This window comes from Aquila chrysaetos, chromosome 9 (genome assembly GCF_900496995.4).
Source record: "Aquila chrysaetos chrysaetos chromosome 9, bAquChr1.4, whole genome shotgun sequence".
NCBI lineage: Eukaryota > Metazoa > Chordata > Aves > Accipitriformes > Accipitridae > Aquila > Aquila chrysaetos.
Window position 1 is genome coordinate 13,971,406 of NC_044012.1, and position 141,718 is coordinate 14,113,123.

The 141,718-nt window shown below is 44.1% G+C and overlaps 5 protein-coding genes and 1 long non-coding RNA gene across 14 annotated transcripts; 4 read left to right on the forward strand and 2 right to left on the reverse strand.

The window, feature by feature from the left end:
- The first annotated feature begins 583 nt into the window (after positions 1 to 583).
- LOC115345512 lies at positions 584 to 4,530 on the forward strand. Its single transcript, XM_030024397.1, has 3 exons — positions 584 to 1,004; positions 1,983 to 2,136; positions 3,005 to 4,530. Exons 1-3 carry the CDS (start codon positions 914 to 916, stop codon positions 3,435 to 3,437), a joined length of 678 nt encoding a protein of 225 aa, XP_029880257.1. The 5' UTR covers positions 584 to 913; the 3' UTR covers positions 3,438 to 4,530.
- A 21,901-nt stretch (positions 4,531 to 26,431) lies between these two features.
- Positions 26,432 to 38,318, reverse strand: CCNE1 (cyclin E1). Its single transcript, XM_030026425.2, has 11 exons — positions 38,195 to 38,318; positions 37,991 to 38,081; positions 37,672 to 37,740; positions 30,964 to 31,106; positions 30,748 to 30,883; positions 29,784 to 29,930; positions 28,856 to 28,951; positions 28,354 to 28,488; positions 28,151 to 28,262; positions 27,908 to 28,065; positions 26,432 to 27,084 (listed from the first exon to the last, which is right to left on the reverse strand). The coding sequence occupies exons 1-11, from the start codon at positions 38,206 to 38,208 to the stop codon at positions 26,962 to 26,964; spliced, it is 1,224 nt and encodes a 407-aa protein (XP_029882285.1). The 5' UTR covers positions 38,209 to 38,318; the 3' UTR covers positions 26,432 to 26,961.
- Positions 38,319 to 39,068: 750 nt separating this feature from the next.
- On the forward strand, positions 39,069 to 64,622 carry LOC115345639 (uncharacterized protein F13E9.13, mitochondrial-like). Its single transcript, XM_030024766.2, has 6 exons — positions 39,069 to 39,243; positions 40,445 to 40,527; positions 47,562 to 47,742; positions 55,340 to 55,490; positions 57,652 to 57,779; positions 63,885 to 64,622. The coding sequence occupies exons 1-6, from the start codon at positions 39,099 to 39,101 to the stop codon at positions 64,073 to 64,075; spliced, it is 879 nt and encodes a 292-aa protein (XP_029880626.1). The 5' UTR covers positions 39,069 to 39,098; the 3' UTR covers positions 64,076 to 64,622.
- On the forward strand, positions 57,683 to 97,966 carry C9H19orf12 (chromosome 9 C19orf12 homolog). 7 transcript variants are annotated; one of them, XM_030024771.2, is made up of 4 exons: positions 85,981 to 86,180; positions 89,165 to 89,328; positions 94,042 to 94,218; positions 96,900 to 97,966. In XM_030024771.2, exons 3-4 carry the CDS (start codon positions 94,059 to 94,061, stop codon positions 97,163 to 97,165), a joined length of 426 nt encoding a protein of 141 aa, XP_029880631.1. In that variant the 5' UTR covers positions 85,981 to 86,180; positions 89,165 to 89,328; positions 94,042 to 94,058; the 3' UTR covers positions 97,166 to 97,966. The 7 variants fall into 7 exon arrangements, with proteins under 7 accessions (XP_040981728.1, XP_029880634.1, XP_029880635.1 ...); XM_030024770.2 differs by lacking the exon at positions 85,981 to 86,180 and adding an exon at positions 86,237 to 86,368; XM_041125794.1 differs by lacking the exons at positions 85,981 to 86,180; positions 89,165 to 89,328 and adding an exon at positions 57,683 to 57,779.
- A 16,538-nt stretch (positions 97,967 to 114,504) lies between these two features.
- PLEKHF1 (pleckstrin homology and FYVE domain containing 1) lies at positions 114,505 to 122,466 on the reverse strand. Of its 2 annotated transcripts, XM_030026504.2 has the most exons (3): positions 122,400 to 122,463; positions 117,412 to 117,486; positions 114,505 to 116,872 (listed from the first exon to the last, which is right to left on the reverse strand). In XM_030026504.2, exon 3 carries the CDS (start codon positions 116,858 to 116,860, stop codon positions 116,039 to 116,041), a length of 822 nt encoding a protein of 273 aa, XP_029882364.1. In that variant the 5' UTR covers positions 116,861 to 116,872; positions 117,412 to 117,486; positions 122,400 to 122,463; the 3' UTR covers positions 114,505 to 116,038. The 2 variants fall into 2 exon arrangements, with proteins under 2 accessions (XP_029882364.1, XP_029882363.1); XM_030026503.1 differs by lacking the exon at positions 117,412 to 117,486 and having other exon boundaries at positions 122,400 to 122,466.
- A 258-nt stretch (positions 122,467 to 122,724) lies between these two features.
- LOC115346044 lies at positions 122,725 to 129,590 on the forward strand. Of its 2 annotated transcripts, none has more exons than XR_003925005.2 (3): positions 122,725 to 123,115; positions 127,006 to 127,150; positions 128,098 to 129,590. It is a non-coding gene; the product is annotated as an uncharacterized LOC115346044 (long non-coding RNA). The 2 variants fall into 2 exon arrangements; XR_005933257.1 differs by lacking the exon at positions 122,725 to 123,115 and adding an exon at positions 124,280 to 124,383.
- The last annotated feature ends 12,128 nt before the right edge of the window (positions 129,591 to 141,718 follow it).

Consider the following 141,718-nt stretch of genomic DNA (forward strand, 5'->3'; position numbering starts at 1 on the left):
TGCTGTTGGCTGGAGGAGCTGCTGCAGCTCCCTGGACCAACCATCCAAGTCAGGGACAGTTTGGGGCACTTTAAGCAGGAGTGTGGTTGGAGCCGTCCTTCACCTTGTTTCAGCTTACCCCAATGCCAACGAAATGGTGCAAAAAAGGAAATATTTTACATTCCTGTCGTACCTTTTCAGGAACATGCTGGTTTTCACCCCAGAAGAGCGTTGCTGTCAAACCCATCCCTGCTGCGTACTGAGCCATGGGCTGCTTGGTAGTAACAGGGGGAACCACCCTTTCATCTGCAATGAAATCCATCCTCCCCATTTTTAACATCCAAGTAATAAAATTCACACAGCTAAATGAAAGATGTTGTTAATTATTTTACGGACTCGTTGCCAATTAATTCTCTCCCGTGTTATACTGAGGTCAGTTAAGTGCCGCAGCTAGTCCCCTGCTTCCCCAGCAGCACCGCGCATGCAATGCAGAGAAAAACGGGCAAGAAGGTGTATTGCTTTAAGTCAAACAAGATAAGGCGTGTTTGCCAGTTGATTACTAAACCTAGGAAAGATCAAACAGCTCCAGTGGAGGAGAACTGGGTACAGCAGCTCGTAGCAAGTGCTGTGGCTAATTCCAGACCAAAGGGGAAGCAGGATAAGAGGAAATTTATGAGTAAGCTCTTGAAGTAATGAAACGAAAGTAATGCTGATTGGCCTCATTTACAGCAGTTCAAAAGCTGATCGGCATCGCTGAAGTAGTGAAGGATCAACTGACAATCATTTCCGTGGCGAGGAGCAGAGCTGACCTGCAGGACACAGCACGGGGGGTCTGGGCACAGGGGACCACAGATGCCGGCCCCCATGTCCCCTCCCAGCATCGTCCGGACATCCCGCTGGCCCTGCTGGGGCACCAGCCCAGCTTCCTTGGGAAATGGGGTACACGGTGCCAAGCGATGACCAGAGCAGCTCGCCAGCTTGGGTTTTTTGCTTCTGTAAAATGGGGAGACAAAGCTGGAGAGCGGGTGAGTGCCTGGAGATACCCGGCAGAGGACGAGAACTGTGCATGGAAAGCACTGTCCCAGTGCAAAGAGGAGCCTGTGACCAGCTGGGCGTCGCGGGAACGGGACGTTGGCCGAGGTCCCACCAAGCGCTCGCCCTGTCCGTGGGGCTGGCGGGGCCGCCCGGGGCTGCGGCAGCCTGGGGTGAGCGTGGGCCTGCGGCACACGGTCCTCCCTGCTCACCCGGCGCGGTCGGGGCTGTGCTCAATCACAGGAGCCGGTAACCAACAAGTCAAAATAACAGACAGTGGATCTTCAATTACTCTAGAGCCTATTTTTAGGATTAAGGATGTTTCTGTCCAACGGTTCCTAGTGTGCTCACTCAGAAATGGGGCAGGGAGAAAAAGCGGCACATTTGTTACTAATATACCTTCGCTTTGAGACTGAGTCTGACCCCTGTCCGGGTCAGAGTTGTATGGGAATACATTATCTGTGAACATGGAGCCATCTGGAAAAGATGTGATTCCACTGAATTTGGACAAAACCATCTGCCCATAGGTTGCACCGATGTGCTGATGGAACATGCAGTTTATAGAAATGTTTGTCTCTTCCTGGCTGATGTACTGTGTTATGACTAATTTTTGTAGGCCACATTGCATTAAGTCAGGATGTGCAGTGAAAACAACATGCCTGATAAAATCTTATGTGAGACAATGAAATGTAATACATACATTTTGAAATTGTGGAGAGAAAAATGGCCTTTTCCACCTACACATTGATTCAAGTCCTTGTGTAAGCACAAAATCACCGTCCATAAACCTATATGGCCAAAAACATGGTGTTTCCAGTAGCGTTTCACACACCGGGGCGGGGGGGATGATGAACCCCAAATGAGTGAAGTGTTTTTAAGCTTTGTATTTTGATATTAAACATAGTGAGCTAGTTGTTTAGTCTCGGTAATGCGGAGAATCCTAACCCACAGCTGCACCATCTGTTTTACAGGACACATTGGTTGTGCTTCCCTGAGCCGCTCCCACTCCGTGGGGATGGAAACCCAAACTTTATTTGCGTGGAAGACAACATCCCATAAGAGACCAAGCGTTTCCCGGTGTCCGTGCGGGGGCACGGCGGGACGGGGTGGCTTGGTCAGAGGCAGGTGAGGCTCTGCCGGGCTGAGGCCGCTCAGCCAGGAATTTCCCGCAAGGGAAACTTGTGGTTTTGGGGCTGGTGGGGATGCAGCGGCGCGGGTGCAGGCCTGGGTCTGCGGGTGCGGCGGGGAGGATAGGGATGCCGCGGGAGGATGCGGGGCGGGCGCGGCGGGAGGATGCTGGGGCGGGCGCGGCGCCGGCGGGCGGTCGTCCCGCGGCGGGGCTCGGCCGGGCTCGGCGGCGGCTCGGGCGGGGCTCGGCGGCGGCTCGGCGGGGCTCGGCGGGGCTCGGCGGCGGCTCGGCGGGGCTCGGCCGGGGCTCGGGCGGGGCTCGGCGGGGCTCGGCCGGGGCTCGGCCGGGGCTCGGGCGGGGCTCGGCGGGGCTCGGCCGGGGCTCGGCCGGGCTCGGCGCGGCCCACGAGGTGGCAGCAGACCCTTTGCAATGCGGCGTCGGGGCCGTGCGGCGGGCGGGGGCTCTGCCGGGACAGCCCGGCCCCGCCCCGCGCCTTTCCCGCCCGCAGCCGCGCTGGGCGGGAGGGCGAAGAGGCTACCGCGGGACGAACCGCCTTCAAGTGGGTTTTACGCTGGAGCGGGACGGGCCTGCCACGGAAACGTCCCCCGGCGGTGCTGGGGCGGCAGGGGAGTGTTTCCAGGCGGTCGGTAACCCGGGGTCCCTCGCCGGCGTGGGGTGCTCCGGCCTCAGAAGCGCCGCCCCGTCACAGGCCCGCCCCTGCCGTCCGCCCGGTGATGCTCGCTCTCTTCTGCCACGTTCAGCGCAGCTTGCTGGCTGGCGCGATAAGAAACTTCACGTCGTTGAGGCCTTGTACCAACAGGAGACAATATCCTTACTTCTTCTTTACGTATCTTTGCTGCCTAGGAGCTGGTCCGCCGAGGGAGGCAGGCTGGGGTGGGAGCGCCGGCGAAGCTCTCGGCCCGAACGCGAGGCTGGGCGGCGAAGGAGCACGGGCCGTCCCTCGCCCGTTTCGCGTGCCACGGGCAGAACGAGGTTCTTCGCCTGCTGGGGGGAAACGGCGGCGTTTCCCACGAGGTGCGTACAGGGACTAACGGGTCCGGCATTAGCCGCCCTCGTCTGGGAGCCGTGTCCTCGGGCACCGCAGGCGTGGGCGCGCTGGGGGCCGCGTGGCGTGGCGTCACGGCCCGAGCGAGCGGGCAGGAGGCCCCCGCAGCACGGTGGGACAAGTGGGGCCGGTTTTAGCTACAGCTACAAGTCACGACCAGCGATGCAAACTCGGGCAGGGCACCATCAAAATTCAGCGGCTGGTAACCGTATCTGGGGACCTGTGGGGTGATGGCAGATGGCTGAAGGAGTTTTTCTTTATGAACTGAAAATGCAAACGTGGAATCGCTGCCCGCACCGATTTTCCCCCCAAAGAGCTCACGCGCTAATAGAGACTGCTACACATCTCCTCAATTAAGCAGTCAAGACGTGCTGAATAATAAATGAGCACAGAAAGGCCTCGGCTGCAGCTGGGACCGAGTCCCCAGGTAACTGCGGCGAGCGCAGCGGGTGCACGCTGCCCTGGCAGAGCGCTCCCAGCCCCCGGCTTTGCCAGGGAGGCTCCTCACCGAAGAGCCCGGCTTTCTGGCCGTAGCCAGCGCCTTGTCCCTCGCCTGTCCTACCCAGCCTCTGGGAGCCTACAGCGCTGGCGGGGAGGACCGAGCCCAAAGAGCCAAGCAACCCGCCATCCCCATCCTTCACCCTTCTGCTCACAGCCTGCCAGTTCCCTGCCACCTTTGTACCTCCGCTACTTAGACCACTGCCCACTTTAAATGATTTATGGGGGGTTATGTGTATACATATGAGAATAAAGTAAAAGTTAATTAAAAGATATGATCTACATCAAGCAAGACCATCAAGTGTCTGTTACACTAGATGAGGTAGATGAGTCCTCCATCCTGCTCAGTTTTAACATTTATTTTTGGGCAAAGCGTGGGCACAATGGCGTTTTACTCCCACCTTGGGTGGCAATATACCTTTGTTTAAAAGACTGTAAGGAGCAGAGAAGTGAAAGGAATTAATGTAGTTTGAGGTTATTGCTTGGGTGGGCAGGGGAACATGAAAATTCAAAACATCCCAGCAGCCTGTAGATGTAGGCAAACTCCTGGCTGTTCAGGCAACTGATTGTTCAATAAATGCAAACGGACAAAGCGAAGCATCGCTGAACTTGAGAGATAAAGGTCCTAACAATAGAGGCTTTTGACAGTGTGAGTCCATTTTTTTTTGCCTGTTTATATAAGTAAAACCCAATTTGAGCAACTGGAGCATCAGCTCTTTACAGTGAAAGATGATTTGGCTGGAGCAGCCAATAAGATCATGTAAGATCCTCTAAAGAAGGCCCAAAATATGTATCCTCATTTCATTAATAAATGGCTTGAATCCAAGCATAAAAATGATGTGACTTTAATGGTTTCTCCAACTGGTAGCCACATTCCTTGTTAGCGAGAGATCCCATGTGGGAACATTAAAATAAGACATCCCCACACAGGCTGGGAGTGATGAAACACGACCTAGCAGCTTCAGCACGCATCAGAGGAGGGAGCTGGGTAATAAAATATTCAAATAAGCAATTCAGCCCTAAATGTTTCTGTACCTGCTGGGTGTCCAGATTTTGAAACTGGGATTTAAAGATCTTTGTATTTCTAAGCGCCAAGTTTCTGTAAGTAAATATGAAACGAATGTCAAAAGCTGATAATTATGACCCAGTTTGTAGCTGGAAGTCTAACTGGATAATTTAAACCCGTATTTTGGCTTAGTCCAGAAAACCCATCAAAATCTAGCATCTCTTTGTGAATAAATCTTTGTGAAGTTGGCATGCCACAGGTAGGAGAGGGACCACGTGATACAGTAGGTTCTCATTTTTTGCTTCAGTAGACTCATTTTTTATTGAATAGCAGAGTAAATATTTAAGCAAAACTAGTGTAAACTGCTGGCAGGTATGCCATGCTAAGTAGCAGTCATTTACTTTTAAATAATTAAAAGTCAATATACAAGCATAGCATTCTTGTTGCAGTGCAGCATACGGTACCACCGCTCTGCCTACGTGTCACTTCAGAGCCTGATTTACTAACAAAACGTTTAGCTCAGCTCATTTTGGAAAAAAAAAAAAAAAAAAAAGGTTTTTAAAAACCAGCCCTCCCTATTGTGTATGATTGCAGGTATTTTGGCTACACAGACCCCAGCTATTTCTGGGTAAGGCTGAATCTGCATTACTTGTGGGGCTCATAAGGAAAGCCCTGATTTCCTTTGCATTATGCATAGTGGAAGTGTCAGGATGGCTCTGATGGCGTTTAATTAAATATTTGGCAGTGTTTAATTAATTAAATATTTAAACATTAAATACTAAATAGGATGTGAGATCTGCTTAGTGGACATTATGTCTCAATAGCCATTAGTCATTAAATAGGACTCAAATTGGCCCTAGAAGACTCCCCTTAGCTAAGCAAGGTCTTAAGTACATGCACTTTTGGATCTTCATTAATAAGTAATAGAGGCCAATTCAGACTATGTAGCAACACAGAGATCCCTATTAACGGAAATGTTAATGTCTCTGTTTGAGACCAAGCTCTCCAGTCCAGACAGCAGATGAGATGCTCGGAGCGGAGGGGTGGGATGCGGCCCCTCGGGTGATGTACAGGGCAGCGGTCGGGGCAGGAAGGCAGCGACCGGGGAGAGCCCCACCGCGGCCGTGGGACGCCTGCCGGCACCTTCGCGGGGAAGGACAAGGGCACAGCACTTGGATGCCTGCGGTCTACCAGCCCCATGATGTCTATATGGGACTATTTTGGGTTAACTTCAGGGGATTTTAAATTAATTACATGGTTTAGCATTCGCACACACTTATGCTCGCTGCAAGAGCCCCGCTCGCCCGGGGAGCCGTGTACAGCCGCCTCGGCGTAAATGAGAATCAGGCTCCACACACCCACCCTCTGCCAGATTCCCACAAGCGTTTGCCACGGGCTGATCCAGCCAAACGTTACCACATGCCAGCACTCTAAACCCGTGCTCTTCCCATAGCATCCCCAGAACGGCTCACACGCTGAAAACTAAGCACGTGCATAAGCGCTTGGATGAAGCGAGGTCTATAAAAAAGAGGGGGACTGATGCTTTAAAGTTTTTTCCGTAAGATATTTTTAGCAGGGAAACAACATTTTACAGGCCCTTGCGGTTTTGGATTTGCTATTTCATTATTCTCTATTCCCTAGATGACTACTAGTGGCAAACACTGCATACTTTTCGTCTCAGTGATATTTTTGGTAAGATTTATCATTTTACCATTAAATCCGAACACCGCACTCAAGTACGCATTCGCAGTTCCTTTCAGCAGCGGTTTCGCAGCCCGCACAGGCAGTGCCCAAGGGACTCCGGCTCCCTGGGGAGAGCGGGCGATCCCGGCACCCGCCCTGCCAGCGACCCAGGGCTTTTCAGGGGGTGATAAACTGGTTGCAATTTAAAGCAACTCTGAGATCATTTTAAATGATGCTAAAGTCTAATGAAAACCCAGCAAGAAGATCCCTAATCAGCTCAAGATTTCTTTTCTTTGGGGATCTGCTGTAACATGCCACGTGCCATCAGTGGGACTTCGGGGCGGGGGGGTGGCAGCGGTGGCCAGCCAGCAGGACCGCTGCATGGGGCTCAGCCTGGTCCTGCCCCGCGCTTCTCCCCAGCTCCAGCGTTCATAGATCTTCCATGCCTCCCAGGCTGCATACATGCCGATAATCAGATTGCGCTTCTGCCTAGTAGTTTTTACTTGAAATATCATTGAGTTAGCTCTTGAGGGATTTGTGTCTGGTGACATATATATTGGTATTGAAGTCAGAGGTCGCCTATCGCAAAGATCATCTTGATAGGATGATTATGAAAAAAGCCATGCTGGTTAGAAGACCCTCTAACTAGATTTGGTCGTCTTCCTTCAGCCTCACATTAGCGACTCCTGGTTTCTCTCTCGGTTTTAGTGATCCAATCTTTCTTCTTCTCAATTTCTCCCTTGGGAGCTTTCTACACAGACATTTTAATATATCATGCTATTCCCCGCAGAAATCATTTGCTCAATAAAAGACTGGATTTTTTTTAATTGTAACATTAGCAGTGTTCAATAGCAGCCACGATGCCCGCACCTACGCCTGGCACAGGCTGGGAAGGGCTGGTCCTGGATCTAAGCCCTCTCAAGAGCGCATCAGTTACCTTTCACATTCATGTTTCCACCATGCGCAGCTTCAGGGGCAGGTGGGACCGGCTTTGGAGCGGACGACACGGCTGCCGGGAGCAGTGCTCTGCAGAAGACATTCCTCCACCATTTTGCTCCATGCAAACTCCAGCTGCACCTTCTATATGTTTTAAGAAATTGTCAGTGATGGGGTAGGCACTATAAAGCAAGCACCCTATCAAATATTAAGTAGCACCGTCAGTCGCTGAATTACCAGCTAACTGCCAAATGTGGGGGTTTTTCAGTTTTAATGCTTGTTGCACAATGTCAAATTGTCAGAAGACACCATCTGCAGAACACAAAACAAATATCAGTGCCACACATCCTAATAATGCAGACAACCTGCTCAGCATCCTCTGCCCACACCACCTTCCCAGGCGAAGCAAGGTGAGCCTGCCCGAGCTGCAAGCGGGCTGCTCTGCTCCCCGCGCTCGCTGCTCTCCCAGTTATTTCTCCTGGTAGCTTTGCATGCTTGTTGCGTGCTGTTAAAAGGCTTTTCATTTCCTGACAATTTATAAATATGTATTGGGCCTGAAGGATGAGGGTAAAGCAACTGCTGTTTCTTTTTTTAAAGAAAATTAAACATGACAAACTTAGTTATTCATGCAAACCATCCGCCTGTTATCTCTGATTATGCAGGATCCAAATGGTGAAGCTGAGTGAATGAGAGCATTCATCAAAGTAAACTGTCAGAGGCAGGAACACCAGTTTTAACCTACCCCTACCTATTCTCTTTTGTACTTACTTTCATCATCTTCAACAGGCAGTGCAGTTGCTTGGTACCAAGAGCACCTATTTCACTACTATCTCTCTATTTTAAGGGGATTAATTAGCCTCCAGAGAGCGGAGAAGAAACCCTGCGTGTAGTGCTCTCATGCTTTAAAACATCACTTCATCGGGATATTTTAAGCTCGCAGGCCAGAACATATGGTATTTCTGGAACAGAAGCTGGAAGCACAGTGCACGTGTATTCCTTCACACACCCAGCGCGGAAGGAGGTGAAGCGTTTTGTTGAGCCTCGGCTTGCGTGCATATGTACGTATGCGTGGGAGAAATAAGCAGAAATAAACTTCACACACGGAAAAGTGGAAGATTTATTTTCACCCATCCACCAACCTGCCCCACAGCAGCAGTGAAAACCTGGGATACGTAAACTTGAGAAAACAAGAAAGGTCGTATCATACTGCCTGAAATTTGTGACGAGCGCCACAGTTCACTTGTCTGGTTTAATCCAGAGAAGCTGCCTCAGACATCACTTCTTATATTCAGGAACAGCTTTGATGTATCTTCCGAGGAAGCTCCCTTTTACCTGGCCCAGGGAGGAGGCTGCCGTGCTTGGGGCCGAGTCCCCTCCCGAGGCGGTGGTGGCCACCACACCAGGGCTGCCCACAGCACGGCCCCAGCCGCCGGCAGCAGAAAGCACCGTTCTCCCTGGAGCCACCGCGGGAGTCAAGGGGAACCAAGGAGAAGCACCCCGCTGTCCCTCCGGGCATGGCCTTGCCTCTCCTCTCCTCTCCTTCAAATGGTGTGTTAGACCAAAACACTCGCCTCTTTTTCTTACCCATGTTAACCTGCCTGTTCAGCAGCTTGCTGGCTGCTTTCACAGAAGGAGACTCGGGTGAAGAGAAAATCATTTGGAGCACACTTACTTGAAGTAGCTGAGAGGGTAAAGACAGCATTTAGGCAGTGCATTATGATGCTGCCTACCACAACTATGTGCCCTGTCATCTCTGCCTGAACTGTAACAGCTCACAACAGAGACCAGACTCCAGCACGTCCTCATGTTGAGAGGCCCACACTACCCCGAGTGTGCACATGCAACTCTCAGTAATGGTTTTTAATACCTTCTTATTTATCTCAGAGTGCACATACACACTGGGAAGGGCCAATTACTGTTTAATGTGGCACACTTGGATCATCTGTGCAAAATTTGCAAGTTAATTAATCGGTTACAAGTCGTCTTTTCTTCTTCCCCCAAAGCCATTAACGTTGTGTTGAACGGTACCTCCTGCCCGGATGATGCCCGGGAGACCGTGGCGGTCCCCGCCTCTGTCCCGCACCACCCTTCACCACCAGTCCCACTCATGGAGGTGCAAGCCAAGGACCAGAATTTTAAGCTTTTGGTGGCTCTGACAGCAGCCACCAGCCCTGTGGTGCTGTGCCATGCCAGGGGGGCCAAACTGGCCAGGGATTTTCAGGGTGCGCTGGAGGGCAAGGAGGACTTCTTGCAACTTGCAGTCCCTTCTGTGGTACAGTATGATGCTTTAGCACCAGGAAAAAGCCACAGCACTCTCTCCGCTGTGATTTACACTCTGGTTGAGTCAGTGTGACAGCAGGCCTACTTAACGCTACCCTCCGCCCCCACTGTTACAGAGTTACGACTTTAAACGCCGAATATGAATCAAGAATTTCCTTCCATTCAAATCCTCCTTCTGCCCTTCTTATCTGACTCACTTCCAAGCTGCCCACTGACCTTCATGCTAATTGATCATTACTAATAGATAAGGGTAATGCAGCTTTTGAACTGTACTTACTGCGTGCTCTATACTTCTTGATTGGCACAGACTGCATTTTTTTGCCTGGACTAAGATAATCTGAAATTAAATCAGAAGCCAGTGGACAATACTTTGAGAATACCACTGCATGCTGCAGTGAGCTGCCATGCTGCTACATGCGTTACCTGAAACAACTGGAAAAGCCCAGCTGGGGATTTGCAGGAGGGTGGGTGAGGGGGGCTCTTCTCTAACACCCCCACGTAGCATGCTTAGTGTCACCGAGCCCTCTTACACCAACGCCACCGCATCTCCCGGGAAGGTGCCTGGATTCACTGCTTGGAATGTAAGCGCTTACCAGTTGCACTTCCCCGAAGGCTGGAGTGCTTTGCAGGTATTAGCTCAGGAAGCCACACAACACCCTGCGCATCTGGCAAGCTGAGTGATATCTGCCTTTGGATACAGTGAACTGCAAAGAATTTAAGTGACTTGTCAGGAGTTACCAGGAGAGCCCGAGGCGCAGCTCAGAACACAGTTGCTGCCCATAGCCTCCTCTGCAGCTATCAATGCCAACCCTCCACGACGCACTAATACTGAAGAGCACATTTCATACACAAATGGATTATTACTGGAATCTTATAGATAAAGCCATTCATCTTCTGAGGCCCTTGGGAGTCTGAGTAGTTAATACATATCACAGCAGAAAGATATATAAAGCACACAATACAAAGACACAGCGAGAAGCACATATAGAAATGTTGAAAGGGAGAGAAGAACTGGAGCAGAAAAGCCAATCTGCACAAGATACACAGTCCAGCCGATGTGCACGCAAGCTGACCAAACAAACCAGATCTTCAAGCACTTTCAGGTGAGGTCTTCAAAAGCATCAACATGAGCTAGAAACTTCAAACTCCAATTGTTCGGCCACCAATTGTCTTAGAAGCACTGTCGATGATACGGCAACGATCAGCCCTTATTATCAGATTTGCACATGCACAGGAGCAGTCACAGGTGGAAGTAGGTGCTGGTGACTCAGGACACCCAGCCTGCCTAGCCCAGGTCTTTGTACATCTGCCCCTTTATCCAACCACAGTGACAAAAATAATAGCAGAAATCCTGACGCCCCATTTTCACCAGCGCTCATACCCTGGTGATGAGCACTCTAAGAACCCATTTCAGGCAGAATAGAAAATTAATGAGGGAATAAAAGAGGTTGAGTTACACATCTTACATCTCAAATATGCCTTGCACAAATCGGCCGTGATGAATTGTTGTATGAAGTCTGGGTAAGGCTCTTCGCTGGTCAGAATACAGATAAAGCATGTGTGGGCTTCTCACATGTTAAACAGAGCTCGTTAAAGGAAAGATGCTGTTTATCCTTTTAATTCCGACCACATCATTCACTCGTCATCTTATTTAGACCCTATTTTTCCCCAGACTGGCAGGTGATATGATTGCATTGGCCTTGATACAATCACAGCTCGTACTCTGCTTGACAATCCAGCAGCAGTGACCAGAGCTTTTGTGCCGGTGCAGCTGGGAGAGCGGACTGCCTGCACACAGAGATCCCACCCCATCAAAACCACGCGGACGGGATAAAAACAAAACCAGGCAACTTTCAGTCAATGAATATACATCTCATTCAAAGCAAAAAGAAGGCTCTCCAGCAGCAATGCCAAACACGCAGATTAATGACAATGCTTTGCCTGTGAAAATGGCCTTGCTGAGTCCAAACACGTTCTCCCGAGATGCCAGATTTTGTAAGTTAGCAAAAATGTTGAGCTGTCTGCTTTAAACAATTATGTCAGCTCCGCAAGTAAAATATGTTCCCTCGCCTGACCTCCCCATGCTGCTAGGTAGGGCAGGATTTGGCTGTCTCTTGTTCTAACACAGACATCAGGGGACAGCTGGAGAGTTTCCTTGGGAAAAGCAGGGCACAGCCAGTGAGGGGAGAGGCGAAGGGACCAGAAGCACCGACGGGCTCTTGCAGCAATGTGCTTTATCACCTGCTGCATCACAGCGAAGCCCCAATACCCCAACTTAGGTGCAAGCCCTGGTCAGGTGTGGCTTTAGGTCTTAAGTGCCAAGTAAAAACAGACCTGCTTTGAGAAGGCAGCCCTTTAAATAGAAGATGTCTGGTGCCACAGTTTTTTTAAAATATGGCCCTAAAGCAGACAAGACAAAGGAGGCTATTGTTGCTGCTCCCACCTCTCTCCCCAAAAGGGGAGTTGCTGCAGAAAGAGATTAAATGATTTATCCCAGGTCACAGTGGAAGTTTGTGGCAGAACTGGGAATTGCAGAGCTCCCCTGGGTGCCCGCCCAGTACATTAAGCACAAACTCAACCTTCTTCTGCGCAGCACCAGGTCAAAGGGTGGGTCAGGCAGCCTCCATACTGGAACAGCCTGTCAGCACCTGGCACTGGGCTGCCGAGCAGAAAAACGCTTCCTGTCAACAGCGAGGGCAGAGCAGCAATATTTATATCGGAGCTAATGGAGGCAAACACCGATCGCTTTCTTATGATTTACACCGAACATGCCATAGCCAAGCTCAGCTGGAGGAGCCAGTCCCTCCGCCACCTTTCCAAAGGGTGCTCGGCTGTGCCCAGCGGAGCTACACCAGCACCCTGTACTGATGGGACCGGACTACAGCCAGCCTGCCAGGATATTTTCTCATGCGAGCAAGCGCTCACTTGAATATTTTCCCCATTCAGTAAAATGAATCACACGAATGTAGTTTACCCTAGGGCTGATACTTGACGTGAGACCCCAGGAGGCTCCCAGCCTGGAAGACACAGGGGAGCACTGCTAGGACAAACCTGTGCTAGGTGGCAAGAGCCTTCAGTGAACTGCAGTGGAAATAAAACTAGAGGGCAACCTAGTGCCAGTGCTAGCACATCCACATATCCCAAATATTTCGTTGCCATTATCTCCAGAGCCCATCTAGGCAGCATTCTGGCATGCAGAAGATCAGGTTTGGGAAAGCCAGAAACGCACTGGGGGTTACGCTGAAACGGTTGGTTACAGTACGAGCCTATATTGAACAAACAGGGGAAAAAATAAAGAAGAAAAAAAAGGTGGTGGTGGGGGGGTCTTCAGTTTTGCTGCTGCATTGAAGGGACTCTGAGATGGCACATGTGGGAATGCCCAGGCCACGCAGCTCCTGGACACACTGGTACCTCACGTCGCGACCGCTCAGCCTGCTCGGCACGTCTCTGTTCACACCGAGCTGGCTGTCCTGTAGCAGGAGCCTCCTGCACCTTTCAACCACTAACCCACAAAAGTAGCTCCTCAGGATTCAACTGCATAGAGAGCCAATAGCCATCTTGGCTCAAACACAGTGGAAGAGAAGTGTGCATGAGAATACACAGTGGTTATAGAAGGTATTTCCCACGTTACAATCACGTGAAGAGACAACATAACTGTGTAACAAATCCAAAAGCTATGACACTTTTGTCTCTGATGTTTCCACTTCCAAGCTAGCAGCAGGTGAGAGGACAACACAGCTTGCTCTTTCCAATATTCAGATACAGTTTAGCATCAAAAAATCTTTCAGAGTGATCACAGTCCAGGAGAATACATCTAATTCCCTCTAAAATAATTTGGAGCTTCACTGGGTAGAAAATTGCTATTTCTGCTCCAATGCCAGAGAATTCAATTTTTAATTATAGAAATTTCTTTTATGCACAATTATAATATTCTTTCATATTCTCTCTCACTCTTAGTTCAAACATACTATTAGCTTTTTTAACTACTGCTATACATCGAGCAGACACAGGTCACTCCTGCTGCAGCGGAATGTCGATGTTCATGCCTCTCGAATCAACTCAGAACGAGTAACAGAGGATGAAGCATCTTTTTTGTATGTTCCAGGACAAATTATCTTAACAATCAATGACTGTTTGGATGCAACCTTCAGTCAGATGAAATTAGGACAGAAAAATGTTAAATACCTTCTCCAGAGCATGGATATATGGACTGATGGATAATGTCTTGTGGAGACACCGTGAGCTAAGGACTAAACTCAGTGAGCAGGCTGAGAAAAGCCACATGAGAATCCACAGCAGAAGTCGGTGAAAAACAATAACGCTTTGCTACTGTCTGTGTCTGCAGGATCAGGAAATAAAGGGATACATTCCCATGTTCCAAACCAATGAACACAAAATTATCTTTACGCAGTAATTAATCATCCTCTAGAATTGATCAGCTGAACAAAAAACCCAACCTGTTTCTGAGGAGATAGCTATTCAAGGGCAATAGCTGGAGATTCGCAGCTCAAATCTGTCCCGGTCAGATGAAAAAAGAAGACTCCAAACACACAGGAGTTGGTCCAGACCCACATCCTGAGGATTACTGTTTGTGAAGATACAAAGATGATAAATCAGTTGCTTTAATCCGCGGCCGAATTAAACAGATTGCCTCCGCAAGTTTAGTACCTGCTTTTTCAGTTCCGACCGGAATTTAGTACCTTTGCCGATGAGAGTCAATAGCTCTGTTAGTTTAGAGCTAGGTGCAAGGTGCATCGCCGCTAATGAAAATTAGGTGCTTAATTCACCGGCCACGCAGGGGAGCGTGCCGGGGAAGGTGGTGGGAAAGCAGAGGAGGAGGCCGCTGCTCTCTGCGCCCCCCTCCTCGGGCACGGGGGGCTGGGGCACCCAGGCAGCGGCAGCGGCAGCAGCCGGAGGGCCTGCAGGCGGCCGGCCGTGCGCGCCCAGCAGCCCGGGCAGCGGCCGCATCCCTGCGTGAGCGGACAGCAGGGCGCAGAGCCGTTCCCCCCGCAGGAGCGCAGAGGAGAGCCGCGTCCCCGCCCGCTGCCCGGGGCGCTCGGAGCGCGGGACCTGGCAGAGGTGGGCTCCCAGCGCCACGCCACGGCCGGGCTGCCCTGCGAGCGTCGGGCCTTTACGTGCGCCGGGCCGGTCCCTCGCTCCCGGAGGAGGAAACTTTCCCCCGTTACCGGCCAAACACGCACCCCAGCTCCGCGGGCAGGAGAGGAGGCAGGGCTGCACCTGCCTGCACTGGGGGAGTCTGGCAGGGGGCTCCCGGCTGCCCGACACCCACCCCCGTCACGCTGGAGACCACCTCCGGTGTCTGCTCTTACAGCAGCCTCCGCTCACCAAATTGAAGAGGCCGTATGCATCAAAACCCCCGGTATCTTCCAATTAAGCTCGTTTGGTAGGGATCAAAATTAAAACGCAGTCGCCACGCAGGCACATCTGAAGCCCTCGCTAGCCAGCAACTAAAGGGTCCAGGCTGGCCCTGTTTCCTTTGAAGCATGCCTGCTGGCTGTAGGTTTCTATAGTGCTCACTCGCAATTACAGCTCTTTTCAACTTCTCCCTCTCTCTTGTTTTTTAATTTAAAGAGATTGAGAGGAATTAAAAAACCCTCATCAATCAGATTTATCAAATAAAGCTGTAGAGGTAGGGCCAGCTGCAGCTACACATGTCAAACTCAGCTGCAGATATGAAAGGAAAGGCTGTAATTCATAGTTAGGGTGCTCGGCTTTTTGAGAATTTAGCAGCAAAGCTAATCCCATGGCTATATTCCTAAACCTACAGAGATGCCTGACTCTGAGCTAGGCGAGGGCACCCCAGGATCGGTCCCTGCATACACAGGTCGGGACTCTGCACCCTGTGAAAGGGGGTGTCCGTGCTGTGCTTGCTGCCCGGGCACGCTCCTTCACATGCTGCTGCGCCGTTCTCGGGGCTCGTGAAAGACTCGAAAGTCAGTTAGTTTCTTTCCTTGTCCTTGCACAACATGTGTGGCCGAGCAGCCTGGATATGTCGTTTATTTAAGACAGTATGCACAGGTTACTCTGGTCATTAGAGTTCGAGTGAAAGAGAAGATAATAACAGCAAAACTTCTCATCGATTTACCTGGGTTAGTATTTTATGAGCCTTGTCAAATTCTGCCTCACCGATGTCTACTTCTGTTGAATGCCATTAGCTGAGTGACAATGCAGCCAAAGAAATTCAAAAGCAGGTAACATCCCCAGATACCTGCATAAGGATCTTCAGGCATGGATAAGAGATGCCTTGAGGGGGCATGAGTGGAAAACGATGGGGAGGAATAGATGTCTTGGGAATGGAAAAAGTCAGAGGTGGATCAGTCTTCCCTCTTCTGCTTAAAATTACTGTTATTACTGTGTAACCCCCCAAGTGCCACAGTTCTGGGACGCAAGCAATGCCTGTCATTCTCCCGCAGGCCCTGCTGGCCTTTTGGCCTTTTTGCAAAGCCCCTGATCACAACCCTTCTCCTGCTATGGCAAAGCGTCAGGTGAGCATTCAGAAACCACCACATCCTCTCCTCTCCCTCTGCTTTGCCACACTGCTGTCCGAATGGCCAGCCCTGTCCAAAGAACATCCCAGCAATCGCTGACGCCTGCAAATAAAAATCCTCTCCCTGTTAAAAACCCCAGGAAATTCAGGGACAAGGACATGTATCTGTGCACAATGAGACGCGCTCAGGGATGCAGAGGTGTGGAGGTGCTTCGTGACTTTCCTCATAACTACTTTAACAAAACCGTTGTAAAAACTAAGAAGAGAAGGGGTAAGGGATTTTCCCGCCCCACCTGACCGCACGCACGAGCCTCGCGCACGGGCTCTGCCCCGACCTCTCCCGCACCCCAGCGTCCACGGAGACGCTCTCTGGCGCAAAACATCGCAGCCTGCCTTTAGACATACGTTACGGCATTGAACAGCATCTTGTGCAGAAAGATGAGAGCGTGACGTTCGTTTTCCCTTCAGACCACCCCAGCGGCTTTGCCCGGCGGTGGCGGTGCGGCTGTGCCGCGGGGCAGCTCCCGGGGCGCTCCCGCCCCCTCAGACCACCGCCCCGCTCCGCCAGGCCGGCGATGCTCGCCCAGCAAGGCCACAGCTCCCGCGGGGCCCAGGGCAGCTGCCGCCTCCGAGCACACCGCTCCGCACCCCGTCGGACCTCCCTGCTCTGGTACTGCCGTGCAGTTTGATGCAAAGCCGCTAACGCTGAAAAATACTAGTTGGCTGTCCTGAAACCGAAGCCCCCCCCCGTTGGTTTTTCCACCATCTAGCAGCAAGCAGCAGCGGTGGTACAAGCCGTCTTTGACCGCTGCCGGCCAAATCCCTTCTACCAGGGCCGCAGGATCCCGAACTAGCTCACCCAGGTTCCCGGCAAAGCTGCTTTCCGCAAATGCGGATGCTTCAGCGTTGACCGACTTCTTTAGCGGAGGTTTCCAGGCTGCATCTCACACGGTAAAGTTTTCAGTCATCACTCGATTACAAAATCGAGCTGGTTCCTTAGGCTACTGCCTCGTGTCCTCCAACAGACTCCATCTGCTGGTTTTTTAGACAAGCAACTCCTGCAAGACAAAATATATCGAGTTAAATAATATACACTTCATCTTTTGTTTCTCTCAGCAAAACTGTGCAATTTCGGAGGTATTTTGTAAATTCAGATTTATGATGATTATTTTTCATACTAGGGCTACCATAGTGACCATAGAGAATTTATTGAGGTAATAATGTATTTAAATAGTCAATTTTCAAAAAATGGAACCATTGCAATGGATTAACGTTCAAACCATTAATATTCAAACATATTAAGTCACTTAAAGGATTTTTGTGTGTGCACGCACATTTTGGGGTATATTCTCCTCATAATACATGAAGAGAAGATATGCTTTACTGTTGACATTTAGCACATTTTCTTTATTGCTTTTCATTTCATTACGAGTAAAAATGTTATTTGTCCACCCAGCCTTCCCTAGGACGAATGCCATCATTTCTGTTTGCAGAGGCAACCAAAAATTAAAGGAAATATTTTAGATGTCAACATTAAATGTCAAAACCCGATTTTAAGTAATTACTAATACCCTGGCACGTATGCATTTTATTCAAAAAATCCCTGTTAAAAATATTCATCGGGGGATATTCAAATTTATTATGTAGAACAACACAGCGTTAACGTGCTAGCTTCTATTTAATGCTTTGGTTCATAGCAACAAAGATACCAATGGGAAATCATTAAACAAATATGCGATTTTTGCAGCATAATAGGGCTATGTTTGTTATCACTTGAAAAAAACTCACCGAGCTCAAACCAACAGAAAAAATGCAATGATCAGGCAAAGTACAGCAACATTATAAATGTTAACAGATTTCAGAAAGTGATTTTATGTTAATTCAAATGTTAATGCTGTCCGAGGCTGCTGAAAGGAGCGTGGGGCTGCGGGAGGAGATAGACGTTGCCGGCAGGGGAAAGCACAGGGAACACAAAGGGCTGCCTCTTGGTGTGGGTGGGGGAGTTTTATTAATTATATTTCCTTTAGAGCCCTAACAATAACATGTCAGTAATCTACACATTCTGTACTTAATTGACGTTAATGATTTGGCCGGGTCCCGGCCGTCGCCGGCGAGCCTCCCCACGCCGTGAGAATCCCGGCCATCTTGCGTTCCTCCAGCCCCGCGGTGCGGCCCCAATTAAGTCAATGAGCGTGGGGCCGCTGAGCTGCGCCCGCCATCTCCACGGCCCCTCTCCCAGCCAGGTCCCACCCGGACGTCTTCCAACCCGCTCTCCGCATCCCTGAAGGAGCACGCGGCCCCCGGCGCGGCCCTGCACAAAGGGATACATTCATGCTCCCCCCGCACCCCAGAAGGATGACCACCCGGCACGCACGGCTACCCCGGCCGCGGTGGGCAGGGGCGGAGGTGGAAGAGGTCCCTCCGGTTTCCCTCTGACACCAACAGCTGGGGGAGAGTCGAGGATTTCTCTCTCGTGCTCGTGAGCAACAGGTCCCAAAACACGCGCAGCCATCCCAAACGCCGTGTCCCACGTGCCTGCGGCTGCCCTCGAGCTGACGGCCTATCTGTAAGCGCTCCGCAAAGCCGGGTACGCAGTTACAAGAAGTGAAGCGATGCCTGTCAAAACTAGCCCCCGCCTGGGTCTCTCTGGTATCTCTACCCTCAGTGCCACTCAGCTGCCAGCCAGAAACGTGTCCTAGACTCCCGCGATTTACCTTCTCCGGAGCCGAACGCTTCCCTGACGTCAGTCCCAGGAAAGAGGGTTTCTGTTCAGACGGGCTGCTGGGGAGCAAAGTCCACTTGGCGGCAGGAGGATCCAAAACCGCTGCGGCTGCCGGCACACCCCAGCCCTGTTGTCAACGGCAGGCAGCCCTCGGAAACCGCAGGAGAAACCTGTAGTCTTACCATAGTTCAAGAGCACGTGCAAGTTACAGCAATGACAAAACCGGGCTGCTCTGGGCAGACGCGCATTGGCTTCTTGGTACGTTCAACCAATGCATTTCTTGCATCGTCCCAGCGCGATGATACGTAAGGAAGGCGAGCAAATTTCTCCATGAGCGCCAGACTACCAGACCCGCTCTTGTGCATGGCATTTCCTCCCTTCTTGGAGCTAATGTGGGCCTCTACTCATCCCCCTTCAATGCCAGATGTACATCACGGCTGCCAGGGCTACACCTCCGATTCCTCCTTCGCCTCTTTGCTCTTGCTTCCCACCTTTCGTCCTGCCAGCACGGAGCCCTCGCTGTCACTCGTCCAGGGGTCTGGCCAAGCACAGAGCGCGGTGGCCGAGCCCGTGCCTCTTCTTCACACAGAGGATCAGCAGCCCGTCTGACTCCTTTTTCTTCTTACCTATGTTAACAGAAGTCAGATCTTCTTGAAGTTGTCCAATGGAGGAAGCCAACAGACAGGGAAGGGGGGTGGGGGGATGGGGACACAGAACAAAAAACCTCCATGAATCCAGTTCTGGTAGGAAATCAGGCTAAAAAAATAAAAAAATCAGCACACTGTCACTGCAAGCAAATACCATCCTCTATTAGGAGGTTTCAGGACCAGCCATCCCACCCGAGCACCTCTCCCACTCCCAGCAGAACAGGGTGGCCCAGGCAGCAAAACATTCAACAAACTGTTTTGTTGCCACTTCTCAGGGGAAAACATTTGCTTAAAAACAGTCAGATGAATTTGGAGTGATCTATAGGGCACTTTGTTATGTTAATGACCGTTACCAACTGTCTCTTCTTTATAGTAAAGTGTTGACTCATTGTCAGTTGGGGCGAGACAAGACAGCTTGCTTGTGCCTTGCAGTCCTTTTGCACTCACCCAAACTACTCATGTGAAGACACTTTAATATGAAGAGACACTGTCTGTGGCCATTATTAATCTCCTGACTGAAGCCCAGCATACTAATAAAACCACGCAGGATCAGCTAACCTTTCCTCAAAGCATTCTTCATTCTGCAAGATTTTTGGCCAAAATTAAAACATTTTTCTTCACTCTCACAAGCCTGTGGCTGACAACCAGACTTCCCAAACCAAGATGTAAAAACATTTTCACTTGCCCTCTACTGTGCCCAACTATCATCATCATCATTCTGGCATAGGTAAGAGGGGATGCCTCCTGCGAGCCCAGAAACATCAGCTTTACGAACATCAGAAAGCAACGTTTTGCAGATCTAGCTGAGGTGAGAAAGCAACTTATTTCAGATCAACCTTAAACTGAAGTGTAACAACCAAACCTTACTGTGAGCTGTACAGTCCAATTATTACATTAACATCTGGTAAGTACTTGGAAGATGAATATTGGGGTGAAAAATAAAAGGTTATCTTTTAACTCTTGTCGTGGTCAGTAATTCTTAACATAGAAAAACTGGGCTGAGGTACTGAGCTGCAAAGGCTGGCATCATAGTAGAGTACCCCCCTCAAAAAAAAAAAAAAAAAATCCAAACACCTTACACAGAATTAGAAAATAAAGCACCATAGCCCTCTTTTCTGTCTGATGTTGTTACGCTGGGATTCAATCCAAGAACACTCAAACCATTTATCCTAGTTACACGCAGGGCACGCAATAGGTAAGTTCATGTAACTGGAGTCTGAACACAATAACCTGGCAAATCACAGCTGTCCCTGCTTCATCTTTTGCCTTGTGGGGAGGAAAAAAAACCAAACCCTTTCCTACACAGCTCTATTACGTTTTTACTCTCTTTGCAGTGAATGCCTAATTTCCAGCCAAACCACTTATTTTTAGTTCTACATAAGGCTTCTTCCATCCATATTTAAGAAAAAAGCAACAATCCTAGGTCCAGAGCGGTGTGTGCTGCCTGCCCATGCTAACTGGTGGCAGTGTCACCCTCTCAGCTTTAGTGGATTTTGCATCTTTACGCCATCAACGTCCATGGTGGTTTCCTTCTGAAAGCTCACATTGGTACACAAGTTACTTTGGACCCCTGGCCCTACTGAAAATAAAAGAATCTTCCTCCAATGGAAGAAAATATGACATACCAAGATATGCTTTTAGTACCAGAAAAGTCATATCTCTGGTGTGGCCTTTAGCTGCATGATTTTCCAGAAAGTGTCTAGGCTTGCTGCTTTTCTCTGTCAGGAAAATTTTTTAGCTCATGGTTAAACCCAGTATCGTTTCAGTTTCAAGGAATTTTACTGTACACAGTTTGTAAGAAACCAAACGTTTGATCATTTGATTTTGCCTTTATAGCTTAGCAGTGCATTAACATGTGTGGCTGAATACTTTTTTTAAATAAAACAAACCCAAAGACCAACTGCAATATTGCCAGAAAGACATGAAGTGCATTTAGATGTAGAGAACCATTTCCCCAGCACAGCCACTGCCCATAAACATATTAGCTCCTCCTCTTTCTGATGCTCATGGAAATATAAGCAAGCAACTAAACCCTTATTTCTCTAGCCAAGCCCAAGTCAGAAATAACATTTGAGACTCATAATACATCACAGGAAAATATGCTGATAAAGGAAATACTTCCCCTTCAAACAAAGAGAAGGTATTGCTGGGCAACTGCAGGCTCTTCTCCATCCCAGGAACAGAAGCTGGTGCACATGGCTTCGAGTACAGAGTTGGTAGAAGTAAGGCCTTAGTCTTACGCCAAAGAGTAGGGGATTTTCACCCCCTCACATGTCACTAGCCGCCTCTTCAGTTCAAGCAAGCAGGTATTTAACTGAAATGCCTGGGAAGAGGAAGAACAGGTCTACCCGGCCAGTGTTCACGGGTGAGAGGAAGGTTAGGGTGAGGCTCTGCACATCATTTTTCCTTATATCCCAGGCGATCACATATCCTAAGCCAAACAGAAATAGGCCTTTCATATTTTTCTTCCTTGAATATTATTGCAGCCCTGCTGAAACACCAAAAATCAGTACATTATAAAATACATTTGCTTTCTTACTATACTAGTTACATGAGAGCATGTTCAGCTCAGTAAAACAAAATCAGTTTTCACCTAGATATGCAGTTCCAATAGACAGTCTGCTCCTCTGAATTGCCAGCAGCTGTAGGACCAAAGCCCCCTGGGATCAGAAAAGTTTTCCTTCCTTCCTTGATAGCCATTTGATCTAATTTGTCCTCAAACAGGCCAGTCTGCAGAGTCTTGAAAACCCTGGATTTATTCACTCTACAAAGAATATTTTATTTCTTTTTTTAATCTCAAATTCATCATAAACAGAAATAAAAAAGCTGCATATACAAACTTACCCTTTTGTGCTTCGCATGAACCGATTATTTCAAGAGACTGAAAGGAGACAGATTACGTAGTATTGCAATATTCTGCAGTCTTAATTAAATGTTTGATTAAGCATAAGTTGTGTCAGTAGCAGACAATTCAAAACTTGAAAGAAACAGATTTTGTACTTTAAAGGTAAGATGTAAAGAGACTCGTTTGCAGGTAGCATGGCTGAAAGAGCCTATCACCAAAACGCATATTGTTCAACACCTCAAGCCAAGTGACTTCTTTGCTGGAGTGTTAACTTCAAAGCACAGAAGTTTCACAAATGGCCTAGAAAACAAGTGCTAGAAGGGCAAGAAACGGACGTTAAAGTCTTCTCGTATTTGTATGTAATCATCACCTCCTGCCATCTCACAGACACAACCCCCCCCCAGAGAACCCAGACCCCTCAGGTTCCTCCACCCCGAGTGCCCGGCCCACCCCGGCAGGTCTGCACCCCGCAGCACAGGCGATGCTGGCTGGGGCGAGCGCAGGAGGACCAGAAGAGGACAGAAGAGCCACGCTGCTTTCTGCCACAGGCGTCACACGATGGAGCTGCACCCCTATTTACGTGCCGAGTCTGAGCAGATCTCTCCAGAAAGATTACAAGAGCCCAGGTCAAGCTGACCTCAGCCTTGCCAGCAAGGAGGAGCTGTGCTTAATCCCCCCAAAATTCAAGGCTAGACAAATTCTGAGTTAACCTGTATTATTTCAGAGTATGTGCTAGCGTCTCCCTTCTTTTGAGGGGAGAGGGTTGTGGGGGAGGAAGGTTTGGAAGATGAGGGTATGAGCAATCTGATGCTTTCAATGCATGTTGTTAAATACCTAGAAGAAGCGTGTTCCCAAAATAGGGGAAGATTGACACCAACAGACAAGGTAAAGCAGGTCTATCCAATGTCAGCCTGTGCACTTGCCAATTCCGCTGCTGCACTGCACATTGCCCCCCTGACTATTTCCTAACAGACTTTTACCTAACCTTGCAGCGCCCTGACTGGGTGTTACTCCCATTAAAGTCTGGAGGAAAACCAGTTGTAGCCTTTGGCAATTCCCAAGCGAAAGTTCAGGTGCCCCGATGCCTCCCCCGCAAGAGGCGACGCTGCCGTAAGCCTCGTACGCTTGCACCAAGGTCCAACTTCACAGCCTAGTCGAAGTAAGAGCATTTTACCCAGCTGCCTGAGTTCAGGCTGCTACGGCTGTGAGACGAGCCAGCTGCGCTGTACGTGAAGGAAACGGCACCCAGGAATTAGGAGAAAAATGAGGCGGGTCACGAGACCTGGCAGGGCCAGCAGCTCCCGTTGGGATGCCCGGCTGAATATTTGTGCAAGTGCTCCACCGAACTTGTGCCGGTTGCTTACCTCCACCTCGTGCAAGCAGGGACGTAATAAAACCCCTCGTGTTGTAATTCCTGAGTACCAAAGGGAGACGCCGACCTAAGACCTTGTCGCGGTTTAAGCCCAGCCAGCAACTTTCAGTTTTGTAGTAGCAGTAATACAAAATTAGCACTGGATTCATTTCTCTTGTTCAAAGTTTCTCCGATGCCCCCAGCTTTCAGACCAAGGTGAGGTTTTGATACATAGTTATGACAAACCTTTCAGGAGGAGGAAGATAATCATACGCCACCTGGGTTACTGCAGAATTCAATTTACTTTGCAGCGTGCTTTATGCTGGTCTGTAGCTATTAAGGGAGAGACAGTTTCCAGCTGAGGAGTGTGCAGCAACGCACGGCTAAATTGCTTTCGCCAGAGCCCCCCGCACTCCTGCAGCGGGAACTGCAGCCTCACGCATTGCCCCTGGAGCCCTCTCCTCACCTCTCAGGGTAACACGCTTCGAGTTGGAGACAGTTTGCAGGAACATATTATTTGACGTTAGCTCATCTTCGTTGCAGAAACTTCAGCCCGCTTGTAAACACATTAAACCTTTTTCTGTTATCTAGCTAGGCAGAACTGCCCATCTGCTTCTCTCCCTGCCTGCTGTGAATCTGCCTCCAGCCTGGTCCAGGACCAGAGAGAACTTAGAATAGGATCCTCAGGCAAAGAAACACAGAGGGAACTCCCTCTTGGGTTTGTTTTGGGGTTGGGGTTTTGGGGGTTTTTTGGTGTTTTTTGTTGTTGGCTCATTGGTTGTTTTTCCAATAGGAACAACCATCTTCCTTAAAATTAACTACACTGTTCCTCCCTAAAATGGTTTTCAGCGTATGGCAACAAGTACACAATTTTTCAAGCTACCCTAGAAAGACAGCACACTCAGACTTAAGTATCCACACGTGTTGCAAGTCAACCAGAAACAAAGATTCTTAAAGCATGAGATAAAGATGAGAAAGTAAGAAAATAGCTCCTAAGGTAAGTCACCCCTGTTGGAAAGTACCGTATCTCCAGCGCGCGATTGCATTCCTACCTGGGAAGCTGCAAAAGTGGTGATCTCTGCACTCTGAAAAGACTGCTTCCCATCGAAATAAAGCAGGTTGACCTTTTGGGGGGAGGGGGAAATTAAAAAAATTAGCAGGATTACTATTTAAAGCAGAGATCCAATTTAGAAAGAGGCCTGTTATCTGAACAGTTTCATTCATAGATAAATATGCATCTCAGATACAGGTTTCCCACACAGCTGAGAACACATGAACACCTGCATTCACCCTTGAATAGGTATTAACCAGAAGGTTATATTTAGCTTAAACTGAAAGTTAGAGTTCATCGTATCTGTCATGTTATTACAGCATATTTTCTTGAACAGTTAAAAGTCATAAAAAAAATGCAATCCCCATTTTTAAGGGACCAGCTACAGTTTAAATATGATTTTTAAATTTTTTTTTTTAGAAACAGATGAAACACGTACTAAGTACTGAAAAGTATAGCAAAAGGACTAGTACTGAAGCTTGGCTGGTGATTTAGGAATTAAGCCTAGAGACTACATTTCAGGAGGGTTATTTCCCCCCCCCCCCCATCAGTTTTGTGTTCTAAATTTAAGGATAAAGTACCAAAATGTGTCTTGACAATTCCTCCCATGTTAGAAACTTTTTCAATAATAGGTAAATATAATATTCTTTTGTCTAGGAAATGTAGTTCTCTGAGAAATTAAATCCTCTCTGAACTGGCACCAGCAAACTTCTTCAGCTAACAGACTTGTTTTGTTAGCACAGAACTTATAACCATTCATTGCAAGGGAAAAAAAAAAAAAGCCAGCAACATAAAATAATCTGCTTACCATTAGTTACCGTAGGCATTTTTATTACATTAAAGCTTTAACATTTATCAGAATACTGGGTAAGGGAAGAGCAAAAGGAAGAATAACTTAGGGAAAAAAAAAAAAAACCAACAACAATAATAAAAAGCAGCCTTGCTGGGAACTAATGTTTAGAAAAATTAACCAACAGCAGAGTAGGAGCTTCCTGGAATGTAAGTGTTGTAGCATTTAAGTTATCTACAGAAGGACATGATGAATCCTGGCAGTCTCACAAAAGTTTTCAGTGTTGTTGAACAGTCCTTCAAAGTGAGTATCATGAGAAAAACAAGCAACCATTTTTACATTTATTTCTCTATTTCCCTTTTTTCTAGAACCATGACTTTCCAGAAAACTTCTTACTATGACTTCCCAGATTCTCAGACCTTGCAAAGGTCAAGGACAACTCTTCCTGTAAAAAAGGCATACGCCATTCCAGAATTCAATTTTGCACAGAAGACTATTAGTTGTCAAAGACTATGCCAAAATCCCAAAGTTTAAATGATTATGTTTTAAGAAAAGGTAGGATTTTCCCACTGATCCCTTCTTGCTATTAAGCATAACAATCCAGACAATCTGATTCAACAATTTCCCAATACACTGATCATTAGAAAGTGTGTTGTGGAAGGATTCTCCACATACTTGTCATGTTTATTATCCCCTCCCTAGCCACCTGCATCTGGCTAAGGGAAATCCAAGTAGCACAGCATGACAATATTATCTTAGTATCCAAAAAGGAAGTTTTAAATGATAAGCCAGTAGTGGTAAATAAATAAAGCCATAGTTACTACATTATTCATCCCCAACTCCCACACTACAAGTGGTCACAGTCTGAAAAACCTTAGCTGACCATAATTAAAAGAAAAATAGGAATATACATAAAACCAGCTGTCTTAGACAGCATTTTTATTAAAAATGGATACACAGAGACATAGCAGCATTTACAATAAAGAGTTTTTAAAAAGGCATCAAGTTGTAAGCCAACCATTTGAAAAAGAGGCTTTGAAATGTTGTCTTCCACAGCACTTTTTGCCCATTTGTCAACAGGGGACAGTATGACTGCAGATTATCCAAAGGACAAACAGGCACAGTAACTAATCTAAACTTCAAGCCCTTTTTCTGAACAGTTGGTCACATCAAGCATCACCCTCCGTAGCAGCATTTGGAGCACTCTTCGGTGTTCTTTTAAGTGGCTGGTGTACTTGATCCATTTCTTTAAAATATTTTAATGTTCAATAAAAATATTTCAAATAGAAAAGTTCTTCTGTCACAAAAAAATTAAGGTTTCCTTTTCAGATTCCATAAAAGCTTATGAACTTCACTGGCAGCATTTCTGTAATGGAGCAGGAGTTAGAACCAGCAGAACAGGCACTTCAGCAAAATTGTCTGTCAACAGTTTCTGAAGTCATATCGGCTTCAGTCCAGAAGACTGTTTCTTACTACTTTGTGGTGGTGTAAGGACACCAGTGGGGAAAGGTGAAGTCCTATTTTGCTCAGCCAATATGGCTTGTTTTGCTTGAGCTTTGTCCTGAAAGCACAGAAAAAGGAGACAAAAAAAATATTTTTACTTTGGTATATTTATGCAACAGATCAATATAATTCAGTGTTTTATAACTTGATAGACTGCTAATCTGGAAATGCTTATCTGTATCTAACCCTCCTAAAAGCAACTGATAAATCGTGCAGTACACAATAGTTAGTGAATACAAACCCCAAGAGGTCAGTATTAACTTTTGGAATCTGATGATCAGCATTATGGTGCTTGTATCTTCAAGAAAGCAAAATTCAGAAGCTACTGAATATGAAGAGCTTTAACCTCTACTACAACTAAATAACCTAAATAGAAAAAAAACTCCGATAGCTTACATTAACTACAATTTGTTGGACAAGATTTTGATCCTCTGCAAGTTTCTCATGCTAAAAGCCACTCTTGCTCAACTTCTTGTCAACCACCACTGTCAACATAACAGTCCCATAAGATCAGTCTCAAGTGATCAGTCTTTATTTTCTCTTTTTCATCAGACAAGGTTGTATTACCTGTACTTCCTATAGAGAAAGGTCTAACATACAATACTTGAAGCATTTTAAAGGGTAGAAACATGCTTCCGATTTCTAGGGTTATTATTTGCTGTTTGAGATGAGAGGCTTTTTAAACGAAATACAGAACAAGTCAGGCCTCTGTCCCAAGAATTTTGCAACTGGAATACAACCTTACACGTTTTATCATCTGCATACACTCAGTCTCAATCTGATAATGCTTCACTTAAGTTTACTGTACGTTCTAACCAAAGAAGAAACAAGATATAGGAGATTTTACAGACAGCTTTTTAGTTCATTATGCATATACATACCAGCAAATCCAAGCTGTTTATGTGCGTCTGTATATTGTGCAAGTCTTCAGGAGCTATACCTCTAAAGTGTTTGAGTTTAGAGCTTCCTACTTCCCTTATAGCCATTGCAAACGGAACCATCCATTTTACACATTCCTCTATCTCACACCATTCATAACCTGTAAGACAAGACACATGCTTATCTGCCTGAATGAAGACTTAACATTTGTAAACACATTAGACATAGTTTATAAATGCCAATACCTGAAACTTTCTGCATCAACTCAGATGAGGAGAAGTGATACAAAGCAGAAGCTGCAAGTACTCCGTATGTATATTCCAAGCAGCCAATATCCAGCACACAAAGATCCAAGAGCTACAAGACAACAAATTGTTTAATAAGTCTATCACAAGAACACTTTTTTTCTCCAAGTGAAATAGTATTTGAAGGAAGAAATCAGTCTTACCTCTGCTATTTGTACAAATATTTGCTGTGGATATTGTGGCAGCAATACCTCATAAAGCTCATTTAAATACGCAACTTGCATGTAAATGTTTAGCCATGATACAACTGTCAGTGGATTTAAGTTCCAGTTAAGAGCCTGAAAGACCAGACATGCACAAGACTTCAGTATTAATAAAGAGTTCCTAACTTAAACCATGCAACTTTATTTACTCCAGATCAGAAGTTGTAATTCCAGTTCAAGGCATCTTTGAAACACACAAATCTAATCCTCTCCTGTACCTCCTCCTGCTGATAGGGTGGGGGAATGATTCATTTTGTTAATATGCACATACTGGTGGATGCTTTAAATCACTTGTTACCTAAAGAACACTGTTTTCTAATTAGAAAGAGAAATTGTGCCTCTTAGCAGCACATAAGATTAACTGAGGCTCTCTGCTTTTAGTCTGATTATGCTATACGTTTTTAAAAACTAAAGTAGAACTAATTCCACTTTGAAATATTACCTTCATAATGATCAATTCCATACTGAGGATTTCATCTTCTGTACAAGCTCCATCTGTAACATAGGCAAACTGGTGCAACTTTGGTGGATAAATTTCCTGAAAGATAGGAAATCAAGTATTAATTTGTGGAATAGGTTGTAACTAGTCTCATGTGCTTAAAAAAAAAAAAAAAGAAAAAAAGAAAAGAAAAAAGAACAACCCACCACTACTTCAGCATTTCAAAGCAGAGGGGAAAAAAGAAAAAAGAACCAATGCCCCATCCTAACTCATGGTGTTCTACTCTAATATACACAGATTCCTTGTTCAACCTTCCTGCTCATAGCCTTCACCTTTCACTTTTGATGGATCAGTACAACATGTTTGACTACAGCACCACTGAGACTGTATCATAATCAAGACTTTTTTATACATCCTAAAGAAAAGGCCTTTTATTCGTTGCTTGAGAACAGATTGAAGAATAACAGCCCTCTTAAAAGACAAACAGTAAGAACCTAAAAAGCGCTATGTATTTTAATAGTTCAATTTGTTCCAGTAAATAAAGAAAAGCTCAGACTATCATCCAGTAGGTACTCCACTGACAACAGAATTGCAACAAGTCATCTCTGCATACAGCAGCCAGCCAAAAACTCATTTAGCAACCGCAATTTAAAACTTTACATTTATTCTCTCTGAGAAGACTATCTTTTTAAGATTAGAGAGATATACTATGATGTTAGCTAGTCTTAATTTTAGCCACTTCTAAAAAAAACATAGGAGGAATTTTGGAAAAAGGCATAAAAAAAAAAAAAAAAGATTTTTTTTTCTGCCTCCCAGCTCAAAAGTCATAGAAACAAACTCCATAAAGCCTGCCAAAACGTGGCTAGTGTACAACAAGTGTGCTGTCTGTCCATTCACATTTTTATGTTTAAGTAAAGCTGGAGATACTTACCTCAAGCTTTGCTGCTATGAATAAAGAAGAGATACCAATAAGCTGCAATAGTGTTTTTACAACATTCTGTTGTGTTGCCATAAACCGATCAAAGAAATCTTGTGCTAAATAAAAAGTTTCTCTATGAAGCTTGTAGACTTCACAAACCTGGAGACATCAGAGATTACAAAGGTCAAGAACAGTGTTACAGAGTCAAAACCAGATGCTACAGATGTATTAAAAAAAAAAAAAGCAAGAGCTAGACATAAAATTCGTATTGGCTTTCTGCTTCATTGCTATTGTGAAGTAACATGTTAACTAAGAGCATGAGCTAAACAGTTTCCTTTGACACAAGATGACTGCCACTACAGTAACTCCCAAAACAAAGATATGAGAGTGAAAACCCTTTTAGGAAATGCAAGCACATGTTCTAACAATGTCAGAACATCAGTTCCTTGTTTTTACAAAGATGCATCATTCCAACATCTCAAAAGAGAAAATTCTCACAAACACTTCAGAATTAAGAACACAGACTATGCCACCAAGTCATCCAAACAGCAAAAAAGACTTGCATACAGAGTTGTAGTACATTCTACATGCCAATAACAGATAGAGAGGTTGTGAGATGCATCTAGTCTCTAAGCCACCACACCTTCCTTCTTCCAGTCACTTTCACAATCATTTCTGCAGCTTTTATCTGCAGCATGACCTTAAAAAGCTTACATTGTGGAGCTTTAGGGACAAATTGATTATTATCTGCTATCAGTCTAAATGAATATCAGAATATATTGTCCATTTGTACACCAACAACTAAACCCATTATATATTCTTTTCTTAAGTTTGGTGCCATTGACAAACTTTAAGATGAAGACGAGTGTCTAGTGCTAAATGGGTTATGCAAACATCATGAAACGTACTTATGACAGTTATTAGTACACTTTAACAAAACCACGCTTGAAATACTCACAAGCACTGAAAAGCTTACCTCCATTAGCCAGTCTAGAAGGATTGTTCTCATTTTCGGTTGCAGGAGAGGGTGCCTTTGCATATAAAGTTTATCCCTTACATATGTCTCTTCTTTGTTTATCATGTTTTTCCATACGTCCTCTCTGTTTGCCCAACTAAGAAAGATCAATATGTTTACTCTCAAATCATAGGACAAAAGGAAGGCAGACAAGAAGCAGCAAAATGGCACACTTACCCTAGAACTGGTAATGGTGAAGCTCTAGTTGGAACAACACTTAGATGTATAAAGCGAGAGTAATCAACACCAACTGGATCATCATCTTTATCTGGAGTAGGAATCAGCATATGGGCATTTTTGTGAACGTTATCCCAGGATGGCTATTAAATGAAATACAAGATTTTACACTGTGCCTTTTTAAATAATCATTTTAGCTGTAAATAGAAGACAAGACATTGGCAAGAAACTATGACAGAAACTATGATTACCTCTTTAAACTGCACAGAATCACAGAATCATTGAGATGGGGAGGGACCTCTGTAGGTCACTTTGTCCAACTCCCCTGCTCAAGCAGAGCCACCTATAGCCAATGTCCAGATGGCTTTTGAGTATCTCTAAGGATGGAGGCCTCACAGCCTCTCTGGCAACATGTGCCAGTGCTCGGTCACCCTCACGCTAAAAAAAAGTGTTTCCTGACATTCAGAGGGAACCTCCTGTGCTTCAGTTTGTGTCCATCTCTTCTTGTCCCATCACTGGGCATCACTGAAAAGAGCCTGGCTCCATCTTCTTTACATCCTCCCTTCAAGTATTTAGATACATTGATAAGATCTCCCCTAGCCTTCTTTTCTCCAGGCTAAACAGTCCCAGGTCCCTCAGCCTTTCCTTACAGGAGAGATGCTCTGGTCCCTTAATCATCTTAGTGGCCCTTTGCTGGACTCTTTCCACCAGTATATTCAAGTCTCTCTGGTACTGGGGAGCACAGAACTGGATACACTAGGCCAGGTGTGGCCTCACCAGTGCTGAGTAGAGGGGTGTTGCTTATTTTCACAGTAGAGAAAGTTTGCAACTAAAGCTGAAGAACATTTACCCTGTTCTCCTTTTGAAGGACCACAATGGTTTCGTGGAAGAATATCCAAGTCAGAGTCTCCTATTGCCACGTTGCATTTTGTTTTTACCAAAAATATTTTGCGTGAAAGCAAGATGCTTGCCTTCAGGTAAAGAATAAGCAGATGGAACTTTAAAACCCAATTTGTGATTATAATTATACAAATACAAGGTCAGGATTTCTGGTAAGGAATATGTAGACGCAATGCCTGAAGTCATGGTTCCACGCAAAGCAACCTTGACAATGAACACAGCAAAAACCGTAGTTTATAGAATTTTTCTTATTTATCTTGCAGTGCTAAGATGAAAAAAACCAAAGCACTTATGATCCAATTGTTTTCAGAATAAAGCAAGTACATGTTAAGCAATTGCCACTAACATATCAAGTTGACCATTTCATATATAGAATTTTGCCAAGGTCTACAAACATCAGACATCCGTCACTTCACCCGTCACATCCTTTTATTTGGACCAGAACTTAAGTTGAGGTTTACTTTTCTCCTGGCTAACTCTGTTAAATGAGATCTTGGTGTATGCTTCACACAGTTCCCCAGGAAAATACTACTTGCTTTATTTTGCAGTAGAATACAAAGCCAGCCCCATGTCATCATGCCTAAGCAAATTAAAATTTGGCATTTCTGCCTACCAGTGAAGTCAGCCATCTTGCTGCAAACTGATCTGTTCTGCAGCACTAAAAGGAGAGAACTCCCTAACAAGATTCCTAATGTGCTCCAAGGAAAAAAATATAAAAAAAAAAAAATCAGAAGAATCATTAGGTGCTAACTAGTAAAATGCTCTACATTAAATTTTGCCTCTCGCAAAGAAGCTTCCACACCTCATTTTTGCCCTGTACTTGCTACAAATGACATCACTTTCCAGCAAAATGGCTACTCTCTAGCACCAGCTTCAGAAACAGAAACCACTGACTTGATGAAACAAAAACCACATTTTTCAGTTCACTCACAGCTAAGACTTTTTTGTACTTTGAGTTACCGACACACAGATGGGTAGTTTTTCTTCTTGGAGTTCTACACGCAAATCTAGCATAGCTACATACCCAGCCATGCCACAATTTAATTTGGTTGGGGGAAGACAAAAAGACAGAATAGTATCTTTATCTTAAAAATGACAGATTTCTTATGAACTGAAAGTTTGAATAAAAGTGTCGCATCAGCATTGCTTTAAGTTAATTTTTGTCCTGCCTCAAAACTAGACTTTAGTCCCACTTTGTCCTCCAAACTCCATGGCAAGCCCAGCTGCCAACAGCCTTTAGGGAAGTGCTGCCGTATCAGTTAATCAGCAAACCAATAAAAAAAGCAGTACATTATCTAATATCTATTTAAAGGTGCCTACTACACCAGCAGCTTCTGAAGGACAAGGGATCTGCTCCACAGAGTTCTCAACCAAAGTAGATGCCTCACATACTACATTGCAGCAATAACAACAATCGATTTAAGAGATTTCACCACACCCAATCTTCTATAAGGAAACACAAATCAAGGGTCAAAAGCCTCTTAGGTGTTTTGAGAAGAAGTGAAAACAAAGGTTTTGACTAGATAATATCACTCACCAAGACAACTGGGGAGAAGTTGAAAGCAACAGAAAAAGATACAGCTTCAATAGAGACAAGGAGGAAACAAATGCGCAGGGCCCTCAAAAGCAAGAAGCTACCAGGGAGACAGGAGTCTGAATTAGCGTAAGTGAGGGAACCCTACAGCTCTGGCATGGATTTTGGTTGAGGGAATGAGCATGTTAATCAGACTCTTGAGTCTTTAAAGCAGATTTAGCAAGACATTCAACCAAAACTAAGAAACAATATCAAGAAACTGCATTACATCACCCTGTAACTGTTAGGAAATGGGAGCCACCACTGAAAAAAGAAACAGTTTAAGGTGGGGAGGGTGCGAGGAAACCATGAAGAGCTTCCTTTGGGCTTGCACAGAGCCAACCCAAAAGCAGAGAGCTGCCAAAAAGCGACAGATGTTACAGAGAATCTGTGCAGCCTAATGGAGGAAATCCTATGGTCCTGGGCTTACTTGTGAGGCAAATAGGAGCTGGGTAGGATACAAGCCAAAAATCAATGGGGAAAACTGCCTCTTCAAATCTATATAGAGCCCAGCAAGAAAGCTTGGGTGGGTGACACCCACAGTAATATTCCAGATACAGGAATAGAACAATTGATCAGAGATACAGATCTCTATCTCAGACCTGACAGCTAGATACAGATTGGAGAAACTGAACTGAGGACACGAGAAGGCTCCTTAGGAGGAGCACCAAGAAGGGCAAAAGGTAAGTGACCAAAGAAGTCCATCAGAGCAGTCAAGCCCATATAGCTATAAAAAAAGAAAACCTAGGAGTTCAGAGGTGGGTTGTTTTTTTTTAAAGCTCAAACACTCACACACCTCAGTTTCTGCAGCATGTTGTCATTCACTGATATATCAAACGTTCATTTAAACAGAACTTTTGGACATTCTTCAGGCATATAGGCCAGACACAAGATGGAGCCAGTAGCGACCACTGGGGTCATCGTTTACAGGCAGAACCTTCAGTGAAGCAGCCACACCTAAGAATACAAGCTGCTGAGACACTTGTGTATCTCAGCGTGAGCTGGGAGCCACAACAAGCTTCCACAGACCAGGGCAAGGAGGGTAGCAGGAAAGCAGAGGAAGAGGGTGACCCTGAACTGCATTCAAACAGCAAGGTCAGAGGATTTTCAGCATGGAAATCAAAGGCAGAGGAACAGGAGGGGGACAGGCCTGTTTGTCTCACCCTAAAAAGCAGCACCTCCCAACAGAGACATATCAATATCAACTACTAGACTGCAGCCTTAGTTTGCCCGTCAGTAAGACTAAAAGTCTAGACATTTTTCACTCACACACATTAGTTTGAAGTATAGGGTTTTTCTTTGCCATCACAAAGGGATTCCAGAATTAATAAATAAGAGAGAGAAGAGCAACTCCCATTATTAAGCTGTTCCAATTCTTTCTGAACAGCATAGGAGCTTCTACTTTTAATTTTCTAAAGAGTCTGAATATTGTCCTGCCTCAGATTTGGGCCAAGTCAAGCTCTCAACCTGGATATAGTTTACATCCTTTGTTTGTCTGAAGACTTTTAAGTTGTTTTTTGGGGGGTGGTTTTTTTTTTTTTTTTTTTTTTTTTTTTAATTCGATCTTCTAAAGATAACCTAGACTAGTTAAAGAGACTTTTTTGGAGGATATTTTCAAACCAGTTAGGTGGAACATTTTGACAACAGTAAGACCAGATTCTGGAAAAATGTCTAGTGAGAAACTGATGAAAACTATTTCCTGAGAGTTTACTCCATCTTCTTTTCACATGAAAACATTAGTTAGTTTCATCTAAAGAAACTAACTTTTAAATTCAATTCTCCACTGTAGATGGAGGTGGCCATGTAATTTGTATCACAATTGCACGGATGACTCTAATCTAGTTAGATGAATTCTGTTTTACACGGAGCCTTGGAAGTGTATCTGTCCGCAGAAAGCAGCCAAAATTAATATGAGAATTGCTAGCAGAATTACAGCAGTGCCAGTTCTCTAAAATCAAACACAGAATTTATGCAATACTCTGCTGTCACAAACCTGATGATATAGCCACCCTTTCATCACATAAAGGGTAACGGCATCCTAATTAAGAACTCAGGCCTTATGTTCAACAGAAGCAAACTAATGAATTGACTATGAAGATGCCGTAAAGTGGGATGTGACTATGATATTTTGCCTTGTGCATAAAGTAGTGTCAGTAAACAATTTATTTAATGTAGAAGTCATGTGGTATAGGCTGCAGTGGATTTATAGCTACTTGCATTTTAGAATCGTTGTGCCTCAACAGAGTAACTATCTCACTGGCTATCATACAAGCCTGCTATACTGCTGCTGGAACCGTAAACATATTCTCATTAGTGGCCCATGGCAATTTATATCAGAGAATAGCTTGTGTCACACCATAGACTGAAGAGCTGCTGCTGTGCAGCCAAATGTTAGCTTTTTTAAACAGATCTGTAACAATCTGGCTACTTTGTCACAACAAAAAACCTTCTCTGTGTAGAGACAGAAACACAGGTACCCATTTTATTTATGGTTTACAGAATCAAAGGGCCAAATCCCGCCAGTACCTGAGCTTAACTTGAAAAATTCTCAAGTGAGTATTTTGGATGCCTACTGCTTAAATTATCTAAATTTTAATTTACCTATCATTCCTGAAGTGACATTGAATGGCTACCAGGCCAGGAACACAAAAATTGGAAGTCTTTATCCACTTTCAAAGTCGAAGGTCAATGTACACAAAATATAGTTCAACTTTCTCTCCACTGTCTTTCTGGAAGAAGGTAAAATTGGGTCCCTCTTGAGTTTTTTTTAACAATACCTTACTATTATGCAATAAGCATGCACAAGAAGCCCCTGCTCAGCTCAAACACACTGAATCTTTTGGTGAAGGAGAGTGCTGTGGTGAAGGACAGGCAGCTCTTCCTTGTCAGAAGTGAGAAATTAGTTTAATATACCGCACAAAAGAAAGACAGAAGGGAAGGAGAGATCCCCTCATTAAATGCTCACCATTTGAGCCCTGCTTAATATGTTGACTGATAACTAGTATACGCAGTTGCAACAAGCAGAGGCCATTCCAAACAATGATGCCCATCTGTTATGGTAGCACTTTAGTCTTAGAACTTCCAGCTGCCACTTCTGGTTAGATGTGTCACATTATGCATAGCCTTGCGTACCAAATGAGTATGGTCTGTACTCCCTGATCGTGACTTTTGCAGCTTAAGCATCGCCCTGCATGTGCATTAACAGGCTGAAGTCCTAGTGACAGTAACTGAGCAAGCATGTGTGTCCATGCGGGGGGGGGGGGGGGGGGAAGGGGGGAGGGCAATAAACCTATTTCAAAAAAACCAGGCTACTCTCCATTTTATTTAGAGTGGGCACCTCAATGTACAAAAGCATCATGCTTTCAATACCACATACCAACACAGCATCCAATATAGATACCAATAGCATCTCAGGTTCAACGATTACAGGAGGGGCACTAAGGGAGCAAGACAACACTACTAAAGTTAGTTTTGACTTCCTAACTCAGGTCATTCTAAACGTCTTACTGAGAAAACCAGCAATGGTCACTACTAACCTCCACTGCAGGCCTGATTTCCACAGCTAAGTGACTTTACAGAAATTATCCCTCTGTTCTGCAGAGAAACGAAGCCTATTTGACTACTGCGTTAGCATCTAGTATAAGCTTCAAAGTTCTAATTGGGAACCTCATACTCTCTGTCAGTCTGATAATGACACTTGTCAATAGGAATGGAGCTGCTGGTGGAAGCAAAGGGGGATCTTTCCTCTCTCCCAGGCGATACGTAAGCAGAGACACAACTGCAAAGAGAATCATCCCAAAAGATGATTCTGTTTGTATGCTTAAGCGTCTTGTGCTTTGGCCTGCAAGGTACAGCACGTAAGCGCATGACTGTATCCTTGCGACTCTCTAGAGAGGTCAATGCAGATCCCCTCCATGTAGGCCTAAACGCGGACGAAGGCTTTTGTAAGGCGCACCCTTGCAATCGCGGGACAGTTGGATATACCGAAGTATTAACATAATGTTTTAGACCAACGCAGGCCTCATCTCTTGCAAAGACTCCAAAGCAACCTGTGTGACCTGAAGCGTTTTGCACTCTTCATCAGCCGGGGTTGATAGTCCCCCTCGCCCATTGCTATACAGCACGTGGTAGCCGTGTCTCTGTTGCACCACGTTCGCAATAATAACGAGGTACTGCAAAATAACAATAGGGTTAACCGAGATTACAGTAGCATGATCTAAAGCCGAGCTGGTTACCTGGTTTTCATACTGCTTTTTTCTAGTCATCTCCATTTTGGCAACTTCTTCATCAGGATCCTGCAGGAACTACAGAAAGGAACATGTAGTTTCGGGAGTACAAACCCCGGGACAAGCGACGGCCGGCCACCGCGACACGCACCCGGCCGGTCCCTCAGGGTCGCAGCAGCAGACCACCGCCCGCCCAGCACCCCGACCACCGCCACCACATGGCCCCCCGCCACCCAACAAAAGGAGGCGAGGGCCCGGAGGCCAAGCCCGGCGGCGGGCCAGGCGCCGGCCCGCGGGCACCAGGGCGGGCCGCCGGGCCCGCACTCACCGTGGCCACATCGGCTTTCCTCTTGCGGGCTCGCATGGCGCACTCCGCACCCCCGTCCCCCTTGGCGGGAGCCTTCTCCTCCGCGCAGTCGCTGCCGAGAGAGGAGAAGCTGAGGGAGCCCCGGCCGCGGGGAGCCTCCTCAGGGGTGCCCGACGGACACCTCGGCCTACAGGGCCCCGCGCGCGGCGGGGCCGGCGGACTCACCTCTCCCGGCGCATGGTGCCCGCCTGGGCCGGGTCGGGGCGAGCGGAGCGCCGTGCGGGGAGCGGCCGAGCAGGCCCGGGCCCCAGCCCCCACAAAGGGCCGCGGAGGCGCGGGCGCACGGCGCGGAAAGGGCGGCCGCAGCCCCGGGCCGGCCCCGCCGGCTCCCCCCGCCCCGCGGCCGGGCACCCCGGGAGGCGGCAGGGGCGCCCGCCGCCCCCTGCCCGCGCAGTCGCTCGCTCGCTCGCTCACCGCCGCGCCGGCCGCCCCGGACCTTCCCGGCCGAGAGCGGGCGGGCGGTGGGTGGGTGGGTGGGTGGGTGTCCGGCGGCGGCGCTGGCGGGGCGCAGGGGCAGGGCGGGAGCGCGGCGCGGGCGGGCTCCGCTGGGCGCCTCCTGCCTCACGGCGCGGCCGCTCCCGTCCCTGCGCACAGCGCGGCCCGCGCCGAGCGGGACATTTAAACGCGCGGCGCGGGGCCGCCTCCCCGCCCGCCCGCACACGTGGCCCCGCGCGCAGCGCCGGGGGCCGGCGCCCGGCCGGGGCGGGGTCTGCGGGGGGCGCGGCGGGGCGCCGCCAGCCGCCGGCGGGCCCTGTGGGAGCGGCGCGGGGCGCCGCGGGCGCGGGACGCCGCGACGGGGCCGGGGCCGGGGGCCGGGGCCGGGGCCGGCGGGGCGGGGCCGGGGGCGGGGCCGGCGGCGCCGACGCGGAAGCGGCACCGGCACCGGCAGCAGCGCGCGCGGCCGCCGCCGCAGGTGGACACCGCCGGGCCGGCGGGGTGAGCTGAGGTGAGCCGAGCCGAGCCGAGCCGAGCCGAGCCGAGCGAGCTGGGAGGAGGGGCCCAGCCGCTCCGCCCCGCCCGCCAGCGGGAACGGGCCCGGTCTGTCGGCGGCGGGAGGCGGGCCGCCGCCATGGCCGGCCTGGGCCTGCCCGCCCCGCTGTGCCCGGTCCTGATCCCCTCCCTCCTTCCCTCCCCGCAGGGCATGCGGCCGCCCGGGCTCTTCGGGCGGCTGAAGGCGGCGGTCGTCGGGGTGGTGCACGTGGGAGCGCTGCCAGGTAAGCGGCGGCCGGGCGGCCCGCCGGCGCTGCGCCCGCCGAGCACGGCCGGCCGGCGGGACAGGGCCGGGCCGGGCCGGCCTCTCGTCGGCGTCACCCGTTAGCCCGGCCGCGGCCCCCGGCGCAGAAGCCTGTCCCTTCAGCCGCCGCTGCGGGCCCCTCGCGAAGTGCCACAGGTTTGGGCATCCCCCCCTTCTAGGGGTAGAAGAGGCAGGAGACGCTTCCGCGGAGAGAGCCAGAGCGAGGAAACAAGGGTTTGGCTTTGGCGAGCTCTCCACCGCTGCGTTTCAAGAGGCAACGGCTAGGAAACGGCGCAAACGAGCGCTGGCACAGGGTAGATATCGGATAGAGCTCTCGCGGGTCCTGAGAGGCAACAAGAAGCTCAGACAAGAGGCAGGGTTTCCTCCACCCTCACCTCCTCGTCCACCTGTCCCGGGGCTCAGGGTAAGCAGAGCTAATTACAGCAGCTGACCTTCCCCTTGACCAGCTGGTGCCTGGAGCTCGCCGTGCTCCACGTGTTCCCAGAAGCAGCCTCCAGGCATTATGGCCAGCTTTCCCCATGCTTTCCGTGAAATCAGACCATCTAACAAAGTTGTCAGGGAGCTCTTCACAGTCCCCATGTCAGACTCTCAGTGCCTGGCTTTCGGAACCCAAGTATCAGAAGAGACTTTGGAGTTGATCTTAAGGGAAACTCACTGAACTCCGACAAAATCCACGTGTGTTCATTTCTGCCATGAAGCACTTACACCGAAGATCAGATGCAATCAGCCTTGCAGGTTAGGGTTTAAGATAGCTTTGATTTTAAATTGGCTGTTGTTTACCATAGGCATTCTGCACACCTAGGGGCTGGTGTTGCCCTAGGTTGTATTGGGTGGAGCATCACTAATGCAGGATAAGCTATAGTAAGTACAGGAATAACAAGCTAAGAGTAGATCTGGTGCAAGAAGAGATTTTAGCAGATATTTCTGAAGTTGTGAATTAGATTTAAGAGCTGAATGGTTACAGCAGATCTGTCAAGTTCAGCTAAGCAAAGAGATGCCACTAAGGCAAGTTGCAAGGAGATACAGCAGCCTTTTAGCAAGTTTACCCTGTTTCACCCTATTTCAGTATGACAGTTGCTATAGTTGTGCTACATGAAAGCTGTTACTGTATGTGGTTTTGGTTTGTGTACGCCCTAGGGTAAGCAGCATTATTCTTGCAGGGACACCAAGAAGTTCTCTTCCATTGACCCAGATCATTGATCAAGCTTGTCAAGAGGCAGAAGCTTACAAGGATGCTGGAGTTGTAAGTTTTGGTTTCCTTCTTCCTATGGCAGCATTTACACAATGCTGCTTCTGCGTAGCCAATATTTTAAACTGAGTCTATAATTCATCAAAAGCAGCTTAAACCACATGGTTTAGGAAGATGTTTAAATCCACATCTTTTATTTCAATATGGTAAGTAGGCCTTGTAGATTACAAAACCTAAAATAAGTATCACATGCACCCAAAACAATTGAAAAAGCTTAGATTCAAATTGTGCAATTCAAGTCGCTTAAGTTGAATTACCACCAATTTCTAAGAATCAAGTCAATTTAAGGGGGGGGAAGGAAAGTTGACCGCAACAGGTACCTGGCTGTAGAATGCTTCATCATCCAGTCTGACAAGCCACTGTATTTTTAGTTCTGTACAAAACTGGTTTCATGAAGTCATGGAGAAATACCATGTGCACGGCAGAGGCACCGTATGCATACTTCAGTCACTTGTAGGGTGCAGGATCGCCCCACATTTGCGTTTGTGCCAAAACAGCACAGATTATTCAGGGACCAAAAAAAAAAAAGCTTAGGCCCTTTTCTGCCCTCTTTAACCCTTCTATCCTAGCCCCCAGCAGCAAGCATGCCTGCTTTGCGCATCTAGAAGAGAAGGCCCAAAAGGCCAGTCTCAGCCAGAGGCAAGTACTACCAACTGAATTGCTGTTGGACCTAAAGTGGTGTAGTAATCTTCATAGGTCAGTAGATTTTAACAGGGTGTGTGTCCTTTTGAAAGGTCAGATATGTTTTAAACATTTCATTGCACCTCATCTTCAGGTGTTGATGTGCTTTTTCTTTGACCTGCCTACAGTATTATGTACTGTTTCTGGCATAGTAAGGTGGTGTCCTAATGTCCAAAGTTTGAAAATGCCTTAAATGAGCAAGTAGTCACTGCTCTGAGCTGCTGGTTTTTTGCAAAACTTTAATAACAAGCCAGTTGAAACCTTTTTAATGGCATAAATTGGAATGATACTTTACAGACTGAACAGAATTGAATGCAAGAGCTTAGTCTAAATTATAAAAGATCAAGGTCAAAATGGAAGACAAGTCACACTAAGTGGGTTATGGGCAGAGCGCTAGTAAGGCTAAACTAGGAAAGAACCCCAAGAACAGAATTGTTGAAAGGATAAACAGCAGTGCAGAAGAGTGACGTTTCCATAGGTGGGCTTCAGTGCCTATGAACCAGATGAGTTTGTGCAAGATGTCCACCCAGTTAGAATAATCGCTAGCTGCAAGTTGGTCAGAACGAGTAAGTTTTCTTCCTTTTCATGCCTGTTGAAAGAACAGGTGTGCAATAGCTCTGTATTCTGTACTGTGACTTTCTATTTTGTCTTTACAGTTACAGAATCAACATGAGGTATAACATGATTTGATCTACATCAGAAGAGTGGCAAGTACTAGTCTCTGTCTTCTGTGTTAGAGGAAGTGGTTACACAAATGATCTGTAATTCGTAAAGCCATTGCCCCACATTCCAGTGCTTGTTTACCCATTTCCCTTACATACTAATTAAACATTGAAACCTTTAGCAGCAGGGAGAAAACACCAAGTATACCTAAAGGTGAGGGAGGGTACAAAAGCAGTTACTATCACTGCTGACATGCACAAAGCTAGAACAGTTTTAAGACAAGCTTTAAAATCAGTACTAACACAAAATTTTGTGTTTTATACTTTACTGTCTTTTCAACAGTTGTAATAAATTCTGCTATTCCAGGTCTAACTTGTTTACCTTTTCTCCTACTGCATTGCATTCTCTGAACTTGAATATATTTTTAAACTTACCTCTCAGGTAGACAGATGAGGTGAATGCAATTATTTCTCTACACATTTGGACAAATTCAAGGCTTAAAGTTATGCTTAGTCTATTTCCTGTAGAAGTCACAAGAACATCAGTATACATTCCACAGCAATCTTCATTCTAAAGGTCTGTACACAATAGTGTTATAGCAATATGACAAACAAATCCTTTATTAATGCCATAAATGTCAGAGAAAATCAGGAGAGCTTCCATAAATATCAGTATGGTTGCCTAACACTTTCTGCAATTCACTTGTTTAGTTTTTCCTGGTACTTTAAGAGAAATGCAAGTTTTTGTGATAGGAGCTTCCTGGCTTTTGCACTGAGACCACCGCTCTTCCAAACTATCCTGCTTCTGTAACGGGAATATATTTGGGTTTCCCCCTCAGTACTCAGAGTGAAATGTTAAGCTGTTTTTCTTGTGGAAGAAGAGCTAGAAACTTAAAGTGTTTTTTTCCCACAGATGTTTCTACTGACAGAATTTCCAAATGCTGCCTACATTAGCCTTTAAGAAGATACGTAACCATCTTGCTGCTATGAGATGTTTACATGTTGTCTCAAGTTGCTCAAATTGGTGTTAACATTTAAAAATAAAGTATATGGTCTTGTTCACTCAACACACATTGCACTTGGAAGTAAATCCTATATTCAGAAAAAGGTGACTTGTCTGGCACATTAGCAGCTTAACATAATAAATATGAAAGATTTGTGATATTAGAGCACAGTAATGAAAACAAGCGAGTGCTCAGTTAGGAAGCCATCTGTGCTCAAAATGTATATGCTTTGTACTTGTGTGTTGCTAAACAATTAAATTCCCTAAACAAGATTTTATAAGCAGCAAGCTATGAGGTATGATCCCTGCAATTTGTATCTGCTTTTATTTAAGAAAAATGCAAAGTATATATTCAAGTTAACTTTTATTCATTCCATTCAGCCTGGGTGAAGCTTACTTTGTAGCCAGAAAACAGAGCACAAGTTCCCTCTAATTTCATTGATACAGATCGCTTTACTACTAGTTGCTGTTATCTAGCTGTAGTTACTTGAGTAGCTGACTTTAAAGACAGTAAGAGATACCTAAGTAAAACTATATCTTTAAAAAAAAAACCCAACCCAATTATAAAGCTACATTAAGTTGCAAATATTATGGTGCTTCTTACCACACAAAATTTTAGGTTTGCTTCTTTTACTAGTGCTGTCTCTGGAGATGCATTCATTGTATTGTAATCCTCCTGACCCTTCTTTTGTCTCTGTGCCTGGAAGGGGAGTTGCTAGTACATGTTTTAAATTGATGTTTTTAAAAAATGAAAATTTTCAAGCCTGTTACGCTTAAAATGACAGTGATAGTTAGAATTCAAATTACTTGGAGTTTAATAACAGTTAAGATGGAATAAACTAGTGTTTCTGCACAGAAACATGTAGGTACTTACCACTTGCATTACAGAGGTTAACATTTCAAATCTTAACTATATTACAGTAGAATAAAGCAGCAGACAAACCTCCCCACAGCTATCTCCTGTGGTACATGCAGGAGAACGTAAGATATCTACTTACCTACATTAAGGCAGTAACCTCTTGTTCTGGAGATAAAGTTTTTAAAGGAATTGCTAAGAAGCTGTAACCAGACACAGCAAATAAATGCTTTACAAAGGCCCCTGATATCCTTTATAAGGGGCACATGATTGTGGTGGTGGGAAAAGCTGTGATTGTTCTAGTACACACCTGAGCCTATGTACTAATGGGTATGGTGCAAAAAACCCCTTTCTTCCTGTAGGAAAGAGTAGTTGTTTTAAGCTTGCAAAGGTTTGTATTAGTATGCATGTGTTTGTAGGTAAAGCCCTTCTGTTAGGCAAAACACTGGGGTTAAAGTTGCCCTAGGTAAAAGTTATATTAGGTAGGTGCTGAGTTAAAACTTGTATGGTTGTTACACCTGTTGTGGTTTATAGTGTTGTGTATTTTTGAGGCTTTTCTGCTGTGATATGTGTGTGTGCAGCTGAAGTGTTTTAAGAGGTCATTTCTATAAGTCGAATAAAGCTAAGAAAATTATTTTTCTATATAATCAGAGAGCTATTTAAATGACCTATTTTCCAGTAGGTAACTGTGATACAAGAGGCACTTTGCACACATGTAGCACTTCAGAAGTCCTTCAAAGTAAAAAGGAAATATATTGTTTGAGAATTACGTATGATAAGGTAACACTTAAATCATCTTAATATTCAATGGAAAAGGAACACAAAAGGTATTTGCTAGAGTTTTATCTCATACTATCCAAATAAATTCTGCTTTGGAGGGTGTAATACGGTAGCTGTTCCCATGGACTTCTAAACTATAGGCTTAAGTTCCAAGAACTTTAATTTAGCATAACTGTTTTCTTTCCACCATTTTAATTATCTGTCTGATAGTACTGGAGCCTGTTTTATATACATATCAAATCAGTAAACATGGAAATCTGTGGTGTTATATTTTTATATAAAATATGAAAGAAAGCTTTGAGTTAATGCATCTGTAATTCAGCTCTCTGTATTGCAGAACATATGTTGTTCTTTTTTAATTAAACAAAACATAATGTGCAAAAGAACATAGTCTATTGGATGGTACCAAAAGAATAACACATTATTAAAGTAATATCAATAATATTCACTGTAACTGTGGACCTGGAGGCCATAGGAAGAGACAACTGCTGAAAAGTGAATATAGTAAGTTTAAGGCAGAAGAGAGAAATGTGGGAATCCTCCCATATGCCTGCGTTTTGAACTAGAATTCAATGAGATACTTTTTATGCACAATAGTATGGCTAGGGTTTTTAATTAATTTTTAAATGAATTAATTCATTAATGTATCTAATGGAATAATTCGCTTTATGCAAATCCTGAGCTGTCAAAGTAGTAGCAACTCATAGAAAGCTCAGATTCACTGCAGAATTCCTGTGGCATTGTGCCAGCCCGTTCTCCTGCTTTCTTGGCTCCTGGCATGGCTCTTCAGGAGCTGAGCATCTGAAGCCCCATTCCCAGACACCTTTCTTCCTGTGTGTCCTATGGATCTTGATTCTTGACTGCCTCAAAGCCTGGGGCTTCTGATTTGCAGACCCTAGCTCCTTGCCATTATGATAAGCTTGGAGTTTCCCAGATGTCCAGGTTTTGGTGAAGTCTGCCAAGTAGAACGTTCTTGAGCCAAGGACCAAGGGCTACCAGGTTTTGTGGCCTCAAGTCGTTACCTGGTTTTGAGGGTTCTTTGCATTTTTTGAGTTTGGTTTTGTTAAAATATTATAGTTCTACATTAATCCTTTTGCCACATACTACTACTGACCAGCTTTGCATTTGTGCTTAAACTGACCTGATACATTCATGTGTACAGAGGACAAAAGGCTAAGGGATTTCTCTCTGTTGGTGCCACAAAGGATTCAGTAGGTGTGCCTGAGGTACAAGACTATTTGGTCAGTTCAGGTTTGTTGGACCAGTCCCGACCTCATTCCAGAGAAACTGACTAAAAGTTTGCGATTTTTTTTCACTTGTGAAAATGCTGTGGGTTTTCTGAGGACTGGTTGTCATCTTTGTCATATGGCTACCTCCCTCACAGGTAGAAAAGTGTTGATGTTAAATTATACATTGAATTGGATGTAGAAACAAAACCAAGGACAGATGTTTTGTTTAGTTGTCATATCTGGTTTTCCTTTGCCTAACTGAGGTTTTCCTGGACTGGAATTCTGTACTTAAATATGCTAATGAGTGGCACCAAATAGTGCATAGGTCTAATGTTGGATGCTTATAATATTAGATCACTTTTTCCATTAATAGGTTGTGTGTTTTTAAGGTGGCATGTATTTTGTGTATTTAAATACTCATCTGTAAGTCATTTGGTAAAGGCAGCTGTACCCTAGCACACTGAACGTATGTGGGTTGTGTGCTTGGACTGACCATGTTGTTCCACCAGATTATTTCCTTTATCAGTTTTCTCCATCCTCCATGTTAGGTGTTCATTTATGATGTCTGTGTCTTAGCCTGTAATTCAGCCATTAAATGCTGAGTGCATTTTATATACTGTCTTATCTTTTACTGCCAAAAGGGCTTCTACACTACAACAAAGATTAAAGAAGCGTTACATATGAAAGTTTTTAAAAAAGGAAACCTTTTTTTTCCCCTTCCTGATTCTCTACATTATTATTAACCAAACTTCTTCGTTTAATCTCTATTTTTTTTCCCCAAAATGTTCTTCCTTCTATTCTGGTTCAGTTACAGTATCTTTGAAATGTAAAGCTCTAATTTTAAAGGATTAAAATGTGGGATAAAACTCGAGAGCGAGCAGAATTTATTTTCTATATATACATTTAATTGTCTAGTAAACTTTTTGTATTTTTAGATTGAAGCAGGTGAGAAATTTCTAGCTTCTTTAAACATTCTCACTGCAAATGCAAAATATAAGGCTTGAAATATGTTTCAAGGCTGTACTTTTGTTATTAGTCCTTGACAAAATTATATATGATTTGCAGTTGAAAACTTTCTGGTATATACTATACAATGATTGAAAAAGTACAAGGTACCAGATAATGTACAAAGATTTTCAATAAATGGTTATCAATTATATCAGCAGAGTATTTTGTCATCACTCCATTGTTTGCTAAGAGTATGTCCATGTGGAGTGAGAGGTGTAGTAGATAATAAATAGCAATATCTTCCTTCAAGTAATTCTGAATCCGGAATGGGAGAAATATCAATAGTTAATACTATGGTATTAAGAACACTGCAAAAAGGCACAATAATAGTCAACAAAAAATTCCTTTATTTATCCAAAGTAACACTTATTTTCTGACATTAATTGAGTTGAAAATTGCCTTGATTATCTCTAAATCCTCCGTTATCCAAACATATTCAATATCCTATATTCCAGTTGGATAATTGAAGTTTGACTTTACACTATTTTTAATGAGGTATACAATTTAACTCATTCGCCTATAGTTCACATTTTAGGATGGATCAAAGGAAACCAAATTGATGAATGTATAATTAAAATCACATTTATTTCTCTTCATGATTTCCCTGCAAATACCATGCTGTTGATGAAAGCACTTTTATAAGTGGTTCTATGCATCAACACAATTTACTGTAGATAATCCTTCCTTTGAAGGAAAACCTTTAAACTCATGTGTCTTTTAATACAAAACAGTGTAATGGTAAACTAGCTGTGTTTTTTAAGTTCCTTTTTTTCCAGTTTAATCATATTTCTTTATAATAATCTCCACAGGATGGCTTGATAGTAGAAAACATGCATGATCTTCCTTACACGGTATGTCCTGGGCCTGAAGTAACTGCAGCAATGACAGTGATTAGTGCTGCAGTGAGACAAACCTGTCCCCATCTCGCACTGGGTGCCCAGATCCTGTGTGCTGCGAATCAACAGGCGATAGCCGTTGCTCTTGCTGCAGGTAATAGAAATGACGCATCAGTTATTACTGTTGTTTGCTATGGCATTTACTCTCTGCAAATTGTGCATTGTACTAACATAGATACCATGAAAAATGAGACATGAAAAGCTCACTGTACCCTGAAAAAGCAGAAATTACATTTTGAGAAAGATGCCTCCTTGATTATAATAGATGATACTTGCACACTGCTTCAGTTGAAGGCAGCTAAAAATCCCAAGGCTGCTGCTGCAGCTTTCTAGGTGAAACCCGTCTAAATATAATGATTAGTTTAAACCTACTCATGTCTAAAAGCCACCTTTGGTGTAACTCTGTTTACTTCAGTTAAATTATATTTGAGGATCAACTTAACCCACTGTGGTTAAGCAGCCTGTTTCAGCATCTAATTATATGTTGTTGCTATTACTGGTATCCATTAAAACTAAGTTTTCATTGCCTTTTTTTAATGAATGGATGGAATGAAGCTTTTTATATAATAACAAAAAATTGAGTGTACAGCTAGCCAAACTACTTAAAATTAAATTGCATTTGGGAGAATTAAATATAAATTAATCTATCTTTATTGCATGAATCCTAGACTTGCTAACCTTTCTGCTCCTACTGCTTGCTGAAGCAATTTTAGTTTTTCATATGTAACATTCCATGATTTAAAGATGGAGGCTGGTTTAATATGGAAGGCTTGTACTTCCTAAATACTTCATAAATTGAGGGTTAATGCCTGTTTTTGCCCAAATTGCATATGTGATTACAGTAAGATTGCACATTTTTGAATGTACAAATTTTACAAACAGGCAGAATTTCGTAAGAATGGAAAACTAAAAGATGCTGGTGTTAATTGGAAACCATACTTCCGGTAAAATAATGTAGGCTAACTTATCTGCAATGACAGTTTTAATTACGTTGGGTATGTTCTAAAAGTCTTAAATTCCTTTTTTCTTGGGGGAATTCTTGTTAGTAGATGTGTTTTGAACTCAGAACTTTGGAGTGCTTTAAAATCAGAAGTTGCCATTTTCAAGGTGTCTAGCTACTTGAGAAACTGGCGAAACCTGATTTTTATTGCTGCAGTAGAACCTATATGAAAACCTAAAATAAAAATGCTAACAGAATCCAGTTTTAGTTTTTAGGGATTGTATGCATGTAGGATACTTGAGGTACATAGGCATTTGCAAAAATATTTATACATCTTATTTTTAAAAGCAGTAGTCGAACTGTTAGTGACTTATGCATCCTTTTAGGAGCAAAACTGATCACTAAATAAGGGATATAGTGTGGGAACAATGTATTTCTCTTCTCAGCAATTATTAATGAGGGAGAGAATTCCTGGAGGGCTTGGGTTTTGCTCAGCTCTACTGCTGTTCTGCACTATTTGTTCTGTAACTGGAGAGCACCAGCTTGGAGGGGCCTGTGTTTTAATGCATTTCATTGCACTTCTCTAAAAATGATTGTCACAAGTTCACTGGACAGGAAAGCAAAAAGAAGAGAGAATCACTTTAAGCAAAACCGTAGTAAAGTGAGTGCTACTTTGTAGGTAGGAAATCTTTGAGTAGTTTTTCTGTAGCAACTTACTAGTGTCTTTAATGTCAATACAGTTTTCATAGGTGGGAATTAATAAAGCAAGCCCTGTATGCTTCCACTACAGAAAATACTTGCTGAAGGTGTTTTAGCTAAAAAGCATATGTAGGATCTCCTGCTACTATGCAGTCATTTCATTTTCCCTGTGGAAACTCCTATCTTTGGTAGAAATAACTGTTCTGAAGAGAACTGCACAAGGAAATCCTAAGTGGTCTCTAGGTGAAGATAATGATTTTATTTTGTAAAGAGGGAAAAAAGTCAGCAGGTTTACAGTGTGACTAGAAGGAGCTCAACATCACCAACATGTGGTTGTTAATAAACATGTTGTGGGTAGCCAAATAGTAACAGATTAAATTACTGAATTTTGCTAGCATATTGACAAGGTATTGGATAAATCTGAAAATAAAAGTAATAAATCAGGCGATGAGGCATCTGAGAAGGTTGAGAATTTTTTTTGTCATTTGTTTTGGTTCTTTAGGAAACATTTATTTATTTGATTAGACACCTAAAGGAAGGAATGACAGCAAAAACATCTTTGTGCTGGCTGCTTCAGCAAAGGCGTGGAGCAGTGGTAGGAAAATAGTGGGGGATCTTGAGGAAAAAGGGAACTGCTCTTCTGACAGAAACAAGCAGTTCCTCATGTTATCAAAAAACAACTACTGAGCCAAAACAGTTGTTGTCAACATCTCCCCAGCTCCAGAAGGTTATTGCAGACAGTTACACCAGTGCTGAGTGCTCTTGGTTCAGCGCACGGGCAGGTCCACCGCTGTGGGTTGATGGAGGCGGTTGCCCAAGGGCATCCATCCAGCAGGCCATGGCATCCTCCCGCCTGTGTTCCCCCTCCATCTGCCCCACAAACCAGCATCACTGCGTCTGATCTGCTTTCGCTTCTAACTTCAAAAGGTTATGTTGAAAGCTGCCGGATTTCCCTCTGTTTCTAAGGGCAGATATGGCAATGTTAGGCCACTCAAACATTAATGTCATTATATACACAAATAGCGGGGGAGATTCATGTCACACGTTTCTTTAATATTAAAAAAGTCCTTTGCTGCTCAACTTTTATACTCTTCTAATGTAGGCATTTTAGTTTAAAATACTGTAATGTCCCTGAGGACCCATAGACTGCAAAACATAGAGAGAATACAGAATAGTACAGTTTTGTATTTATATTTTTGACTGGAAGCCATCTTAATCTCAAATACTTATTCTCAGAAAAACAACCCTTCTTAATAGTTCATTTTAATTACATCCTCCAAAGACCGTATTATCTTCCTTCTTCCCTAAAATGCTCTTTGTGGAGAAGCAAGTCAGAATTTGTTTGCTAGGGTTACTTTTCAATTGGTTCATTATTAACAGGTGTACCATGTGGTTTTTAGAGGTGTATAATTTCCTGTTTGTAGTTTCTGATTTAATTAACTACATCTGCTTGAGGTTGAAACAGAATGATGTATATAAGCAGGTTCTATGAGCATTTGTAGAGGAGATAAAAAATACAAATGCTCTCTTATTTATTTTTGTTTAGCAAATATTACTGGTTATCATTTCTCAGTGCTCAGGAATGTCCACAATATGTTCGCTAAGTCTGGGTCAGATTTAGGCATAGTGTTTGGTTTTCTTTACTTATTTATCAGTGTGTCTTGTTTCCTGAAGTTAACCATTGTGTTAATTTCATGTTGTTTGTTGTTGATCTACTTCCAAATTACATGCCTTTTCTTTTATTGAAAGTTTGCTAATTATGAAGCACTATTCATACTAGAGGGGACTGTTGTGTCTAAAGGAATTGCTCAAAAGCCCTCAGCTATTTGTGTTTTTTTCTTATGTTAGTGAGATGTTGTGCTTGGCTCTAATCTATCAGTGTAGGTCTTTGCAGAGGAGATGCAGAGCCTTTGTAATACAGGGACTATATGCTGGTGATACTCCCTTCATTATTTTGCACATTCTGCATGCTCTCCATTACCAACGTGTAGCAGTGATTGAAAGGAAATAAATAACTGGCCCATCATTAACCTAATGGAGACAAAGTTAATGGTGAGAAGAAGGATTTCAAGAAAAATTGCCATTGTGGAATATCGGCCTAGCCATCTGCTGATCTTTGAGGCATAGAACAGTGCCCATAGCTGTATCTCTGTAGCGATGCACAGGAACACTTCTGATATTCCAGGTACCCCTCCCTGCTGTATCTTGACTCCGTGGGGTGGAGAACCCCAGGCACATGGGCCAGAGGCAAGTTATGCTCTTGTGTTCTGTCCAGAGCTTCAGTCTGTGCACCTGGGAGCAAGGACTGCAGGGTCTACTGTAGAGTGCAGCTTCGCTACACCTGGCTGAGCCTGTTTTACACTCCTCATGAATCAGGGCTCAGTTTTTAAGTTTATCTTTTCTCATCTCATAAACTTACAATAGAATAGTTCAGTTGGAAGGGACTTAAAATAATTGTCTAGTCCAACTGCGTCTCCACCTGACTGTGAAACTGCCCTTTTTTCCTTTAAGGATCATATTACTGAAATCCCATTTCTGAGTTGGTCTTCATCAATGATAACGACATAGTTGGTAGCTGATTAAGTGAGGCTTCATATCAGAAGATATCCCAGGTACCCAGAGGTCTCCATGTCTTTTATAAAATAGAGCTTTGCTGTCTGAGACCATTCCTTTCCCTCACCCACAAGCAGAGATATCTTCATGGGAATTCACTTGCTACAGCTCATGATACTGTTTAAGGTGGGATAGAATTGGGCAGAATTGTATACTGCTTTTTTGATTTTCTTTTTAACTGCCACCATATTAATGCAGTGGCGGGGGGAGGCAGCTAAGCTGAGCACCGCAGCAGGGGTGTGCATGCCTTGGGAGCATCCACAGGTGCTGTGGAGCAAGGCAGCGAGTGCTGCAGACTCTGCTGTGAGCTCTGCTGAAGATGCTTCTCCCAGGCCTGCAGTTCATGCTGAGCGTGGAAGGAGCTGCTGCAAGACGATGTGCTGAGTAGTAAAGGGTCTTCGCAGCACAGAGACTGTATGCCTCTAGTGTCAATAGCAGGCAAAGTCGATACTCCTCTGAGTTTTCACTTGCAGCACAAAATCAGTCTTTCAGATTCTTTTTTAATTAGGAAGGCAAGAAGAGCTGGGAGATGGGATTTACTGTGCATGTAAAGCAAGATACCACCACTAAAGTAACCTGCAGCATCTTGCCTTTGTGTAAAGGCAGAGATGTTTGCCTGAAGTCCAAAATTCAGGAGCTGCTGCCTTGCAGAGGCCAGGTCCCATTTCTGTGAAAGCAGTAAATCCTAGCTCCCAGTTCCTTTTGACTTTATAACTGAAGGAAGGAACATACCTGAGAAAAAGCTTCTCAATGGTTGCATCCACTTCACTGTTTTGGGGTGTTAAAATGCAGCGATATGCACATGTGCAGCTTTTAAGATGGATAAAGTAAAAGTACTATTTCCTCCATCAATTCAGTCTTGCAGTATTTTCTCACCCAGCAAAAGAAGTGTTTCAGTCTGTCATTTTTTTCTTTTAATCGTAAATTATCATGGGAAGCAAAGAAAAAAATAAAGCTTTTCTCTGCAGTTGATAGACCTTCACAGCTGTTTAGGTAAAGCTGTTCAAGTAAGATTAAAGTAAGTAGAGTAACACTAACTTTTGAAAAAGTGACAAGCTCTAATTGCTTGAGCAGGCCCTGCAGCAGCTGATGACTTGATTCCATGTTCCTAATACAGTCTTGAAGTTCTGTTTATTAGGTTTCATTGGAAATTTCCTGTTCTTGTTTTCCAGTGAGATTACAAATTTTTTTTATTCCCATATAAGTCAGAAATGGGACTGCCTATTAACTATTCAATGGCTATTACTTTTCAACGTGCCAAATGTGAAAGTAAGCAATAGTATCATTCTCACAATTTTATGAGCGTAAAAATGAATTCAGTAGCAGAATCTGATTATGGCTTCATAAAACAGAAGGGTAATGATTTGGTGCCTGCACCTATTACACTTGGTTAAAATTTGTATTTTCATAGCCCCCAAAAATCCAGATAGAGAGTGCAGCCTTGTCAAACTAAATACAACCCTAATGTTTAGCAGAAAGTCTTAAATTACTAAGTTAAGGAAACACAAACCAAGCATCAACAAATAACGTGTAAGCAGTGACTTCAATAAATGAAATTATTCAATGAATAGCCCCTGTCCTGAGTTAGACATTATGATTGCTGTGAAAATGTAATGTGTCTCTAGACTTATTGATAGTCTTATGATTAGAGGAGAAGTAATTTTTCTTATTTAATTCTGAATTGTACTGTAAACTTGGGTGATTTAAATAGAACCTATAACTTTTTTCCCTAGATGCAGAAATCTCGATCTAGCTATTTGCACTGTGTTTATTACCCAATGTCTACTAGCACCTGTAACTATACTTGTGGCACGCTCTTATCTTTGGATCCTGAGAATACTCCATGCTTTTCACCCACTAATCTGAAGGCACAGGACAGCTTGCATTTGGTTTGGCATCCATCTGTGATGTTTCTTGTTAGCTGAAGTCTGTGTTGCTAAGCAATACAGGCTCTTCTCTATCAGGCATAAGCTTTTGTTTCTGCAACTTCAGGGCTTTTGGAATGAAACTGAAATTTTAAAATAAACAGGCACCTTGTAATTTGGTAAATACATTTTAAAGATCATTTATGTTTATGTTTGAAATGTGCTAAGGTGAGGCCTCTGTTGCCTAAGCAGTTCTCTGGTGGGTGGGCTTGCATTCTTGACGGCTGCTTTCACTTGCATTGGTTTCCTTGGTATGATGTCAGCTCTAATTAAACATGCAGCTGACTCCAGAGCTGGGGCAGCAGCAGAGCTTCAGAAGGGCTTGGAAGAGACCTCTAAAGCAAACTGGAACAACAGCAAAAGCTGCGTAAGATGAGTGCAGAGCTTTTACACGTATGTTAAGTGACAGGTGAAATAGACTTCAAGGCTATGAAAGACTGGAGAGAAGAGGGGAATACAATAAGGGAGTCAGAATTCAATCTTGTGCCTCACAGCTGTGGGCTTGTTACACCATGGCCAAAGGTTTCAGTATTTCAACACAGAGGTATTTCAAAGCTGTGTAGGGGTTCCCTGAGAGTAGATGAATGGGCTGTGTGAAGTCATTGCTATTCATAATCTTGCGCTTAAGTATACATGCCACAAAACCTTCCTAGTGCAAAAAATAAATGAATATGGTGGAAACCATGTTGCTAAGACATGGTGGAGTTGATGGTTGGAGTAAGTTCAGAGTAGAGTGGAAAATGTTTCACTCTTCCCAAACCTTATCTTTTTTTACCTTTGGCACAGCTCTTGAAGTAATTTGTTCGTGTGGTGCTGTGTAGAAAACACAAGCTACATTCAGATGGAGAGTCAAACAGGTGGTATATAAAGTGTCGCAGACTGTGTTTTCTTGCCTAATTTCCTAAAGAAAGAAGACTTAATGCTAGCCCTAGTCTATGTCCATGTCCTTGATGCTTTTTGACCTGGTGGCCAACTTCAGGCATATTTAACAGGGGAATAGATGTTGGGAAAGTAATGCAATGGAAGAGTATCTGGAAAGAGGGGAGAGACCCACGTTAATGACCCTTCTTGGAGAGAAGATACATTGTTAGGACAAAGGAGCTGTGTTTTGACCTACTCGCTCCTCTATTGGCACGTGCCCATTGGCATGTCATGGCAAGAGGCAGGGCAGGGTGTGCAGTCGCCCGTCCTGAGCCACACGGGAGCAAACTGGTGGGGGCTGAGAAAGAGAAGGGAACCGTGGGGGTAGGGAGAAAACTAGTGGGCTCTATGGGAGAGACCGGAGTTGAAGGCAGTAAGATGGAAAGAAGAAGTCGGAGAGAACATGGGTGAAAATAAAGAATGTAAAACTTAAATATGTGGAAAAGCAAGGTTGGTTAGTCCTAAAGCGTATGGAACAACTTGTGTTGGGAACAAGTAAGAGGGGCAATAAGGTGGGGTTTTGTTTGTTTTTAGTATTTCTGGTTTTCAGTCTTCAGTTTTAGCTAAGACATGCTAATTATTTCTTTTTTCAGGTCTTGATTTTATCCGGGCTGAAGGGTTTGTGTTTTCTCATGTTGCTGATGAAGGGATTATAAATGCCTGTGCAGGTAACCTGCTACGATACAGAAAACAAGTCGGAGCAGAGAACATTCAGATTTTTGCTGACATTAAAAAGAAACATAGGTAAATACAAGCAATATTTTATGTAAATACGAATGTAATAATGATCTTGTATTTTTCTCCATTTTCTGATTATTTTTTTTAATGCCTATTTAGTGTCAGGAAAGTTAATGGTACATGGAGAACTTTATTGTTCAAGCAAGGTCTTGCAGTACTATTAGGGGATAGGTTTAAAAATAAATTTGCACCTGTAAGCTGCAGGTTGCTGCATCTGTGAAGTTTGCAGTTGTTTAACCTTCAGAATTTATAAATGCAGACTGTAAAAGTTTTGCATCTGGTATTAGGTGAGATTTTGTATACTTGTGTATATGGTTACTATGTTTAAAGAAATTTTGTTTCTGGAGGCTAGGCATCCAAGGTTATTTTTAGTTATGCAAGCAGTTGCCTTATAAAAGCATCCAAATCATAATATTTTGGCACTTTAAAAAGCTATTCTTTCTTTTTCCTCCTTCCTGCCAATAATACTGGTTTCTTCTACTTAAATCAGTGCTGTCTATGTACGGATTATGTTCTATGATTATCAAACAGAAGGAACTTATGACAGATGAATCCAATTCTTTTCTGCTGATACTTTATCATAACTGTCACATGGTACTTTCAGCTATTTAGATGTCACTCTGTTTTTTTTTTCCCAGAAGAACTGCTCAGGTGTTATGTATTATACATGCTAAATAACCTAATTAAAATGTTTGTGTGTAGTATGTGGATAATCATGAGAATAACCAAGTCTGGAAGATCTTAAATACCTAATAAACAGGTAATAAATTTCAAAATAGAAAGGAAACAATGCAGCATGGTCAAATTAAGCTTTTACGGTCCTTTCAGAGTGGTTTCTTTCTAATGATTTCTTTATATTTGCGTATGTGTATATATATAAATAAAAATACATCGCGTTAGACTTTTTTGTAAAAAATTGTTTGCATTGTGATTTTTTTTTTCCTTTGCCTTGACAATTGATGAATTGGTATTTGGATTATACTTCTGTTGTTCAAATTTCCTTTTTAAGAAAGGAAAAATTTTTTTTGTTTGTTTCAGGCAGACTCATAAGCTGAGAAGGAAATGTTAAAGGACTTGTTGGTTGAGTTTTTTAGTGTAGAACAATATGCCTGCCACTGAGAGCTGCTAGCCTCCTGTTCTTTAAATGGGGAGCAACTATTTTTGTAGTCTACTTGGTGTGTTACGGCTACCCTCCACATTCTAGTTTGAGGGTGCCTACTACTCTTAAGCCCTGTTTCAACCTCATTGTATGTATTAGGTGCTTAGGCCTGCCTTTCTCCAGCTGCAGAATGGGAGTTGGTGTACTTCTTTTGCATCCATCACCATGAGTGGAACGCAGTGCACACACGTGCTGCCTCTGAATATGGCCAGAGCATGGCTCCCCCCAAGAGCATTGTCCATCCAGGCTGATCCGGCAAAGGGGTTGGCTCCATCACCGCTCACCAGTGCAACATGTTGGCCATAGCCATTGTTTTCTACTTAAATGGAAATGGAGAGACAAAAAAGTCAGGTGTTGAACCAGCAATGGCTGGAATTCTTTCAAAGTTTAGAACCATTTAAATTAAAAGCTGCTATTGCTATAGGTTTCAGACAAAGTGTGTCACCCATGTGTCAAAGACTGCTGTTGAAAAGCTAGGTTGCAGGTAATTGATGTTTGTAACTGCTGTGTAAGATGATTCCTGTGATTATATCATAGGTAATAACTATTCTTTCTGTTAGTTGGACTTCGTGAAGTGGAGGGTGTTAATTCTGTTCTAGGCAACAGAATCTGATTTATGAATGACTGCACATCCACAACTCCCACTTGAAGTCAGAGATCTGTGTGTGCTCAACATTTCTGAAATACAGGTGCTCGACATGTAAGCAGCTGTCTCAATTGACACCTGGCAGTTCACAGTTAGCAATCACTCTTTAGAGACAGGAGACCCCGAGCGACAGACCGATCAATTTATGGTTCCCTGATGGAAAAGGTTGGGTTTTTCCCTCTTGTTCACATTGCAATCTTACTTCCCAATTTAAAACAGGACACTTGCCCTCTCTCACAAAGCCTGCCTTTGGTTGTTCTGACAGCGGGGAAGATGAGGAAATGCAGTCTAAACATTCAACAAGATGGATAACAAATGTGTGTGCCGAGAGTAACCACAGGGTACGTTCCTGCTGTTTACAGCGCTCACGCTCTGACGGCAGATGTCAGCGTGGCCGAGACCGCTTCGGCTGCCGAGCTCTTCCTGGCTGACGGGGTGGTACTGACTGGCACCGCTACCGGATCGCCCGCAGATCCTCAGGAGCTGAAAGGTGAGAGCTGTCATACGAAGGTCGGACAACAGGCGGTGAATCAGTTTCTGGATTAATGTAGAAAGAAATCTATATATCCGCTGTTCCTTGAGGAAAGAAAAGAAACTCCTGCTGTGGGGTTTGATTTGATGCAGCAGAACTAATGGGATCGAGGTGCTATTCAGATTGGCTGTTGTGTGTTTCTGAGCAACTGTTTGGCGGGACAAAGATGAAAATTATTTCAAGCTTTTATAACACTGAATGATGGTGAGGCTTAAATGAAAAAAAAAAAGTTAAAAATGTATGTTCCATTCTAAAAAGTCTTAATATAAGAAAAAGCCACTTTATAGCCGTATTAGAAAACTAACTATAAATCTTTCCATTGAAGAGTAAAGCGTTTTTATCTTTCACAATGAAAATGGAACTCCTGCGATAAAGGGGCATTTTGACGAGGCAACATTCCAAACAGTAATACCAGGGAAAGTACTGCTTAGAAGATTTTCAGGAAGAATACAAGTTCATTGGTAGATAGAAAGATACTACATCAAAATAATTTTTAAATGGTGTGGACTTTTTATCAAGGGAGAGTCATTTGACCTATAAGTTCTGACCTTTGCAAAAGTGTTATATAATTCTTCATATTTTCATACTGGCATAAGTTTGGGCTGTCTTCATGAAACTGGATTGCTCCCATGCTAGAATTAAAGTTCTATCATGAGGGCATTTAATTTTCATCACTGATTTTAATTTAGATTAATGGCTTGAATTTGAGGGTCTCACTACATGAGATAGAATGTGTATTTTTTTAGGTTTTACTTTTGCTGACATGCTTTAACTTAGCATGTTTTGAAGTTCCAGTGCAGAGTGTATTGTATTCAACTTATGTTAGCTGATCGGGGTGAAAAACATACTTTACTTGCCATAGATACCTGGACCTCAAGGATATTTTGAAATAACATGAAATCATGCAGTGTTTTCAGGGTTTTATCTATATCATACGTGCTTAACAGCATTTAAAATGAATGTTAACCTTGTCAAAATGGGTTCTTGTTTCATACATAGTAAACTTTTTGCCGAATAATAGGTTATAAATGACTATGCTTCAATCAGCAATGTTAAAAAGAAAACGATGGCTTGGTGTGAACACTGAGCTCTTGAATTAGTTGGGTCTTTTGGTATAGTAAACTAGAAATGATACATGGAACAGCTGACCCTGAAAGCTAGGCATATTTTAGAGACTGCAAAATTTCATTAATCTAGAGCTCCATCCCTGCCTGCAATTAATGTCCCCATCGCTCTTAATGCAGATTAAATAATTTTTAAAAAGGATTTGATAAATCTTAGGGCAAAATCCTAGGTTAAATTCTGCTTTCATATATGCGCATGCAACCTCCATTGGTTTCCTGCATCAGAGACCTCTAGGCCCATGGATTTTTTTATCACAGGACTCCAGCCAAACAGCACCATGGCTTCTGCTTTTATTTCATGTGAACAAACATGTCAGTCTCTGTCTTTTTCTCTTTCTGGGTCCAAAGAACAAAATGAGTCAGAGTTAGCAGCTGTAATGAAGTACACACATCGATTTTGTGTTTGGATTTGTGCTATGAAAGCAAGAGTCTGCAGATCACGGGTTTATTTTACTTAGGTCACAGCATTTTGGATGATAGCAGGCCCTCTCATGAGAAGGATGTTGGCTTAAAACAGTTAGGAGAAGAACTTAAAATCAGTACTCCAGGGTATAAGGAAATGACAAATTAGGCATATCTATGTCAGCAGATTCTTAAAAGGAATCAGATCTACAGTCTACAAAGTTGGTGTTGATGTGAGTGAAATTTTGCATTTCACGAATTTATGCAGCCCTGGAAGTGCCGTATTACGATGATACACACAATTGGGCACCTTTCATCACACTGCAAAGCATCTCTTGAAAGCAGAACCAAGAGACAGATGAGATTTTTGTCATGTCTTTTTTTCAGCTTTGTTGTGCAGTAATATAGAAGTGTTTCTTGCCTTTTTGTCTTTGTGTTGAATTGACTGATTTGTGATGGGGTGTGGGAAATGAGTGTTTCCCTGTCAAGCCAGAGAACTGTGTTCAGTAGGGTTTTGTTTGTAGTTTGTGTCGCTGCCGCCTTGTAGGCAACCATCGGCATCGCTCCTTGTAGAGGCTGGCAGGCTTTGCTCCAGGGCTCCCTGGGTGCTCCAGGGCACCAGTGGTTGATGGAGTACAAGGTCTAAAAATCAGACTTCAGGTTATTAAGGAGCAGGAATTATAGCTGAGCATTTTGAATTACAATTAATTAATAAACCATATTTTCATTTAAGAGGTTATAGAAGTTTGTTCCAGCTTGCTACATTGTCAAACATTATTTGGTCGGAGCGTGTGAATCTATCAGGTTTTCTCTTTGGGTATAACTGCTGAAATACCTGCTTCGCATCCAGTCTGTATTTGAAGTGACCAAAGCTTTGTATAATGACTGCTTAGTTAACTGTTTGAGCAAAGCAAATAGCCTCAGCTGAGTAACCAGTGGAAAACAGGGTACATCATGAAACCTAAAAGCTGGCTGTGACTGTCACCTTAGTTATTGTTTATAAAAGGGGCATCAAGACTGATTCACCCTCTTACCTTTTGATGGTACATTTAGGTCAAAATAGAGGCTGCTGCCTTTGCGGTACCCGCAGAGATAAACAGGAGATGTGAATCTGGTCAGTATGTTTTGTAGCCCTAGATTTAATGACAGAGAAAGTCCTTTGAATTAAAAAAACTAAAATGTGTTACAGTGGAGCATTACCATAAACGTAGTGTTGTGTACGGTACAGTGATTACTGCATATGAAAAAGCTGTTGAAGAGTAGTTGAGCAAGTTATTGGCACAGTGGTGGTTATTTTTACGCTGCTCTTCGCCATTGTTTTCAAGCTAGGAGCATTTGGCCTTTATTTCATGTAACTTGTGCATACCATAGTTCAAATGCTTTCATTGTGCTTTGCAGCCAAGCACTATTTCATTTGATTTTATTAAAGACATGTCTGCAGATGTACTGTCACAAGAAAGAGCACAGTGCCCTCTAGTTACAGTTTATTGAAATAGAGAAATGTGCAAGTTGTGTAAACTTTAAGATCTTGTTACTGTACAATCACAAAATTGTCTCCTTTTCTCTTTGTGTCAAAGGAAAAAACAGATAGTCAGAAGAAGAAAGCCAAGAAAGTGAGAGATTTAAAGCAAATCTCTGTGTTTAGAGGAATCTTGACAGTGACTGAACATTGCCATGCAAAAGCATATCTCACTGCTGTTGCTTTATTTTCTTTTAGAAGTTAGAATTTGTATTAACACAGCCAATAGACAAATCACCTTCTACTAATCAACTTTAGGCCTTGATGTGCTTGGAAATGACTTAAAAGTAGCATCTGTAGCATACTTAATTAGGTAACCCAGTCTCACTGCAGACCGAGCACTCCCATTGCCATTCTTCACATTGTCAATCTGAATAAATCTCCAGCACAGGAGATGTGTGTGGACTCCATGTGTCATGTATGGATCACAGCAGGAGTTGGATACCTTGCTACTTTGGAAAGCTTCGGGGTTTTTTATAGTTTCACAGCAGTCTCAGGTTTCACTGGTTTTTACTCTTTGCCTAGTAGGGCTAAGCTATTGTCTTACACCCATATGATCATTTTCTGTTTAATTATTTGGCTCTACATTTTTCCTGCTGATGTGAAATAATTATAAAACAACTACCTGCTAATGTGCCTTATGCACTTGTTGTAAAAACAAATATTGACTTGGAACGCAGTTCCTCAGGGAATACAGTGAAGTACTGTTGCACAAATTTGCGGTCAGTTGTAGCACCTTAATTATGCATTGGTATCTATGTAAAGCAGATATGATATTTCTAAGAGCACGTAGATACTATATAAATAAAATTCTGATTTTTCTAGAACAGGATTTCAGTAATAATGCTATAAATAACTAAAAATGAATTATTTTGTTGCTGTAAGCAGGATGACTATAAGAATGTAAAATATGCATAGAAATAACTATAGTTTTTATTATATATACATGATCCATCTGATTTGTTTAAAATTTTCAATAAGGACTGTGTGGAATGGCTTTATGTTTGTGTTAAAATGTTTGTAAGAAGGAGTTATTGTTCCTAGATGGAAAAATGGTAGGGCGTGTGACCTAAAAAGAGGTTCAAGAGCATTTTAATAGATCCCCTTTCTTTGGTGAAGTAGGAAGGTGATAAATAATTAGTCTTCCCTGAAGCATAATTAATAAGTTAGGCTTCTGATGAAACTTCATTTAAACAGTGTTTTGAAGCAGACTTTTATATGTTGCATATATGCTTTCCCTAGTTACTTCAAGCTCTAACCTTCTTACATAAACTTATCCCCAATTAAAGTAATTTATACATTTTTAAAGGTCAGAAATAATGCCTCACAACATTTCTGTAAGTAAGGAATGAAGCATCCAGTCCTATGAGTGACTCTTAGAATGGTCAGTTTGAAATGAAAGGATGAGAAGAATGCTTAGTAATTCTTGAACTGGGATTTTTAATTTTTTTTTTTCCAGAGCTAGTACTGACCCAAGTCCTGCAGCAAATACTCTAATAAACTTTTATTTATCTATGGGGAACCTTTCCATGGTCAAAACAGCCATCCCCTTTTGTTTTTATTCTAAAAAACATGAGCTATGGTAACTGAGCCATAGATCAGTTTCTGCACCGTCAGGTCTGTCAGAACACATGCATTTCACGGTGAATGTGGTCACCTGAACCATGGACTGAAATCCACCCCTGTGCATGAGGGATGAAGTGGATCTGTAATATTTTGAGCCCTGTTTTGTTACTTTGTCTATTTCTCCTTTTAGAGCCAGGTAAAAGGTCAGATAATTAAGTAACACATACTGTATATAGAAAAAAAATATTGGCTTTTTTGTTCCATTGCCATCCATAGAAAAAGAAGTAGTCTTTATCAGTACTACCTTTTGCTTTCTGGTAAACTAGCTGGAGCTATCAATGTAGTCTGTATGACCACTGCTTGCTTTCCCACTTCTGAGTCCCTGAATTTTATCATGAAGCAGAGAGCATGTTCCTTTTCCATTGCCTGTGAATAAGGCCCTTCTTGTTTCTTCACTGAAGATCTTCTACTAGTTGTCAGCATAGCGTAAATTCAGCAAGGAGACCTGGCAGAAATACACACCAGTCCAGCTACCATTATTGTGATTTAAACTGATGACTGAAGAATTGTAAAGAGCACAGCTCAGCTGAATAGTTCTGCCGCTGTAACGATCTCACCAGACTTGCAAAAAAGAATCTGAGCTGATACAATGAATGGAAACAAGAATGGCATCTTATTTTTGTAGCTGTATTTCAATTACTTCATGGAAAGATTGGGGGAGGTGATTATTCGCATCTTAAGGTGAGGGAAATAGAGAACATAGTTAAGATTCCACATGGTGCATGGCAGCCCACATGGTCACTCCAGCATCAGTAAATCCTTTTTCAAGGCCATGGGCCTGGTTTGCCTGGAATCTATACTGGGTGTTACTGCAACACAGTAGTAAACGATAGCTCCTTTCCACGTATGTGTAGTACCTCAAGCACAAAGGAGCCTCTAAGTGTGATGGTAACAGTCACAGTAAGTAAAAGGGTCTGGTCCTGCTGTGTAAAAATTTCCTACATCTAGCATCTCATCTTACCAGGGATATGCAATAAAAATGAATTTATGAGGGAATATAGTAAAATGCAGTACATTCTCTGCCAGTCAATTCAACTTAATCTTGCTGAAATCTTGTTCCTTGAGAATAAAGAGTGGTACAGGTATGGTACCAAGACCCAACTTTCATACCTTCCATCCTTTGATATGTGGCCAGGAATATTCTTCTGCAGCATTTGATACAACAACAGAATGCAAAATGAAATGAAAGTGAGATTTTTCATAACAGCTGTTCAGAGCTAAAGGTGTTTTTTCTAGAGAAGTTGTTTCATTCTATAGTAGAAGTAAGAAATACCATGATGATGAGTTTCTTGATATTCACCTTTCTTTATTGTTGAAAAACGACGCAAATTAGAGTCTTGATAGAGTTTCAAAGATGGGACTTAACCCTAATTTTGGTTTTCCTTTCTTCAGAGGTTAAATGTGCTGTGAAAATTCCTGTGCTGATTGGGTCTGGAGTGACTCTGGAGAATGTGAGGAATTACTTGGATGCAAACGCTCTAATAATTGGTTCGTATTTCAAGAAAGAAGGTTATTGGGCAAATGGTGTTGATCCTGACCAAGTAAAGACATTTATGGAACACATAAGTAAACTGCGAGAATGAGTTTGTCAGCAAACAGTATTTTTGTGTCTGTGTGTATAATAAGTGCAGTATAATACATTGTACAGAATTAAAGCACAAATGTGTGCTTGAATGGCTAATAACATTAAATGAAAACGCACATCATCTCCATAACTAGCTGGGAAACACGGTGACACTTTACTATAAACTGGTGCTTTGGTGTTTGTTTCTAGGCAGCACATTTCTGTGGCACTCAAAGCCATCGTCATGCAAAACCAACTCTCCAAAGGCTTGTGTAATATATTCTCTCCTATAAGTAAAATGCTTATGGAGTTTTAAGAATTTGTAGTAAATATTCATCAGAGGTGAGCTGAGTTTTGTTTTGCCTGTGAGTACAATAGGATGCCCTAAGTTTACAGCTAAGAGTATTGTAAATTGGACAAGTTAATTAGCCTTTCAGGTTCCCCATCTGTAAAATGATGATAATAGTACCTACATCACATGGGGGTTGTAAGACATAATAAATGAATGAATGTACAGCACTTTCATCTCCTGAAATGAAGGGCTCTATTAAAGTTCAAGATCATTATTTTTTCATTAGAACTGTGCATTTATTACAAAAATGTAGTAACTGTATACCATACAAAAATTTAAGATAATTGGGAAATTGATTTACTTACAATACTTATTAGAGAATAAGTGTAAATATTTAATTACATTTTAAGTAGAGTTGGAATTTAGTCAAAATGTTTTTGCAAAAATTGGAAATTTTAATAAAGGTTTATTGTTATTTTTCAGCAAGCCCCTACAGCTTTGTACCTCTCCAGACTAGTATTAGTGATGTTAAAAACTGCCAGGTTCCTTCCAATACACAAGGTGTAATTGTGATGGAAACCTTTCTACCAAAGCTGACAGGTAAACACAGATTTTCATTTTTCCTGTAAAAAGTAGAGGAAAAACATGACAGTGTGTGTATGTGTATGTTGTAAGAGGTTCCCCTTGAATTTGATCTTTTAGCTCTAAGGAAGTTTAAAATAACCCAAAGAATACCTGTTATGTCATGGCTGTATAAAATGTGGGCATAGGTTTTCATTCCTTGGGACTGGGAGCTAAGTTTGTCTCCTGGGATCTCTCTCTTTCCATGACATCTATGCATGCTTCTGCTGATGCTAATGAAAGTTATATTGTAGATATCAAAGCAAGTATACAAACACATTTTTTGTGTCAGTTGGCAGAGTGCCCATGCTTTTCTGGACAAAAGATACATCCTTCTTCCAAAGGCAAAAAGATTTTCAAGAAATTTAGTTTCATTAACATAATGGTGATTCCAGAACATCACAGCATGAGATAGAGTCTTCTCATGTTTCTTTTTTCTAGACTAGTCTGTCTCCCACATGACTCCCATCAAAAGCAGTGAAATGTCTTTGGTGTGCTGACCTCCTGAAAAAGAGATTCTTTAGACCCTATGACAACCTTGGCGTTCTTCTGCTTTTCTCCCTTTTCCTCCTAAACTTGGCATTGGAAAGGATTTCAGTGAATTGAAACTTTGCATTTTGTCCGCTGACAAAGTTTCAATGCATAGAAATCCTTTCAGATGCCTGTTTATTATGGCCAGCACTACCTTTTCAAAGTCCACATTTACACAGGCATTTTAATGTGACCCGTGTTTGGACTGCCATCAAAACCAACAGTTCTGTCCCAACCACTTGACACCACCGTTTCTTTCGTGCCAGCAGGAGCATTCATGTGGCCTCATAGAGATCGGGAGACTGATTCTAGCTGAAAGCTAACCCAGCCTTGTATCAGCCACACTCAGGGGGTGGGGAAAAAAAATTTAGGTCCTCTTCCTCATTCCTTGCATCTGCAGCTCTAACTCCAAGCTGCTGGTATAGGCAGTGCAACAGTGAAGGTGCTTTCTAAATCTGTCTTCTACACATTCATCCACCCATAGCATATTTACCAGGTAAAGCATTGATCTGGTTTAGTCTTTAATTTAGCCTGAGTAACGAGTTCCATTTTATGTCCTCTTTATTGTGAAAAACACCACGTTAAATAAAAAAGAATGAATTTAGGTATCAGTAATAGCACTGTGCTTACATCAGTACGTATTTTTCACCTTTGTGTGTTTAGGACTGTTTTCAGGCCTTTCACAAGTTGCATATAATTCCATACATCATTGCACAGAAGATTTAATGATGGTTGTCCCAACAGCTATTTTCTAATACAATTGATACCAACTTTGAAAGTTATTTTCAGTAAACCTGTAAGTTAGAAAGGCTGACATGTAAGCAATGAGCGCTAGCCAGTGCTCTAGTGCCATAAGAAAACACCTTCAAGTAGTCAGCTGAAAACTGCAACCGATACACTGATAAGGATTGTTCAGTGATGATAACTATGTTTAAAGAAACTGATTACGGTTGCCAAAAGTCACATTCATCACTGAGTGTGTAAATATAATGTGTCACCAGCATGTTTCTTGAACTGGTTTCTACTCATTCACATCCTAAAAACTAAGAAGTGACTGGGACTGGAATGGGTTTTCATCTGAATAAAAGGGGTGGTAAGTGAGGACCATTTCAATGCTGTATGCAAGGTCTAAATGAAGTAATGTCATACGCAGTAGTCTTTGTAAGACAAAAATCCTAATGAGTTGGTGTAATACTCATAACACGCAGTGAATACTGTAGACAGCACTTTCACTGTCAGGATTTCATTTAACATACCACTGTGTAATGCTTATGGAAGGAACAGGCCATAATTTGCGTCAGTATTGTTACATATGAATGGTATGTGCAGAATTTAGGGAACAGAAGTAAAGGAAAACTGATTTTAAAGCCTGGAAATGTGACTGATCACCAACTCTTTATCATTCTTTGTGCCGAAAGTATTTGTCTAGCAGCATTAAGCATCTGCTTGCCTGTTTCACACAGATGCTGTAAGTAGAATTTGACCTTTTGTTCAGAAAGTGTTTGAATATTTAATGTAAAATTATTAAGTTATCAGAAAGGCTGTCTCTTTTGGGAAGAGTGTTCAATTTTTATACAGCCCAAGTTGTTGAAGCACTTTGGAGCATGAACAACTTCAGAGCAGAACAAAGCAGGCAGTGCTAATGTGTAGAAACTCCAGAAGTAAATAACAGCTGTTCAAGAAGACATCTATTAAATATGTATTAATTAATTTGAAGTGCATCACTTAAATATGTGAAGAGATTATCTTGTGTTAATTTACATTAAAACACACAGCACTTGTTAGCCTCATTACAGTATCCTAAGTATATCCTAAGCTATCACCTCATCCTACATTGAGCATTTTGTTGGGTGTTGATTGCTTTCGATTTGCCCTTTTAAAATGTCAGACAGTGGCTTCCCTTTCTTGTTGGATCTCTTCTTTCTCGCAGGTTTTGCTCTTGCATAGTTACTTACTCATGTCCATTCTGTGGTGTGCAGAAGAAACTGTAAAATAGATTGTGAAAATATAGCAGTAATTGCCCACCGCTCAGTTCCCTAATGTGCCCACCTGAACTTCACATGTGGTTCTCGCTGTTAACTTATGAACCAACAGGGAGAATGTAAGTGTCCGTTTGTGTAGCAAAATGACTTTACATGAAGATTCAGTATCACCTTTAGTACAGGAAAGATACCCAGTAAAATGGGAGTCTCTAGTGAAATTATAGATAAATAAAACTCACAGGTAATAATAGACCTTGTGGTCTAAATCAATGTAGAAATCTTAATAAACACTCATTCAGTTCGTAAAACTTAAATATTTTTATCTGGACCTAATAAGACAAATGGGTTATTACCTATTTTGGTGCTGAAAATATGTAAGCTTATAAGATTTACAGATAATTTTGAGAGATTTTCTTCCCTGTGTCATTTAGGCAGCTGATCCAGCTGCTAGGCTGTTCTTTAATCTCATTATTTTGATGCTGCAGACTCCCTGATTACAAGTTGGGAGTCCAGTTCTTGTTTACTGCACCTCTTCCAACAAACTCCTCACTGGGAGAAAACTGAGGAATATAAGGGACTTGCAGGCAGGTCCTGGTAGAGTAGGAGGTGGGAAGGAAACAAAAATATTTGACTTTAGCAAAATCTCAAAGTCCATGACAGATTGCTACGTTGCATGGTTCTCCTGAAAGAAGTGCATGGGGATGTTTGCTGTGGTTTCAGGTTGTTTGCAGCCTCTTCAGTTAAGACTTCCTGAGTTCACACCTAGGTTATGTTTCCAAGATCGTCTCTGCTGGTATGTGTGCTTAGGGAGACATTTTTTCCTAAATGAAAGCTGAAGTTTTGCAGGATAATTGTGGCAATAGGGGGTGATATCTGTAGCAAAATCCAGGCTTGGAATTCACAGCGCCTTGGTTTAAGGGAAGATTTAGATGTATGTATCTTCAAAAAGAAACCATTAAAGGTTTGCATTACAAAAACTTCACTTACTTCCTGCACCTTTGCCCTAACATCCAGCCAGTGTTTGCTGTGCTGAGGAACTTAGAAGTTGAGCTTAGGAACAGAACTTGTGGCTTTTTTTTCTTGCACATTTGCAGTGCTTATCTATGCAACCTAAATAATATATTGTTCAGAAAGGGTGGAGAATTGGGCTAAGATACTTTTTGTGGGCTAACATGCCATGGTGTATAGTAGAATTGACCCTCCCTTCCACTCTATGGTCCCAGCTGCAGAAATACCATCAGAACTTAAAATCCTTCAGAGACAGACAGAGCTGGTTTTCTGCCTTAGAGGTGTCAGGGAAACCTACCCAGTTAGCTCCTTGCTTTTATAAGAAACAGTGCTTGTACTGACACTTGCAAGAAATTGTTCATGTTGAGGCATTGTGGAACTTCTCTCCATTTTTTTTCCCTACTCTTAACTATTGTTCAACTCGTAGTGACAAGAATTACTTGATCCTTTGAACACTTGTTTTAGGGATAAAAAGCCTATTTCCCTTGGGATGGATGTCTGTTAAACACCTGTGTTAGGACTGATAACTTTGGTCACATTGTTCTCGTATGGTGACTGGTTAGGAATCTTCTATTGAAAAGTACATACTTGGTCAATATTAAGTTGAAAATGTTGCATAGTTTCCTGACTGCATTCATATTCCTGACTTCATCTTGACACTCACTCACTCAGGTCCAGACAGACCTATTAAATACTTTCCTTGGATTATTCTTCAGCTGGCAAAGTTACTACTTGCCTATGCACTATCTCAGACCAATGCCTTTGGGGCACTGAAGTATTCCAGCCTTCACAGATGACTCCCTTTCTCCCCTGTGCTTTGCTCACAGACAGAAAACCATCGCTCATTCCTGTCAGCCTCTGTACATCTACAGCAACTAGAGGAAACAGAGGCAGCAGCTGAACTAAAAGTAAGGCCAGGTGGTGTCTAGTGAAACGTTGAGAGTAATAGATGCTTTTTCACCCCAATCTTTAAATGCACAGATAATTTTAGGGAGAAAAAAGTCTTTCTGCAATGCAAATAGGAAAGCCTTCCACATGAGGCAAAAAGGTTGCAATTCACAACATAAGTCTGTTTCTTTGCTTACAGTTTGAAAATCTAGAAGTAGTAAAGGTAAGGAGAGCCTAAGATGTTTCTTATTAAACACTTAAGAATAGGGGAAGATGTGTGAGGGTAATTATCTTGATTAAAAATCTGTTGATCTTATTAACATGTAGGTTTCTTTCAAGATGTCAAAAAGGGATTTTGATGATTTGGGGTGAAACTACTACTCTCTGTCTATGTTTAACTTCCCTCTTTCCTGTCACTGTCAAATTTTCGTGGTTTCACAAAGTAAATTCAGTGTCAGACAGCAAACATTAGTGTTTCGTAATTTCTTTTTCCAGAGGATGTCACTCTCCTTGAAATGAATGGGACAGAGATGCTGTTTGGTTGCGTGGATTGCTGGGTTATTGGGTGTTTTGTATATTAAAATGCAACTTCTACTTCTGTCCTACTACCTGTGCAAAGGGAGATGGAATATCCAGTGTAGCAAGTAGGAGCTGATGAATCAGTGGGTATTTAGGACTTTATTACTTGATGAAGAACATTAAGTGTAAAAGTAAGTTAAGTGTACAAGAAGTTTTAAATATCTAAATTTACCAAATCTGATATGAAACTAAGTGTTCAAGATAGTAAACTCAGAATTGTTTGACTTTGTGCTGCAGTCACTGTATTAGCTTTGCCATGTCATACTGCTATCAGAATGAGGTCACAAAACAGAGGCCATTGAAATCATGTTTCATACAGATGTAGGAGGAATCCCAAATTCAACAGCAAATGGGGATGAAAAGGAAGGCAGCACAGTAAGGGCAAGAAATGATGCTCAAGTTTGCTGCAGTTCCTGCCTCATTGTTTATTCCAGCTTCCTGCTTTTTCAGTTTGCCTCTCAAGCCTTTCTTGTGCATATACATAGATTATACTATGCAGAAGACTAAGAATAAGCTGAAGGCAGAAACTGACTTAATGAAGACATTCTTGTCATAGAGAAAAGATTTTGTTGTCCACAGATGCGCAAAGAAAAATAGAAAAGCAGCTGCCCTTAGAAATGGAGTAAAAGTAGAGATGAGTGCCACGTCATGATGCTTTAGTCAAAATCTGATGTGTTGAAAGTCTTTTGAGAGGATCCGTACTGTTGTACGGGGATATAACCAAGAGGAGAAACAATAAGCTTCTGCTGGAAAAATACTGCAAGTCTCATGTCTTAGATACTGTCCTGAATAGTGCTGACTTTTTGTCAACTTTCAGCTGGAGAATAAGGATAAAAGGAAATAGCTTTCAACCATTCTGTTATGGATGACAATATTAATAATCAGTTTCAGGTCAAAAACTTCCGTTTCCTTAACACCAAGCTATAGAGGTATAGTTGTGCACTGCCATCTTCCAGAGGAAGATTCTGAAGGGCAGAGGTCCTCATCTCATTAGTTTCCATCTCTCCTCTGCAAGTAGTTAGTCTTTTCTGAGAGTCTTTGTGGGCAGAGACAGCATAAAGGTGGTGGAAGAAATTTATGCGGCAAGTGGGTGGGTAGGTGCGATGAAGTGGAGCTGAGGTACAGCAATCAAGTGAGGGCTTCCTGGGTCACCTGGCCTGCAGAATTGAGAAACTAGGGATGTAGCTGGTCAGTAACGAGTTATTAAATTACAGAATATCTGCACTACACCTATGAGGTGGTGAGCACTAGAGTTTGGGTGACCTGTGATGGTTTATTTTACTCCTTCACTGTCTGTTTAAAGTATCAGCTGAAGCATTCATGAGAGCAAATGCAGCTGGTGGCATTTGGGCTGTGGAAATTACAGTTTGTAATACTTTTCTAATAGTAATTTGAGAACTTAAAGAATTATATGACTAATATTTCAGTCGGGCACTGAAACCTTCAAGTTCCAGGAAAGAACTTTTTTTTACACAGCCTTGATCAAATAGCCAAAAATATTATAGGATTCCTTTGAAGCACTAGCCATGGCTGCAGCAACATACCCGGTGAAATAGATCAGTGGTCCAATCTGCTTTGACAACTCCTATGTAACTAAAAATAGGAGAAATAGAAGAGAAAATTTGTAGGGCTGGTAGTGGCTTGTATTTTTCAATAATTTATCAAGATTCGAGAGCACAGATTTCCTTTGGGAAATATTAGTTCTTAGGTTTACAAAGTGCCTCAGTTGTAAATACCCATAAAAATGACAATTTGGTAGGTCGTATTTATTCTTAGGCGGGTCAAAGGACATTAGCGTATTCCTACTGTATAAATCTGTCAAGTACAGAATTTCTTTATGCTCCCAAATCACAAAAGCGCCTCTTACAGTCAAGGAGAAAATGTCACATTATTGCCAATCAAGGACAACAAGCAAGCATATCGATCTCAACCCAATAACTTTTGCCCTGCTCGCTAAGTTTTTATCACTGAAACTGGACACATCAAGGGATTGGATTTAATATATACATATAGTGCTGATTTATTACAGGAGAAGAAATACAGTCTGGCCTTACTTCTAGCTCAATATTTTAACACTTATGTTATTCCTTGCATGGAAGTTTACAATGACTTTTTCTACAGACAAAGTGTATAACTTTTAGATATCCCTGGATGTGCACAACTCTTCAGGTCACATAGCTACAATTGACTGTTATAGGTGTACGTGCATCCTCCATTTAGTGGTCTTAAGTCTTGAGTCTTGATTTTAAGAGTTTATGTATGTGGAAGTCTGTAGCAGAGTTGCTGTTTCAGAGACGCATAGCTAAAGATAAGCTTGGGGAGAGGGGAGGGGAGATTGGAGGGCATATAGGCACAAAAGGTCTGGGTGCTGCTTGCTGAGCCTGGTCTGAAGATGCGTTGGCTTTCATCTCTCCTATGGAGCTGTGTATGTAAAGCCTTATGTATAAGGGCTGTTTACCAGTCACAGATATTGGAATGCAGCAGAGGGCTAGCATCATCCCTCTTGGTCTCTTCTGTTGATAAAACTTCATATTTTTTGGTCATTTTTTTGTTGATAGCTGCAGATCACTGCAGAGGATTTGGCCGCTCCACAAACACAGCATCTTTGAACTTTCTGTATGCAGTGATAACCATGGGTTATGGTAGAGGTATGATCAATGAATTATTTCTTGGAAGGCAAGTGCATCTACAAAACTGCAGGGAAGGATCTTCACCACAGAATTACAGAACAGTGGAGGTTGGAAGGAGCATCATCTAGTCCAACCCCCTGGCTCAAAGCATGGTCAGCTAGAACAGGTTGCTCAGGATCTTGTCCAGACAGGTTTTGAATATCTGCAAGGATGGAGTTTCCACAACCTTGCTGGGTAAGCTGTTCTAGTATTTCAGTGGTCAAAGGTAAGCTACTGAGTTAAAAAGTACAGGCCATGTAAGTAAGCAGGAGCAGGTATCTGCTAATTTTGTTGTGATAAATGTATGAAATGAGTATCCTGGAGAGAAGCCAGCTCTCTGTTATTATGTAATTCTAAGTCCTGCTGGCTCTTGTACCTGTCTGAGCACAAAGTGTGAGTTTTGATTGCTCTTTGGCCTCTTTAAGAGCTGGGCAACCCTTCCATAGAATAAATGGATGCAGAAGTAGCTGATGGATTTGCTGCTCATGTTCATAATGATGTGGAGAGAGCTAGAAAGACCATACCCTACTCTGCGTTATTTCCTGATGGAGCGGGCAGAGGGACATATGTTGAATTTCTCCAGACGTGTCCTTCCCCAGCCAGACATTTTGTCAAGAGGTTATATTCAAGGATTATGTATGTTTGTCAAGATTTCCAGATGTCTAATAATCCCAGCCTTTTCTTGCACGTGAGCAAATCCTTTCTACTGTGCATGTATAGCAAATCTGACACTTACTGGAAATGCCCACTGCACATGGTGTGCACACTCAGTAAATCTGATGTGGCTGGGGCTCTTGTGTATGTGCCCTCCTATGGATTTTCACAAGCACAACAAATTGGTGTGTCCCAAACATTTTGCATTTACTGTGCCTGTTCAGACCACCTGTGCAACACATGTACCACAGGTCTAGTGATGCTCTGAGGGTTTGACACAATGCATACACTACACAGCTCCTGGTGGTGCATTTCAGTATAGGAGGAGTTCAGAACAGGATCATGGCACACTCAGAAATCATGCTTTTCACTAGGAACCTCTAAGAAGAATTCTGCCATAGGAAGAAGCTGATTTTTGGTTCTTCAGTTTTCTGACTTGTCACAGATGATTGTCCTGTAAGCCATGTCCTACCTTCAGTGTGCTTTCCTACTGCACAGATTTCAAAAGGATCTGAGAAGACAGTGAGTTTAGATTTTTGGGGTGCATGTGTCTTGACTGAAACGTATTTTCTTCACCAATGTGAATTCAAGCCAGAAGAGGAGAGAAAAAGAGGGTGAACAACTTGGAGTCAAGAGGAAAATATGACCCAGGGTATGCATTATCCATTTCCAGTGTCAGATGGAAATGTTGAGCTTTGCCAGTTGCATTCAAATCACCCCTCAGAATCAGGCCCAGAATGAGAAAGCTACAACTACTTCCATGCCATTCTCATCTTTCCAGGTAAATACAGAAAGTAGTTGCCAGAGCAGTCATGAATCATGATGTCCTTCCATCCAAAGAGCCTTGGGCTTTTTCCCCCCTCCAAATGTTTAACTTACTTGCGAGGCTGACAGAAAAGCTGTAGATTTTTTTTTTTTCCCCAAATATCCATTTGCCTTTCCATTTATCTACTTTGATCTAAAGTATAGAACCTGATGGATGCCCTAGGTAAATCAAACATTTTCTGTCTGCCAAAACGGTTTTGCAAATGCTTATTTCATGCCATTACCATTTTTCTGTTTCTAGCAGTAAATCAAAAAGTATCAGCCATTCATCCACTTTAAAAGTAATGCCTTTCCTTTGCATAATTACACATACCCAGTGGAGATCTGTATGCACAGTAAATCTATTCCTTTAAAAGGTTTCGCCTTAAGTACCACAGTGACATAAATTGGTGTAGCGCAAATTTATTTATTTAAAAGGTTTATTCTTTTAACTGATCGGGTAACTGTTATACTTCCATTTTTTTATTTGGGTGGGGAGGGCTTTTATTAATGTGTCAGGTTTAATTCTGCAGCAGATGTTTATGTAGAAAGGTCTCTCCTTACAGGACTTGTAGCAATTGATATGTGTGTGTAATTTATTCTCATTACAGGTTTATTCTTAACTGGTGTTCAGGGGGTCTTCACTGTATCTCCAGTACATCCTTGAGAATTAAATAGTTTAATGAATGTAATGAGCAAACCTGAAAGAAGTACATGTAGACACGTGTACATATTTGGACATTACCTCTCCAAATTTGCAAATAACGTAAGTATGGTATTAAAAGTGAGTGAGAAATTGCCAAAAATAAATGTCCTCTAGTAATAAGTGCTCCAGACAGTATTTTGGCAAAGTAAAGATTAAAAAAATGGATCTCTTCATCATTCTCATGTAAACTTGCTCGCATCTTCATAAGTTGTGCTTGTAGCTCTCAGGGGTGTCAAACCTAAAGCAGACAAGCCCAGCTGGTGAAAGCCTGGGAGTGAAATGATGAATTTTTTAGCAGATCTAAGTTTATTTTTAGGCTTTATAGAATTATCTTTCACTTCCCTGTAAGTGGAATTGTAGGAAGTATCTTTAAAAAAATTAAATTAAGAAACTTTACCAGAACGGCAAAAAGTAGCAAAACACCAGAACCTAACTACAGTTGAGCACGTAAGCATACCTGGATTGCATTTGAAATTGTGGCTACAGTAGAATTCTGCAAATATTTACATATATGTTCAGTTTAATGCATGTAAGAATTCTTCAGATAGGCACAGAGTCTGAGGATACACCAGATTGCAGGTTAGGTTGTGACATGAGTGATGTCATGGAGAACTGATCTAAATTTCTAGTGTGAATGTATTTTCTGTGGATATATCTTCCATGATACTGGATGTGAAAGTGAAATCCAAGGTGGCTGTATTTTGTTAGGTTATGCAGTAAAAACATGCAGAAACATTTTGGGCAGAGGATGGTTCATAAGAAAGTTTCAGGTCTTGAATCTTATTTGGTTAATAAAGGTAGTTTCATTATACAATCAAAATATTCAATCCTATAATTTCACACTACCCATTTCAAAATGTTATCTTTTTTTGCTGGCATTACAGAGCTGTCTACTCTTTCCTACAGTTGAAAAGGAAAAATGGCTTTAGTATCCAAGGCAAACCTGAGAAAATGCCATGGGCCTGGAATGAGAAGATGCATATGATAATTACAGATGTAGCAAGGGCTGTATATTGGAAGGAGGAAGTTTATTACGTGCAGCTCCACATCCCATGGCCATTAAGGTCACTCTTTTGAGATTTCATTTAAAGTGGATCTGGCTTTTTTGGGTCTTTTCCTAATACATCAGGTAGCTCAGAGGTTGCCAACTGTCCTTTTTGATTAGAATTGATTGTGGTGGTTGCAATCATACAGCTTCACAGCAGTATTGGAGAAGACTAGCAAATGCTGGGAAGGGGGGCTTGGGGAAGCAGGGGAAATATCCCATTCAGGCATAAGAGAGTAGGTTTGGTACTGGTGTTTTGACTTCAGTAGATTTACATACTCTGAAAGTCTGGCTGATTCTTGTTTTAGGTCAATTCTAGCCATTGCATTTCACACTAATACTGATCTGTGACAGGGAATAGTAGACTTTCTTTAGTATTTAGGTTGATGTGTAGATGCACATTCTAATCCAACTGTTCCAGCCAACGTGGTTATGCCCTGAGTAGGAAGAAAAAGCATTCTTAACTGGCTTGTAATGGCTCTTGATGATTTTAAGGGCAGGATTGTGTGATGTAGTTGCCTGCGACAGAGACTGGATTAGTAAGTGGCAAAGATGCCTTTTTGAATCCTGTGTCCTAGAATGTGGTCATGGGAGCTGCTAACTGGGGGTGCTGGAGACTGCAGCCTTCCCCACTGAAACAGCCTCCTCTCTGTTCTGCTGTTGGGAACCAGAGGAGCCACCTTAAAGGGTGAGAGTGTACCTCAGCTCCCAAACTGGCTCAATCTTTGTCTTCCCATGCTGTTTGCATCGATGCTAATCAATGTTAATTATGGTAGTGGGGCTTGTGATGTACTCATTATAAGAGCCATCCTATTTTTCTGTGCTTGTACAGTCTGTAACACAATAGAGCCCTGATTGGGGTTCCCTAGATGCTACAAATAGTAATACAAATTGTTATAATAATGAATATGTGGTTCATGGTGTAAGACTACCAAACTCAGTTCATACAGCCTGCTGAAGCATCACTTGATAATTCTGTTTGCTGTTACCACTAACTATGGCAGAGTGTCTGTGTCTTGACAGTTGGGGCCTCAGCACAGTAAACCATTTAAGCTTTTGTTAGTGTTTAAATAGGTGCTTGTTTTTAAATTTGCATTTGAGTCTGTGGTTGTTAGTGTAAATATATGCTTAAAGTTGAGAGTGTGCTTAGAAACTCTTCCGATTCAGCATCCTTATTGTGCTGGGTTCATTATCCCACCACCACTCCATGGCTATACTGGGAGTTGACAGGAGGGTGTGCCAGGATATACATTTCTTTCCTAGGCTGACGGTTATAGGCACAAGAGCAGGAAGATGCTTCCTCTCAAGAGCTGAGCAGCTGGTTGGGTGTAGGTTGTAGCAAGGGTTCCCACCTCCTGCAGGGGCTGGCAGTGGGTGGAAGCCAAGAGCTGGGAGCTGCCGCTTTCCTTCCTCCAGAGGCTGCGGTCCCCTTCCCGGTGTCACTCCGTGCTGGGCACCCTTGTGCTAAGAGCTGATACCTGACAGGTGCAGTTTCCTGGGATGAATTTGCTTCAGTCTTGCTGTTACCCTCACTGGGAATTTCATCACCATTGTTTATATGCATTAATTGGTATAAATGATTACTATTCAGCCCCTGATCCTGCATCCCCAGGCCTTACCCTTGTGAGTTTCAGTGACTTAAATAGTCTCATAGGTTTTTTTTCAAAGAAAGTTTTCCACAAAAAGTCCATTATTGCTTGTTGCCTGGTTTGTTATGGATATTGGTTCTAGTCCCATTTTTTCAATTCCCACCACACTGCATGCCTGGATCTTAGTTATCTATGTGCAGTTTAAGCGTGTGATTATCTGCCTGACTCTAGTTAGTTCTCTGTTGTGTACCACACTGGGTTTACCAAGTCTGTGTAGCAAAAATGTTTTAAATTGTTAGGGTGTTGTATTACCTCTCTTGAGTGTGTATGTTGTTTTAAAAGGAATTTAAGTCAGTGTTGAGTTGCTTCTATGTTTGTAATTAATTTAAAATATTTAGTACAGCAGCTAGATTTTTCCCTGTTAACTGTGCTTTACTGAAATTTCATGATCTGCAGCACACCCTAGTGATATCTGGAAATCATGAAGTTAGACCCAGTCAATTTTACTTCCTTTGTGGTGAAGCAAAACTTAAGACTCCACTAAGCAAAGTCCAGGAAAGTAAATGCCTTTGTATCCAAGATGGGAAGCAGGTTGAATCCCTTGGTTTATAAAACAAAAAACAGCCTTAGAAATTGGACTGCAGGATATTCTTTTGTGAAAAGAACATCTGTATAATGAGTTCATCTGGTTTGCAATCTGTAATGTTGGACTTATTTTACAACAGACCATGAGGAAAAGCAGCCCAGGGTTGTGTGAGAAGACAATATTTGTTGGGTTCCCTTTTAGACTGGAGAGAGCATGGAAAGAGCAACCAGATGTAAATAAAGTATTGTGGAGGAAACCTGCAGGCAGTCTTCACAGGTCAGAAGCCCGAATGATCATTTACTGTCTTATGGCCAGAACATTAAAATTTATGCTAGATATTCAGTTCCTCCTTTTGCAGATCGTTAGGTCACTTGGTTTTTCAGGTGATGGTACCTGTATTTAGTTTTCAGTGGCCAACAGGCCCCATATGATCCTGCAGAAGGATGTGCACCTACCTGACTTTTTAGGCTACCTTGCACTCACCTTTTTCTGGATTAGGATGTGTATTTCAATCATTTGATTTCTTTTTAATTCTGTGAATGCACAGAATGGCAAGGGTTCTGAAATGGATGCTGTTGATCCCCTGATAGGGTGAGAGGAGAAAGCAGGTTTGAGAAGGACTCCGGGAAGGAAGTTTAACTATATAGTCAAGAAGGGAGGCAAATATGTATCAGAGGCGAAATCAAATTGGTGATGTGTGGATAACACTGAATGGAAGTAAAAACAATATGAGCATCAGAGTGTAGGCCTTGTAAGTTACGGTGGTGGAAGTTAAATCTCATGAATTCTCAAAGAGAAACAGAGAATTCATCAGAGATGTGAGTTAAGTGTCCTAACCTCCCAGCATGTGAAAGCTGTACCAAATATCCGCTGCAGATGCTGTTGAGCACTTAAGCGGCTTGTGCAAGTTCAGTATGCCTGTAGAGTTGTTGTTGTCATTGTTCACTGTGTGTGCTTAAGCCCCAAACAACTAAGCTATCCCAGAAAAAGCAGGTTTGGCCAGTGAATGTTGCATGCCAGCAGACAAGCAGTGCTGAGGCTGTTCTTATTTTCATGAAGGGCCATGAAGGCCTGACAAGTGCAAGGCAGCAGCATACACCAGTACCCTCAACCAGCTTGCAGCTCCAGCTTGGCTCAGCTGAAAGATCCGATCCTGTATCTCTGTTATGTCTACAGAGCATTAACTGTCTACGTGAGTCAAAGCTAAAGGTGGGGTCCTCCCTTTCTGGCTCACTCACGCATGCGAAATCTCTAATATTTTGGGGAGAGACAAGTTTCCTCTCAGACCTCTGCATTTCCCTCTTGTCAGGTGATCCAAACAATAATGGAAATGAGCATTTTGTTTTATGTAAATAAAACCAAAAAGTTTGCAATAATTTATGGTATTTATTTAAATGACATGCAAATTACTTCATGAAACTTAGGGGAGGAAAGCAGCACAACTGAAACAGCACAATTGTTTCCAAGAACATTCATTTCAAATCCACATACAATATTTCATTCATGCTTAATTATTTCCCCAATGCTAGTCTAAGCATTACTAGTTGCCTTTGTCTTTTTGCTTTTGCATGCAGTGTGATTAGCAAAACTGCTTGTGCTCTACCAACTCCTGCACGTATGGGGTTTAGCCTCATTGTTCAAGGGGTGGAGCAACAAGCAATATGAACACTCACACTGCCAAATTTGGCACACATGAGCCCTCCAAAGTATACAGATATCACCCGTTTCATTTAAATCCCTGTCCATATTTTGCATTGCTACCATAATGGCAACTCCATTGTCTGGGTGTATTATTTGAAGCAGCTTTTCTCCCATTGTTTGTGCACTGTAATCCTTGAGGTTTCTGTAGTCACCGTGAGCAGCTACTTGAAAGAAATCACTTAGCTCTCACAGATCACTCTCTCTGAACCTGCTGGCAAAGGAACGGGCCATGACTAAAGCATGAGACCTGTGATCTTTCTGAAGAAAATCTCTTCAGTAGAGTTTATAATTTGTTGCTTTCATGGGGCTCTGTTCTCAGGGTTTGGACTCAGTGTTATCTTTCGTCCCCCATGGATTTTTCTACAAGGCATGATGGGAACGTAGGCTGAAAAAAAGACTAATAATGCTGGCTGTGGATGTGTACCCTAACAACATTTTACACACATTTCAAACACTGGCAAAGGGAGACATCTACTGTTTGACAGAAATTAAGGACAGTTGTTTATTCTAATTGCAGCAAAATCTTAGCCTTTTATTCTTCCATGGTATAGAGACTGGCACATCCTGCTGTGAGTCTTTTCAACAGACTTTTGAGAACTTAATGCTTGTCTACTTAGGGCAGAATGAAAGATCCCCTGGAACTTATCATGGAGAAGGGGCTGCCCAGTTCTTTCCCTTTCTAGCGTTCAGTTATCTGCTTGGTCAATGCCCTCTGCTCCAGTGGCACTTGTCTCTCATGGTTGTGTATACGCACGCTGTTGTAGGTAAAGCCATTTGGTATTAGCTGTTCTTTATAAATTATGCCCATTACTGTTTTGAGTGCACATCATTTTACTCCTGAGACAGTCATTTATGACATTTTTAAGGCAGTTGTTCCCGAATTGAGGTCTGCAGAAAGCCAGCAAAGGGCCTCTTTGTAGTTTGCAAAGAGTTTCCAGTTCTTTTTGTTTCCAAAGTCTAGATCATGTTATAGGACAACTATAAGTATGGTATAAACACTGCCCTGCTCTTCATTTAGCTCAGCAATTGCTCTTTAGACAACCCTGTTGTAGCCACATAGGCATTATGTGTGATCCTAAACGGTGACACCCTTGTGATTGCAAGTGAAGCAGAGAGGTGGCCCAGGAGGCAGTATTAAAATACAATATGCTAACCTGTGTAAGTCTGAAAATCCCATTGTAACACACTTGAGTATTTGCAGTCACTTCTGGAAGCTTTGAATCTGGTCCATCATTGTGGAGTGATTCAAATTCACCTTTCCATCTCCAGTTCCATTCCATGCTCCAACCTAGCACACAAGAAAAGAAAATGGGGCAATGCAATCTGTACAAGCTGGCCTCTTCCCTTCCACCCTACTACCTAGCTGACTGCGAGCTCCCCTTTTGCCTGACACATTATCAGAACTCGGACCCAAGAAGGCTGGAGAGAATTGTTCTGTGTTCCCAGAAGAACGGGAAACTTAATCTAACAGCTTTGTAAAATTTGGGCTCTCATTTAGCACCTGTGAAGTTGGTTTAATGTTGGAAGTGAAGTCAGCCAAGGACCCTTGATTCTGATGGGAATTAAGTCAGCTTCTTTGTGCTTACTCTTTGCATCTCCAAAGTACTGTACGTTTGGGGCCAGAATTATATGTAGCTCAACATTTAACTGTTCTCAGACTCCACAAGCACCAGTTATGGTACAGATTTCTCACACCACTGAATAGTATCGAGCATAGAAATCTATCACTGATGTTATTCCAGACACCTTCAAATGTCATCCTTCCATCCTTGACACTAGAATGCTTTGTTCCTTAACTGAATTTACAATACGCATTTTAGATCTGATTTTGAATTTTGCCTACTTTATGTATGCCCTTTAATTAGAGGTTTGAAGAAAGCTCAGATGCACTTTTCTTAGATACATTCTGCAAAAGAGTGATGAATGGAGGAAGTGGTTTTAGGAGACTGTCTTTTTTTTAGCTCCTGTCTGGAAAGCTTGCAGGATTTTATTTTCACTTCAGTGTTCATACATGCTATAACATATAAACATATAAACTCATTTCAGGACACTGACTTTCACATTCAGATTTGCTGTAGCTTTTTTCTGAAAAGGTCACAAAATGGCTAGTCTGTACCAGTAAACACAATTACTGAATTAGGCTGCTGAGGAAGTAAAAAAACTAGCATAAATGACTACTATAATAAGAGTCTAAAAGAGCAGAAGATAGGTGTACTGTTTGCAGTTAAGGGTATGCCTTAAATACCTTTAACAGCACACTTGGATAGTGCTAGCTAGCAATGTGTGCTTTATTCCAAAGCACCAGCCTGTATTTTTGGATCATCTTTCAAGACTGAGATGATATAAGGCAATTAATAGTGTTTTGTGACCTTCTGCACCAGTAGTCCATCTTTTGGGCATTGAAACTGATTTTGCCCAACTTATCATTTTATCACCTGAGAGTGTGCAGGGAGACCAAAGAAGCACCTTTTACAGCAGCGGTGGAATGATTTAGTTCAGTCATACTGTTCTTCAAATTCAAACTGTTTCCTACAAGCTGATGAGGCAAACCTCTTCTTTGCTTAATGTCACATAAGGTACATTGAAAGGCTGTGAAGAGACAGATGTTCTATATCTTCACTTCATATGCAAAAACCTGTTATATCCTTTATTTGCATTCAATTAGAAGTCAGACCCTGATGAATATCTAATGTAGGAAATGGGGAGAAGATTTGCCATCAAGCATATGCTTTGCTTGTAGTGGATCTCTGTAACCTGCTATTGTGTCTTCCTATAGCGATTTGGTCATTTTTTACTATATTATTTACACCTGCATGCACAGAGGTGAAGAGTATTAATAGATGAAAATGGGAGTTAGGTTCCTGGTTTTAGAAATGTTGCCTTTTCTCGTTGTACTGAGTTCTAGAAAAAGCGCCGTTCCTTTTAAACAGCCGTTCTGCAGTTGCAAAATTTCGCTTACTAAGTGGCTTTGTTTATGGATTTAAATGCTATAGCATTACTTTTATATTCATTTTCTCTTTCCATATAGGTTGTGCCTTGTTTGATCTTGTGAAGCTCACCATCTTCTTGGTAATCCAGAGTATAATATCAGGAACTTAGAAGTTATAAAACTGTATTGTTGTCAAGAAGGAAAGGTTCAAATTATAAATATAATATGAAGCAGAAGTGGCAGACTCTTTCAGAACAGATGCTGTTTTTCCCGTGACCCTATAAGAGCATGCATACCGGAGTTTTTTAGTATCTAGGGAGAGATGTAGGTTATCTAGAGCCCTAGATGTTAGACAGGGATAAGCAAAGCAGCTTTTCTTCACTGCAGCATAGGGTTTCCCAGACCTCTGGGGGGAACTGCTGGAAATCTCTTACCCTCCTAAACATGGATATGATTAGAAACCTGCTTTGTTACATCTTCCATCACCTTTCTTTTCTGTGGACCAGTCCCATCACACATTCTGGGGAACACATGACATTTCTTCCTTTTTCCTCTTTTCTTCTTGCTTTGATGTAACATTGTAAATTAAACCATCCTCACCCGTATCCAAGTTAACACATTGACACGAAAGGGAAATCTCAAGAGTATTTTTATGTGCTTTGCACACTTAGGCAAATTGATCTATACTACTTGCACATGCCTCAAATTTTGAATGAATTTTTCCTGCCATTGTGATAGTAAGAAATTTAAAGATTTTAAGAAAAAAAAAAAAAGGCAGCTAGGTGAAACGATGAAACTAAGTTTGTCACATACAGTTGCCTAACCCTCGTGTTTTCTCTGGGAATCTGGCACAGAAGAAAATTTAGAGAAACAGGTTTTTTCTGCCCAACAAGATTAAGTGCCTTGTCTTAAAAAAACCTGTCATGGTTTCCTGTGAAGGTAATAGGTATTTCAGATAATTGCGTCAGGTATTTCTGGACAGTTCCTCCAGACTGAGCCTGCTCCTGATGGGCTTTTTCTCGAAACCCCGTAAGGAGCAGGCTGAAAGCCAGTATGAATCATTCTGTTGGTGGCAACAGTCCATCTCTAGCTGAAATTGTTCCTGGTGCCCCTTGGCCTATCTCCTAGTATGTCAAAAGCTGTGAAAATATGCAGTGAACCCAGCACGCTGAGGACATGCTGAACTGGCTTGTGGTTATTTTGGGTTCTGCTGTATGTTAGGAAAGGGCTTGACAGAAATCTGCCAAGTGGCTCATCAAACCAGAATGCCAGTGCACCATTGTTATAGTGATTGATTTCTGATGCTTGCTTTTGACAGATGACTTGGGGATTTTGGGGGGTGAAAGGGAATTTTTTTCTCTCGATTTTTAAAAGTGTAGAGTTCTTAGTAACCTGAAGAAGAAAAAGATGTGAAGCATCCTGATAAAGGAAATTAAATAGTGAATCAGTGCTGATAAAGGGGATCAAGAGAACTACGATATAGGAATAGCAATGACACCTAGTACTTGTGAGAGCCCAGCATACTGCAGTGAATACAGTGAGGTTATTGGCAGGATCCGATTTGCAGCAGGACCACCTTGAACTGCTCTCACTCCACGAGCTCCTAGAATTTAAAAAGCATGTGAACGTTTCTCTCAGGTACTAATTACTTGTTAAGAGTGCATGTTGAAATGCATAAATACACGCCGCCAGAATTACAGTGACAGACCCAGCCAGAATACGCAACCCTGTAAAAGAGAACACAGCCAGCAGAGCTGTCCCATCTCACATTTAGGATGACTTTTCCCCCCACGGCCAGCCTGTAGCCGAACCCCTGCGATGGCGAGGTGTGGGTAGCCACCAGATGGAGCCCGCCGGGTAGCAAACGTGGTCGGTCGGGAGAAAATGGCTTGCGGGTCCTGCTGCTTCAGTAAGACCAAGAATAGGACTTCGTCGCTGTTATTTAGCCCAAACTGACAGAATGTGTGGTGGAACGTGTGGTGTGCTGATTCATGTGCATCGGTTAACGCTCACCAAGGAGAGTAAGAGGTACGCCATCAGATGCTGGCTGGTAACTACGTACAGAATCGAATCTTAATCCAGCTGATTGCATTAACCAGATTCCCACTGACTTCAACAGAGTCAGAATTTCTCTGAGAGTGTAGTGTGATCTACAGCAGCGTGTACATCCTTAAAGGATACACTCTGCGCTGTTATCTTACCTTTTCATTTTAGTAACTTCTACTATAGAAAAAAATAGACCTAATAAATACCTGCTGATGTAGCCCTAATAACCTGTGTTTATTTTTAACCGGAGTAGTGAAGTAATGATTCAGTTTGGGATAGAGTGATAAAAACTCCCTCCTTCGATGGTTGGCGGACTTCATTGCTTTTAATTTTCCTCCTTGGAAGGCTGCTCACAGCTGGAATTTGGGGTGTTACTTTTTAAAATGTACATGGCATTTTGGTTCTTTGCTCATTTCAGGAATTACATTTGCTTTTTACATCCAAATCGTAAAAATCAAGAGCACCAGTAGACCTGTAACATTTTGAGTTGTAACACAGAGAGTTATTTTATGTGATCGTATAAAGCATGGGGAGGTTAAGAAGTCCCCAGTGCAGCCACAGGAAAGGGACAAAAATTGAGAGTTATATTGCTCCTCCTTTTATTCATCCTGCTTTTTCATCTTCTGAACAAGAACGGAGGGGAGATGGTTTGCCTTAAATCAGAGATGGAATCATAATGAAGGCTTAGGTGACAAAAACAAAAACCTCTGTTAATAATCCATTCTTGGGAAATGGCAGCATTTCTAGCATTAGGCAGTAACTTTTCAAAGATTGTACTGGTGTTAAGAAACAGTGTGATATTTCAAGAGCCATATGTGACACAGCTGTTTGACGCTGCTTCAGCGCATAGCCCGTTTGATTACATATGGTGCTGTATCAGACTAGCAGGCTGCACGTGACCGAGCTGATGGCTGAAATTAAAGCTGGATGAAAAGCATGCGAAAATATTCTCAGATGACATTCTCAGATAGGGCCAGGGATGGCCTAATAGCCGCCTGTGGCAGCCGGTCCCTTTCTTCCTCCTCCTGCAGTAGCTCAGCTGGGGTCGGGAGGTGCTCTTCCCGAGCAGCCCACCTGAAAATACGGTGACATTTCCTAACGTCCTTCACCGAGGCCGTGTCGGCCGCGCACGGGAGCAGCAGATGCTGCCCGGGGGCGCGTTGCGCTCTTCCAAGACGGGCGCCGAGCTCCAGGAGAGCGGTCGCACCGCGCCCGACCCCCGGGCCGGGCCGGGCCGGGCCGGTAAGCGAGCACCGCGGCTCGGGGCGCACCGCCCGCCTTGGGGGGGGGGCCGGGGCCGGCTTCGCTCGGGGCGCCGCCGCGGCGGCAGGCCGGAGGCGGAGGCGGCACACCGACGCCTATTGCCTAACGCCGCTCCGGGCCACGCGCTTTCCCCGCGGAGCAAGCGCGGGAGCCGCCGTAGCGGAGGGAGCCGGGCCCGCTCCCCGAGGCCCGCCGCCGCCCCGCTGCCAGGGCGCCCCGGCCGGCGCGGAGGTGAGGGCGGGCTACCGCCGCCCCGGCCGCTCCCTGGCTGGGCAGCCGCCAAGGCCGGCGGGGCAGGGCAGGCGGCGGGGCTGCGCGGGGGTCGCCCCGCCGGGCCGCGCTCCTCCCCCGGCGGAGCCGGGGCCGTTTCCTGCCCGGCCTGCGGAGAGCCGGGCGCTGCGCGCGCGCTGCCGGCTGAGGTAGGCGGGCGGGAGGGAAGGGCCGCGGCGGGGCTCGGCGCCGGCCCTGCCCGAGGGGGCCGGGAGCCGCGGCGGTGCGGGGCAACACCCCCCCCCCCCGGCCGGGCGGGCCCCCGCTGTCCCCCTCCGCTTCCCGGGGAGCTCCCGCCACACCCCGGCCCGGCGACAGCGGGGCTTTGCGTTTGCGGCGGCCGGGAAGATTCCAGAAAAGGCCGGCCGCCGCAGCCGGGCGCGGAGGGGAGCGGAGCCGGGGGGCCGCGGCCCACAGCCCGGCGGGTGTCGGGGCCGCCGCCGCCGCCCCGGGGAGGGCGGCAGGGGACGGGAGCGGCGCTGGGGGCCCCGGCAGCCCCTGGATTTGAGGGCGTCGTTAGGGTACGGCGAGAAGAGCCTTAAAAATACAGAGACCGGGTTGAACTCTCCTTTAACGTCCGATTCCTTTTTTCCCCCAAGTTACATTGCGGCTGTATCATCGTTTCAGCAATAGTAAACCTGAAATGGGCGTTGTAGGAAAATAAATAAAGAATATCTGAAGTGTAGTTAAATTTCGGCTGTTTGAAAGAGTTTATAATTACATTTTATGCTCAGCCTATTTTAATCATAAAGATTTTAATAAATTTTAAAACACTCAGAACATGTTGATTAATTTTAATGAGCTGAAGTTTATGTTTTGGTAGTGAATCAGGGAAGGCATCTTTAATTTTCTGGCTTAGTTCAGATTTCGAAGATACCACTGCACTGTGCTGCGCCAAGCATCTCTACCGGGGAGCAGCCTCTGCTGTTTGTGTTGGAATTCCAAGTGTCGGCTCTTTCTTCTTTCTTAACTGAAAGTCTGATTGGTTTGGGTTCAGTATCAGCTAGCTGATGCAAGCGACCTGTAACTTTCTCAAATACTGCCTTCAGAATGGAGAAGCTGGCTAGGAAATGAAAAAAAAAAAAAATCCACCCTTAATTTATAAATTAGAAAGACATTGAGTAGGTCCAAAAAACATTTAAGGACTGAAGGAGTTACGGCTAGTCTTTTCGCAGATATTTTGTAATTTAGCAGTCCAGGTAAGCAGGGTACCCTAAGTGCCTAGACAGGTTAGGTGCCAACTTTCCTTTAATCTCAGTGGAAGGAGGTAATTGCCACTGAACTGTGGTTTTAGGCATCCAAGAGCCTTGTAAAATCAGCCCCTGGGTTCCTAGAAGTAGTTTGTTTGTATAATGAGTAGATTTGTTACCTCTTCTGTTAAATAAACCAATTAAATGCTTTGATAAACTTACATGCTTTGATAAATACACAAAAGAAGAAAGTAAGCAATGCTTTTAAGGTCACAGTTCTTACAAAACAATATTAAAAAGCTCTTTTATGCATTTCAGATGGATTCAGATTGTCTAGCAAATACATTATTTTCTTACCATCTCCTAATATAATTGAAACTCAAAAATTGAACATCTGAATAAATGTATAGTCAGCAACATAATTATATTATTACGATAAACGTTTGTAGGTGTAGTGAATCCTCATAGTTGGAAGGAAGAGTACCAAATACTGAGATAAGAATGGCAATTGGCATGTTTTAATCTTTACAGCAGTAAGTAGGAATGAACCCTTCCTTAGCAAAATAACTAAAAATTACAAATGCAGAGCAGGGTTAAAACTGGTATATTTAAACTAAGTTTTACTGGCTGCTGATGCCAATCATGATTTAAATCAGACCACCTGCTTTGCAGATTTTAAATACTAGGCTGGGCTCTAAAGGTAGGATTTTCAGGAGGTGATGATCTACTACTCAAGCTGGCAGTGTGCGTATGGACCAGTGATGCGACAGTCCTTTGCAGATGGGAATGTCTCGATACCCTGCCCGTCCAGCAGCTATTATTGAAATAGTTAATGAACTTCTGGCCTGTTTAATCATCAGGTCTGAGCTTTGTGCACGCTGTTGTTCATGAAGTTGTGTTCTTTAGTCTGTCTCAGTTGCTGAATACTTTGTGTTTGGTTTTGCTCTAGTGCTGATCTCATATTTATTATAAAAAGTTGCAGTACAGGTAGAGCTGTTGCTATACAGTTGAGACAGAAGAAATTGTCCTGGGTTATCTCCTGGGCATCTGTGCTTGCATAAATATTTGCTGTTGTCTTGAAGTTTCAGTTTGAAGATCTATGTATGCTTTCTAGCAGTTGGAGATTCTTGCCCCATGTTTTTGCTTATCACCATACGGTGTCCACCAAGATAAAGTTAGCTCCTGGTAAGAAGACTTAGATCTATGTCTTCATTGCTTGGTAGGTTTGGAATTTGTCCTTTAGGTGGTTTTTGGTTTATGTACATGCACATTGTAGACACGTTTACTGAGGAGTATACTCCGTGAACTCAACAGGAAGTTGTAAGGAGTAGTGAGGACAGCTCAGCGGTGGGCCAGGCTGTGTACTGGTTAGCGTATCTCCGGTGTGGACATTTGGGAGGCTCTTCATTTTTCTGTAAGTGGGACAGTGAGCCCAGCGGATAAAAGGGCTTTTGCCTGTCTAAAGTCATCATTCTGTGAAAGAGGAAGTAGGGTAATGAGATGGGAATGTTAAATAGGAAAGAGCTGAAATGAGGTTCACACCATAGATTAATCTGGGCACCTCTTTGGTTGTTTGCATTAATAGGACTTTCAGTGAGTTGGGTATGTTTGTGATCCTTTTGTTTTAATTCTTTCTATGGCATTTTTCTTCTTAAGTAATTAGTTCTGAGAGGAATGTACTTTTTAGTAAAACCTGTTGGTTGTAGGTTCAAAGATAAAATACAAACATATGATGTTATCGTTCTCTTTGGATAGGTAGAGCAGGATCATTGCTCGCTTTGCTCCCCAGTCCCTGGGCTGAAAGAGAGAGCATCATCTAATTTAGTCAGAAGTACAGAGTCTAGCATCTCAGATGAGTATTTGGGGATACCACAAAGAGAAGAGGAACGCAGCCACTGAATTGCAGTAGAACAAAAAAGGTAGGTCTGTTCTACAACAAAGCTTGGTCTCTCGGTGACTTAATTTTCCAAAACTCTTGTGGGTTTTGGTTTTTTTTTTTTTTTTTGAAGTGCTGAATATTTCAGTGCCATGTGAAATCAGTAGGAGCTGTGGGGACTCAGCACCTCTGAAAGCCAGGCGCAATTTTATGGCTATCATTGACATTTCTATCCCTCCGTTAGTGCAAATCCAGTATTTTACATTCCTAGTGTTTCTTAACATCTGGGTGGATTCTGTAGAAAATAATTTGGTGCTAGAATCAAAGTGCACTTTTGTTCACTCATCAGTTACACAACCAAAGTTTATAAATATTCTTGGCTGTCATCCGGTTCTGCCTCTGACACATAAAACTTACAGGTCCTTTTAATCTGGGGTAGGATTCTTGCTCCCTTGTAGTTCACTGGCATTTTCAAATGTGCTATTTTCCTATTCTGCTCACTCAGTGATTCTGATCACTAGACTGATGTCAACCACAACTTTGTGTTCTGCATTTTGCAGTTGGCTTCTTACAGACCTTACCAGTCTGTGAGAGTTGTTAAGAGGTTTGGAGCTGCAGAGCTTTATAAGCCTTTTGTTTGATTTCCTCAGCCTAAAGCTAGCTGTCTGTCTGCTGGTTTTTTGTGGGTTTGGGGTGGGTTGTTTGGTTGGTTTGTTTTTTGTGACTGCTTATCCTAGCAGCAGGTTAAATTCTGTGTGGAGTCTCTGTGCTGCAACTTGTTACTGTATTGTCAGAATATCTTGGTTTCGTGGTCTGTAGTGTACAGTTAAAAAAAATACATGCACAGTGAAAACTGTCTGATTGAGCACCTTGATTCTTCATCAGAACCCGAAATTTTGAAAGAAATTTGTAATGGTGTGAGTTCGTAAAAGATCTCCACAGTGTTGGTCCACTCATCTGTGTCTTTGCGCTGAATGTAGGAATCTCTGGGATTACTTTATGTGTATGTGTTGTAATACATGGGTTATGTTTTAATGGCTGCCACTAGTGCGCTGTATTTACAGTTCAAAAAACCAACTTGTATGTGCTGTGCATCAGCTACTGTATTCACTAAATTCACTGCAGGACTTAAAATATAGTGAATATGCTAAGAGATCATAGAAATACTTGCAAGCGTTGAGAGAAAGTGAGCGGTCCTTGTAATGCCTTTGAGAATTTTGAGTGGGACGCTCACATTCGGAATTAAGCAGGAACGGCTCTGCTGTGCCAAGAACCTTCTTCAATCAAGCCAAAAAAACGCAAGTAAGTGTTAATTTTGTGAGTGGAAATACCCTTTGGGGAAGTTGTGAGGGGAGTAAAGCAGTAAGATAATTTACTATGGAAAAAATACTTAAAATTGCTTGAGTTCCAGTATGTTTCTGCTTTACCTTGAGGCTAATATGTTATTACGAATTCATGTGTTCGCCACACTTTGTACGCCACCAAATAGCAGTGTGATTCCTGTTTCATTATGGTCTGGGTTTTTTCACTCTTAAGCCAATTGCACTTTGAATCTAGTTGTTAAAGAGTTTTTTGTTTATTCAGAGAAACCCGAGAGTAGCTGATCACCTTTGCACTGCTCAAGGTGCCATGTCACCATAAGGAAACTTCCTAGTATTGGCAGTGTGGTGCATGGAGTTACGTTGGTGGCTTTCTATGGACAGCCAGCTTCTGTGCACTGCAGGAACCTGATGCTTCAGCTTCAGGTTTCTTTGCTCAGAAAACATTGTTTCACATATATTACAATTAGATTGGTTTAGGAAACTGTGCAAGTCAGTTGGTTTGATTGGGGGAAAGCAGTTTATAGTACTCTTGGCGAGCACCGTGTTGTGTTGTCAGCTCTCCAACTTGTGTTGGCCCGTCCGTGCCACAGAGCCTTCATACTGAAGAGCTTTGCATGACACGTTCACTGGATTTAGCCCAGAAAGAAGCAGCAAATTCATTTCAGCACTCAGGCAGTTGGGTTAGTCTGAGGTCATGCTAAGGAGGTGCAGGACAAGCACGAATCAGTTCCCATCTTGCTGAGGGGAAGAACTGAATCCTGCAGCACTTAAGGCTTCTTGGTGCTGGTGTGAATGTTACTCTGAGTGGCAGTCTGCTAACCTTTTGTTAAGAAGGTAAAAACAAATACTTAAATCTTCTCATTTTCCAACATTACCAGGCTTCGTAATGTGAGCTGTATCAGTTGCATATTTTGGGGTTTTTTTCCTGCTGCTCTAGGATGAACAGAGCAGCCATTTATTTATTACTTTGAGCTTGAATCATATTGAATGAGATAATATATAACTCTGGAAGCAGAGTGTGTCACTCTGTTGTCACTAACCAGCACACACTGCCATTCTGATGCACTGCTGTGTCATAAGCCTGCCAAAAACCCAAAAGCAACAGTGGTAAAATGGAGAACTTTGATATTTTCCTTAGACTGGCATGAAGATGAATGAAGTAGTGAGAGAAATGCAACTATTTGATGAATTTCCTACTGTGCCTCTCTGCAGCTATGGACCATATGTGGTCCCTTCCCAAAAACCAGATTTTTGTTTAGTGTCAGCAGTGCTTGGATACTGCAGTGACACAGATGATTTGGAGTCAGCAATTTTGGTGCAGAAGAAAGCATTCACTTTTACAGTAGTTAATTTTTAATATGAAAAATTGTGTGATACCGCTCCACTTTCACTTTGCACTGAGATCTATTCAAGAAAGACTTGAAGACAAGTTGGCTTGGGCTGAGAAAGTATTGCACACGCACTGGGATAAAAACTGTTCTAGAGGCTGGAAAACTGAACACTCGTCTGTTCGATAGTGCTAACATTACATATACAATGATAAATCTGCCTTCTGTGTATATGTGATTATATTTTTAATCCTATCGAATGCTTCTTCCCCTCCTACCGCCCCAACCCCCCGCAAGCCCTTTCCTCGATTGGTGTGCAGAATGGAAGGTATTTTCATATTGAGCAAGCCTTTTCTTACTGTTCAGTGCTTGGGCCTTATTTACTGAACGCTCTTCCAACTCTGCTATGGGGATGGGGTTTCTTAATTTCCCTTTATGGGTTTTCCTCTGATCTCATTGGTCCAAATCAGTATCTTTCATTAGTATTGAACCTATTTTTGCAACATGAGATGAGGATATTTTTAGTATCTCTTGTCTGTTCTATCATTAAAATAGTTGTTAAAGTCAAAAGTATGCACTTGCTTTGCCAAACTGAAAGCCAAAGATGGATTTTTCAGTGTACTCAAGCAGAGCTGCATTTGAATTCAGCTGTTATTTTGAAGGGTCAGCATTTTTGCAGATTTCTCTCTGAGATTGCAGGATGGGTGCCTGGAAAAGTTAGAGCATAGTAACTGTTTCTAAAAAGTTGGATTCAAGTGACTGGCTTAACAGCAAGCAAACATTAGGTGCCAAATAAGGGGTAAAATCTTTTTCTTCAGGTAGAATCTTTTCCTTTTTAAAGCAGAGAAGCCGTACTGTTTCTTCATGCAGCCTCTTTCCTGCTCACTACGCTTGCTGACACGTGCAACTCTGAGGCATGTTTGCTTCTCTTACACCTCCTGATTTGTCTGCTGTGACAAGGCAAGCAACCTGGGAAAAGAATATTGAATATGCAGAAATTCCAAAAAGGTGCCCTGTATTAGTGGTTTGGTTTGGTTTGGTTTTTTAACTGGGTCTTGTTCGTGTGCCTTTTCTGGGGGTTGTGTTCAGTGCAATAGCGTGGCTTCCTGTGCCTGCAGGGTTGGGGGCTGGAACCTTTTCCCAGGCATGCCCTGCTGCCCTTTTTGTCAGCGGTGCAGCCATGGGTAGCCACACTCTCTGTGGGCCTCTACAGAAATGAGTGGCCTTAGATAGGCGGCAGCAGCAGCAGCAGGTGAACAAGGTGGAAAAGGTTTGGTCTCAGAGGGATCGTTCTCAGGGCCAGGTGTCTGCCCCATGCTGGGGACTTGTCACTGTGTGAAGGGGGCTGAGGTCCCATCTCTCTGCCTCCTCGTACACGAGAGTCATCTCACGTGTCTGCTCTGAGTCCTGAGTGCCGTACACATACGCCCCTGCATTTCTGATGCCCTGTCTCCAGAGCTCCCCATTTATTCCCAGTCCCAGGTCTCTCTGACTCCTTCTGAAATCTCTTTCCTTCCTCAGGCTCTTCTTGCTTGCTACAGATAGCCTCCCGCCTTCAGAAATCAGCATGGAAGTGTTTAAGCATGTTACAAAACGGGGAGAAGAACTGATATGTGAAAAAAACTGATTTGTGGCAAGAATTAGGACAATGAGAGAATACCTGACAGATTTGTCCATTATAATCTGCTAGCTGCGGTAGAGTGAGGCTCTGCTTTGCCTTTTTCCCGGAGCTGTGCGCAACGTTGAACACGTGGCAATTGCTCGAGGCAAATGCAATGTACTCTAGAATTAGATAGAAACTTTCTTAAGTCTCTCATTGCTGGTACTTGTCCTTTTTTGGTCTTCTGAATTTGTAATAAAACCAGATTTTTCTGGTCTACCCTATAGTTTAATTTGCAGTTTAAGAAGCCTTTAGCTGTTGGCAAATAGGTTTGGTTTTCCCAGAAATTAAAAAGAAAGTGAATTTATTTTTTTCCTGTATTGACTGTGCCTCTGTCGTTTTAGTCTCACAGACTCCTGAACTCTGTTTTTTTCCTATAATTCGTTTAGCAGCAAGATTTAGTCCCTGTGCAGCAATCAAAAGATAACTTAAAACGTCTTTTCCAGGATCTTAACTTGCCAAGATGCCCATCAATGTTGATGATGTGATGCAACTGTTCTGCCATCTCTCTCAGGAGAAAGGGATGAAAGCTGCTGTCAAACACTCTGGTCGAGGAGCACTGCTGGCAGGTGCAACAGCATTTATTGGGGGTCTCATGGGAGGTCCACCTGGAATCGCTGTAGGTAAGTGTGTTTTGCTTTAGGAACAAAGAGTGTGGTTAACTCCCTGAGTGGAGAAACTAGGAAGTCTGTGCAGTAGGTATGGGTTGAAGGAAAGGGGTGTGCAGTGTTGAGATTTCATGTAACTGGGCTTTAACAAGATGCCATTTTATATGTTGACTTTTTAGAAACAAGATGTGCATCAGGAAGGCGTGTGTCAGTGTTTCCTTCTAGGGTGATAGTGACCTTGCTGATTTTGACTCCTGTGCAGCAAACGGGAAGCCATCCAGAGGTCTGAGATTGAGATAGAAGCGCCTTTGAAACCCTTTGAACAAGCTGTTAACAAATCATTTGCTTTTGGTGGATAGAGCCCTGGTTCCCATCTGCTGAGGTACACCAGTGTCCGAGGTGTGGGAGAAAACAGAGAGCAAACTAACAGCCTCTGAGCTTGTTAGTGTGGGCTCTGCTCCAGCGCTGCAGTGGGGCAGTGAAGAGGAGAGGGGTAAGGCAGGGGTGAAGGAGCTTCCTTCTTGGTGAACTTGGCTTTTTCCTCTGGAATTCGTTATTCCCTGTCACTTTGATTTTTTTTTTTTTTTTTTTTCCTTGTATGGAAAATTACAGCAAGGCCAGAGCGTAATAGTAAAGAGTTGTCTCTCCTCTGTATCTCTTGAATTAAGAGTTGTCTAGTTTGAAAGCTGCTTTGTCACTGAAGTCATGTGGGCCTTGGTCCTTGAATGCTCTTTACTCCTGCGAGGAGTTCCAGCAATTTCACGGCCTTATTGGTATTGGAGTGAATTGCAGCATGCCTGCGTGATGGTAAGCAAGGTTGCATTACAAAAAATAAGCAGATAATATGTGAGGAGTGATAACAGAAAATGCAAAATGAAGCTGTGTGTTTACTCCTAATACAAGTACAGAGCTTAATTAATGGCCAAAAATAATATTTTGGCAAACGTTATGACTGAAGTTATCAGGAACAAAGAAGTGAAATTAAGCTTTTGTAAGAAATTTGTAAGCTATAAATCAGAAGTAAAAGTAAAAAGTAAGTGGCTTCATTCTTGAGTGAGATGATGAGAAACACTGAAGTTATTCTTGAACGTATTTTCTCATTTTGTTTAAGTGTTTAAGCTTTCATAACGTCTCCCAGTCAAGTTCGGTGTTCTTCAGCCACTGATGAAGGCACTGGAACAAGTATACCTATTATTGTATACCAAAAGTATACAATAATAAGTATATATAATAAGAATAATAAGTACTAAGTATACCAAAAGCCATGTCCCAATTACAGTGCAACTAAATCAGATGAGCCTCATTTAACTTCTAAAATTGCAAAGGTAAATAACCCTGGGTCTTTAGTAGGTTTTAGGACAGTTACAGAGACGTTTGCAATCAAGTGCTCTTTCACTTACACAAACAGCCTGGATAGGTGTGGGACTGGGTAGCAGGGATTGTCCTTATTGCTGCTGTCTTGCACCAAGAATTAGAGGATGAGTTACCTTCCATCTGCAGCAGTCACTGGAGAAACTTGCAGCGTATCATGCTTTCTAAGGACTGCTTGCTCTGAGAAGAAAGGATTGTGGATGTGTTGCTTGGGGGGGAAAAAGTGTGATGATGTAACAAATCTTGTCTTAATAGATGAGGAACTTAGACATCAATACTTCTAGTGGCTTTTGCATTAAGTGCCCCTAAATCAGTTATTGATGTTCTCATAAAAGTTCCTTGAAGATGAATTCAGCTGTCGTGGGCTTTCAAGTATTTCTGTGGCATCATGGGAAAAATTGCCAACTGAGTAAAAGCTGCAAATTACAGAATTTTTGTCTAATTAAAAACTGCATCCCTGTGAGTGCATAAATGACTTTTTAGGAGCAGTTGCTGGGGTGGGAATTTTGGAGGCAGGGTCGGTTCTGACACCCCTCCATTGTGAGGGTTCTCCGTCCACCAGGATGTCTGTGTCTCTGGGCAGCCCTGTCACTCGTGTGAATTGTTGTCGGAGAGCGCTGTGTTGCAAGTTAGACTGGTAACTCTTTGAAAGAGAACAGCCCTGTAGGACTGCAAGGCTGGTTTCTCAGCAGCAGCCACAATCAGGTCAGCTGTAGAGGATCCCTCTGGTGTTATCTTGATGACCTGGAGCCACTCTATTTACCAGAGCATTTCTTGGCCGGCTGGGGTGTTGATTTGGTAGATGAAAGCATGAATGTGTCTAACCCCAGAAAGCTGATGGGTTTCCTCTCTGTGAGCAACTTCTGAGGGGTGGACTTCATGGGAGTAGGAGGCTGCAATGTGTGGCTCTTCAGAAGCAGAAAGCTTGGATCAGTCTGGGAATCTCTCACCAGAGATTATGTGTTAATGGCACTGATAAGGCAATTGTTGGTCAGGTGTTTTCCTTGGGCATGGTTTTATTTAGTAGTAGAGTTTATCCTAAAGAGACCAGTGCCCTAAGGAGTGTTGTTTTGTTTCTGATTTCTAGCTTGAAGCTATTAGCTTTGATTGTGTAAAGAGTTCCTTTGTGATTGCTGTGGATGTAAAAAGCTTTAAAAATCCTTCTTGGTGCTTTGAACTCCTGTATAAACCTAGTTAAAGTAGACACTTATGCAACTCTGCATTGATCTCTAATAAAGGTGGGAACATTGTTGATGAAGGCTGTGGATAGAATTTCAGGTTTTAACATTAACTGGTGAAGTGCAACATCTCTCTGTCTTTTCTAGGAGGAGCATTTGGTGGATTGCTTGGTGCCTGGATGACTACTGGACAGTTCAGGCCGGTGCCTCAGATTTTATTGGAATTGCCTCCTGCTGAGCAGCAGAAACTCTATGATGAAGCCGTTGTTATTCTCAGGCGCTTAGACTGGACTGATGTTGCTCAGCTGACTGCTCTTGTAATGGGAAATGCTAGTCTCCAGCAGAAGTTGACAGCAGTGCTGATAAATTACCTCTCCAAAGAGCTAAGAGCAGATATACAGTATGGAGAATAAACCTTTCCAGAGCAGGCTTTTTACACTGTAATGAATTTTACTCTGACAATTGTGATTCTTCAACATAGCAATTATTAGTTATTGGTACTAATTATGAATGTAGGCAGATCTAAGTATTATTTTGGGGTTTGGGGTTGGGTTTTTTTGTTTGTTTTGTTTTGTAAGGATAGTACTAGATTACTGTGTTACCCTGACACTGACTTGCTATGTAATTTTGAATTACTCTGCACTAGGACTGAATTAAAAATCACTGAAGGGAATTCTGCTTCTCTTACACTAATGTATCACTGAATTTTCAAAGTAATTGTGTTTTATTTAGGAGATCTAATCCTGTTTGTGTAAGTGCTTTAATTTTCTTTTGTGAATGACATATAGGTGCCAAAGTAGCTAGGGCACTTTGAAGAATTTTACCTACTCTCTGTTTCAGTCCTGTAAAAGAAAGTTATAAGAAAGTATGTTATTCTACTGTGAACTCAAAGGTCTCAATCCTTACTTTATTATTTGTTGCATATTTATTGTAATTCTTGAGTTATTTAATTCCTTTCTGTAAGAAGTGAAGCCAATGCCTAAACAAGATTTAAAGCAACAAGTAAACAAACTGTGCACAATCAGTAGCTTCTGGTGTCCTAGAATGGGAAGGCATGGCAAGAATACACTTTCAAAAAAATGAAGAAATGCAGAGCTGAGTGTGCCATTTTTGTACTATCCCTAGGATTAGGGTTGTCATTTCAGCATTGGTTTCTTGACTGAATCTGAACAGCTGGTCCTCTGTTTTCATTAAAATATTCGTAAGGAGCATCATATTGGCCTGTGTTTTGCTTTAAAGTAAATGAACTCTTTAAGAACTGGGTACTGAAGTTTGGGGAAGAAGGCAGCTTTGTACTGGTCAGCCAGTAGTTGGCAGCAGTGGTGGTGGTGGTGTGGGATGGCATGCTGGCTGCAGTTAACACTGTTATCTCCAAATGCAATGTTGCCGAATATCCCAGCCAGTTGTTCACCGTTTCTTTCAAGGCACTTGTAAGACAAGTTCGTAAGTAGAAAAATGTGCAGGTATGCCTTCTTTTGCATGTAAAAACAAGAAACTGCTCTGATAATTTAATTTTTCCCCTAAAATAAAGATCTATCTGTGTGTGTGTGGTGAGGTTTCTCAAAGTTGAGTTTTAAATGGTGAAGGTTTAAACTCAGAAGTTGCTATTGTATACATTTGATTAATTTATTTCTGCAGGTGCAATTTGCCATTAATGAATTCAGTGTACTTTCCTGCCTGGAGTGCAGGGCAGTGATTGTTCTTCTCATCATTTGAAAACACTTTTTTAGTGACGTGAAAGACAGATGGAAGTGAATGGTAAGTGGGCATTCCTTACCCTGTCATAGTTCCATAATGGCAAGCCTCAAATAGGCCTGGTAGGACAAGGGGTAACGGCTTTAAACTAAAGAGGGTAGATTTAGATGAGATGTAAGGAAGAAGTTCTTCACTGTGAGGGTGGTGAGGCACTGGAACAGAGAGGTTGCCCAGAGAGGTTGTGGATGCCCCATCCCTGGAAGTGTTCAATGCCAGGTTGGATGGGGCTTTGAGCGACCTGCTCTAGTGGAAGGTGTCCCTGCCCATGGCAGGGGGCTTGGAACTAGATGATCTTTAAGGTCACTTCCAACCCAAACCATTCTATGATTGAGATCAGTGTTTGTTCAGTTTCATTGACAGATTACACACACTGCAGCTGGCTTTTTAAGACTTTACATACTCTGTATGTCCATTTTAAAATACTATTTTTATGAAGGCAGTTACTTCTATTGGCAATTTTCTGGTTATTTCACAAATTAAATTCACTTTTTCCAAAATAACACACTACTAACAGCAGCAGATGATTGAATGATACAGTAGGATGGAGCCTGCTTCTTATAGTCAGCTGTTTGAACCCAGCCATGAAAGAACTTGACATCTGATTGTAAAGGAGGCCATAGGAAAGATGTTGGTTTCAATGAATTTATAACAGTATCCAGTATTTAAACAGATCATTAGCAGATTTCGCAGTGGTTTCAGACATTTATCGTGACTCTTACTTTACAGGTATTCATAAATTGGAGCCCAAATGTAGGTAATGAATTGATTTTTATCACTCGTATCAGTGTCATAGCCATGAATGGAGCTTAAACTATGTGAGTCCTAGGCCTGGACTCTATGTTACTCTTTTTCTTAGGGTATTCTTTCAAATGCTTTTTATTACACACTTAGAAATGATAAACTGGTTTTAATTACGATCTTTCAGACTTTACTGTTTTATGAAGGGGGCTGGTGTCATATGGTTACCAATAGAAGTTTGGTCCAAGTAGTTCAGTGTTCTGCATGGGCCAGTCTAGCTTATGTTAAATCCTGCTGCCCCTGAGCTCCCGGGAACCTTTAGACTCTCTGCCACAGAGTAGCATGCTCTTAGTCATTACAATAAATTTAACTTCCATAGATTTTCAGATGACTGAAGTAAAACCAGGAAGTCAATTGAATTGTTTGTTCTCTGTATCATTATTTAACAGATTTGATGATCATGGAACTTCTTGGCAGATGGGAGGTACCTATTTTCAAAGTGATAGCAATAGGTTTGCAGTTTGGTCTTGAACACGTTTCACTGCTGGTAGTAGAACAAGAACAGAACCCAGCTCAAGTGTTCATCTCAAGTGAGTTTGGACATAGGAGAATTAGGAAATAACCACTTCTGATTGAGGAGACCCTGATACATAACAACCGGGGAAGAATGATCATGGCACCCCACAATGGTTTTGTTTGTATTTTAGTGGCTTCTGTCAGTTCATACTGTTGAATGGTGCAGAAGGACCAAATTCCACCTTTATTGCTCTGGCTACAGCCCTATGCTATTGTATCGAGATCACCAGGATATTCGGTTTGTAGCCTTATGCAGGGATTTGGGCAAGTTAGAAGAACCCTTCAGCAGATTTGATCATCTGAGGAAAAGACCAGCTGCATGAGAATGTATTAATATCCATCTGTTGCTGTTCTTGGGTAAGAGACATGGTTGTCCACTGCTGCTGCATCCCTTGTTGGTACTGGAAACAGCCACAGGCAGGGGATGGCATCTTCTGAAATCCATTCCAGCTGCATAATGTCAAGGCTGAGTGTAAGGCACAGCTATTGCCTAGGAAACGAGGTAACACTGTGCCAGCAGTTTTGGGAAGCAGCTGAAAGAGTCACTATGGGGAGATGTACATATTTATATAAAGAAACCATCTGTGATTCTGGTTATTAACCTGGTTTGGTTATAGATGTGACAGAATCAAGCTAGATTTTCGTTGGCAGATGGTGTATTTTTAGTTAAAAATTCTTTTTTTTTTCTCCTATGTGGTGGGGTAGTTTGGTTTTTTTAAGCTGTCTGATTTAAAAATAGAAAGCAAGCATGATTGTAAAGTGTTGTGTTAGCAAAGAGAGGGCATTTTTTTAAAGAAAAAAAGCAATCCTGAATTCAAACATTGATTAGTAATTGAGATATGCCATCTAGTGGCAAAGAGATTATTTCTTAAATTCATCTTGCTGAGACTGCCTCAGTATGTGGATAACACAGTTATCTTTCTCCATTAAAAGTAGGGGTAACTTCTTTTTTTGCTAGTGGTCTGTTAAATTCCTGGCTTCAATGAATTTACAAATATCAGCCTAGCTACAGACTAGATAGAATTCATATACATTCCCTGATGAAGTTGGTTTTGGTGATTATCATATGTGAGCTGTGACTACACAAATATTTACTGCAGCTGCATGTCACATTTAATTATAGTGAGAAAATGCACAATCAGGCAGAGGAGGGCGGTTTTACCCTCATGATTGCTGAAGGACAAGTGGATTTTGTGAGCTGAGCAGCAGCCAGTTTGCAACGACTGATTGACCACAGGTGAATTGGCAAGCCAGTAAAGAATAATTGCTTGTTTTTCAGGAGGTTGCATTTCTTTGTTCAGTTTTATCACCTTCAAGTCTGCACCTGTAGTAGCTCTACCTGCGCAGCCTTTAGAGTGCTGCTCACCTCTCATGTACGACTGGCCCACGTGTAACTGCTGCTCACGTGGACCCTGCAGGACCGAGGAGAATTTGGCTGTGAAAAGTTGCTAGTCACTGTCACAGCACAGACTGCCTAAAGGTCCCGTTCCCAACAGCATCGCAGAGGCTCCCAGGCTTGGTCCGCTCGGGGAGCAGGAGAACTGCAACAGAGGCCTTGAACTAAGGGTGGGGAGCAGGGTGCTAGGGTGGTGCACCACGGTGGCACACCACGGTGCCTGTGACACTGGCTAACTAGTTGCTATAGTTCTTGTTAACTGGAGGTTTTACAGGGTTTTGGTGAGATCCTGCTGTGGAAGAGGGTTCTCTGTATTGACCCACTGACTCCAGAGTGCACAAAGAACTGTAAAAGCAGAACAATCATGAGATCCCGTTAACTGACTGATGTTGAGTTTACAGCTGGCAGTGAGAACCTAGCCAGCCACGGTAATCTGTCCGAAAGGTGGTTCAGGCAGAGAGCTGCTTTGAACCTCAGAGCTGAGGTTCTGCAAAGTACATGTCCCCACAAAGGAGTGTCTGGTGGCTTGTGGCTCAGCCTGTTTACATAACCTTTGTCACATCAGCTCTCACCTCTTACTGCAGTATGAAAAGTAACACGGATTAGCATTACGTGGGCAGTTTTTCTAAGGACAGTCTCTCTCCTTCCAGGGCTGCACACCCGCACCTATGGAGGGCTTTGCTGGGGAAGAACATTCCCAAACGAGACAGTCTCCATCTCTCTCAAAGAGGTCTCCCGTGGGCAGGAGGGGGTGCTGTGCAACTGTGGTGGGTTGACCCTGGCTGGATGCCAGGTGCCTACCAAAGCCGTTCTATCACTCCCCCTCTCAGCTGGACAGGGGAGAGAAAATATAACAAAGAGCTTGTGAGTCGAGATAAGGACAGGGAGAGATCACTCAACCAATTACTGTCATGGGCAAAACAGACTCTACTTGGGGAAAATTAACTTAATTTATTGCCAATCAACCAGAGTAGGGTAATGAGAAATAAAACCTAATCTCAAAACACCTTCCCTCCACCCCTCCCTTCTTCCCGGGCACAGCTTCACTCCCGGATTCTCTACCTGCCCCTCCCAGCAGTGCAGGGGGATGGGGAATGGGGTTTACGGTCAGTTCATCACACGTTGTCTCTGCCGCTTCATCCTCTTCAGGGGCAGGACTCCTCACACTCTTCCCCTGCTCCAGCGTGGGGTCCCTCCCATGGGAGACAGTCCTCCACAAACTTCTCCAGTGTGGGTCCTTCCCACGGGCTGCAGTTCTTCACAAACTGCTCCAGCATGGGTCCCTTCCACAGTGTGCAGCCTTTTAGGCACAGACTGCTCCAGCGTGGGTCCCCCACGGGGTCACAAGTCCCGCCAGAAAACCTGCTCCAGCGTGGGCTCCTCTCTCCACAGATCCACAGGTCCTGCCAGGAGCCTGCTCCAGCGTGGGCTTCCCACGGGGTCACAGCCTCCTTCGGGCACCCCCCTGCTCCGGCGTGGGGTCCTCCCCGGGCTGCAGGTGGATATCTGCTCCACCGTGGACCTCCATGGACTGCAGGGGGACAGCCTGCCTCACCATGGTCTTCCCCAGGGGCTGCAGGGGAATCTCTGCTCTGGTGCCTGGAGCATCTCCTCCCCCTCCTTCTTCACTGACCTGGGGGTCTGCAGGGTTATTTCTTTTACATGTTCTCACTCCTCTCTCCGGCTGCCATTTCTGTGCCCCCTGCAACTTTTTTTCCCTTTTTAAATCTGTTATCCCAGAGGTGCTACCACTATCACTGATGGGCTCAGCCTTAGCCGGCAGCAGATCTGTCTTAGAGCCAGCTGGCATTGGCTCTGTCGGACACAGGGGAAGCTTCTAGCAGCTTCTCACAGAAGCCACCGCTGTAGGTCCCCTGCTACCAAAACCTTGCCGCACAAACCCAATACAGCAACCCTCTGTAGAGGGGTCCTTACTTGCCAGGGGAAGCCAGTGGCTGCCATTCCCTTGTAGGCTGCTGCTGCCAGCACGGGGCCTCTGGGGCTTGACAGCAGCAACACGTTCCTCTGCTTGATGAAACAGCATCCCTCACTATCACCTCTCTTTTAATTGTTCTGGTGCTTTCACATACACATACTTCTGGTCATACAGCATTTATACCAGTCAATATTTCTGTCAAAAACTATGCAGATTCATGTGGAAATTCAATTTTTCCTGTTGCAGCAGCTCCAGTAGTGCTCACTAGTGAAATACAGGCAGACTCAAGGGTTTAATCCTGCGTAGCTGCAGCAGTAGGACCTGCTGAGCTCAGTCTCCACCAGCACCGGTGCACCCAGAGGTTGTAAAAGCTCTTATGGAGAAAGCACTAGGTTCTCAGAAAGGCTGTCATTGCTTGACCAGCTGATGTATAACTCCAAACTAATTGAATAGCAGACTTTCAGCTGGGTTGGAAAGCTTTTAAAAAACCAAAGGCCTTTGCATTGCAGTGAACTAAAGCTATTAGCTCCTAATTAAAACATGAGGTTTCATCTTTACCTTTCTAGAGATCACAGAAATCTATGTATTTTTCAGGCTGTAAGCCAGAAATCAAACATTCATCATGTAATTGCAGTAAGTGTGTGCTAATATTTCTCATTAAGTGTGATTTATGAATTCCAGAAGAGCCTAAGAGGTAAATATATAAAATTATTCTGAAGTCTGCAAAAATGAAGGCATTCATTTCTTTGGATGACTGTTCAGCAAGAAGGATTTAGGCAAACATGAACATTACACTTTTCAACATTTGGTAAAGATACTGCATTTGAACATCTGTACCTTTGCAATTCCCTCAAAATGGTGTGATTTCAACTAGTGTCACTGCTGATCTTCCAACAAAGACAAAGCTTCAGCTGTCAGCAGGTACAGCAGTGTGGCTTGGTGGAAAGCCCATTTTGCTGGGCCTCGGAAGAGGTATCGCCTTCGCCGGCTCTTCGGCTTGTTTGCTGGGTGACCTTGAGTAACTTCCCGTCTCGTTCCTGAATGCGTTTTTTGTTAAACGCTTTGCAATCTATCCATATGAAATGGTGTGTTACAAAAATGTAATAGCACTATTATGCAGCTAACCACTCTCTGATCCTGCAGTCAGGACATGAGCATCGAAGAAGGAAGAAGGTAGTAAATGTTAGTACAGGTTCACAGCAATCGGAATGAAGAGATACTGCTAGGTTGTGAAATGTAGCTACTTTGTTGCAGGGGAATGAAAGATTTACACTGGTGGTTGACCTTAACTAATTAGACCCTGCACAGGAGTGTCTAACAGGATGCAAATGTTTTGTATTCCTTATTTCCTGCTCAGCCTCAGCAGGCACGAGTGATTTAGGGTGAAATTAAATCTTTCCTGTGCTCTGACATGTTGCTTCGGAGTAGAGCACTCTCAGATATTCCCTTGTACATGTAATCTGAAGACAGCATGAAGGGTTTGTTATTTCTGTATCAGTCAATGAGATATGAGGAATAATCTTTGTAATTTGGGGTCAAAAGTGATCTAACAAAAGCTTCAAAGGTCTTATTGTTACCTCACCCCGCTGCAGCTCCCTCAACAGCTCCTTGTGTTGAGATAGTATGACAAAATAATTGGAGAATCACCCAGCTGAGTCAGAATCAGCTCCTGAACACTTAGAGAGGGAGGAGGGTTCCCAGTGAGAGAGATCACAGAGTTGGGGCAGTTGTGTGTTTAGCCTCCACTATACTTCCCCAGGCAGCAGCATTCCCTCCCAGCTGAAGGAGATCCGTGTCTGCTGCTGAAGTGTGTGATCCAGTGGGTAAACTGGGTGCAGAACTGTAGGTAAGCTCATTCTTCTGATATTTGTATGGACTTCCAACGTGATTTTCTGTTCTTGCCCAGCTAACTATGCTAATGGATAGTTCCTCTAGATTTCTGCCCTCTCCCCAGCAGGCAATTCTGCTTGATACCAATGGAAGTTTTCTGCAAGAAGAAAGGAGGCCAGGGCAACTCTGACTTTTGACTGCCATCTGCATTTACTCAGACCTCTCTGGCTCTAAGAATCCTACTCTTTCAGGCCAAAATGAGGGGGCCATCTAACTTTTCTACCTTGCCCTTCCAGGTTAATTTTAAGTCCTAGATAACCAGATTTTCAAAATCCTGAGTTAAAGACTTGCTCCCTTTTAAAGCAGTGAAGGATACAAAAGACACAGCAGCTGAATGTAATATTTGGGCTTGGGAGAGATGGAGTGCAAGAGCAACTGCTTCAAGTTACTCCAGAAAGCAGGGGACAGGGCAAAACAGTTCAGCAAATACTGCGTTAAAGTGAAAGACTCGCTGGAGTATCAGCAGGAGTTAGCTGCCTGCTCTGTGCCTGTCTGTGAGCTAAAGTTCACGCAGCAGACTTTGACCAAACTGCAGTTTATTAATTGCTTATACAGGAACAAATTCAGTACTAAAAAGCTAAATAGGGCGCTGGCGAGGCAGGGTCCTGGATCTGATTTTGTTGGTTTCCATAAAAGGGGCTTGCTTGCTTTTTCCCAGCCATTCTCTCCAGGAATCTGTGTATAAAAATATTTGTTCCATAACCACAGTGAACAGCCTCCCATCGCCTGGCAGCTGCCTGCATACTTGAGGCTTTCTGCCGTCTCTGAAGTTTAACTCTGCAGGAGCCTGTACTGCCGCTGAGTCTAATCCTAATTTCAGGCTTTCATGTCTCCAGCCCGGCCCCACGGGACTGGGGCTGCTGACAATGGCGGCAGCACATCCCCCATGAGTATAGGGCGAAGATTAGCCTTCACGTTGTGCCACTAATGATAAGTAGCAATGAGGATAATAAGGAGCACTCTCATAGTGCTTTACGTCTTCAAAGTGCTCTGCTGATACTAACTAATTAAGCTGCCACGCAGCCTTGCGACAAAGGTATGTATTTCTACTGTGCATAATTTAACTGCACTGTATTGTTATGCAATAAACCAAAATTGGATGGTGTCTTCAGATAGCAAGCAGGAAATCATTTCACCAACTACTGGCTGCTCACACCCCCACAACTGAGCCAGCTTCAAAGCTGCCCCGTGTCTTTTGGTTAGCCTTGGCGCATCTTTGGGAACCTCAAATATTCATGCAAAGCAGCACGATACCAAGTGTTTGTGCCAAGTGTTTTTTGCAGCAGCTCAGTTTCCATCCTTGCATACGGCCTCCACCGCCTCTTAACCCTGCCCGGAGGATGCAGTCCCAGTGCCACTGAGTTAAACCCAGGCACTGCTGGGCTTAACTGAAGAGTCCCAGTTTCTGTGCTGCTGGCACAGTGTTGTAATTACAGTCTTGTACTGGTGTGTATCGGTCGCAAATGAAAGCAAGGTGGTGTGGTTTAACCCCAGTCAGCAACTAAGCACCACGCAGCTGCTTGCTCACTTCCCCCCCACCAAGTGGGATGGGGAAGAGAATTGGAAGGAAAAAGGTAAAACTCATGGGTTGAGATAAGTACAGTTTAATAGAACAGAAAGGAAGAAACTAATAATGATAATAATAAAATGACAATGCTAATAAAAGGATTGGAATGTACAAAACAAGTGATGCACAATGCAACTGCTCACCACTTGCCGACCGATGCCCAGTTAGTTCCTGAGCAGCGATCCGCCCACCAGCCCCACTCCCCCCAGTTTATATGCTGGGCATGACTTCACATGGTATGGAATATTCTTTGGCCAGTTGGGGTCAGCTGTCCTGGCTGTGTCCCCTCCCAACTTCTTGTGTCCCTCCAGCCTTTTTGCTGGCTGGGCACGAGAAGCTGAAAAATCCTTGAATTAGTCTAAACACTACTTAGCACCAACTGAAAACATTGGTGTGTTATCAACATTCTTCTCATACTGAATCCAAAACATTATACCAGCTACTAGAAAGAAAATTAACTCTATCCCAGCTGAAACCAGGACACAAGGTCACACCGTGCTGTGCTGACACGTCAAGGAATAGAGCAAATGCTCTACTTTATGGGCAAGGTTTCAAAGCCTTTCCGGGCAGCGAAGCCACCTGCCCGCAGCACTCCTGCGCCTGCCGTCAGCTGCTAGCAGCGATGTGAGCCAGCAGTCAGTAGAATGGTAGGTATTGGTTAGTATCGGTAAATGCCACCAGAAGAAAGATAACCCTGATTATATAGTCACAGTGCTGGGCTCCGAGTGACCTATTTTCTCTCAGGAAAGAGCTTGAGGTCGCTGTGGACAGATTTCTGACAATACAAGGTCAGTGCTTGGCAGCAGGTCAGAAAGCAACAAGAAGGTTAGGACAGATGAGGAAGGAAACTGAGAAGGCGGCAGTAAACGTTGTTAGGTCACTGAATAAATCCAGGTAGCAGCTACATCTGGAATAGTCCATGCAGCCTGCTCAATCCACTCTGGTTAGTCCTTTTGGAGCCAAAAAGAGCATTGTAGAGCTATGAAGGATATAGAGGATAACACGGTATAGGAGGGCATCTGTGTAAAGAGAGATGGGCTAGTTTAAAACTGTTCAACCTGGAAAAGACACTAATGGGGAGAGCTTTGGTCGAGGCTGTGAACGGCACTGAGATGAACAGGAGGAACAATGCTGTGGCATAGAAGGCAGGGTGCACCCACCGAACCGGCAGAGGTGAAGGGAAGTGCTTGTTCACACGGTGTAACGGGGAATTGTGGAGCTAATTGGCACAGGATGCTCTAGGTGCCAAACAAAAGTGTGTTCAGAAAGCGATTAGGCAGATTGATGGCAGCGAGGACTATTAAATGCACTGGTCCAGAATCAACCACTGCCTCGAGAAGTTTCTCACCATGGGCTGACAAGAGACTAAAGCAGTGGAAGTGTCGCTCTGTAAGGGCTTCTTACACGCCGTTCCTCATGATTTTGGGGTAGGTGAACTCTGGCTCTGTTTTATTAAGACTGCTTTCATATGTTATCCCAAGCACATGCAGCACATAATTTCTGCAGTGCCGTGCCAACATATGTGCTACTGCTAGTAAAATACGACGTATGTGCTGCCAAAGCAATCGTGTTCTGAAAACAGCGTGGCACGCTTTGTATTGTACAAAAGGGTTTTCCTGTGACAGGGGAAGACCTGCCCATTTGCCTTTGTGCCTCTTATGCCGTTCAGGAGTGGAGCCTTCCTCCCTGAATGCTTTCCCGTGTACAAACAAGTAATTAAGCAGGGGTAGGAAACCCTCATCTCTCTTGGTCTATCAGTTGCAATCAGTTACTTCGTGTTCTCAAAATTGCAATATCAGCTTAAAAATTAAACCAAATGTCTTTATTGCTTGCACCAAGCAGAAAATGACTCCGTGCCACCAGAATCCAAACCGCTAGACAGTATTTTTAAAGAAGGAAATCTAAATCTCCTTTATTTACACCCACATACAGTGGAAATTGTATTAAGATACGGTCATGCTATTGCTTTGTTTTGTCGAAGGGGAAGTTGTTTTACAGAGAGAGATTACATGGGTCATACGCCAATTGAAAAGTTCCTCGTGTTTTCTTTTTGAACGTTTAAGTGTTCTCACAGAACTGATTTAAAGTTTATATAAAAAAAAAGCTCCTTCTCTTCCCCTATCTCACTGTACTTCCCAAACCTGCAGCCAGCAAACCCCCAGCTCGCAGAGGTACCTGTTGTGCAGGGCTGTTCAGCTGGGAGGGATGCCCTGCCCGCTGTGCCGTGTGTCGGGCAGCTCCGGCGTGCCCCACATCGCAGCGTGCATCCCGCCGGCGTAGCTGGGCGAGCAGGCCCCAGGAAAACCCAGCCTCCGAAACACGAGAGACGAATTCTGGTGGGGGAGGATGAGCAGGGAGGAGAAAGTTCAAGTGCTGCTGGGTGGGAGGCAGAGCTGTACTGGAGGTCATCAGCCTGCTGCGCTCCAAACAGCTGTTAACACCACAGCTGGTTCTGGAGCTGCCTGTGAAAGCTTGCGTCTGGGGAGCGGCATTGCTCATGCTCGGGTAATGACCAGTTCCTCCGCCTGCTTCCAGTGCAGGACCCTTCCCCATCTCCCAAGGGGAAGAGGACCTGCAAGCCTGGGGGCTCATGGGTTGCCCGGATGGTTCTCCTGAGTGGTGAGGGTGCTGAAACAGGGGGAAGCTGTGTGGAGGAGTAACCCTATTTTTACGGGTCTGTCTCTAACTTGTAAGGACTAGATCAACAAACATACCCTTTAGAATCCCTTCTGTGACACAGCCGTGTGCTGGGCTTTGGCTCTTGCATGTCCCTGAGGAGAGAACGTCAGCTGGCGTGAGGGATGCTTGCTTAGTGATTGCCAGGGTTCTTGCAGCGCTGCTGCTCCAGGAGGGGCTGGCTTTGGGCTCCAGGGGCGTGCTGTGAGGGGCTGCCCTTGCTCGGGGGCTACACCAGCTTGCATTACAGACCCCGTTTTTATGCAGGTAACGTACCTCTAACTGCTGTATTATAGGGACAGCAGTGGTACCGCTGAAGTCTTGAAATAGCAAAGTGTGACAGTCTCCATTTGTCATCTTCCCTAGATTAACACCGTAGCTCTTTACCAGTGGATTTTGTAGAACCTCTCATCGTTAAGGCTGTTTCCTTGCAAACAGATGGCTGCAGCGTGTGATGTCCCGAGTGCCTGTTGGGACCCAGCCCAGATACAGGGGCTTGCTCAGCCTGCTGGCCTGCGGGTGCTGTATCTAATTGCCTTGAACATGGTACCAGTAGGATGAACAAATGCAGCTGCAGCCTGATACCCTGCGGGACAAGTCCTCCCCGGCCATGGGATGGGCGTGATTGACACCAGCCTGTCTCTGTTGAGGTTTGGGGGGTAAGACGTCTCCCCTGCATGAACCGCAGCGGAAAGCTCTGCCGCAGAGGCCCTTGCAGGGTTAATGCGCTCCTCCCGCTGCTCCGCTGGGGTGGTACAGTAAAGTCAGCTGTGTTAGGAGAGCGTCAGGGAGAGCAGCTGGATCCTGCCAAGCCGGTGAAAAACAGCCTCTCCTCGCAGAGGAGACACGCCTGCAAGTGGCGTGAGGCTCCCTCCCGCCGCCGGAGCGGTGCGGGGGGAAGATGCTGGGGCAGCTCCCCTGCTTCTGTGGGCCCAGCCGCAGGGGCTGGACCGGAGTGCTTGCTCTGGGCACCGCTGGGGAGCAGGGCTGGGCTGCAAGGGGCACGTGAAGTCTCCGGGGAGCGTATGAAGGACCTTTGGACTAAGAAAGCCACGCACAGTGAAACTTTGCTGAGCTGCCTGGCTCTTAGAGGCTGGTCAGTAAACAAGTGTGCTCAAGGACATTTTTTGGAAGGAGCTAGGGACTCAGGCTGGTTTGCCTGAAACTTGGTGCTGAGCAAATGCTCATCGAGTCAGAGACTTTGATGGCAACCAGGCAGTTGTGACCTGGGTGCTGGTGGCTCTGGTTTGTGGTTTTGGTTCGCCAGCTCGCACCACAGTATGAGCCGTTCGAGCCATTTGAGGACGACTGTAAGGGGTGCTCCCGTAAGCACTGCTCTCCGGCGCACGCTCCCGGGCACGGGGCTCGTTCTGCAGCTCCGGCACCGCGCAGAGCCGGTGTGCCGCACACAGGGGGATGTGCAGCTCAGCCAGGCTGCCGAGAGGTTCTCCCAGCACACACGCTTGCCCTCGCTGCCTTCTCACCGCTGGGCCATGCTCCATAAGGCAGTCGTCACAGGCTAATACCGATGTGGCGACATGTGTTAGGGGACATGGTTCCTCCTGCGGGCTTTGATGGGAGGGGGAACAAATCCGCGGAGAGGCCTCGGTATCACACTTACTTTTCCCCCTGGTGTCTCTGGAAGATTCTTTGTATATGAAACCATAACGGTCTGGTTTTACCTTATATGTAACTCTTCTGACAAAAACCACGTGTGATTTTTTTTTTTTCTTGTTGCTGTCTGTTAGAGGAAAAGAGGCCTGTCTAGCCCTGAGTTAATGCTTTTCCCTTCTCGAATCTGTTTTTTTTCTAAGGTTCTCACCAAACGCATTGTGTTTAGGACAAAAAATGAGAGGCTAGACAAAGCTCAAACAGGGGTGCAGCGTCCCCTTGCTGCGTGGGGCAGCCAGGGCAGCGGGATCACTGCCAGGCAGCAGGATCACAGGCAGCAGGATCACTGCCGGCAGCAGATGCTCTGCCCCAGGGTAGTTTGGCCGTGCAAGAGAGGGCACTGCACGAGAATGCCCTGCTAAAGCAAAACCTCCTATCTAGCTCTCCTCCTCCTTTTTCTTAGCCCTTCCTACAATAGCAAACTGGGGAGGTTGTGTAACTCACTCGTGGCCGTGAACCTCTCGATAAGAGGTTTATGGAAAACCTGCTTATGGTTTATTTGCATTTCTAGGCCTTACTGGAAATTAAGTCAAATGCCAACTTCAAAGGGAGTCACTCCGCGTTCGCCAGTATCCGAAACCGCAGCCTCCCCGCCTGCCTCGTCTCCTCCAGCTGCCGCCTCGGGACCGCAGCACCGACTGCTGTGTCTGTTCAGAGGTTTTACAAACAAGTGCGTGGGCAGGAGAGGCTCCATACTCGCGTGTGGCACTGGGGTTTCTCCTGCCTGTGACATACAACATAAAGCAGACCTGGCTGTGTGTTGCCCTGCCCAGTGCTTTATACCATGGTGTGCAGCCTGTGCTTCCCTGGAGTGCAGCACTCCTCCCCAGGTGCTCTGGAGAGCATCTCTGGTGCTCGGGTCTTGGGCAAGGGTTTCTTGGAGTTCTTTTGCCATATTGTCACCATGGAAGTGACAGTAGTGTAACATCTTCTTCCTGCCAACACCCTTCTTAAAGATCCATGGCCCAGAGCAGAAAGAGTCAGAAACAGAAGCCTGTATGTTTCGTTGGAGACACACCGCTTCAAAGCTCAGCAGTAGTTGGGACCATCTGTGCTCCTCAACTCCTCCTGCTAACCAAAAATCCCAGGCTGAGGAACATGAGAAACTGCCTTGCTGCAGTAGTGAGTCGGAAGAGGCCGTGGGCTGTGGCAGAGCCAGAACTCCTGCTTGGATAAAAACTGAGTGTTTGAGTAACTGGGAGCAAGACTCTAACTGAGTAGCTGGCTCGCTTCACCCTGCTGCCTCCGAATCTTGTGAACTGCTGAGTCAGCACCGTGCTCTGGAGTTGGTGGTGTGCCTTGGCTGCGCCTCAGGATGGGGGAGCACACGTGTTTCACTGAACCTGTTTGTTTGATCCTTTCTTTTCAGCGTATTCACAGAGCAAATCTCCCTGTTACCTTTCCTTTGACTTTTGTGACTGGCTGCTACAGCAGGGCCATCCTCTTCCTCACCTTCCTACCGACTTTAGAGAGCAGAAGAGAATTGCCTCACTGCATTGCCCTTAATTCTGTTTTCCTGTCTCTTTGCTGGAGAATCCCCAGCAGTTTCAGCAGGTCTGGTGCTAACATTCAAGTTTTGCTTTCCATGTTCAGTGCACTAGCGTTCTAGCTCCTGACAGCTACAGGGACTGTCCTCTGGCTCTTGTATGCACAGCTGAAAAGGAACCATTTTGCTGAGGACCAAAAAACGCTTGCATTTTTCTAAAAGTGCCTGGGCTCCAGTTTCTGCTCGAGGGAATGGAAGGAGCACCTTCTGGCCAGTCCGATTTCCTGAACCAGCACTCCCCGGGGTCAGGCAGTACCAAGGCTGGTGTGCAGCGGGGACAGCTGCGCGGTGCTCTGCCCTTTGTGCCGTGACACCCTCAGGCAGGGGCTGAGCAAGGAACCCCTTCTGGCAACCCATCCCCACACATCATGTTCGGGAGCCTTTCAGGAGGAGGATGTGACCCCACAAAATCCCCAGCCTGCAGATGTTTTTCCAAAGTGAGCAGTCAAGCTACCGCTCCTTCTAGTCGCACGGGTTTGCAAACTTTAATGAATCCCCGGTATAAGGCATTTATTTAGCTCAAAAAAGAAAAAACCCAAACTATCAGGAAATGCCCCATTAATTCTCTGGAGATAGAATCTAGCTGGAAGACTCCAGGCCGGACTGTAACAGCACAGCTCGTGATGTAAAACCCATGTGTTAGCAGGCCAGACGCCAAGAGCCCCAGGCTCTAATCCCAGTGCTGAGCTCCCCAGCTTGGCTAATAAAAGTACAGGAAGGGGGGGGGGAGAGGCTGTGTTTAAATTTCCCCACGTTTTCCTGGGCAGGCTCCTTTTACCACAGGCATTAACAGTTTAAGAGTCGCTAGGTTACTTGGGGCTTCCATGCGAAATGTCTTCTCGAACCTGTGGCAGCCCCAGCCTTTCCGGGTCTCCCCGCTTGGCAGCAGCTGCGGCGCGATACCGACACCGACGCTGCCCGCGCGGCTGCAGAGCTGGGAGCAACACCGAGCAACTGGCTAGCAATAGGGAAAGCTCTGGGAGAAGGCATTGTAACGCACACAAGGCAGCGTGCATGTAAGAAGCCTCTGGAAGTGCACCCCGATTCTCAATTATTCACAAGGGTGTTGCAGCTTTTCCACCGTTGACTCTTCTCCATACCCACCTCCTGTAAAGAACGGGGATGCAGCAGTTGCTGGAAGGTGTGTACGTTTCCAGAAAGGCCACCAACTACAGCATGCACCAAAGAAAGGGGCTGGGTTGTTTTTGGTGGAGTTTGTTTTTTTGTGGGTTTTTTTTTTTCCTGCTGTGATCAAGAAAAGCTCTTTCTCAACAAGAAGGCATTTGCTAGAGGCATGTCTGTCCTTCATTAGTGGATAAAAACAGTTCATAACTCTTTCAGGGCTGATAATAGTAAGACCTTTAGACACTAAGATAAAGAAAAGCTGATCTCTAAGAGAACTAAGGAGTAGGTTCAAAACTGGAATACATTTCTGGAGCCAGTTACTAGGAAGAAATTGGGAGTTTCACCTCAGGAGCAGGGAACTGAAACGCCAGCTATGGATGCAGATTCAGCGGCTGGGCTATTTTTGGCTTGTGAACCGTTCTAATGGCTGTTTATTTTTAAGGTCATTTTGTGTTTGCATAGCATGTACACCCTTCTGGTGGGTGGGAGGCATTATAAAAACAATCACTGCTGCACAGAGTTATGAACTAAGCTTGGAGAAGGATGGAAAAAACAGAACTTGGTGTACTTATTGCTTTAAAACCCCCAAACATCTGCTTAGGTCATAAGGTTTGTTGACCCACTCTAAGCTGTGTCCCCACCGGAAAAATACCGTTTCAATTAATACAGACTACCGCAGGGGATTGCCAAAGACTTGGGAAAACTCGGTCAGATGATAACATGGTATAAATAGAAAGGAAGCATCAGATTTGGCCATTTTTTTTCACCCGCGCTTACCTTCAAGCAGTAAATAGAACCCCAGAGCATTCACCGCACGGCTGAGGAGACAGAACTCACGCTGGCTGGCCAGGCCTGAATCCCAGCTCTCGTTTAAGATTCTTGTTAAATAACAACATGCTTTATTGTCATATTTTCCTGGCTTCTTCCTGTTGGCCATATCTTTATTCACACACAGTCAAGTAATACAAATTCATTGGAACTGTGGCAGTTTACAAAAGACAGTTAAGAATGATTACTTTGAACTGAAATTTAAAAAAACGCTAAGTCTGGCCATCTGGCAGGCAATGCACTGTTTGGAACAGGTCACGGTAAGGAAACAGTGTATAACATTGGCAGTGTACTCCCAGCCATGTTCCTTTTCCAGAGCATAAAATACACAATACAAAAATATACTAAAAGTAGTAACAGAGTTTGTAGAAATGTCTGCTGCAAAACAATTGCTGTTGTCTGATTTTCAGTATATTTACTCCCACGCTACATTATGATAGAATATTTGAATAAACATGGTTTATTTCTAACTTAGTTTGAACTTCAAAGTTGATCTCAAATTAACTGTAAAGCCTTGGGCTCCAGTCCTGGAGGTACATAAAGGACCTTAACTTTGGACTCATGAGACTGATAGACGTGAGGTGAGCCCACAAGTGAGCATTCAATGCCTTGGGCTCCTGCTCAGGAGGGAAGTGGAAGTGCTGTACTTCACAGGATCTTAATTTGGAGCATTTTCCTGGATTTTTCAAGACTTTTAACGAGTCTTCCCTGGGCTATCCTTTTACCTGATAGGCTCGAGTTCATCAAGTTGCTGGTAATCTGGTGGAATGGCCTATTTTTGAGATCTGGGGCTCTGCACTTAGTTGAGTCAACTGCAGTAAGTCTCTCCCTTCTCATCTCACTCCTCTGTATAACTTTACCTGTCGCGTTCCCCTCTCCTTCCTCCCTCCCGGCCCAGTACCACCAAAATGGCCTCTTTCCACGCGAGAGCGCTGGATGCTCCAGTGCTTTGCTAAGGCTGCTCACACCGAGCCTCGTACGAGCAACTTGCATTCCGAGCACCATTCCCTTAGTGTTTCCAAAGTTGAGAGACCTGGGTGCAGAAAGGGAAGCCTGTGCCGACTTTACCATGCAGGGATGAGCGGCCGTCCCCCCAGGCTGGCACGCTTGCAATGACAATCTCTGACGTAGATGCCATGCTCATGGAAAACAGCATCCAGAGTGCCTCTCGCCGTGACAGAGGAATGCGCTGCTAGCAGGCAAGCACGTTTAACTCCAGGATTTCTTGCTCCTTGTTCTCCCAAGAGCCCATCTCAAAGCATTAGAAAAGAAGTTCGTATTGCTCTGTTTTTGCAGATGGAAAGACTAAGGCACTGAAGGGTGAGCTCATTTGGCCAAGGCTGATCCGCAGGTCTCTGCCCCAGTCCGTGCTCTTCACTGAGCTGTTGCTCTCTGCGCTCGCGTTGTATGAGACGCGTTCTCAGAGGGGTAAGCCCATCTCCGCTCCCCAAGCAGACACCACACACCTGGGCCAAGATCCACCTTCCTAGGCACGGCCTCCAGAGAAAACATCAAGAAGGACAGGCATTGGAGGCCAGAAGTTGGCTTCCTAATGTCTAAATGCCACCGACTCCCAAGGAGGTCAGCTATGGAAAGATGACCAAGATACTTCTGAGGTATAAAACGCTGTGTCTGCTGGCCACTGGTCAGCTTTGTCGTCGTCAGACTTGTCGCTGTCATCGCCACTGGAGGGTTCGTAGCCCAGGATGGCAGAGCGGATCGGCTCCAGCTGCCTGCGATCTGCCTCCGCCTCCTCCTTCTTTTCTGCCAGCAGCTGCCTGTAGCACAGGTTGCACACCCTCAGGGGCTTGGGGGACAGTCGGGGCATCAGGAACCTCTGCCTGGAGCAGTCTGCACAGACGACAAAGCCGCACTTGCGGCAGTGGTGCCTTCGGGTGAGCGTGGAGAACTTGGTCTGCGTGCAGCGCATGCAGATGTCCGTCGCCTTGTCGGGGATCCAGGGGGCTGCATGCTCCGTGGAGGGCTGCCGGCCCGTCTTCGACAGCAGGTGCCTGATGCACTCTTCCAGATGGCTGATCCACTCCTTCCTCTCTGTGAGGGAGGCCGCGGAAACCACAAAGGACTTCTTGGAGGTTTTAATCATCCAGCGGTTCTTCATCTGCAAGGTGTCTGGCAGCGTCTCCAAAGTGACATCTTCAAGGGGAATGATGTGCTGGGAATTGTACTTCCTTTTGTTGATGACTATGCTGCCGTAGACAAGGATGTCGTTGAAAAGGAAGAATATGCGAGGCTTCGGTTTCTTGCGGCATTCTTTGGTTAAAATCCCTTCTCCTAGAAGGACCCTTCCCGGCACGGCTAAGGGCTGTCCGGAAGCCCCAAAGCAGTTTTCCACAGCAGCAATGCGCTGACTGTTGATCTCAGTGTTTGCAAGGTGGTCCACCATCTCCAGCTCGCTCTGAAGAGAGGAAAATAAAGAAGGAAGTGGTGAAGCTGCAAACATCTGCACTGGGGTGAGGCTGAGTAGCACAGGTGAGATGCTCCTAATGCGACCTAAAGTTAGGAGTAATCTCCTTACCACTCCTCACTTTAGTTTGTTACTTTTTAAAATTATATTTTCAAACTTTCTGACCCCACTTTGTAACAGCCCGGTCTATACTGGGATAGTTCGGTTTGCAGCAATGGAAGCCCCTGAAGGCAGAGCCAGCTCTTCCATTACAGCTGTGCTTTTTACCAGTATAACTGTGTGCCCATAGTAAAGGAAGCCAGTTAGACTGAACCTGCTCTTAGGCAGGTGTAAGTACTTGCTCAGGAGTAACCATACTGTGACAGCTGAAGGGTACCAGGCCCTGTCCCTTTCTATCCCTCTTGATGCTGGGGGCTAACTGATGCTGGGCTGGACACAGGCTCAGGGAGGATATCTGTGGTCTTGGGAGCAAGTCTCCCGCTTCTGACTGCACACCTGCTTTCTCGAGGATTAGTTACAGACACACACACCTCACAATGCCATTTTGGGCCACAGCTGAGGCAGGGACAAAATAGCACGGTATCACTTGTTCCCGCTGGTCCTCGCTGTGTGACAAAAAGGGGTAAAAAAAAAAAAAAAAAAAAAAGAAAAAAAGCACCCGCTACGTGAATAAACCCACACAAACCAAGCGCTTCCTCCATTACCGCAGTTAAGCCGGGGCTGCCAGTGCTTCCAGTTACAAGCCACATCATTCTGAAAATAGTCTGACCTCTGCTGAAGGGGAAGTGGAAGGCAGCACGCTCATCCCTCCCCCCAGCTCCGTGCTCTCCTCATACAATCTGGGGTTTCGATAGTCTGTTGGGTGTTTTTTTTTAAATAGGAAAACCTAGATAAGGGTAACTCTGAAGCAAAAGCAAACGTTTGCTATTGGTAGTTTTCAGTAAGGAAAGCGCTCCGTGCTCCAAGTTCGATTTTTCGTTGCACCTAGCCCCTCCTGCACTGGGGTGCTGCCCCAAGGCTGGCCGGCCACGGGAACGTGAGTCATTTCCTCCTCCAGCGAGGTAGCTCAGCCATCACGAGGCAGCTCCGAGATCACAGGGATGTGTGTCGCCCTGCTTGCTGTCAGCAGTTCATCGAATGGCTAATGCAGAGCTGCCCTCCACCGTTTTCCCCATTTTCCTTGTCCAGAGTCCCTGTAGCCATGGAGGCTGGAGGGGAAAGGGAGGAGGAGGAGGACAGCACGCCTGGTCCTGTGTGTTTGGGACGATGACGATTCACATTCTGCCCTTGCCCTTCACCCCAGATCAGCCCTTCGGTATGCTAGAAGGGAAACCACAGAGCCGCTGCTCAAGGCTGCTACGTGCCGTTTACCTCTCACCTGAGCTATCTGCCAGACTGGTCAATTCTTCTCAGCTGCCAGAATTTTCTTCTCTAGAGCAGGCCAGGGTACAAAGGCACAAAGCTAAGATGCAGGTTTAGCCCCGGGAAGACCTAACTGAAGTGACCTACCCTGCAGAAATAGCTTTCACAGAGAAGTGTTGAGTGGCCAGTGCTCCTGAACAGCCGGCTTCTCGGCAGCCTCCCTCAGACCGGAGGGAGGGTTCCAAGGCCTCCAGCTTCCTTCTGGAAGGATGCGTATCTTCAGGGCCTCGGAGCACCGGAATGGACTTGATGGAGTTGGACAGCGGTAAGCACATCCACTCACGTGTGTGTGCTTCAGCGTGGAGGGCGATTTACAATTGACCGCAATGCTCCGGCCGGGGGCCGTGCTGCAGCCAGACGGCGGGAACCCAGGGGCCTGACACCATCAGCCGTGGCCGAGGTCATGCCCCAACCGACCCGCCACTTCAGTACGGACGCGCGAAGCTGTGCGAAGGGATTTATTGCTTGCCGCCAGGAGAGGAGAAAGTCTCCGTTCCCCTCCCTGATCTGTCAGCCCAAGGGGGCCTGCACACGGAAGGGAGCTGCTCTGCTGCAGGACATACATTCCAATCTATTCTGAATTACAACAATGCAGCATGTGGTTTTTTTCTCTCCCTCTTAAATACACAAATTAGGCTGAAGAACAAACAAGCAGGGCAAACTATCGTCCACAACTGAACACCAAACTCCCTAACTATGAATACCCAGAGTCTCACCTATCCTGGGATGTGGTCTCTCAGGGTTTCCTACAAACAACTCCGTGGATGAGGAGCTTTTGAGTGAAACAGCATGATGAACACACAAAATAATAAAGGAAAAAGAAAAACTGAAATTACAGCTTGGGAAGTTTGGTGTGGAAAGACTGCGAATGCAACAAAATACTGTCAAGAATTTTTGGCACCAGCAACGCCAAGTGGGATAAACCAAAGCAGTTAATCCTGCTCCCACCAGTCTTGCTTCCTCACGTGTCTGGGTTATGGAGCCCCAGCTCTTAGCCTCCTTCCTTTACTTTTATTTTATGTATTTTAGAAGCATGGTCCAACCTCTCAAGCAAATATGGTACCTGACACTACTCGTAATTTCTAGGGATCTCCATGTACCAGATCCCAGTGGAGATGAAAACGTTTTGTCAGATATAAAGACGGTGCCTGCAAAGAGCCAGGAAACATAAGCTCATTTTCAAAGAGGAGTGCAAGCCCTGCTGCTGTGAAAGCTTTAGCTGTTGCATTGATCTGGGCACCTGCATAGGCCAGAAAGCACTTGGACTTGCTGCATGGAGCAAAGGGAGAAGGGGCTGTACGGGGGACGGACACAATCCTGCAACGTAAAAGAAATGAAAGTGAGCTCTTATTACCTATCACACTTCCACCTGCAGGGTATGTCCTTATTCCTCCACCCTCTGGTTTGTTACCCAGTTAAAATGCCACGAGTTAACCAAAGAAAAGCTAACTCTGTTCTGGGAAAATCTTCCCTGCTAAGACTAAAAGTGTCAGCTGCTGCTCTAGCCCAGGGTTATTTCCTGAAGGAGTTTTCCCGGAGAACCAAAAGCAGAGCGTTTTTCTTCCATCTCTCTCCCGTCAGGCATAAATGGCCAGAGAACAGCACAAACACGTACTAAGCAGTAAAAAAGCAGAAGGGCTGGGATGCACATCGCCCATCTTTAGACTTGGACAACTAACTCTATCCCTCTATGAGCTCCCTTTCCCATTAAGGGGGGAAAAACATCAATCTGCAGCGGGTGACTTGCCTCATCGCACCACATGCAAGATCAGTCCTGCCCCGAGTTCTAGATAGCGCTCAGCTTGAATAACCGCATACAAACTGATTTCATGTTAATATTGTGACTCACTGCAAATAATATTCAGTTTGGCTTTGGAATGGAAGTACTATGTGAATTTGGTAAAGATATGTGAATTTGGTAAAGTCTCCTTTACTGGGAGGTGAGAGCCCCGCCCTTTGGAACAACAGTGATGAGATATAAAAATGAGGATATAAATTCTAATTATTTTATTCATTTTGGTAAATATTTTTTTCCTGTTTGTTCAAGTTTGTCCTGTTGGGTCAGCAGGGTCACAGTGCTTATTACCAAGTGAAACGTATGCACGTGTGCCACGTGCTGCAGAAGCTTACACAGTTGAAATGAGGGTGGGAAGATGTACTTTAGTGGCGTGATACTCTTCATGGGAGTTTTTGGCATGGCAAAGTTTGGGGTTGTTTTTTTCATCAAGATCTGTTGGTTCTGCGTGTGATCAAATATTATGCAGTGAATATATAACTCAGTGACTACGACTGATATTCAAAGGAAAAAAAATACTATTTGGCACTCCACTCCAGAGGTAAGCAAGCCACATCTTTTAACAATAAGCACTTGTTCACTTGTGATTATAAACAGCCATGTTGATGCATGCCAGGCAAAGCATTTCAACTTAAGCTCTTGGGTCAGCGAGTCCGGGGTATGTTTTTCAAGTCTGTATGGATCTAAGGCTTAGGCATAGCAATGTAGTGAGCTGTTCTACCTGATTCTTCCATTCTTGCTGTCAAACAGAACAGACAGTCTTGGTATCCATTGCATACCACATGCAAGGAATGGTCCATGAGTATCGGCACACTGAGATCTGACTGTTGAGGTCTGCCAGCAGAAAATGCCCTGAGCCTCATCTCTCTCTGCAGCTCGCCCTTACTTGCTTTCTGCTTTGCTCAGCTGAGAAGTCTCTCCTGGAGTTATGGCTGGCGTAAGCTCTTCCTCACCAAGCACAGTAAGCAAGATGCAGCCACGTTTTAGCCTGAGCAGGCATTTAGAGCAAGAAAAACAGTTCCTCTCCTTTTCCTCCCAGAGGGGATCTCAACTTGCCTCTCCCTCTTTCCCAGCATGCTGTAACTGCTGGGCCACTGGGGGCAAGAGGGGCAGGCTCTGGCAAGCCCCTTCCAGCCATGCTCATGAGGAACCCAGCTCAGTACATGTACGCTTTGGGACTGACTGTCATGTTAGGCCTTTGATTGAAAAATGCCACCAGTCCCGGTGGGATTTGGACTAACCGAGCTACTGAGCTTCTTGCCACTGTTGCTCAGCATGCCCAGGACTTGTGGCATGTAGGGCCACAACAAGGGGACAGGTGAGTGGTGGCTTTTGAGGAGCTCAGCCTGATGCTACCAAAACCGGCAGCTGGTAGCCCAAGCTCAGTTGTGGCTCTTGCATGTGTCACCCAGGCTCAGAGGCGTCCAAGCAGCTTTGTACAGAAGGAAGGAAAACCTGAAACTAAAGAAGAGCCTCACCCCCCTCCTCTCCGTCCACGCACACACGTCCTCAGGCAGTGCATCAAGGTGGTACTCCGCAGGCACCTCCTGCTCCCCACTCTGCCGCTCATCAGCATCAACCTGGTGAGCAGCCATAAGGAAGAGACCTCCATAAGGAACTCTTGGGCGTTGGGGCTGGAGGCGACAGGACTAAAGTAACAGCATTTGGTCAGGCCATCCTGAGTGGTTACACGCTCAGGCTGGACAAGGGCTCGTGACAAATGACGTACACAGGCTTGTTGGTGAGGGTGGGTAATCACCAAGGGAAGAGGTTAATTCTGTGTCTCTCCCAACGCCTGAAAGCGCCCGTGCCTTTTAGAAGAGATGCACGGCCAAAGCTGGGGGATTCCTCTTACAGTTCGGCAGCGGGATCAACTTCTGTGGCTTTGGTACAGCATCAAACTCGGTAACTTAAGAGTGCCTTCTAAAAAAACCCCAAATCGTCACTCTAACCGGCACTTAAGCCATGCACAGACATCAGGGTGCTGCAGAGCGGCGGGGGGCGATTCGGTGCCGACCGGCTCCCCCGCGAGCAGGGAGACCCGCGGGCGGGCGCAGGTCCCAGGCGGGCCGAGCACGCCGCGGGCCCCGCAGGGCCGAGCCCTCCCGGCGGCGAGCACGGCCTCCCCCACCCCTCTCTCCTACGGCGGGCGGAGCGCAGCCGCCAGATCGCTCCCCTCCCGCCGCGCCGGCCCGGCGGCGGAAACCCTCGACTCTTCCAAAACTCTCCCCCTCCGCACGAGCTGCCCGCCCAGCCGCCGCGCCGCGCCGAGCCTCCCCGCAGCCCCGCTCGTCCCCGTACCTCCGCCGAAGGGCCTCGGCCGCCTCCGGCGAGCGCTCCTCGGCCGCCCCGCGCCAGGCGGCTCCGCTCCGCCGCCGGCCCGAGCTGCGCTCCCGCGGCCCCGCCCACCCCCGCGCCCGACGGCCAATGGGCGCCGCTGGGGCTCAGCGCGCCGCGGGGGGGCCGCACCCCCTCGCTGGACGGCGGCCAATGGCGGAGCGGGGCAGGCGGCGGAGGGTGGGGCGGGGCGCCGCCAGGGGGCGCCGGAGTGCGGCCTCCCCGCCGCGGGGCGGCGCGGCGCGGCGCGCCGTGGGTAGCGTCGTTCGCAGCGCCGTTCGCCGTTCGCCGTTCGCCGGGGCTGCCTCGTGGCGCCCGCGGCCCTCAGCGGCTGTGAGCGGGCTGGCGCGGGCCCTGCGGCCCTTCAGGCGCCTTTGGGCCTTTCCTGCCGCCTCTCCTCAGGCGGCGCCCCGTCAGCGCTGGGGCTGGTGCCCCCCGGGGATACTCCCGGGGCGTCCCTTGCTGTGGCCGTGTCTCCCCGGTGGCTGCTTTGCCGCGGGCCGCCGAGCGCCCCTCCTGCGTGTCGCTGGCGTGAGGGTGGTGGGACGGGTGAGCAGAGGCCGTGGGCGTTCCTCGGCGGGTGTCCCGGGCCAGAGGCGTGGGAGAGCCGAGCTCTGGCACTTGCCTGGCGCTGTAAAACAGTCCCCAGCTGCCCGGGCCTGCGCTGATCTATAATTCAGGTGCTTGCTCACTTTCTGTAATAGCTTTTCTATTTTTAATGGGAACTGATGGACCTGTCAAGGTATTAGAAATGTTTTTTTTTCCCAGGTTTTCGTTTTCTTTGGTAATAATAATGTGGGCTGGGAAGCTCGTGATGCGCTTTAGAGCTAAAGTGCTTGGGCAGTCACAAGAGTTTCCACGAGACCTGATTTCTTCATGCTCTATGTTTGTGTCAGATGAGCAGGCGAACGAGGACATGGACTAAGTTAATTGCAGTAGGTGGCTCCCTGGCAGTGTATGAGGGAGGGTTACAGAGAGGTCCATTGGGCCGTCAACAGACTTCTGAAAACCTGGGAGAAGAGAGCTCACTGCAGGGGGCAGGCTGCTGGACTGAACAGTGATTTTCAGGTTATTGCTAGGGCCTTAGTGTGGGGTCTTTTCTGTCCTTGTGTGAGAGCAGGACTGAGTCGTCTGTCGGTGGAAGGAGGGGCAGAGCCTTTGCAGACCAGTTGTCACAACTGGGAGCTGTTTTGTGTTGAGCCTGGACACCAGCCGCCTCCATCCTGGCTGCCTTGCGAGCAGTCTTCTAGGTCTGGGGAGATCTGCCCAGCTTAGAAATTGATCCTCCACAAAATGCTTTTTTTAGATAAAGCTAACTGTAAATATACAAAGCACTGAACTAAATATGTCAGAGTTTGTCTCAGCTGTCAGAATAATTCAGATCTAACCAGCCATAGATTATTACTCTTAAACTGTTTTTTTCCCTACAAGCTAAAATTATTCTGAATTTCCTCTCATGTTACCCTAACCATAGTCTTTATCACTGAGATGTAGTACTTTGTTTTATTTTTGTTGTTGTTTCTCAATATGCTCACCTGGGCAATAATCATTACATGTCGGCCAAATGTAGCACTGGGTTAGCCAAACAGCCTGGGATTTGAAGGTTGTTTCTACTTTCTCCCTCTTCAGTCAGAAGTGGAGGTGTGCTCAGGCAACTGCTGCACGAGGCAAGGGAAGCCTCGACGTACGTGCTGGGCATGCAGTCAGTATTAAGCAGTCGCACTTGAGAGCTGACTTTCTGTTGGTATTTTGTTTGTTTTGGAAGCTGTTACATCCATGTTTGAATGCCTTATTGAGATACAAACTCAGAGTTAACCAGTAATCTTAAGAGCTATTTGATAGGCAGGCTTAGGAGCTCTTTTTTCCTGACTGTAAAAGCAAAACATTTGTGGGACCACTTGAAAAAGCTGCAGCCCAAATTACCAGCTTTTAATGCAACTGGAGCAAGGTAAAGAGACTTTATTTGATCTATTGCCTCTGGCATTTTCTCCAAAACCACTTGTTTCTCAGTAGCAGAAGTATCTTGCCCAACTGGGATGCAATAATTTCAAAGCAAGTAAAGGAAACTGCAGCTGCTCAGCTGAGTCAGCCAAAGGTAAGCTCTGCAGGGGAGAAAATGGCTTTTTATTATCTTCTAGTGGCAAAATTACTACAACAGCCTGCAGGAAAAGATCAGATTATAATAGTAACAAAAACATCTGTTAAATTCTGAGCTCAGTGTATGTTTAGTGCATGTTTAAAAAAAACCCAGACATTTGATAAAATTATTTTGAATAAAACTCAATATTGAGATTCAGTTTGGGACGTTAGGAACCCATCGCGATCATAGGATAGATGGTGATTTTAACTAATAGACTACATGGGGCATTTCATCAGTGGACAAAGCAGCTCTTAGCTATGGAGATTTTACTGAACTGAGCTTGGAACACGCCTGTTACTTAATGAACGCACGTTGACTTATTCACTTATTGTACAGGTTACTTGTAAGCATGAATAACCTCTGTCCTATGCTCTGTGAGAGTGCGGTATGCATGGAGGGATGAATGTTTGTTTGATCTGGCACCCGGTGGATTCAGCTCATCAGCCTGTTTTAGAAATGTATGAATTGCCATGATTGATTTGTGTCTCTGAAGCTTTACCAGCATCATTTGTGTGCTTTAAAAATGAGGTGCTTCCAAGTCTGACGATGCAGAAATTGGAGCTCTGCTCGGCTCTGTCAGTACAGACTGAAACTTCAGAATGTCGTGTTCCAAAATACTACTAGTCCACACGCCTTGAAACCACTGCCGGACAAACCCGCTTCAGGGGGTTGTTGCATCCTCAGGGCTTCTCTCAGCTCATGTGTGGGAAGTTACCCACTTCTTGAGTTGTTCCTGGGAGCCTGGCTGCAAAACAATTGTCAGAGTGATGAAAATATTCCTGAAAGCAACCTTGTGACCTTCTTGCTTCTCTGCCTTTTGCATAAGGAACCAATATGCAATCAATGTGCTTTTGTTTTTACAATGGCATTGCTGTCCTTTGCATGTGTGCAGCACTTTATTCTAAGAATCTTGAAGTGCAGCATAAATTCTAATAACCGTGTGAGGGTTTGTACCCTCCTCACAGAGAGTAAAACTGGAACTTGGAGAGTTACATGTGGTGATACGCAGCTTGATCACTGAAATAGGAATAGTGGGTTATTTGCTATTGTTTTCAGCAGGAACAGGCTCTGGCCGAGAGTGAGTCACTTGGGGGGCTGAGGAACATCCCCCAGAGCTCCTGACTCACGGCCCCGTGTGCCTCACCACAGGGTCGTGTCCCAGCTCAGAAATCTCAGTGATTGTTACAAAAGCTGTCGTGCAAGGAGCAGAAAACCGCTCATGCTTGCAGATTCTAAAGTTGAAAGTTTGCATTGTAAGAGCCTTTGTGTTTGCTGTGCCTTGCCTTCCCTGTTCAGACCTTCAGCTCTGGTCTCCTAGTCACATATGTGCAGTGCTGTGCGTGGCCTTTAGGTAGAGTTGAAACTGAAGTCCTGAACACCAATAATGACCAAGAAGGTAAACAGCAGAGGCTAAGTTTAAATGCTGTGTATAAATACATAATAAATATTTGCTCTGGGTTCTAGGAAGAATAAGGAAGAGGATGTATTCTCCCCAGTAAAAAACACACGTGTGGTTGTCAGCACTACGAGCAAGGGTTTGAAATCCATGTTATCTTTAGGCTGTATGCTGGTGTTTGTGTTAAGCTTTGGCAGTTGTCTGTGGATCTCAGTGCTGAGAAGGCGTAAGGTATTTTGCTTCTTCCTTCTTAATTTTCAGTGATAAATAGCAGTGGTGAAACATACAGTGGGAGAGAGGAATGCTAGGGGTTTCCCTGCTAAGCCAATTTCAGTTTTAATAGCTTGTTCTCTTCACAGTGGTCTGTAACTCTAATCACAGAAGTGGTTAGAAGATCTGATCCAAAGCTTGGTAAGAGTTTTAATTTCTGTTTTGGATCAGCATGTAGTTCTATTTATATCCCCTTTCTTAACTGTAAAATACTCAGGGTATTTTGTCACTGCGGTGTTCTTTGTATGATGTCATCAGTGTGTACCATTCTGCATGATGGAGTATACTGTGAGCAGGAGACACGGTAAAACTTGAAACTTAAAACCATGAGCAAACCAAATACACTGATTTATACTCATGGGGTCAAGCAGAGAGTGTGCAGGAGCGTGGTGGATGTCAGGAGGGCATGCTGGACCTCTGGTGCTGGGCACGTGAAATGGTGAGTGGGAGGCTGCTGCTGCCAGGACTGTGAACGCGGTTCACCTTGCAGTGCAGAAACACCCCCGCTGTCCCACGCTGGCAGCCTTTTCCCTGCCTCCTGGAGCACCAGTGCCACGTGCCTCATGACAGCTCTGTGTCTTCTCCCAAGTAGGCTGTTGGGTTGAAGGTAGCAAGGGCATTTTGTAGCTGAAAAGTGAGCAGGTCCAAGCAAGGAAGGAGTTGCATTGTTTCAGTGGAAAAGAGTTGGTTTTTTTATGCGGGTTACCTAGTCTCATTTTTTTCAGGTTGTGTCACTAACCTGTGCTTTCTTTCATCCTTAACAGCATGAGCTTTGTGTTTGTTTTCTGAGTGGATTGATCAAGTGGGTCGGTTGCCGTGAGTCTCCAGGTTGCACCCAAGAACTGCCCAGTATGGGGACATACAACGGGGAAAGCTCAGAAGTTTGTTCTCTTCAGAGGAGCAGGACAGGTAAGTATGCACTGACAAACAAGCGGTAGGTTTGGCATGCTGCCAGACCACTATTTCTGAGTAGTGTTCCCCAATAATGGGATCAGGTTCTAGTCAAAATATGGAAGGGGAAGGTGAGAAGGAGGTGAGGTAAGAGAGTATGAAATGCCAGAACTGTGAGAAGGTGCAGGTATTCAGTGCAGAGGGCTGTAATATTAAGGGAAAAACATATGAAATTAATGTGGAAAAAAAAAGATGTCTAAAAAAGCTGCTGAAAGCATTTTGCAGCATGCTGTGAGAGAGTACTACATCTTCTGGGCTCAGCCATCCTTCCAGAATAACACCATTCTGTGCATGTTCTTAATCTGAACTCTTTTCCTACTATTGCTATTCTGTTTAAACAGTGATCTCATATTCAGAGTGTGCTTTTATTGCACAAGATAAATCATGGTGAACAATTAGGTATTTCAAACACTAAACTTAGGTAGATTAGGCATTTCAAATATTAAAGTGGGGAAAAAGCACAGGGAACAAGAGTGTGATAATCATCAGTTAATTTAAAAAGATGTAAATGTGTTCACCTATGATTGACTGATTAGTCAAAGACACATAAAAGACTTTAATTCATAAACCCTGCTTTGCCTATGGATATAGCTTCTATTTATGTGAAGAACATGCTTTGGTCTCTTTCCTTTGGAACTGCTACCCAGGCTGAGTGTGTGTGTCACTCAGAAATGAAAAATCATCTCTTTGTAAGGGACCCGTGCCTTGCCCCACATCAATGCCTTTTGTGCAGGAAGGCATCTGCTGCGAATGCCTGAGGAAGTTTTATGCATCGAGTGCATAGAGCAGAGAGCTCTATGAAAGGGGAAGATAAAAAAAAAGGGGGAAATCTTTGTTTCCTTTTGTGCCCTTCAAATATAAGGGAAAACAGAAAGGTGGTGTGGATTTTTTTTTTTTCTTCCAAGGTGTTCTGCTGATACTCTGGAAATCAAAGAGAGCAAATCTCAGCTTGGCTGGGATCCCCATCCATTGGCATGCTGGATCTTTAAATGGAGAAGTGCTGAGCTGAAGGAGGAACCATGGGGATTTCTTACCAGGTGGAAGAGGTTTATTGGCTTTTAGAGAGTGTATTGCTGCCTGGGCTGTGCAGGGTATGAGATGCGACATAGGCTAGGGCACAGAGGATGTGTGAAAGATCACACCTTAATTTGTGAAGTGTAAAAATTGTTGCCTGCTTGCGAAACCAGAGGGATTTTTTGTAATAGGAGGTGTGTGGTGGGCTGCTGAGGGACATTTGAAGGAGGAGTTGAGGATTCTGCTCTGTACTTCAGTTCAAGCTGTGTGAAAATTGTCCATGTGCGTGTGCTACTGTCCTGCCTTTTTGGGAGTGGAAGGGACCTGCAAGAGTTAATGTTTTCCTGAGATTTCTCTCTTACTGGTATGCTGAAATATGCAGGAAGCTTTGGTTTTTGTTTTCTGGTTGGTTTTTTTTTTTTCTTTTTTTGTCTTTTCTTAGAATGAAATATTTCTTCTCTAACCTCAACCCTGAAGAGCAGTTGTGGGGAGGCAGGGGAGGGTACCGCAGTTTGGCTCTGTACCCTTTGGGCTGTTTGAATTCATTAGCTTGGGAGCCCCCACAAATGCCTCAGGCAGTGTACCTCCTTATCCACACAACTTGGGAGAATCTCTTACCACTACTGCATGCATTAGCCTTCATTAATACAATTAGCATAATAGCGATTAGGATTCATTATTCCCTACAAAAAGATAAAGCTAGTAATACGTATCTCAGAATCAAATTCCTCAGTGCCTTGTCTTGGGATTGCTTTATTTTGGAGTTGTTTGCTCTTTATAACCTTCCATCTCCTAGAAAAAAGAAAGCCACTTAATTGTAAAACTGTTTGGGTCAAAGAAATGCACTGAGATGATCTTTCACGCATGCTAAATAGGTGAATTGATCTATGGGACCCACACAGCTCAGACAGCCACTCAACAGTCGAAACTGCGAACTTCATGTTCTTCAAGCACAAAAGCTACTTAGTTTCCCCATGTTGAAGACTTTTTATAATAGCAATAAGACAACTCTAGAGAGAACCATCTAATATTAACTCCAGGGAGTAATCATCTAATCACAATCTGGGGGTGATTTGAAGCACTCATCTGGACCAAATGCCTCACAACACCCCAGGAGTGGTTTTATTGCATGATAGCAGTACCCCATTGAGCCTTATTGCTTAATTAAAAACAAATTCCCAAGTAATTTTTTTGCCTTTCCATAAAAACACAGTAGTACATAGCGTGTATAAAACATCCATTAAATGATGGTAGATGCAAATTTACATTGTGAGATACAATCCGTTTCTCTACCACTTGGGGTTGAAGTTAAATGTAAAACCATTTCCTATAATCTGTGCACTGCTGTGTTTAGAGAGGAATAAATATGGGAAAGAGAGGTTCATTGTAGGATGCCTTGTTTTTATTAAGTGATATGTTTGGTTTCCTTACAAAGGAGTTCAAATTCTCGTCCATCTTGCAGACACAACAGTCAATCAACAGTGTGGCCTTTTCTGCTTCCTCCTGGAGATTTCCTCAGCTTGCCATCATTTCAGTGCAGATCTTCAATAGGAATCCTGTATTTCTTTCTGGGATTTCCATTCCTCTCTGAGCAGAGAGAGCACAAACAGTGCAGGTGATGTATTTGGGATACATCCAGCATACTATACAAGTGCTGCCCGGGTTTCCTTTGTGGGTTTTGTAGTCTAATGCAGATTAACCCTGGTAGATGCACGGTACAGCCACTTTTGGTGGTTTTGCCGCACAGCTGACTTCTGCCTGCACTGGGTGCATGGCTGAGATGTCTCCACCTCCTGCAGTTTGACTGGGACCTCTGCTACAGCTGTGGCTGCTCTGCAAGGGACCCTGACTGCGGATGGAAGAGTATGAAAGTCCATTTTGTTCCTGTTGAGGCATGCCTCAGCATTCAAACCCACAGCTCCCTTACACCTTTACAGAGTGCTTTTGTGGCCCGAAAGTGATTCCCAAATGTGGTGCTCCCCGGAGGACTTTGAGTATTGTTCACATATTACAGGCAAAGGAAGCAAATCCAAGTTTTTAAGTGATTGTCCAAAAAGCATACAGGGAGTACTAGAGACACTGCACAGAAATCCTGGCAGCCAAAGCTGTAATTGGGCTTTTGGTCACAGCACTGAAGGAAATGGAGGGGGGGAAGAGGGTTGATACGACTTTTTCTTCAGATTTGTCGCTCAGGGTGCCTTTAATTAATTGGTGGAGATAAGTTTGCAAGTACAATTTTTTAAATAAAAGCTGAAAATTAGTAGTAACTATTGCTCTAGTTCCACATGCCAAAGCCACCTTGTGGTACCTACAGGCTCTGGATAGAGGAGGACACTTGTGTCAATCTCACCCGCTGTGGGCTCCACTCAGTGTTACACACACCCTTCTGTTTTTCCCCATCAAATGGTTCCCCAAGGACTGGTGGGAGCTGAAGCCACATATGAATATCTACTGCTGATAGGAGGTTGCAGCATTCAGGGTTATAGAGGCAGCATGCTTTGTCCCATATTTAGATTTTGTAAAAAATAATTTTTTTTTGTTGTTTGGTGAACCACTTTGCTAGAATGTTTTGCTGACTTCATTTTTAATGTCCCATTAGAGACATGTTAAGTGTTGTGGTGGAGGATTTGTTATAAAGAGGTTATGGCATTGTACTAAGGAAATGAATGAGAGTAAAACTAGTTGCCTGCTTCTGCTGCCTGAGGTCAGTCTGAAAGAGTGGCAAAAAGAATAATTAAGTCTGTGTATTTGAAACAGTTCTGTAGTAACTTCATACATTGCCAGGTCAGGAAAGGACATGAAAGGACCTGACTGTTCTTGAACAATAAACACTTTCACCTGAAAGATCTCTGCTGGCTTTATTAGGAATGCCATTATCTTGCTTTGATCTGACTCTCTAGGACTGGCTGCTCATACAGCTGACACAGAGCAAGTAGCCAACAAAGGAAGGCACTAATAGGCTTTAATACCTTTAGTGAAGAGTTTCTCTTCCCCTCAGATGTATGTCATTTTACAAAAGCTCTTTTCATCTTAATGTATCATGGAGATGGCTGTATGCAGTAGGACAAGCACACACTGTTGGCTAAGGGGCAGGGTTTAGCAGACTTGCCATCAGACTTGACAGCCCTGTCCCACCACTCAGCGTGGAGCTGCTGGGGGGTCAGCAGTCCTCCTTGCCTGCCCTGCCTTTGGAGCAGCTGCCACTGGCACTGCTACAGCCTGGACTGTCTGCAGAGCAGTGGCTGGGAGCTGCCCCGGAGTAGGGCCTGAGGGACCAGCCATGGTAAAGCATCTCCCCCTGTTGGGTTGGGGGTTTTTTTTTTGGCAAGAAGGTTTTGAAGCAGAACAGGGGGGTTATTAGCCTTCAACAGAGAGAGTAAAACCAACTGTGCCCTACCGTGTGGCAACCAGTCACGCTGGGCATCAGTGAACTGCTGGGGTGGGCAAAGGCATGCCTCAGTCATCAAATGCGCGGCTTACTCTGAGTGACTGCAGCAGTGCTGAAGGGTTTGCAGAGTACAAACCTAGCCTATTCTCTCATCTGAGCGCATATTTTTAAGCTTTAGGACACAGAGTAAACATGGTATTATATCTGCATTTATTTGGCCATTTAACAAGATGAGGAGTAGAGAGTCTTACGTTAATGGTTCTGGGACATGTATGACTTCCTTTAAGAGTATATCCTTTCATGAAGGAAATTAAAAGTGTGATATTTTAGTAGTTGGAAATGCCTGGCTTACTTTGGTTCTGTTTCCTAATTTCATTTTGACACGGTAGGCAATTCAGAAAATATATTTGCAGTAAGGAAAATTCAGTTGTTATGGAAACATCTGAGAAAGGCAGCTGACATAGGGTAAGGCATGCACCAGATTAGCAGTACACATAGACGCAGTAAAAAGGCAAGTTCATGTAAGGTAAGGGAGCAGTTTCTAGGCACTGTCTGCTTCATGGGTGTTTTTTTCTGTCAGAACGGGGTGGGGGGGTGGGTGGAAATCTCTTTAAAACTGTGAGCATGTGGCTCCATCTTCTGGTACCAAAGCAAAATGTGTTGCTCTGGGCATAGAACGAGGTGAGATTTCTATAGCATTTTTATGTTAGTTGCAAGAAAAGCAACAACAAAAACAGCAGCGACAATAATAAATTAAAATACCTGTGCCTCAGAGCCAAGCCATAAGATATTAATGTAGTTTTCCTGAAGCTACAAACCATTCTGCTGTGTGGGAAGAAAACTGTCTTTTGAAATGTTGTCCTAAGTGTGTAGCCCCAAAAGTGGCTTGTCTTCCAAAGCACGACACTGCTGTCCTACACAAAAACAATGTTTGATCAGAGCATGGACTGTACCAGCAAAGCTTGATGCCTGTGTAGGTGCTAGTGTTGTCTCCTGCGTATAGCTGTAGGATGTTTTTCTTTGTTTCCCCCTCCCCAACAATGTATTTGGCAAAGTAGGTAAAAATCATGATACATCTTCACAGAAACGCTAGCTGGGTGGAAGTAGGAATGAACGGTTCTTTGGGGTAGACTGCCAGAAGTCAAAAGAAAATAAAGCTTTTTTATTACTTCACCAAACAGTGAATATTGTTACAGTGCATATTGCGCATGCTTGATTGAGCTTGATTACTCAATCTGTTCACCTTAGTAACTCATCTTGTTTTAAACAGAAGTCATTGTTCAAGACCAGAAGATGTTGTTATTCTCTGGGTAAGCCTTGGGTTTTCTAAGTAATCCTAAAGCATTGCCCCAACTTTGTTGCTTTAAACAAACCAAAAAACCAACAACACAACAAACCAGAAACAAAGGTAGTTATCTTGATGCAGTGCTGACCTAAAGCTGCTGTTCACAAGTCATTGCAAATAGGAGGTATTGCACTGTAAATGCAAAATTAAAAATGTGGATCGTGTTTTGCTTATTTTACTTCTATGTACATATATGTTGCTTTTTTTTTTTCCCCTGGATATTGAGTCTAGGATATAAGGGACCCTATATTCTTTGTATGAAGCATTAGTTTTAAGTCCGAAGTACTGCATGGCAGAACTGTGAGAATGAAGGCGAGGGAACATAAATTTAATGGCCCCACTGCTTCTGCCCATACTTGTGCCACTCTTCCACTAACACAAGAGATGAGTTACTTGCATGCAGCACTTTTCTGTGGGCAGGGTTGTGTGGAGACCTGCTTCAAAAGAGGGCGTTCGTGTCAGTCCAGCTCCTGTATGGCAGGGAATCATACCACAAAAATCATCCCTAAAGTAAGCACTAGCCAGGGCTTCTCATCACGGCCTCAGCAGCAAGGCTGTGAATCGCAGCCAGAGGTAGAGCTAGCCTTTACTCTTCAATGTGGTGCTTCTAAGGACCCACACAGAGGGAAGCATTTTAAGTGGCCACAGGCTTTGCTGATGTAATATGGTTGCGTCTTCCATAGCTTGCATTTAGTGTTTCTAACCTGTCCCTGCAGCCAGAGTGCATGGGACTTCTCTTTGGCACTACCTGAGGTTTCCTCTTAAGGCTGCCTCCAATTCCTATGATCCTTTTTTTTCCCCTCCCTATATTTAACCTTCAGCTTCATCCTATTCATTTCATTGGTGTTTCCAAGCTTTAATTTCTAGGGTCTGTGGCTCTCTCCTTATCCTGTGGATTATTCTAAAGGGATCTACTTACCTTTCTGAAAGATGTCGCAAGGGTAGCACCTTTCACTGACACTAACAGTAAATAAATATTACAGACCTCTTTTATTAGAAGTACAAACCCACAACAAATCCTGCCTGGAATGTGTTTGATAAATCAGATCTTCTGCAGACATCTGGAGATTGTGTTTGCAAATCCCCAGCCAGCTTGTTTTGTAGTCATTGTTACCATAATTCAGGTTAATGTTGTTGCCACTTTTTACTTGTTAAAACACATGTGGTGCTTTATTGCTGAAAAAAAGTGGCTGCCTTGGAACAGAAGTTCTTTTAAAACCCTTCTTGGAAGTTTGCTGTTTGGAGAAACAAATGTCAAATCAATTGTCCTAGCTCTGAACTGCCATTCTGAAAAGGCAGCTGTGAAAAGAAATTACTTGGGTACTGCGATGGGGAGCACGTAAGAATCTAGATTGAGAATTATGTAGCAATAGAGACCTAGAATAACAAGTGGAACAAGTAAACTTTTAGCTTTTCCAGCAAAGATTAGCTTAAAAAATACTAGATCCCAAGCGAGAATGCTTATGCCAAGTTTTAAATCTCATTTGAATTTTTATAGCTGTTATAATCTCTGATATATAACCTTGGAAATAGGGTCTCGTAACAGAAATGCCGAGTCCCTTGACTATTGCATTGCAAAAAAGAGTTGCGGTAATAGGCTACCATTCTGAGACAAGTTTGCAAGGCTGGCTTATGTCTGCATATCATCACTCAAATGGGTCTAAGCTGGGCTCTTCACGTTATTTGAGCGTATTTTGTGTACATGAGCAGCCGTATGCAGCTGTTCCAGTACTGTCAGCCTTCTAAGTATAACAGGCACAATCCAGCATATCCTTCTCCATTGAAATGTTGCCACAGGGAGAGGCTTGGAGCTTGGACACGCTGTCATGAAAAGTAGAGCTTATTTTCTTTTTTCCTGTCCTTGTTCTTCTGTATTTCTGTGCAGAAGAAATGGAAGTTCCCGAGGAGCCTGGGCTGCAGAAGAATTGCACGTGCCAGTGCTCTTTTCCCTCTCATTATCATACGCTTGCAATCAAACTTTAATTTTTGAAATAAAAAACCTGCAGGATTCTTTATTGGGACTATTAAACCTTCAATCTTCATTATTTAGGATGGCTACTTACCTTTTACTCAATGAAGCCATAATGCAACTGCTCCTATAAAAACTATTGAAATGGCTACTGTGGCAGTGAGTAGTAGATTTTCCTCCGTGTAAAATAATCCTGTGTGAGTGAGACATAACTATCATTTACATTAATTAGGCAGCCATATAATGGGGTGTTCAATAGCTATTACATCATTTAAATTCTTCAGTGAGCACACCAGCCACCCAAGAACTATCCGGCTGAACATTTCTGAGTCCATAATTTTGAAATAATCCTTTAGAGGAAGAATATGCATGGCAGAGTGTTGCAGATAATTTCACCAAAAAACATCCATTTTATTCAGATTTATGGGATTATTTTAACATTTACAAGAAGTGCATAATCCTATTTTTCCTCTCTCCCAGAATAACAGTGCCATTAAGTAGAGTCCATTTTGGGGCTGATAACTGTGTGTACGCTAGAGGATGGCCAAGGAGCTTGTAGTCAGCGGTCTGCATTGGCAGCTGGACTCACGTACACAACAAGCATGTTTCCCTAAACATTCTGTTACAAGCCTGGGGCCCAGGAGCCATGTGGCTCAGCTGAGAAGCCCTGACTCACAGACAAGTGAGTGTAGTCCTGCTTGAGGTTTTGTTTTTGAAGTCTTAACTTTTGCCTTTAACAAGTGTATGAGGACTTTAGCATTTATATTCAATTTTGGTTATTGATTTAAAATTTGTGAGGTCAAGCCTTGGCATTTCTGATAATATCATACTTCCCAGAAACTATTATATGAATATTATAATTAATGTTCTAACTATATTTTTTTTTTTTGTATACTTTAATATTAGTCTCTCAGTCAAAAGTATGCACATATGTCATGAGGCTAGGAGCTCATTCTGAGAGCTGAAAGAAATAAGGCTGAATTTAGTAAGTAATACACGAGGAAGAGATTTCTGTTAACAGGCCTGTAGTACAAATCTTTAACATGCTGTTCAGCTGCCTATAGAAGGTGATGGTTATTAGAAGATTGGTCAGTGCCTGAAAGTATATGAAAATAACATGTTTTAAATCAGTGTTGTTTGGCAATAGTTAGGTGCTATGGGAATACTTCCTAGCAGAATGAAAAAAAGTAATAGCCTCAAAATAGGCTGGGGAGCAGGGCAGGATAGACCGTAAAGTTTAGGTTGTGCCTTTTCCTTCAGCATTCTGGTTCAAAGCTATCAGTTATGTTTAGTCAATCCTATACTCAATTTTTTTCTCTTCTTAATAGTTATAAGGTACTGTACCTTATCTGACTAATACAATAATAGAAAGCAGCAGAAAGCTGTCTTAACAGGGAGAGCTCTTAATTCAGTATTAAATGTTGCTAGGTTCTCTGTAGTTCTCCGTAATCCCTATCCAACAGGCAGAGTGTGCAGAGCTATGTGTCAAAACCTGTCTGTAGGCAGAGCACCAGGTACTGTTTGTTTTGCAGCCCGGGAGGTTTGCATTTGCCAGATGTAACTGCTCCTCTCAGCAGTAGCGGATGCTTGATCCTCTATTTTTCACATTCGGTCGTTAATTTAATTAAACCAGTACACTGAGGGAGATTTCTGCCTTACCAAAAGAATGTATTTTCATCACATGCTGTGGGGAAGGTGACTCAGAATTGGAGTTAGTTACCATAGGAGTGACAGAATTAAGGAAGGGGAGTGTGAGACAAAGGTGTGTCAAACCTCCGTGAAATTCCGTGGATTCGGCCATTGTCGATGTATAATTTGACCTGGTGCATAGGACCATGGTCTGGTGAATGTTGTAGCATGATAGGCTTTGTAAATCCAGTTTTTATTTGTCTAACAAGATGAATGAAGGTGAGCATTTGTTATATAGGTCGACTAATGCGCTTTACTCACCAAGGTCCTGCATGCTAACGAGCTCACCTGGGGTGCAAAAAGGTGGTACAGCTGGGGTAAGAGGCACAGCTGACAAGGGTTAGCCTTTCAAAGTACTCAGGTGTTTTCCATGTCAAGAGAGCTTGTTTGGAATTTTGGTGTTGCTAAAGAGGCCAGTTGGGCATTTGCCTCAGCTGTGATGGTACAGGAGACTGGCCTGATATAGCTGTTACTGGGTGTTGGGGACCTTCTGTCCTGCTGGTGCTGCTCAGATCTCACGTGGTGTATAGGCTGAAGAAGATGGGGCTGTTGGAACCAGAAAGGAGAGCTCATGGATTGCTGAAGCCTTGTACTTGCATCACCTATGGTAAGGATGCTGTGGAGGCAAAGGGAGATTAATTAAGGAAATTGTAGTGTGTGCTGAGGGAGGAGTGACGAACAGCAGGAGCTGGGAATTAGCTGTTCGGTGGTCTTTAGTATGAAGGTGTTGGCAACTGCAGCAGGAGTGATAAGGTGACCAGAACTTTTTGTTAGTTAAAAAACCTGTCTGCATATGTTTTGGGGACTTGTAACTGGGGAACGAGCATGACTAACTGCTCTGGTAAGGGGCTGAGGATTGCTCTGTTTAGGTAAAAGCAGTGCTGCCCTGGTTTTGAGAAGGAGCTGCTCCTGTCCCTGAAAACATGCTGCTGATGCAGAGGAGCAAGATGGTGTCTCGGGTCTAATGCAGTACAGTGGGTCCTGCCTGACATCACAGCTGTGTTTTAAGCGAATTTTAAAAGGAGGAGAAGGAGGTGTATAAAAAATAAGTGAACTGTTCTGGTTATATGAGGCAAAGGATGCTATATAAGGAAGGATTTATAAGCAAAGACGTAAGTTAATTGATGGCAAACCCGCTAGTAGCTTTGCAGTGTGTTCTGGTTCTTTGGTACACGTGCACCAACAGAAACACTCGGCAGAGTGTGGGCCTGGGCTGCTGCAAGAGCTCTGTCGCAAGCTCAGCATCTCCCAGTCGTGCTGTTGAATGCCCAAGGACACCATTTTTCCTTGGAAACTGAAAAATTTTGATAATTTTTAGATGGTATGCTGTGGCTTTTATTCACTTCTTAAGGACTGCTTCATATTTGTTTATAGAATGTTAAAGGTTATTTCTAAATCTTTTTACAAAAGCCTTAAAAATACCAGAAGTAAAGAAAAAGTGCCAATGTGGAGAAGGATGAGTAGCCCTGGTTGGTTAGGGTGTGACACGTGCAGTCTGTAGCAAAACTGAGTATCTTTTTCCCTAGAAAAGTGGAAGCCTGCAGATGATGCACAGAATTACCAGTGTCGCACCAATGGATACCTGCAGCTTTTCTCTGCAGGATTTGTTTCCCCTACCAAACTGATTGTCCTTCCCTTTGTTATTCTGTCTGAGCTCTGACTCACTCTGTTTTTTCTTTTATACTCTTTCTCACCCCATGCCATTTTTTGGTCTCTTTCTGTTAGAAAATACCACCAATGTTTCCAGTCAAGTTTTCTAAACCTATGATTTGCATATTATGGTGAAAATAGCTAAGCCGGGTTTGCTTATCTTTTATGCACACACCTCGGAACAAGAAGCTTCCTTTTCCAGATCATACCAGCCTGGCATAGCCATAGCCAGCCCTTTTCCAGTTCAATAGGGGCATTGTTCTAGTGAAAAATACTAGTCGCCCTTGCCGGGACTTCTCCTTTGCAAAATGCAGCTGGTTATTAAGGACTATGTGTTACTGTTCCAAATTATTTTAAGGTTTGTTTAACAGGAGTTGCTTGGTCAAAGGTTGTAAGAGGCTTAGAAATTATTTCTAACCTCTTGCATTGACACAAGTCCTCCCAGATCTGAAATACTAAAATGGACAAAGAGAGTCTGCCAGAGGGGCGAACTTGTCCAAGACTTGAGAATTAATTGAAAAAGGCTCTGGTCCAGATCGGAATTTTATGCCCTCTTATGCTTCAGTAAAACATTGGGTGGCTTGAATATATAGAGTTAACATCAGCTACATGCTGCTGTGATTTCAGTGATTTAATATGAGTTTCCCGAGGAGAGTCCCAGGACATTTTGGGGGGTTTCCATTGTATCGCTGTGTAATCCATCTTTTAGAGGAAGTATAAAAAAACCCCTTCAAATAGAAAATTCTGTGTGTTTTCTTGGATGCGACTTGGCTTTAATTTCAAGCATTTCCTGCAATGAATTATTTTGAGGTTTGGAATGGAAATTATGGGGTGTTTTTGTTTGTTTTCCCGTTCTTGCTTAAATGTTCAAAATTCAGTAACTGGATTGTTTATAGTTGTTTCAGTTCAGATTGGTTATAAATATATATACATAGTAATAGGAAAGCAGAAGTGTGTTTAATGTAGTGAGACAGTATATTGTTCATTATTGTTCATTATTCCCTGGTTAGCCTTTTCTTTAGTGAGAGAGAGTTTAGGTATAAAAATCATAACTAATAACGTGTCTCTGCTGCGTGCAATTCACAGTTGAACGTAGAAAGGAAGAGGCATATTAGAGACAGCTGTGATTAGTTCTCCAATTTTCTAATATTAAATCCATTAAGTATTTACTGTCTCAGCTAATGAAGAGATGGGGAATGGTCATGAATCAGCAGGGGAGGACTGGTGCAGTCATTTTCACTTTACTCAGTTTCTAAGCAAGTTCCTTCACCAGCAATGGGGAGTTTAATGTGTTCTAGTGAAAGATGAACACAGAGCTGCGTTCTGGAGAAAGCAGATGGGACGGGGGTTTGGTTCAAGGAACTGATGGGTAGACAGTGATACCAATGGTCTGCGGGAGTGATTTATGGGGGCTGTTTGGAACACCTCACTGAGTCATTACAAAAAGGCCTCTTCAGGTGATTTACCAACTGCAGTAAAGGTGCCTTCAATGCGTTGGCTGTTCAGCTCTCGTTATTCTTCATTTGTCATCTGTCTTTATGTGCTACTAGCTTGTGATTACCTTGAGGAGACCTTTGAACATCTTTTCAGCACTCTTCACTGTAAATAATGAATGCCTTCCTGTTATTTATCGAAAGGGACTGCTAGGTAGCGTTTGTCTTTTGGTTGCTGAAATAGTTTAAAAAATGGAAATGCCAGTAGCTATGGGAAGTTGTATTGTGTTCATCTATGTGTCCATATGGTAGAATATGGTATGTCCTTCACAGCACAACGAAATGTGATTGTGCCTAATTCCAATTTGTATGGCATTCCCATTAACGATGTCTATTTAAGACATCCATTAAAGGCCCTTAATGTTAATTAACTGGACTATGACAATAAAGTTCTATTAGCTTCCCCCTTTTAATTTAACATTATAGGCATTTAACAGATGTCTTAATTAGATGTTACACTGAAGGCTATGAGCAAAATTAAAATTAGGTCGTTGTCCTGAAAGGAAAGTTTCTGCTATGATTTATGCTTTCTACCACTTTGTTTGTTTTTCCTTCTGACCTCTCGCAGGAAAACAAGGGATTTAATTTCGGAGAACGTTGAGAGGAGTAATGGGTACTAGGTAGAATAACAACTTGGGTCTAACAACTTTAATACATCTTGTTCTTACTTCACAGATGTAAATTCATTGAAAAAACCTTCTACTCTTTGGCACTTTCAAGTGTGTTTATCTGTATTTTCAAAAGCTTTCCCAGTGTTTCTTTCTCCTAGTTTCCTATTGGTGTGAAATGACTGTATTTCCCTCTATAAAATCTCTAGCAAAAACACTGTCTGTTTTCCCCATCTCAAGGGCAGTACTTAATATAATTGCAACAAAGATTTATTTCCATACCAACTACTTTATTTCCTGACTTCAGACGGGGAAGAGAAGCAGTCTGTTCTTGAAAACCAGTATTGCCCAGGCTGTGATTTCAGCTGATCAGTCTGGTTCAGTGATGCTGAATCTGGTTTGTGTCTGAGGGATCATGCCAGGGAGATGCAGCTCTCCTGTAACCTCTCTCAGCAACAGGTCCAGAAAGGAAGTAGGAATTTTGGAGGCCAACTGACTTGAGGGCTGACTGGCACAGTTAGTGTTTTCATAGGACTGGGGAGGGTTGGAGGTGGTGATGATCTTTGGCTTTCTCATGGCAGATAAATGGCTTGTGTGCCCTGCAGTGCAGTTAAGAGCTCTAGCTGGAGCTGTCCTCCTGAACCCAGTATGAGGCTTTGGTGTGCAGTGTATGTGAGAAACAGCTATGTTCTCTTTAAAGAAATGACCCTGCTTGGCTACAAATGCTTGAATGGTGGCAGGGAAAAACTCCCTCCTCCTAGATACAGGTCTTTCATTTGATCCTGAAATTGACTTGGCGATTTAAATTGAAAGCTGTGAAAGCTACCTCTATAACATAAACACCATAGAGGCTCTTTTACAACAGAAAAATGTAAAGTGACCTAAATATGCGGGTCACTTCCACCTCCCAAATAAGTCAAACCAGCCTAGTTAATGAGAGATTATAATCTGGGCAATCAAAAAAGGATCTGGAAGTAGGGGGGGGGGGAGAGAGAAAAAAGGAGATTAAAAGGGGCTGAGGATACATGAAGCACATGTACTCAATGCTGAACAAGTCTCCACTGGTGTGAGTATGGGGTCTCCATTACAACCACTGTTGCAGACTGCTGCAAAAAGCAAATATTTAGAAAAGGTTTAAACACTAGAAGCTTCTTCCCAAGTGGTGCTTTATTAAGGGTGATTGGTGAGTTTAGAAGACTTATGCTATGAAACTACCTGACTGCTTGTGTTCCAGTGATATAGTGCTCACAAACAAGTGATATAAATTAAGTGCCATCCATGCTAGCCTTTTTTAAAATTGTATGTAATGTCTACCTTTTAATAAGGGTATTTTTTTAAATGTATAACATAGACACCATGTCTAAATATAT

Coding starts and splice junctions, on each gene's coding strand:
- PLEKHF1 (XM_030026503.1), bottom strand. CDS start 116,860: ATGGTGGACCACCTTGCAAACACTGAGATCAACAGTCAGCGCATTGCT.
- CCNE1 (XM_030026425.2), bottom strand. Junction 29,931..30,747: donor TTCTAGACTGGCTAATGGAG/GTAAGCTTTTCA, acceptor TGATGTCTCCAG/GTTTGTGAAGTCTACAAGCT. Junction 28,489..28,855: donor TGGAATTGATCATTATGAAG/GTAATATTTCAA, acceptor CTGGTCTTTCAG/GCTCTTAACTGGAACTTAAA.
- C9H19orf12 (XM_041125794.1), top strand. CDS start 94,059: ATGCCCATCAATGTTGATGATGTGATGCAACTGTTCTGCCATCTCTCT. Junction 94,219..96,899: donor TCCACCTGGAATCGCTGTAG/GTAAGTGTGTTT, acceptor TGTCTTTTCTAG/GAGGAGCATTTGGTGGATTG.
- LOC115345639 (XM_030024766.2), top strand. CDS start 39,099: ATGGCCGGCCTGGGCCTGCCCGCCCCGCTGTGCCCGGTCCTGATCCCC. Junction 39,244..40,444: donor GCACGTGGGAGCGCTGCCAG/GTAAGCGGCGGC, acceptor TTATTCTTGCAG/GGACACCAAGAAGTTCTCTT. Junction 47,743..55,339: donor AGCCGTTGCTCTTGCTGCAG/GTAATAGAAATG, acceptor TTCTTTTTTCAG/GTCTTGATTTTATCCGGGCT.
- LOC115345512 (XM_030024397.1), top strand. CDS start 914: ATGGGGTACACGGTGCCAAGCGATGACCAGAGCAGCTCGCCAGCTTGG. Junction 1,005..1,982: donor GAGACAAAGCTGGAGAGCGG/GTGAGTGCCTGG, acceptor TCTGTTTTACAG/GACACATTGGTTGTGCTTCC. Junction 2,137..3,004: donor GGTGGCTTGGTCAGAGGCAG/GTGAGGCTCTGC, acceptor TTTGCTGCCTAG/GAGCTGGTCCGCCGAGGGAG.